Consider the following 144,179-nt stretch of genomic DNA (forward strand, 5'->3'; position numbering starts at 1 on the left):
GTCATGTTAACTAATGTAGTTAACTAAAGTTAACTAATGACCATTATTATAAAGTGTTACCGAAAACTGTTATATTCGGGCCAGGACAGGACTTGAAAACAGGACATGTCCTGGGAAAACAGGACGTTTGGTCACCCTAGAGCATGGGTGTCGAACTCCGGTCCTGGAGGGCCACTGTCCTGCAGAGTTCAGCTTCAACCCTGATAAAACTCACCTGCCTGTAGCTTTCTAGTAACCCTTCAGACCATGATTAGCTTGTTCAGGTGTGTTTGATTAGGGTTGAAGCAAAACTATGCAGGACAGTGGCCCTCCAGGACCGGAGTTCGCCACCCCTGCCCTAGAGCATCATTATGGAAAAGTAAATATGTTTTTGTTGTTTGTTTAGTCCTGGAGGTTTCAGAAAGCTCTCAGATTGAGAGAAACCACACAGAGGGGTGTGTGACAGGAACTGTGGCGTGATCTGAGCTGATATATGTTTAGGTCTTCAAACTTGTTTGTTTTCAAAAAGTCAGCCACCAAATCTGGTGGTTGCTAACACCACACTTACCCCACAATACACTGTAACCACCAAACACATGATGGATGTTATCATGCCAACAAGGACAAATGAAAGATGAAATCCAATACGGAACCATAAATAAGACTGCAAAAGTTGCCTATATAATTATGGTATCTGTTCTCCACATGAAGAAAGCTAACAACCCAGCTTGATTAAGTTCCTGTACTGGTTCTCAACCGGGCGGTTGCAGTCTCCACATAAAACTATTCTGATAGCATGGAAGCAATGCTAAATTCAAATGGAACTAACTATATCATTATGAATAGTTGGGATAGGCTGTGGCAAAACCAATTGAACACCCAAGTCCAATGCTATTTGAACCACTCATTCTGATTTCGAAACCAGGTGCGATTCCATTCCTACTGAAAATTTCAGAGTTAAGATATTGATTGTGTTGTGGTTTCTCTCTGGACTGGGGGTCATACCTCACTGAGGCTGATCTTCACCCACCGCTGTGTAATGATCACATCGCCTGGTGTCCGGTTCCTGATCCTTTAATCTTTTGGCCCAGGGTTGTTTCCATTACCAGCACTTACATAACATAAGTCCTGTCCCAAAAGTCCTGTAGAGGTCTTAAAAAATAAATTAAAAAGGGAAAACGTAAGAGTATTTTAAGATGACGTCTTCAGTTTACGCATTTCAAGCATTAGTTTATAAGATTTGACATGATAATTGAGAATGGGGTGGCTTTTCTGTTGATTTTAAGCATTTTTATTGTTCAATTTACATCAATTACACGTAAATTAGGTGATTCAGAAACTCTGTAGGAATGTTCAAAGCTGAAAACTTCATTTCCCAGAAACCCTCAATGTCGTCAAATTCCAACATTATGCTCCTGAAATTCCCTTAAATACCCTTATATTACTATATATATATATATATATATATATATATATATATATATATATATATATATATATATATATATATATATATATATATATATATATATATATATATATATATATATATATATATATATATATATATATATATATATATATATATATATATATATATATATCATCGATATTTAAAAGCAGAATAATATTAGTGGATTCACTGTCACTTCCCTGTTCTGCGTCGGTCTCCCATGATTCTCCACGCTGCACGTTCATGAATATTAATGAGGCTGCGTGTCGGTTGACAATCGCACTCGGCGTTCGATTGGCAGACATTTCGTAGGCTCATTAATATTAAGAAGCAGCTCCTCAACGTCAACGCGCAGTCAGTGCTCGGTGTCAAAGCACGGCGCGCGTACAGAAGAACGCTTCGGAGAAAATTATTACATATATGGTGCATTTCTCCGTGTTTCTCCGTGGACTTTGTGCACAACAGTCACTCTTTGAGTTATCAGAGTAAAGCAGCCTACGAGGAAAAAAAATATGTGCAACACAGAGGAGAGGTGAGATGATATACGATTATGTTTTTTTTTACAGTCATGCAACATTTTAATCTCGTGCACATATTGCCAAAGTTTTTTGATCGTTTTGCATATGTGTTTGGTCTTTTAACATGTCATTACGATATTTATATATGCTTAAAATCCATTTAAATAATAATTCGTATGTAAACGGTTTATAATAATACATTTTGTTAATATATATGTATGTTTGTATGTATATATGTTACATACATACATATGTATACATTTTAAATATATAAAATATTTTAATAAAATGAAACATTCTATCATTTTTCCAATACATATTTATATATTCAATAATAAAATAAAATACAAATGATTTTGATATAGAGATGTGATGTATGTAAATTATGAATGGTCAGGATCTAATATGATGTACTGAAGGATCAGACTCACAGACAGTTATCAAAGCGGATTTAATGTCGAGCAGACAGATGAGTGTGAGAGTCACACTGCTATAAATATTTCATCCATAACCCCATCAACTCAATTAGGATTCATGAGCTTGTAACAGGACTGTCAATGCCGTCCCAAAGATAATACATTTTTCCTACACAATCTAATTTCCTACTCTTGCGATTTCCTAATCGGGATTGAGGAAGGAAACCCCAGCACAGATCACCTGCTGCAAGGATCCTGTTATGAAACTGTTTTCATTGAAATGTTTGTTTTCAAGATTACAGCAGCTTATGAACCATATTTAACCTGAGATTTAAGGTACTCTTGAGTGAGGAAAATAGGGACAAAACATTACATAAGCGATAGTTCCTAGAAAGCTCTGTTGTTGAGCTGCAACATCTTTGCATTGGCCCTGTTTATAGACCTCTACGTACAATTCAAACATGTTAAAATCAGTGCATTTTCCATGAATGTTCCCTCACAGGTCACAGAATGACATCCCAAATCCATCCGCAGACTCACATTTCATGTGACGTCCTGTTTCTCAACCTCACGTTCTGTTTGTGTTGGTTGTTTTACATGGACTCCACCCAGACCATCAACGTTAAAAAGAGAAACACTTTACAGAAGAATGCGGCGGCGCTAAGCCTCTGACAAAATAGAAACATGTCAGACTTGTTGTCAAAGAAGGTCACATGCTTGCTGAGGCTTTGTAATCTGATATGTGGAAAACACAAACCTGCCATATCTCTCCTGGCCAGGGATTGGTCCAAAACACGTTCACTGTGTGTTGAAGGTCGGACGTCACCTTTCGCGCCCCTCTGTATAGCCAAATGATAACCGTTTTCCTGGAAGACTCGCAGTATCCTGTTTTGGTTTTTACTGTTTCCTGGTCATTCTCCAAACACTCAGTGGAGCCAGTAATTACTGCACTAAAGATTAACCTGAATCCCGGTCTTTAAACAGATCCGGACTATCACCCTGTGCTGGTCCTGGAGGTCAGCAATGATCTTCAGTGATAATGCCCATCAGCCACTTGTTTTCTTAGGAAAGCTTTTTTGGGATTATGTGAACTATTTTCACAGTAACAAAAAGAGGATCTTTGGGTTGTTTTAGGAATAGGTTCTGCTTTTTAGACTTTATGAATCCAACATTATCCTTAAAGCCACAATATGTAATTTTTCACCGCTAGAGGTCGCTTATTCAAAACAAAGGCGTTGCTTGATGACGCCTTGATTACGCTGAGCTTTTATTAATGTGCAGACGAGCGCTTCCGCTTCTTCCGCTCATGTGTATGTGAGGTAACACAGCACTGTTTTTTATCAAATTAGATACATTTAAGTGTGTTAAAAGTTATGTTATAATGCTACTCTGTGTGTTCGCTCGTCGGCTACTATGAGACACTTGTTGCACACTATAGTAGATCGATATTAGGCGTGGTAAAACATGGTATTCGCGGTAAATCAAGAACACAAGATTTAAACAATAAGATTAAACGTGTTGAGCTATAACAATGATTAGTTTGCTGTCGATGAATGTATCCACACAGTTGCTCGGGCAACCTCCCGCAGTTTCTCTTGAAGCCAATACGGAAGTGACGTATATTGCAATTCATCGACTGGCCACTAGGGCTCCAGAAGGGAGTAGAATCTCATTGAGCCCCATGTTAAAATGCCCAACTTTTTACAGCAGATTAAAACATTTTTACTGCCTGGTACAAATTGTGTTTTTTGTCTATTTGTCTCATTTTGCCCTTCATGACAACTGTGAGGAGGGTGATTTTTTTTTAATAACTCATTCGTTTACATTATATAAAGCCTTAAAGTTCTGCTTAATTAAGGGTGTGGCCACTTCGAGTGACAGGTGAATAGCCATTTATCTGCTGTCTGTTAGTCATCACGTCACTTCAGCTCCGCCCACGTCCCGCCTTTTTGCCCATTTTCTGTTATCCGGGAGTGACGCGCTGCCAAGATGGCGACGGCCGGCTCGACCCTACATTGCGCTTCAGAACTGCTCTTCAGAATCCTATGGGTGACGTTACGGACACTACGTCCATATTTTTTTACAGTCTATGAATAAAACGCATCATATATTAAAGTGTCTTCGGTGTTTCCATGGTTTCTACAAAATAAAACAGGGGAAATCGAGGGTAACGCGGGCATGATGTCATTGATAGGCAACGCACGGACACGGTCCGTGTCCTGGTTAAAATTGCTTATTTCTCTGGATTTAAACATTCTTGGAAACATCTGGGATAATGTAAGCACACAACAAAATATATAACACTGTTCTAGTGGTTTTCGGATATTTTAATCCAAAAATCGTACATATTGTGCCTTTAACATACTATTGTTCATAACTGGGATTTAAAAACCTACAGACATGAATGATACCTTAAGTTGGCATGAAACGGAAGTTGCGATAGTGTTTTCTTCCCTTTTGTGATGTATATCCGAAAAAATGTAGGGCGGGACTTCATTTTGATTATTGGGAATTGATTGGATGGTTGTGGTTTGCTATTGGTTGATCTCATGTGAGTGACAGGTTGCCCCGCCCTCGCCCCAGTAAACACGTCATCAGAGAAGAGATGTTGCTGCAAGAGGGAAAGAAAGATATTTTAAATAAAGATTATGAGTGCACATGAATAAAAAAAAGATTGCATAAAATAATATTCCATAAAAAAATAAGTATAGTCATGATTTTTTGTCTTTATGAGGAAAGTGTGCTATTACTTTTCCAAGCGAACAAACCTACAATGTTCCCCTGCCAAATGACAAAAAAGGGCCAAAATTCCCATCACCAGAATAGGAAGCATGACCTAGCAGCCACTCAAAATATTCCTAGCAACTAAAAACCAAGAAGTCTAATGCAAAAACCCACGACTCCATTGTGACGTTGATCGAGTTCTCTGTATGTTAAGTGAATCCAAGAAAGGAAAGTCCCACAGTTTCAGTTTTTTTTGTGTGTTTTCCTGAATCTGTTTTGATCCAGAGCGTATAATCAGAGACTGTGGAGGGGAGTAAGGTGCTTGAATGTCAGAGGGTGAAAGTGTCGGCTTTCAAAACAAGCTGACATTTCACTCGCAGATACCCAGCGCTCTACAGAGACCAGGAGAGGAACAAAACAAGAGCGTCTTGAAAACTAATAATATACTAATTCTTTGTAGTCTGCAGCGCCACCAAAACAGAAAGTATCAGCTTCATCTGTTTTTCTGTGGTCACCATGCAGATTATTGTCACCTGGGTTACATGTTCGGTTGCCTGGGCAAGGAAACCACTACGCCCTCCTTTCATTTGCCTGCTGGGTAAATCTGGCTCATGAGACTTGAAAACAAAGCACCGAACAGCCATTTCATTTGTGCCAGCGTGCTTTTAACCGTGTCATGGATTGCTGTCAGCTGATAACGGCATACAATATCAATGTTCTGTTCCCAGATCAGCGTATTGCCAATATGCGAGCTCCTATTCCTCGGTCTAGCTTGTTGTAAACAGGGCTGTTTTGAAAATTGGGAATTTTCTAGAAGCCTTTCAATCATAATGAGAGATTTTCGCTGACAGTGTGCGGCCTGGCTTCAGATCAGATCCAAAGATCTCCCAGCATATCATGGGTACATAAATGTCTGTTATTACCATCTCTAAAAGCCAGTGCTGTAACTCAAGCCCTCTGGGATGTCAAATGTTCTCAGCCAAGCTGCTATTTACAGACTTGTTTTCACGTCATGTGCTTGTTTGTGATCTGTGTGAACTGCCTCCCTTCTGTCTAATGGAAAGTGAAACATCTGTCACCAAGAACCAAAATTCATTTTACAATATTGTAATTTCAAGAATCATATTCATCGGCCTGGCCTATATATCGGTCTAACACTAATTCATAGATTTGATGAAATTGAATTGATAGATCAGACTAAACAAAATTATATAGAACAAAATTAGTTTTACTCCATCTGACTGTCCTGAGTGCTGCCATAGGGGCAGATTTACTAAAGAGATCTCGATTCCAAAAAAGCGCCGATGGGAGTGGAACATTTTCCATGTGACCTAGTGACAACGTGCAAATTAAAGACCACAGATGCAGCCGGATCATTTCCATAATCCATAATCATTTCCAACACAATCTAGAGCCAAATCCAAGAGCAGCGCAAATTAGCGTCTGGTTTAAGACGTGCTTTTTTGGGGGGTGGTAAATAATGGCACAAACACCAGTAAATTGACAAACACAAACCTCAGTAAATCACGTTGCGCGATTAATTGAAATACTCCCATCCCATAAATTTTGCGTCTGAAAGGGAAACTCCTACAAATGCATATGCAATAAATTCAGCTGCAAAAATAACATTTAGTATGAGAGTCGTGTGTTTAGTAAATCCTGACTGTATTTTTTTAACGCCAAAAGGGGGTTTGCGTTGGCGCAACCTGTTAGTATATTTGTCCCATAGTCTGTAATCAGAGAACCGATCGCTAATGTGAAAACAGAGCTGCAGAAAACATTACAAGGTGACAGTGTCTGATAAGGCATAAGAACACGTATATATAGAGAGAGAGCCAACATTTCAGTTAAGCAGACAGCCAGACTGCTTTTATGCTGTTGGCAGGATGGGTATGTCTGATATCAGCTGGCACCCTTAGGCCTGTGCCAAGCAGCGTCATGATGCCAGAGACAAACAGAGCAAAGATAGTTTTTAGACAGACATGCCAATTTGAGTTAAAAGCGCCAGAGGAAAACTGTGTTAATCTGACACAGCTATGACATGTTTTCTCTTTTGTATTCTGTCTTGTAGTTGTGCCGTGCTTGGCTCAAGGCAGCGGGCTCCAGGGCCTCTGTGGTGCTCCTGATGCCCCTCTCCCACTAACGAAGATCCCGGGTGGGCGAGGGACGGGCAGGGATCTCCCTCACAGCGTACTTCACAAGGTAAGAACGCCCACAGTCTGATTTGTTTAATTACACACTGATTGTGTGTACAAAGTCACTACAAAGGGAGTTATTCTCTATATCAGTAAGCTGAAACTCCCTCGAGTTTTGTTCTCGGAATGTACGTCACAATAAATGATCAAATAATGTAAATAATTCCCAAGGCATACGCTAAAAAAGGGCCGAGGCCTAGTTGAGTTGCGTTAGTTGTGCGTTAAAACCAACCTCCTCCAGTTTCTCTCGAAGCCAATACGGAAGTGACTTAAACTGCAATTCATTGACTGGCCACTAGGGACAGGATCCAGAAGGAGCAGAATCTCATTGAGCTCCATGTTAAAATGCCCAACTTTACAGCAGAATAAAACATGTTAACAGTCTGGTAATAATTGTGGTTTTGGTCTATATGGCAAATTTTTCCCTTCATGACGACTGTGAGGGGGATTAATTTTTTTATAACTCATTTGTTTACATTATATAAAGCATTAAAGTTCTGCATAATTAAGGGCGTGGCCACTTTGAGTGACAGGTGGATTGCCATTTATCTGCTGTCTGTTAGTCATCGTGTCACTTCAGCTCCGCCCACGTCCCGCCTTTTTGCCCATTTTCTGTTATCCGGGAGTGATGCGCGATGACGCGCTGCCAAGATGGCGACGGCCGGCTCGACCCTACTTAACCCTCAGAGCCCGACGGCATCGCCCACGACGTCACACGGCACCTCCGATAAATATCTATATTATTTCATGAAACTTTTATCGATTTTCTTACCGTTTTTTCCAGCAGAAAGCTAACGAGCTAGCCATCACGGGGGTGTCTTTGGTGTCTTTGTAGCCTTTACAGAAGGTTTTCTATCCAGCCTGGAACATGTGCATCTTTTTGGAGTTGTTCAGCAATAAATCAAAACGCTTACATCCAAGATATATCCACTTGATGTCCATAATTTATAAATTTTCCGTCATTTTTGCCGCTAGCGCGATGCTAGCTGCCATTTTGGATGAGGGTTTGACCAATGACAGGCTGATCCGTCATCCACGTTGGTGTGCGTCATTACGCATGAACCACAGCTCTTTTATTGTGAAGAGAGAGAGACGCACGGCTAGTGTTGAGGAGAGAGAGAGAGAGAGACGCGCTGCAGTTTTTAGTAGTTTTGTGGAGAAAGTTTGAGGAAAAAGTTTGAGGAGAAAGTTTGAGGAGAAGTTCCTGATAGGAACTGTTTTGAGGCTTGGCACCAGTAAATATCCAAAATCCAAAGAGGCCAAAAGCGCCTGGACTTTTTTTGGAAAAATGTAAATAGTTTTGGTTCTGTATAAGTTATCATGTTTATTCCTGAGTTCCAGGACTCTAAAGACTTGAACAAACTGTTTTCCAGAGGAAATATGCTTAGCTTTTATTTATTTGTGTGTGTTTTCAATAAATATTTGAGTGATTCAATTTCCGTTTTATGTTTTCATTTGTCTTTATGGTCCCATAACTTATTTTACATTCAGGTGACATCAATGCAACACAAATATACTGACAGTGCAGCTTGTCTTGAAAAAAAAGAGGTGTGTCAATTGTCTGTGCACAACAGGGTTGATGTTTTACAAGCTTTTTTAGTAAATAACACCAGGCGGAAAATTAATTGTAAAAATACCCTTAGGTCTTAAAGGGTTAACGCTTCAAAACTGCTCATCAGAATCCTATGGGTGACGTCACGGACACTACGTCCATATTTTTTTACAGTCTATGGTTAAAACTGGCGGTTATGGTAAAGGGTCGTGACATTTTTTAAAGCACGCCCGAAACAGATGACCAATCACGGCACACTGGTCCAGCCGACCAATCAGAGCACATTGTGCATTTCAGAAGGCGTGGCTACATAGAGACTGGAATAACAGAGCATTACTGACAGACTGGGAAGAGAGGTGCTGCAACAATGTCAAATATGGGAAAAATAATGTGTTTTTGAAAAATCAAGCACCTATTCTCGTAGACTCCAAAAGCAAGACATAAATAGACCCCTTTTGAAATTTTTAGACATACATTTAAAACTTGATTTTCGCATTCCTCGCCATAAATTAGTTAACGATGCCGCTATAATGGTAATGTATTTAATACATGCTAATACAATTATACTGATGAAATTAAATTAAACTGAACATTTAAATAAGGATATCTCAAAAAACGGAATATCAGCAGATATATTAGTTTATCAATACTATACGGCACAGATAGCACACAAAATGGATTCATCTCGTTTTGATACTTTACTACCACGGCATGACCCGTAAGGCTAAAAACCCGGAACGGTAAATTAATACTTTAGTCAATAAGAGTCTAAACAATCCGTTTCCAAAAAACACACACACACAACCAGCCCAAGGGAGGAGTCTGTTGTGAAGAGATCGCTAGAGCTTGTTTTTTTGTACCATATTTACAGCTAGTTTCCATCTGGCGCTCGGTAATCGAGCTCGGCATACACCTGACCATGTGTGTGAGACTATAGATGTCAGCACTGTCTGTACAGACATGTGATCGCCTCAAAAGGTTAAGAGGTTTAGGATCACTCACACCTGTGAAGAGGTCTATTGTTCTTGTGACTGTTGGCTGCTCTTGAGCTCATTTATGTCAATTGATTTGGTTTAAATGTTGTACTCTGGTAATCTTTAGACAAAAATCAATTGCAAATCGACAGGATTACAGCGGGTTCATTACTGAAATTAATCCCACATTGCTGGGTATTTCCAACTTAATGTGATACACATTGCACTACAGATGTCAGAAGGCAGTGCGATCGATCAATCATAATAGGAACGATTCGCCATTAAGAGAGTGAATATCTCTCTTGTCTAGTTCATTTTGTTAGAACGCCTCATAGAATCTGGTTCTTTCAAGCTGTTTTCAAGAGTTTACAATAATGTTAAGAACAATAATAATATTTTGCAATATTGTAAGAAAAGGAATTTGACAATTATTGTCTTGGTTCTATTTTATTTATTTTTTGGAAATTAAGAAGAAAAAAAGTTAATATTTAACCAAAACGTAATTAAGATCTCCATTAAGTCTCTTAAAGGGATAGTTCACCCAAAAATGTAATTTCTGTCATGAATTACTCACCAAAACCCGTGGGACTCTGGAATGCAAATTAAGATATTTTTGATGAAATCTGAGAGCTTCTGTTCCTCCATTGACAGCTTTGCAACTACCACTTTGATGCTTCAAAAAGTTCATAAAGAGATCGTAAAACTAATCCATATGAATTTAATGGTTTAGTCCAAATTTTCTGAAGAGACTTGGATCACTTTAAATGTAAATTTTTGGGTGAACCATCCCTTTTAAATGTTAATTTTAGGGTGAACTATCCCTTTTAAATGTTAATTTTAGGGTGAACTATCCCTTTTAAATGTTCCTTTTTGGGTGAACTATCTCTTTAAATGTTCATTTTTGGGTGAACTATCCCTTTAAAATGTTCATTTTTGGGTGAACTATCCCTTTAAAATGTTCATTTTGGGGTGAAATATCTCTTTAAATGTTCATTTTTGGGTCAACTATCCCTTTTTGGGTGAACTATCCCTTTAAAATGTTCATTTTTGGGTGAACTATCCCTTTAAAATGTTCATTTTGGGGCGAAATATCTCTTTAAATGTTCATTTTTGGGTGAACTATCCCTTTAAAATGTTCATTTTGGGGTGAAATATCTCTTTAAATGTTCATTTTTGGGTGAACTATCCCTTTTTTGGTGAACCATCCCTTTAAAATGTTCATTTTTGGGTGAACTAACCCTTTAAAATGTTTATTTTTGGGTGAACTATCCCTTTAAGTAAGAAAGAACTTTAGTGCTATAACATTTTCTTTTGTTCTCCTATAAATAACATTGAGACATCAAGCTTGTGTGTGAACAGTAAGTGCATGTGTGTCCTTCAGGACGAGAAGCTGACAGTGACTCAGGCGGGATCAGTAAGCGGAGCGCCCCCAGTCCTGCACTTCCAGTACCAGCTGAGCGAGCGACGACTCTCCAGCTGGGACACGGTTCTTTCAGACGATGCCCTCTTCCTGGAAATCCCCGCTGGAGCTCTCCACAATGGCAGCAAAGAAGGGTACGTTGGGTTAATAATCTGTCATCGTGCGGCTCTGTATTGAAGCTGACAGCGTATCCCTCCGTCTCTGCATGATTCGGCTTTTGCAGACATTTTTAGGTCACCGTAGAACAAACGGCTGGTTTAATTTTAGTCAAAAGGAGCTTGAGTGTGATGTTTCATCGCTGGTATGAGGTTGTGAAAGATGAAGCCGCTCTTGATGGAAGTTCTTCCAGTCATTTCTCATTTGGATGGGTCATGTGCTGTCCGTGAGGTCACTGCAGGCATTAGAACAGAGTGTTTTACCTTCAACGAGCAGGTGGTGGACTGTCAGAAAGCATTAAATATGTGTGTGTGTGTTCTGACTGAAGTTGCTATGTGGCTAGTACATCTGCATTATTACATAAGACACACATTATGTAAAAGGAGCAGTGCGTCACCATCTCTCTCTCTCTCTCTCTCTCATTACTCTGCAGTTTCACCAGGCTTCTGGAGTTTGCAGAGGAGCAGTTGAAAGTCAGCTATGTGTTCCTGTGGCTTCACAAAAACAGAGACGATCGATGTAAGATACATTTAAACACATATAGGCCCGGTTTCACAGACAGCGCTTAGACTAAGCCAGGATTAGGCCTCAGTTCAATTAGGACATTTAAGTAACTTTTATAAACGTGCCCAAGAAAAAAACATTACTGGTGTGCATCTTGAGACAAAACAATGCCACTGACATATTTTAAGATTTGTCAGTGCAAGATTCTTTCAGTTAAAATAGCTCAAACATGCATTTTAGTCTAGGATTAGCTTAAGCATTGTCTGTGAAACCGGGGGATAATGATATAAATCTTTGACTCGACCAAACTAGTATGACTTACTTCCCTCTGTGGAACTTCTTTCTTCTTTTCCCCCATAATGGAAACTGAGGCTACATCCACATTAACATTTGAAAACGGTATCTTTTAAAAAAAAAACTAAAAAAAATCTCTTTGTTTTGGCCTTTTGCATTCCAGCAAAAACTGAGCTTTTTGAAGACACTCACCCAAGATAATTGTTACTTTATGCAATCTTCATATCACAAACCTGCCAAAATGAGCAGGTTTACACACGATTGCGGTCCTGCGGCAAAACATGCGAGCAATTGCGTTTTATACCACAGATGGAATGGCAATTTTGAGTGACCTTGACACACCAGTAAGTGGTAGGACAGTTTGCTAACTTAATCGTGTTAGCATCATGCTAGCTACATGCTAATCGTGTTAACATCATGCTAATCATGTTAGCATCATGCTAACAACATGTTAATCGTGTTAGCATTATGCTAACAAAACATGCTAATTGTGAACTTTGCGTGATCATATCTCCGTATCAGAACATCACAGAGACTTGGGGCTGGTCTCATTTGAATCGGCCTATCAAGCAGCTAATAAGTAGTGACATGCAAACTTCATAGCCCCGCCCTAGCAACCAGTTACAGTACCCTAGCAACCATACAAATACATTAATAAGCCATATCTCAGCACCAGAGCATTGTAGAAATACAGAGTTAAGCTCTATTCACTCAGACTGGCCAATAGTCTTTAAATATCACCCCATAAACTCTATAGCCACACCCTAGCAACCATTTAGAGCACCCTAGCAACCGTACAAACACATAAATAATCCATATCTCAGCCCCAGAACATCGTACAGTCATGAGGGATTCAAGATTCAAGATTCAAGATTCAAGAGTTTTATTTGTCACATACACAGCTATATACACAATATACAACTGGCAGTGAAATGTAAACAGGTCCGCTCCATGGACAGTGCAAATAACAGTTACAAGAAATTAAATAGAAATAGAATAAAATTAGAATAAAAAGTATTAACATAAGTAGAATTATAAATAAATCAAGTTAAGATAAAAATAGGAAATAAGATAAAAATAAAAATATAAAAAATATGTGGATATGATAAGTGAGATAAACTGTAGACTTAAAAATAAGTGGTTAACATAAAATATATAATATGTATATATAAAGAAGTATAATGTGCAAGGTTTATTACAGGTTGTTACGCAGTAACAATAGGGACGTAAAGTGCAGTGCAATTGCAGTATGTGGATGTTAATGTTAAAAGACTGTATGTTTATGTGTGTGCGGGGGTGAAGTGAGTCACGTGACTGAGTTCAGGAGTCTGATGGCCTGGGGGAAGAAACTCCTCCTGAGTCTTTCAGTCTTTGCCATCAGGCTACGGAAGCGCTTACCAGATGGCAGCAGGGTGAAGTGAGAGTTTGCAGGGTGATTAATGTCTCTGATGATTTTAGTAGCTCTACCTCTGCAGCGTTTGGTGAAGATGTCCTGCAGAGACGGGAGAGCTGAGCCTGAGATGCGCTCGGATAAGCGCACCACTCTTTGCAGGGCTTTGCAGTCGTGACTGGTGCTGTTCCCGTACCACGCTGTGATGCACTGAGTCAGGACACTTTCTATCGCCCCTCGATAGAAAGTTTTCAGGATGGCTGGTGAAACCCTGAATTTCCTCAGCTGGCGCAGGTGGTACAGTCTTTGCCTGGCTTTTTTCACCTGTGTCTGGATGTGTGTAGTCCAGGTCAGATCCTCGGAGATGTTCACACCCAGGTATTTGAAGCTGCTCACTCTCTCTACCGGTGTCCCGCTGATCATGAGAGGGGAGTATGACCGATGCTGTCTCTTCCTGAAGTCCACAATCAGTTCTTTGGTCTTGTTAACATTCAGAGAGAGACAGTTGTCCTGGCACCATGATGTCCGTTGCTCCACTTCGTCCAAGTATGCCGTCTCATTGTTGTTGGAGATGAGACCCAGGACAACAGTATCATCAGCAAACTTGATGATAGAGGTGGAGCTGTGTGTGGACAAACAGTCATGGGTGTAGAGAGAGTAGAGCAGGGGACTCAGCACACAGCCCTGTGGAGCTCCAACACTCAGGGTGATGGAGGTGGAGGTGAACTGGCCTACTCTCACCGCCTGGGGTCTGCCAGTGAGGAAATCTTCAATCCAGAGGCAGAGAGAAGAATTCAGGCCTAGATCCAGGAGTTTGTGTGTTAGCTTAATGGGAACTATGGTGTTAAAGGCTGAGCTATAGTCAATAAATAGCAGCCTGACATAGTTCCCACTTTTGCTGTCGATGTGAGTGAGGCAGGAGTGAAGGACGTGAGAAATGGCATCTTCAGTCGATCTATTGGGACGATAGGCAAACTGAAGAGGGTCCAAAGTGTCAGGAATGGAGGAGCAAATGTTGTTTTTAATGAGTCTCTCAAAGACCTTCATGACTAAAGATGTGAGAGCCACTGGACGATAGTCATTTAGGCAAGAGGGTTTACTGATCTTAGGTACAGGGATGATGGAGGATCGTTTGAAGGAGGTGGGGACAACAGATGTAGCAAGGGACTCGTTGAATATGGATGTAAAGAGCCCTGCGAGCTGATCAGCACAGGACCGCAGAACACGACCTGAAATACCATCCGGCCCAGCAGCTTTCCTGACATCCACACGTTTGAGTGCCCTCCGAACCTCGTCCTCCGAGACAGAGATCACGTGACCGTTGCTGCTCTGAGGGACTCTCTCTGACGCGTCACTCGCCGGAGTCGCGCTGCCGCGATTACCATCAAAGCGAGCGTAGAAAGAGTTTAACTCGTTCACCAGTAACGGATCAGCTCTCACCTCTGCAGAGGATTTAGTTCCAAAAGCACAGATGGTTCTCAGTCCCTGCCACATCCGCCGGGAGTCGTTGAGTTGGAAATGAGATTCCACTCGGTCTTTATAGCGGAGTTTTGCGGCTTTAACGGCGCGCCGGAGGGCGTAACATGAAGCTTTGTACTCCCTCATATCCCCCGTTAGGAGACCGGCATTGTAAGCGGTGGTGCGCGAGTTTACTGCAGTGCGAATTGAACTGTCCACCCACGGTTTCTGATTAGGGAAGGACGTTATAGTTATTGTTTGTGTGGCTTGCTCTGTCAGTGTGTTAATAAAGCAGAGCGCCACTTCTGTGAACTCGCTGACGTCTTCAGAACTTGCGCGGAACATGTCCCAGTCGACGTCATCAAGAGCTGCCTGTAGCGTGATCTCTGAATGGGATGACCAGCGTTTGACTTCCCTCCTCACCGGGGGCTCTTGAACGAGCCTTTGTTTATATTCCGGTGTGAGGAAAATGGCGGCATGGTCCGATTTGCCAAAAGCTGGCTGTGAACGAGCTTTGTAGGCGTTCTTAAACGGAGAGTAGCAATGATCCAGTGTGTTTGCTCCTCGTGTGGGACAGGAGACATGCTGGTGAAAGTTTGGCAATACTTTCTTTAGGTTTGCTTTGTTAAAATCACCCGCGACGATGAAAGCAGCGTCGGGGTGTTTGTTTATGAAGCCGCTGGTCACATCATGGAGGGCAGATAAAGCCAGCCCCGTGTCTGCTTGTGGTGGAATATAAACGGCAGTGGAGATGACCGAGGAAAACTCCCTCGGTAGGTAGAAAGGCCGGCACATGATAGTTAAATGTTCCAAGTGAGGCGAGCAGGATCGCGAAAGAATGGAGATGTTCCTAGGATCGCACCATTTCTTGTTTATCATGAAACACACTCCACCGCCTTTAGATTTCCCGGCCTCGGCTGTTCTGTCCATCCGAAAAACAGAGAAGTTCTCGGACGGCGTCACGGCTGTATCCGGGACCGCTGGCGTGAGCCATGTTTCGGACAGACAATAGATGTTGCAGTCTCTCATGTCCCGTTGAAAACTTATCCTGGCTCTAAGATCGTCCATCTTATTCTCCAAGGATTGGACATTTGCGAGCAAAATGCTCGGGAGAGGAGGACTGAATGCTCTTTTTCTCAGTCTGTTGCGGATCCCAGCGCGTTTCCCGCGGTGTTTTTTGAATCTTCGCCGTCGACTCGAGTGGCCATTGTTCAACTCGGCGTCCCGGCGAATCTCAGATGGAAGATTGGAGAAAGTGTCCTGAAACAGGTCAGTGTAGCGGTAACCAATTTCCAGAAGTGTTTTGCTGTCGTAACAGATCAAAGCAGATGATCCGTTGGAAAAAATAGAGAGTAAAAGAGAGTAGAATAATAAATAAAAGCAAAGTCTTAGCGGAGCGACCTGAACGGCGACCGAGCACGGCGGCGCCATCTTGACCATCTTGACCTTGACCATTGAGGGTGGGCTCTTTTGACTCAGACTGGCCAATAGTCTATCAATATCACCCCATAAACTGTATAGACACATCCTAGCAACCATGTACAATACCCTAGCAACCGTATAAACACATTAATAAGCCATATCTCAGCCCCAGAACATCCTACAGATGTAGCCTGGCTTTTTTGCATTATCCGGGTGGCGAATTTTGCCACGGCAAGCACCACTCACATTTTCTTCAGGAAATGTACATTCTAGTTATTATTGCTCTTCATTGTCTATTTAGGGTATTTTAGTCATTTAAATAACATGGGTTATCTTAATATGGAATTAATGACATTTTATTATAATATTACACCACCCAAATATGAATTTATTTCCATCTAATTCTCGTCATCATTGCAGGCTGGTTTAGCCTATAGTAACCAAAAAGTGATTAGTGTAGCTGCTTAAAATAGCATAAAACAACAGGACGAAAACATAGTTGATGACTAAAAATAATCATTTCATGACTCTATACATTACTTTGTGAAGACAGTGGCATAATACAGTGACATATTACGTTTTTTAGCCGTATCAATACAGTAATAATCTGCATGGGTAAATTTTACCCGCTGACGGTTTTAGGTATACAGCGACCCCTGGCGGTTCTAGTGTTAAGCATTTTCAGATTTTTCAGTGTGGACAAGCAACTTTTGGAAAACACTAAAAAAGCTAGCATGGAGGGAGTGTGTTTTGAAATTAAAATACCATTTTCAATATCCGGATTAATGTGGACGTAGCCTGAGGTTGATGGACTCCAAAAATATGACTTATGCACTGTCATTATGCTTTTTTGTCATTTTTTGGGAGCTTGACAGCCCCATTATGATTGGTGTACAATCTGCAAAAGAAAGAAAGAAATACGGGTTTGCAACAACATTCTGACTAAACAATGACTTTGACTCTGGGTTATCAATTTTTAAAAAAAAACTGGATAATGAATCTGATACTTGCCGTAATTCACTAAATGAGGAATGTCTTTGTCTCCACTTGTGCAGTGTCCATCATGAAGACCTTCCACTACATGGGGTTTGAAGTGGTGAAACCGGGTCACCCGCTGGTGCCAGCCCGGCCCGATCTTCTCTTTATGGTCTATTCCATAGACAGCAGTAGTTCTGATGAAGAGTGACCATCACACACTCACTCACTCTTAAAATGCCTCCACCCCTCTTGCTCCCCCTCTCTGTGCCCGCTTTATACCTCTGCATCAAAGTGACTTTTAGGACAGGGGTAGGGGCGAAGCTGGGCCATCTAACACCCTGATTGGTTACTGTTATTAACCCACCAATCGATTCTGATTGGTCGTTCCATCAGCAGGAGGTGGGTTGGTGCTAAAGCAGAAATCCAGCATATCCTCTCTGTTGACATCATATATCAAACTGTCTATACTGTTGTGTACTCTTATGTAACATTCAGAACAGGATACAGATCGCAAACACGGTAGTGATACCTTTTTTTTTTTTACAGAAGGGAATGCATTTGTAATTGATTGTAAACAGTTTCCAGTGGATGATGGTGGTGAAATCAGGAATTTATTTGTTTATTCCAGTTTTACTCTTCTTTCAGCTGTAACTTTTCACTAGTTCACCATACTCAGAGGACGCAAGCCGAATAGCTCGCAGTAGCTAGGACTTCAACAGCACAATTGGATCTTAAAACACTCGTTAGGATTTATGCCGCGTTGCATTCAACTCAGAATTTCCTACTTAGAAAAGTGCAGTATAACGCACTTGAAGTTGGACTTTCAGCTTGGAAAATTCTATGTAAATCTATGATTTCTGTCTATAACATCACAGGCGGCACCGGAGATGTGCACAGTTAATGCTAAACGTTCACTTTCATGCAAATAAAACGCATCGATAAGTCAAAGTTCCCACATTTTACTACCCATAACACCGAAACGTTGCTGTGACACGTGTAAAAACACTCTGTTGATGATCACGCATCTGCAAAATGAAAGCTAGCATTGCATCTCACCACGTTTGTCAATGTCGTGCAATAAACGGCTTTATTTTTTGGAAGTCAAGGATATTGCGTACGAAAAATATCTTGCATTAAACATCGGATGGTGGAACGCAGCATTCTACAGTGTGTCATTCCAGACCCCAACAATGCACTTGAGTGTAAGTTTAGGTTGAGTTTAGTTTGGTTTTGCTTTTCTTTTGAGTAGAAGTTGTTCAATCAGGTCTGTTTTTATTTCTTTGAAAACGAAGGCAGACCTGAAAACTTCTAGATGCATGAGCATGTTTGTGATGATAGTTTTAAGATCCTCATTTTGATTTAGGGAGATGGTCTTCTACACGAGTCTTACCGTAGTCCATCACACCTTTTGTCTTCACCATCCCAAACCAACAGGAAACATGAGCGCAAACCAACCCCACCCTCTGCCCCTCAGGGGCTTTAACACAAGCACTTTAGGAAAACACAAGCAATTCAGCCCATGGCGCATTGCACATCCATTACAGAGAGATGTACTTTGAGCCGTCAAGATGTCTTGCAGTGTTTAGTGAACTTGACATACTTGCCAAAGATAATGGTCTCCATTTAAAGCGAAAGCCTCAAGTTTCGTTCAGATAAGACCGTAGCAGCACCTTCAGATAGCAGGCTCGGTCCCGGCGCAGTCAGGTAAAACATGCAGAAACATTCCCTGGAGCGGAAGCCTCTGTTTCTTTGATTCGTGGTCATCTCTGTGGAAATTCAGTGCAATGAATTCAGTTCTTTATACTTCTCAGCAGGGTGGCCTTTAGGTTTTGCATGTGTAAATAGACCTTACCTTCCCTCATGGGCTGTGACAATAAGCTTTTAGAGAATGTTTTTTTTGGGTTTTTTGTTCATCCACTTAAAATTTATTTTTATCTATATGATTTTATTTTGTCTATATTGATTGATTTTTTTGTAGTGTAGAAATTAGAGTAAATCAGATATCATTTAATGACAATCTACACTTGTATACCTTGAACTTTTTCCTTATGTCCAAATAAAATGTGACAAAACAAAAATTCATGACTTACCTGTCATTTTTTTCAATTTGACTTTTCTAGATGGATTCCTTGTGTGAACTGAAAGGAGAAATAAAATGGTTACACTTTAGTATGGGGAACACATTCACTATTAACTATGACTTTTGCCTCAATAAACTCATATTACACCTTATTAATAGTTAGGTAGTTGTTAAATTTAGGTATTGGGTAGGATTAAGGGATGTAGAATATGGTCATGCAAAATAAGACATTAATATGTGCTTAATAAAACAGCCAATATCCTAGTAATGCATGCTAAAAAGCAGCTAGTTGATAGCGAGAATTGAACCCTAAAATAAAGTGTTACCAATAAAATTAAGTTATGGAAGTTGAATAATGCAAAAACATGTGTACTTAACTAATATTAAACCATTGACACTAAAGTAAAATGTGATATATGTGCTTACCCTCTTTCAGGGCTTCTATGAAAACTGGCTCTTGCCAGTTATTCACTGAAAAACCAACACATTATAAGAAATCTATTTAGTATATTTATCCTAATTAAGATTAAATCGCTAATGATGATAGTACAATTTAGCAGTAGCCTACACATTTTGTACTGTTGATGAAAAATGGAGATAAAATTCAATCAGTTATTTAGAATGTTTATAAGCTGACAGGCTTCTACAACAAAACTACATTTCCCATCATTCTTTGCGGCAACACAATAATGAAATGCATAAAGAATAAATAACACATCAAATATGCATTGCTAAATGTATCAGTCATTGATAAATGTCCATGTTCATGAAGCAACTACATTCTATGAGCGGTAAAGACTGCGTTTACACTTGGCGTTAACATGCAACCTGTATCCGGATATACTTCTAAAATTCATTACCAATATTACAGAGATCACACTACAACTATAACAAGAACGGCACAGAGAGATTATATTGTTGGAATCACTATCAGTTATTGTTATCGTTATTGGTGTGAACAGGCCTTAATAACAACTGTACTAGCTTCCTGTTTTAGCCTACTTAATTTTACCAGACAATGAAGACATCAAATAGATTTTGTAACCATTTAGGTCGGAATACATTAACCTCAAAGCTAACACAAATGGTAATAAACTAGCAAAACTCGAAATATTTGCTCGGTTATTTCTCAACCTCACTTGAATTTGTTCCTGATCATTAGACTTGACATCATGGCGCTTAGGAAAACTATCTGAAACCAATTTCCTTTGGTACCTTCATTCAGAAACGCTGACTGACTCCAGTACAGGCTGAACTGAAGAGCGTCTGTCGCTATGAACAGAGCCACAGGCCATTTGCACTTAACGATCCGTGCTGGGTTACATCACAATAATCTCGTCCATTAAAATGACCTAAATACTCAGTGTGTGACAAGTTAACATTTCTGTGTTGCCGGGCGAGCTTGTCGTTGTGCTCAGGTCTGACCTCTGAAACCGTAATCCATTCGCGCGCTTATGCAACACGTGCCTATATTTTCCCGCACTTCTTAGAAAGCCCGCGGAATACGTCGAGGCGTCGAGCCAGCCTAGATATCCAATTAAGCCCTCATGAAATACTCTTATATCATCCACATCTTGCGACTATTTGGTAATCAGCTTCACCAAAAGTAGGCTACTACAGTAAACTTGAGGCAAGCCAAGGAGATATTAGATATAAAATATATATAAAATGCATATCTAGCACCCATATTTTTATGTTTACTGTGGTACAAATGATCTATGGCATTTTATGGTTACAACAGCACTTAAAAAAACAACAACACAAAAGCATTTTTACAAGGTTATACGAGCAAAACACAGTCTCAGCCCACACCAACCTGACTCTTGGTTACACAACACTTACATTAGAGGCACAAATGTCCAGATTAAAGGGATAGTTCACATCTGTCATAATTTACTCTCCCTCAAGTTGATCCAAACCTGTTTGAATTTCTTTCTTCTGCTGAACACAAAAGGATATTTTGAAAAATGTCTAACCAGAAAGTTGATGAGCCCCAATGACATCCATAGTATGAAAAAAAGTCTATGGAAGTCAATGGGGCCAATCAATTGTTTGGTTACCATATTCTTCAAAATGTCTTCATTTGTGTTCAGCAGAAGAAAGAAACTCATACAGGTTTGGAACAACTTGAGGGAGAGTAAATTATGACAGAAGTGAACTATCCCTTTAACGCTTCTACATTGAATATATTATTCAACATACACCACCGTTAAGTGAGGAAGCCTCTAGAATTAGATCATCAGAAACATTAGATTATTAAAAACCAAACCACTCAGACAATGTTTATCTTTTTTTCTTTTGTGTTTAATAAAGAAAATGACAGATGGACAGACAGAGCAATATGAATTTCTTTAGGAATCCCAGCGGGCTGTTGCATTTTAATAGAAAACAAGTGCAGGTGTTTTATTTGTCTTTCTCCTTCTGTTCTTTGTCCTTCTTGTCCTTCTCCGCTTTGGCCTCTTCGGCTTCGTGTTTCTTGATGAGTTCTTCCACTTCCTTCTGCTTGAGGACTTTGATTCTGGTCTTGCCGTTCTCTCGTGTCAGTGTGGCGATCTCCACTGCAAAGAGGGAACATAATCAGATGTTTGAAGAATCTACAGAAGCAACATCTTTAAAGGGATAGTTCACTCTGAAATTACAATTCTGTCATCATTTACTCACCCTGAATGAGTTTCTTTCTTCTGCTGAACACAAAAGAAGATATTTTGAAGAATGTTGGTAACCAAACAGTTGATGGTCCCCATTGATTTTCATAGTATGGAGAAAAATACCATGGAAGTTAATGTTGCCATCAACTTTTTGGTTACCAACATTCTTCAAAATATCTTCTTTTATGAGAAATTCATACAGGTTTAGAAGAACTTGAGTGTGGTAAATGATGACAGTATTTTGGGTTAACTGTCCCTTTAAGAGTTTCATGCATTTAAAAAAATGTTTTATCCGATTACGAATGTCATTAGTAACAGATTTTAGGAGTCATACACATTTTGATTGGAAGCCCATTTATGTTTCAATGTAAAAAAAAAAAAAAGATATTTGTAAGATATATATATATATAAAAAAAAATGCTTTTAAAAAGTAAAATAAAACGTTAAAAAAAAGCATAAACAAGTAATAAAAAAATGAATAAGATTTCGCAAAGTTAATTGTGACTTCATATGCCACGTTATGTTTTTTGTTAGGAGTTTGTTGAGTTTTGACTGCGTGTGTGTGTTACTGCAGTTCAGCACGTGAGCGGCTGCATTAAGCTGAGAGCTCAGATGGATTGTGGGTCTGTATATGGTTTCATGATCATTCATAATGCAGAAGGCTGCTCTCCGCCAGACTGCCTCAATCTACCAGCCTAAAACATTTATTCCATCTCCGTCTTGCCAAACACACACCTTTCTCTGCTGAGAGCTTGCTGACGTCCATGGTCTTGTTCAGCACTTTGACGGCGAGAGCGAGGGCAGCCGACAGAGTCATCTCTCCCTCTTTATAGTCCTGCTTCAGCATTGACACAGCAGCCTACAACACACACACACACACACACACATCAAGTCTCTGAACTGACGTCATTAGTGTTTTGACATCTTTGTTTTGTGATAACAGAACAGAAATCTTGAACTGAGGATAGCGTGTCATTGCCATCTACTGGCTGAATCACAATATTATTACAGTGCACTATTAGTTAACTGGATCCTTTTAAAGAATCAAGCATTCATAAATCACCCTACCCCAAACAAACAAAATAATATTTTACATAAAATACATGATTAAACTGATAAAAAGCAGTATTATGTAAATTCTTTGGAGATAACTAGGCCTAGAGACTTTAACATGGACAAAGTGTTAAACTGAGATAGTTGTACTGATTGCTGAAATCATTATCAAATGAGCTAAAATGTTAATAAATAAAGTGCTGCCAAAATGAGTGTTAATGCACTTTTTTTCAGTTTAATGCGTTAAAAATATATTTAACAGCATCCATTTTATCATCATCCTTTGACTAGTGTTATAATATATGATCACACTCTTATTCAAGCAAATGCTTTAAAACATTCACGCGTGATAAGACACAAAAGAGAAGGCAGTGCGTCTGAATCTCCTTTCTGTGTGATACACACACACTCCTGCGCACAGAAAGCTGCTTCAGACAGCGCTTGAACGGACACAATATTATGCCAAAAGGCCCATTTTGTCAAGTGTATAAATAAAATTAGGTCTTAAATGTACGTAAAGTGTGTGTGACATAGGATGTGTGTCAGGTCCACGTCATGCGGCAGGTCTTAAAGTGACAGCCGCCTAATAAACCTGCTCCTGTCTGTCATGACAATCAAAGAAAAAGAGAAAGTGGCATTTATTTTACTGGGTTTATATGAAGATTGTTTAAGTTCACTTAAATTAAAAGCTGTTATATTATTTAAAGCCTGCTAAATGTTTAAAAAAAATAGCTTTCAAGTATACTGTAATGCTGAATGACGTAGATCGAATGCTATAAACTTTATTTAAAGGGGCTAAAGCAAACAATCATGTTGATCGGCATTTGTGCTGACTGACCACAAGTAGGGAATAACCGTATAGGTTAACCTCATGAAATAATTTAAATGTGACAGTAAAAAAACAAAAACAAAAAAAAAACAACGGAAAGACCTTAACATCTATAGTTACATGTTTGCTAACGAAATAAACCAATTAAAGCCATTTGTGTGGTGTGGCTTTTGTGTTCATGGTTAAGTGCTAGTCTAATTTCAACATGCAGTTTATAGGAGACGTTTGCTAGCCGTGGTCTTTAACATTAACATTCATTTGTGTGCAGCCTACATTACAATAACTGTCCTGGTTGAAGTGCAGCATTAATGCAATTCGTCAAATCGGTGTTGTTTTGAGCAAATTGATTGCATTCCAGCTGAAAAATAAGCGTCAGAGTGAAAATGTTGCCTATAAATATTGTTGCATGCTCTTATCAGACCCGCCACAGCAGTGATCAACCTCTCCTCCATTTTTTTTGGGAACTAATGTGGTCGGAACCAAAGTTTACACGACTGTGTTTTCTGGGATCATGTCAAACGGAGCACTTCTACATTCACATTGGTAGCCGCCTGGTTGCCGCCAAACTGCGTCATAGCTCATTACCATAAAGATTTCTACTCTCCTCGACGCCCAAATCGTCCAAAACGCGCCGCACCGCTCTCTCCGCCGGCTCCCATTGAAAATTAATGCCTTTCGGCCACTTTAACGCTCTCGCTGCAGTTAGTCTCATGTAGCGTTCACACCGGACGCAAATGACGCGAATAATTTGCGCTATTCGCGCAAACTTGGACACTTGAACATTTTGAGTTTACTCGCTTCATTCGCGCGTGAAATTCACTACACAACAGACGCGAATTCGCACCATGGGAGGGGCTTTTGCTTTCTTTACATTGCTTCTGCTCCAGACTCATTGTGAACTGGCTGACTTGGATTTTTTTGAGAGGGTAGCTGCGCTTTAGGTTTTATGGAAGGCTGAAAAACGGCGTAGACTCGTTCGGCGCCGTGTCTGGGTCCATCAAATCATTCAAAGGCGCACCCAGCTCGGTGAGTTTCATCAACTCCATACAGCTCCAGGTATCCACAAACAGCCACGATTATCTTGTCCTCTATTGTTGTTTGGATTTCTGCCTTCGCTTGTAATCACGTCACTACTAGAGCAAGCTCCTGATTGGTTAATGCGGCGCGAATAGCCGCCAAAAGTTCAGATTTTTCAACTCTGCCGATCTGCGCGTCAACGCTCAATTCTTGCAGCTCCATTTGCGCCGCCTCATTCTCGCGCATCATTGATACTGGCCTTCATTGATAAAAAAAGATGCCATTACAAATATTTAAAATTTAGGCTACATGTTGTTTCTACGTTAATTTGGTAATTAAATGTGAAATTATTGCAATAGAATAATATATAAAAAACTTTTAATGTTAGGTTTTATTAAGTGTGATTAGAAAAAAAAAAAATCGGAAAAGATCAAATTACTAATTTATAATTTAACTGTGTCTTTTAAATCGATTGACAGCACCAAAATAAACACTGACAAAGTCTCGTCTGCTCACCAAGGCTGCATTTATTCCATCAAAAATACAGCACAAACAGTAATATTATGAAATATTATAATATAACTAATTTAAAATAACTTTTCTATTTGAATATATTTTAATATGTAATTTATTTCTGTGATCAAAGCTGTATTTTCAGCATCATTACTCCAGTCTTCAGTGTCACATGATCCTTCAGAAATCATTCTAATATGCTGATTTATTATTATTATCAGTGTTGAAAAGAATTCATATAATTGTGGAAACCGTGATACATTTATCTTTAGGATTCTTTGATGAATAGAAAGTTCAAAAGAACAGCATTTTATCTGAAATACAAATCTTTAGTAATATTATAAATGTCTTTACTGTCACTTTTGATCAATTTAATGTGCTTTTTCGGAATAAAATGTATTATTAATTCAAAGAAAACAAAAATCTAAAGACATTTGCAGAACTTTGTGGACTCATATTCCGTGTCAGGCTAGTAATGACCATTTTGTATTTTTGAAATGATTCATTATTCCAAATGATTCAAATGAACTGATTCTTTCTAGCACTAGTTGGACAGTTTAAGTGCGTCACAAGTTCGAACAGGACGATGCAGCATCCCTCATAAGAATCAGAACGTGTGTGTTTCACTCACCGCGCTGTTGTTTCCGATGCACGTGGCTTTCCAGCCTCCGTAGTTTCCGCTGGGGTCACTTTGATAGAGCTGGAACCCGTAGTGCTTGTCCCATCCCATATACAGCAGAGACACACCGAAGGGTCTTTTACCTGATAAAACACACATCCTTTTTATTCAGCAGCCCAAAACTTCACCAGGATCATGTTAGAAACTGTTTTGATTTTGCTGTCGTACCTCCAAACTGCGTGTAGGCCTGTTTGATGTCACACAGGGCAGTGACCAGCTGCTCACAGGGGATTGGCTCCTGATACTGCAGGAGGTACCTGCACACACACACACAATATGAACACTGAGACTCTCGTGTGTATTATAAACCAATTCTTTTCTCTTACAACTACACAACGCAGTCTTTAACAGGAGTCTCACTCACCTCTGTGCGATGAGTCTCAGCTCGTTCGTGAGGACGTTGGCATCTGACGTAATTCCCGCAACACTGCACGCCATGTCTCTGCATTACAGAATCACAACAGTGTTGTTATTGTAACCTAACACTATCAAAAACCATTTTCACCACATGAAATAAAGCTGAAATATAAATATTAGCTTAAAAATTAAATAGAGGGTGTGCATGCTTACAAAAAGAGATTTCTCAAGCAAAGAAATTTAATCTACACCTTAAATATTAACACGATTCCTTTAGGCCTGTCGAGATTGGTCGATACTATCGACTGCGTCGACGCTGTTAATTAGTCGACGTCAATATTTTTAGTCGACTGGGTAAGTTGGGTACGATATGAAATTGTATTAGTACCGGTACTTTAAAAATGAGGACCCGGTGTGACTGTTCACTAAATAATGAAAGCAGAACAGTCGAATATATACGCGCAGATTGGAAGAAGAACGCAATAGAAAAGTGAGGCGATGAATAGAAAGTTCAAAAGAACAGCATTTTATCTGAAATAGAAATCTTTTGTAATATTATAAAATGTCTTAACTGTCACTTTTGATCAATTTAATGTGCCTTTGCTAAATAAAATTAATTATTAATTCAAAGAAAACTGGGACCTGCTCGCGCTGCCGGACTCTGACCCTGAAGTGAGCGCAGCCGCCAGTTTCGCGGATTATTGGCTTTGAATGGTAAAAAAATCAGTAAAAATGCATGTCCTGGCGAGTATTCGGGTACACGCAGTCAGATATGTCTTTAGTGAATGCGTATACAGAGTTGAAAGAGAAATCGGGTGTTACGATGAATTTGGTCCGTACAGCTCTTAAAGGGCCGGACCTAATATTCTGTGTGAAGCAGGGCAGGAACATGCCGGCCAAGTGAGTTTTTAGGTTTTTTTTAACCCTAAAACAATGATAAAACAATGAATAATAAGTTGTCATATTATTCAATTACTTTTCCAGTTTTTTGCCATGGTAACGATTCAGTATCAGTATCGAGGTATTTTAGTCTGGTATCGTATCAAAGTCATAATTTTAGTATCGTGACAACACTATATTCTTTATAAAAAGTATTTGCTGATATTCTCTTTTTTTGTTATGTTGGTTTACAAGTTTGTACCTTTTTACATTTTTACTCTTTTAGTTTTACATTTTGTCAAGGGCTTGTTTACATTAATACTTTTTTATAGTACACTACTGAAGGCCAACGTTGCAAGTTAAATTAAATGTTTTTAAGTAAAATTGTTGAAAATTTGTGTGATAAATTAGTCGATAGATTAATCGATTAATTAGTCGATATAAAAATAGTCGTTAGCGACAGCCCTAGATTCCTATGATATCAGAAATAATAGAAATGCACGTTTCAACTCTTGGGAAACACTTACTTAGGCCAAGTAATTGTGAGAATGATTTTAAGGCCACATAAATAAATGATTTAACCTGAAATAATCCAATCTCACACGAGAACACGACTCACTCATTGAGTTTGTAGATCTTCTCGGAGAAGAAAACCTCGTCCAGAAGTTTGTGGATGTTCCTCCTCTCAGCCGCCAGCAGCACGCCGTCATTAGCCAGGATGCCCAGGCAGGTGCCAGCGTGACCAATGGCCTCCATGGCATATTCTACCTGATACAGACGGCCTGCCAACAACACAACACAACACAATGAGACCCCATTTACAAGTGACATGAAATCAGCAACACACATTAGAAATATAATACAACACTGGATATGGGGACGCTCACCCTCTGGAGAGAAGATGGTCGTTCTTGAGTCATATCTTCGAGACTGTTAAATAAAACAAAAAGGAGTGTATTATGAATTTAACATACTGTGAATCAATAAACTGCATTAATATAGATCCACTAAAAATGCCACACTTACCATAGTGCCCTTAAATAAAATAAACTCTGCAAACAGAATGAAAAAAAAAAACGATTAATTGGTCAGTAATAAATTGCACAGAGGTCAAATGCATTACTATTATTAATTATAATATTTATTAAATTGAATAATTCGTTGATGTGTGCTGCTGTCAGAATCTAAAGCACTTAAACACTCATAGAGCAACAAAACGAAACAGAAAGTAGTGGAAAACACTACAAACATTAATCCAGCTCACATTATACACTGAATTTATAATCATAAATGAATATAAATAAGATATTATGAAGCATATATGTGACACTTTAAGCGGTTTTTAGTTTCTCCTGTATGACTGTTTTAGCTTTAGCATTAGCACCTGCATAACAGCATGAAGCAGCAACTTTTCATTTCATTTAAATGTATCCTTCGCTCAATTTATCTCACATCCCCTCAGCGCCTTGCACACGCACACAAGGCTTTGGTTTGTAATGGGCATAATACATAGGATGTAAAAAATAGAGAAATATTATTAATTTCATACCTAATGCCTGTGCTCGCTGTGCCTGTTCACTGTTGCGGCTCCGACTCCGCTGAAGAATCTCACTGCAGCGAGAACCGCGTCCACTCTGGATTCACTTCCATGATGGGTCACGTGTGTTACGCGAAGCTCTCTGATTGGTTAGCTTCCGTTAACGGTTTAGTTTGATTTTTAACGACAATTAAAATGGACTTGTAACAAGCGCTAATTTTAAATACCTTTCATGTATATAATTGATTGCTTAGCATAAGAAAATTCTTCATAATATAGTATTTGAATAAAACTATGATATTCTACGCAGAGTAAACTAAACAGACAATTTAAATGTGAGGGTAAAATATCTACATTATGTATTTATGTACATACTTTTAGTTTTAACTCATCATTTACGATGTCATAACTTTTTCCTAATGGATGTACATTCACTGTTGGAAAGATTTAACTAGTCAAAGTGTGAAAGTTTTTATTATTAATTTATGTTTACCGAAAACCACCACTGAAACACCATCACATTATTGCCTGCTTCCAGGAGCTTTGTGCTTATGAGAGTGGCCAAGCTAGATTGAATGTGCTCTACATCCTACAGAAATGACTGGCTCAGGTCCACAGCACCCCCCAGTGTAAGGGAGGCAACATTACCATGCATTTTATCATGAATATTTCCAAGTATATTAAAAAAATTGTAAAATGTAAATCAGGTGAAATGTATGTCATAGAGGGTGACAACCTATGGTATTATAAATGCAGAAAAGACAAATCTCAGCATGCCGATGTCATTATTTATTAAAAATTATGTACAATAACAGCATAATCGAAGAAAAGATTTGTTTTACTGCTTCATTCACCCCTGTGCTGAGGAGCTGCATACGGTCTATACATACAGAACACAAGGACTGAAGCCAAACATCGCAACAAGGCAAACGGCACAGTGACAGAACCAAATCATCATTCACTCTCTAATGTGAGCTCAGATTAATATATATATATCATATGATGGTTGAACATACGTCTCCATCAGATGTGGTTAAAAAGCATTTTCTTTAAATGTTTTAGTCATCATTGTCACTCACAATCCCAGTAACAGAAGACACTAAATGGACGATCATAATAAATAAACGGATATTTTACTGGAACGGATCAAAACGAGTGCTTTTTTTTTTTTTTTTTGTGACGGGAATATGTGGACGTTCATACAGAAACAAAAGTGGGCTGGAAAGCTTTGAATGTGTGGACGCTTTCACTCCATCAAAGTGCCCGTGTCAAAATCAGCACCATGAAACGAGAGCAAAGCCTCCATTGGCTGGGAGGTCATCGTGCAGTCTTTGCGTCCAGCAAAAGCTCAGTTTAGAAGTTCCTTGACACACATTGCAGGCACTGCAATATGAAATGCCCAAATCAAACCTACCAAAGTTTATGCTCCACCACCAGACCGCAAAAATACACGCTGAATCACGTCTGGGTGTGGAGAGAAGGACTTGGAGGGAAATGTTGGACATTTGTTGTTTTAAGTGCAAAATAATGGCATCCTCCGTCCGGGACGGGAGGATTCTGCAAACAAGAGGCACAGAGTTCATAGGACTTCCTGAAGGCCTCTGGGTGGCGCTGTTCCGATCAAAGGGTCCACTCCGCCGATACGAGCCTGATTGTGCTACAGCAGCAGAGAACGAGCTACGTACTTCAGGATGCCTCCGTGTCGGAAAAACGCCACATCCATGTCGTTCTCGAAAAGAGCCATGACGCTGAAACTCTTCCCCGTGCTCGTCTGGAAACAAAGGCAGACGAAAACATGAGATGTCACATGGACAAAAATATGTATTCGAAGGGAAATTGCTGTTTAGATTCACAAGCTCTCGATTCAGTCTGGTTATATTTGACAAAATAATGTCCATTTTGCTTGCATGTAAAATCAATTCTCTCAGCTATTGCTATTGATTATATGGGAAACTTTTAACAGGGTACACTACTAAAAATATTAATTTCAATAATGACAGGAGTAATAACAGCAGGTCCCAGATGATGTAATTCTATTGCTATTTATCTAACAGACGAGTTAGTGAGTCTTCATGAAAGATTAATTTAAAAGGAGCTCAAAAAGATTCTTTTGTTTGTAATACTCTGGTTGTGCTGCTTGTTTTTGATTCACAAAAGGAACTGGTTCATAAGAGTCACTTGCTTGTCAAATAGACTACAGTGGTTACACTGTCTGCTTTTGATTCACTAAAAGAACTGGTTTATAAGAGTCATTTGTTCATGAATTGGACTACACAGGTTACACTGTCTGCTTTTGATTCACTCTAAAGAACTGGTTCATTATAGTCATTTGTTTATGAACCGGACTACGTTGATTTTGCTGCTTGTTTTTGATTCACTCTAGAGAACTGGTTCATTAGATTCATTTGTTTATGAACCGGACTACGTTGATTTTGCTGCTTGTTTTTGATTCACTCTAGAGAACTGGTTCATTAGATTCATTTGTTTATGAACCAGACTACACTGGTTACACTGGCTGCTTTTGATTAACTCTAAAGAACTGGTTCATTAGAGTCATTTGTTTATGAATCAAACTACCTTGATTGTGCTGCATGTTTTTGATTCACTCTAAAGAACTGGTTTATAAGAGCAATTTGTTTATGAACCGGACTACACTGGCTGCTTTTGATTCACTCTAAAGAATGGGTTCATTATAGTCATTTGTTTATGAATCGAACTACACTGATTGTGCTGCTTGTTTTTGATTCACTCTAAAGAACTGGTTTATAAGAGTCATTTGTTCATGAATCGAACTACACTGGTTTTTGATTCACTACAAAGAATTGGTGCAAAGAATTTTATTAAGAGTCATTTGTTGTTTTTTTTTGGATTGTTTGACTACTCAAAAGAAAATTTAGGAAAATATAAAAAAATGCATTTATGTTTCCTTCTAGATAAATTCCACCTACATACATAAAAATGTATTGGCTCTATTATCCTTATTTCTGTATTCAAAGTTGATCTAGACATGTATATGGAAACTATCCAAAGCTCTGTTAATCGTAAAGCAGTGAAAACTATATCTATATGGCTTCAGGTTTGTTTCTGTGTATACACTTGTATTGTTTTGTTGTGTGTTTCTATGTCTATATTGCCTTACTAAAAAAACTGAGTGTGCTGTATGTATTTGATTCACTAAAAAGAACCAGTTTGTAAGAGTCATTTGTTTGTGAATCAGACTACACTGGTTGCACTCTTATTGCGTGCAGCTTGAGAGGACATCTCAATGGAATTGCAGAAGTCGACTAATGTTTTGTCCGCTAAGAGTCTCTCTACCTGTACTGTGAGCTGCTGTCGGGGTGTGAGCTCCTTTGGGATGTTGATGGTGAATCGCTCTTTCCCACACAGTTCCAGTGAGTCTGCATTCTCTCCTGGCAGGAACTGCAGCGGAGCGATTCCCATCCCCACCAAATGATTCTTATGAATCTTCTCAAAGCTCTCCGCTATCACCGCACGCACACCCTGAGACACACACAAACAGTCAAGACAGTCAGCAAGATCCGTGTTTATGGTGAACGAATTACAGGAAATTGAGTAGGCAACGACTTATCAGGAAGCGGATTATGGCTCCAGTACCAGTAAATAAGGTCCTTTGGCGGCCCAGTCACGCGAGCTGCCGGAGCCGTACTCTTTTCCTGCCAGGATGATGAGGGGAACTCCATCTCTCTGATAGCGTTCAGCAGCTTCAAACACATCCAGCTGTGATGGGACAACACAAATCAGACCATGAGCTCAGAGTCAGAAGGAATCATGTTCAAACCGGTTCAGTCAGGACACTGACCGTTTGTCCTGATGGAATGTGCAGTGTTTTGGGTCCGGTCTTCCCGATGAGGCGGTTTTGAAGCTTTATGCTAGCAAATGTTCCTCGAGTCATCACGGCATCATTTCCTCTCCGTGCACCATAAGAATTGAACTCCCGAGGGGTCAAACTGAGTCAAACATATAAAGGAGCTGAACTTAGTATCTGATCATCTTTATATCATAATATTTATCAACAAAAGGCAGTTTTACTACAAAAATGTAATGTAAGCAGGAGAATCTGGGAACACTGAACCAAATCACTATAATGAATCTGACTTCTCACTGATGTAACACTCACTCATAGGGTCTAAAAGAATTTTAAGGACAAATATATGAGAAAAGAAAAAGTAAAAAACCTCGTCTTACCGTTTGCTCTGCAGGAATTTGGCAGCAGCGCTGACTCTTGCGATGCTTCCCGCTGGAGAAATGTGATCAGTTGTTACTTTATCACCCAGAAAGAGGAGCGGGTACGCACTGTCAATGGACTGAGGAGTGCACACCTCTTTAGTCTGAGACGAAGAGAAAAACAGGGGAATACAGTGAAAATGTGATGCTGGAGGAGATGCACATCTGAATGACACCAGTGCGGTTATTGTTCACTAAATTTAAACCTATTTAAAACTAACTATAAAACATAAAATATATATATTAGATGAAAAACCTAAACTAAAATAAAATAAGTAAAAAAAAAAAGCCAATTCAAAATATTAAATACTATAATAGTACACAAATAATGCTTAAATAACACTGGATGACACTCACCAGTTTGCTGAAGAAGGACGGACAGCGGATGTAGGTGGATTTGGGATCCCACGGGAAGAGGGCAGATTCGGCAGAGTCTAAACTGTTCCAGAACGTTCTTCCTTTCTGCAGACAATCACACAAATCAGCTGGTATTAATACACAATTCTAATGATTCAGTGAATCAATCAATTGAAATGAATCCTATTGTTCTATCATCTGAAGAAAATGTGCTATGAAACTCCTCGCACCTCCATCCGGCTCTTCAGCTCTTTGAACATGGAGGCGATGACGATGTTCTCCTCTGTGTGGTTCACTTCCTCTTTGGTTGGCCAGATATCCCGCAGATACACGTCCTTCCCCTCGGAGTTCACTCCTAGCGGTTCTGTCTCCAGGTTGATGCTGACTGTGCCTGCGATCGCATACGCCACCACCAGCGGGGGTGAGGCCAAATAATTCGCCCGGACGCAGTCACACAGACGTCCTTCTAAATGCCTGTTCCCAGACAGAACGCCACACGCCACCAAATCACCCTGAACACAAGCAGACAGCTTAGATTAATATGCAGATGTTCAGAAAGAAAGAGGCAAAATGAGAGTTCGGGCTCACCTGTTTAATGGCGTCTACCACACTCTCAGGTAAAGGTGCTGTGTTGCCCACACACGTTGCACATCCATAACCCACCACCTCGAACCTGAAACCCATGATCGAAAAACATGCAGAGCTCAATAATATAAAATATAAAATATATTTTTAAATGTGGTATTTTTGGTGATAACAGGTTAAATGTGTGCACATATATGGCATGTATTTTGATCATTTCCATAGTATTTATTTTGTATGCAATTTATTTATAAATATTTAATTAATTTAATTTTTCCGTACCATTTTGAGAAATATCAAATAACACACACACACACACACACACACACACACACACACACACACACACACACACACACACACACACACACACACACACACACACACACACACACACACACACACACACACACACACACACACACACACACACACACACACACACACACACACACACACACATATATATATATGTGTTAGTAATATAAAATATATTTAATATTTTCTTATTATAATTTATAACAACAAATGAAAACCTATAATAATAAAATATATTTAATAAATATTTATAAATAAAAAAAATTTAATTTATATATGAATAAATTGTATATAATTGTACATTTAATGTATAATATAATTATATTTTATATATAATTATAATGTATAATAAAAATATAAAGTATATTTAATACTTTCTCTAGTATTTGTTTTTCCTACAGCTTTCGTTTTAGTGAATGATTTTGTCACCAATAATAACCTTGGTTTGCTTAAAGGTACAGTGTGTAGTATTTATGAGGATCTATTATGAGGATCTAAATGCAATTTAATATACATAACTATGTTTTCAGTGGTGTATAAAGACCTTACATAATGAGGCGTTATGTTTATATGACCTTAGAATGAGGCATTTCTATCTCAACACACCGCGGGTCCCCTCACTGTGAAGTCGCCATTTTGTGCCGTCATGTTTTTACGGTAGCCCTAAACAGACAAACTTCTCTACAAAGTGCTCCGACGATGACATTATGTCCTGTGTCGGCCACCATAGCTTCTCTATGTGCTTCGAAAGGGAGGGGTGAGCGGTGGTAATTCACAACCTCACTGGCTAGATGCCACTCAAATTTACACACTGCACCTTTAAGTACTGTACGTGCATATAATATTGTGTGTATGGTGTGTGTACCCGAGTTTCCTGAGGAAGGGCAGGACTCCGCTGGTGTTCAGGTAATGTGTGACGGTTCCACTGCCGGGCACCAGACTGGTCCTTATATACGGTTTTACTGTCAGACCAGCCTCGACGGCTTTCTTCGCTAATAGACCTGAACAAAACACAGACATACATGTGAGATGCACTAAACACTGTGCAAACAGCACATATCAGATCTACAGATGTCTTGACGTCTGACCTGCGGCCAGCATGACGGATGGGTTGCAGTTATTGGTGCAGCTGATGATAGCTGCGATGACGACAGATCCGTGTGCCAGGTTGTATTCTGCCCCCTCGTGGAGGAACGGGACCAGAGTTGCCTGCTTGTCTTTGGATATGTGGAAGCCCTTAAAACCCACCTACACATACATGGATGGCACAAAAAATAAACCCAGCAGGCAACTTGGTACAATTACTTAATTGAGAAATACTTTTCTGTGTGTGTTAATACTGTAAATGCATTCACCTTCTCATTCAGGCAGTTAATAAAGTCTTCCTTCATGCAAGTCACAGCGACTCTATCCTGTGGCCTTTTGGGTCCACTGACATGAGGCACAAAGGAGCTCAGGTTCATCTCGATGACCTATGACACCGACCACATCACACGTGTTAACGCCTGAACTTGGACACCAAACGCTTGAGTGTTAGCGTATAAAGAAGTCTAAAAGATACAGTTGCAAAAATAGCCTGTTTAAAGGCGGTATGAAATCAAATATTGTAGTGTTTACTATAACTGATTTATCTGTGCACTTCATTATTTTAAAAAAATTAATTTAGCCTTATAATCTTTAATCAAATACGTTAACTTTCCCTCCCCCATGAAACGACTTCTCTTCTCTCCCGGTCATGTGCTATGGCGCAAGGGCGGGGTTATCGCCCCCTGTCTCGTTTCTGCACCGCCTCTCAGAAACCTGTCACTGATCGTAGCAATATGGTGGTTAGATGCATTTTTCTCGGTGTACACAATACCTTCTTCAAGAAGGACTTGAGGCAAAAAGAGAGAAATATATGAGAAATAAAAGCTTTTTTTATGTAAAAATTACTCAATATAATCAGACGAACAGCTTGTCGTGACGGATCGCACTTAGGAATGCAGCGTGTGTGAACGCGCTTACGGCGTGACCCCCTTATAAGGGAGAGCTGAGAAAAAAAGTATAGAAATAAAGCCATAAAAGGCTTAAAATATGTTAAATCTGTAGCATAAACCAGCGAAAAGTGAGGAAATATGCTCAGTAACATATGTAGAAAAGATTTAGAGAGAAAATACATTTATTTAAGAGATAAACTCGATCTTTCTCCACAACTGAGTGTAAACTTTTTATTCTGCCTCCATTTTGTTAGCAACGCCCAACTTCCAACGATCCAATCAATTCCCGAAGAACGAAATCAAGCCTTGCCCTACATTTTTTTCTAATTTCAGAAGCCATTTCACTCGGATATACGTCACAATAAGGAGAAAAAGACGATCTCAACTTCCGTTTCACGCCGACTTTAATCCTCAAATGTTCACGAGCAAATAAATTAACCAACCTGTGAATACTCCGGCTCTTCTGATTGGTCACCGTAGCTTCTGAAGAGTTTGATAGCCTTCAGGTAATCTTCTAAAACCACAAGCTTCTCCTTACTGCAGACTGATCAGAAAAACATTTTTGAGTCAAATTACACCCGTAATATCACTTTAGGCTTTTTAAAGTGCAAAGAATGGTTCCTACTGGTGTGTTTAAAGTGCTGCAGGGTGATGTCATCCACAGGAAAGAAGCTCACGGTGGCGCTGTACTCCGGGCACATGTTAGCGATAGTGGTCCGATCGGGAGCCGAGAGCTGCTGTACACCAGGCCCAAAGAACTCCACAAACTTCCCGCCGATTCCTGCCTGACGCAGATGCTGAGACACAAAGATGTTATTTCTTCAGATGTCGATTTGCAAACTCACTCATGAGGTCATATATTTAGAAGACAAGGACTTTGCTGTACCTTTGTAATGCCCAGTACGATATCAATGGACGTTGCAAGAGGATTGATGGTCCCCACGAGTTTAACGCCGACAACCTGTGGCAACGTCAAAGACACTGGCTGACCTAACATGACCGCCTCTGATTCAATACCTCCAACTCCTGAAAGAGAGCATGAGAGGGAGACGTTGTGAGGTAAACAAAACAGAAGATTTCACAAATGATAACAGGAACTAGCGACGTCGTGCTCACCCCAGCCCAGGATCCCGAGGCCGTTGATCATGGTGGTGTGGGAGTCCGTTCCCACCACGCTGTCTGGATAAATAAACCCCTCCCCTTCCTGTACCACCTGACACAGGTACTCTAGATTCACCTGATGCACTGTGTTGATGTCTGGTGGAACCACGTTGACGTTTTTAAAGGCTTTCGAACACCACTGGAGAAAGAGAAGTCACAAACACAATACTTACAACACCATTCAAAGGTTTGTGGTCTGTTGGACTTTTTAAAAAGAAGTCTCTTCTGCTCACCAAGGCTGCATTTATTTGATCAAAAACACAGTAAAAACAGTAAAGTTTTAAATTATTATTACAATTTAAAACAACTATTCTCTATTTGAATACATTTTAAAATGTAATTTATTACTGTGATGTTAAAGCTGTATTTTCAGCATCATTCCTCTAGTCTTCAGTGTCACATGATTCTTCAGAAATCATTCTGACATGCTGATTTGCTGCTTATGAAACATTTATGATTGTTATTGCAACCACTGAAAACAGTTGTGCTGCTGGAAGAAGGACCACCACCTACACCTTGTGAAGGCAGAACTACTTGTGGACTCAACCAACCCAACACTTCATCATAACCTCTACATTTAGCTAGGTTGATCAACCATAACTCCTTGGACCTTGGAGTTGTGATTGATGATCAGATAAACTTCACAGACCACATTGCTAGAACTGCCCTGTCCTGTGGATTGGCCTTATAAAACATTAGGAAGATCAGACCCTTCCTATCGGAGCATGCCCCACCCCTCCTTGTGTCCAAGCTCTTGTTCTATCCAGACTGGACTATTGTAATGCTCTCTTACAGGGTATATACAGAAATCCTGGAGGTAAATTCAATACCTTTAATACCATTTTTAATACCATCTCAATATTTTTTAAAACCAACACGCCATTGAGTTGCAGGTTTATACGGCAACACGCCGTTTCTAACCATTAAACAGAGTTGGAGAACTACACCCTCTTGGCCAATAGAAAATGTTTCATCCACAGTTTTGCAGACCGAAAAAAACGTCTTCGTTGCTCTGTAGCGCTATCCTATTGCATGCAGAGGGAATTTGAAAGACAACCATTCATCCCGTAGTTTGCAACAAAAAAAAATCTGCTCTCCTCATTTGTAAGTCGCTTTGGAAGTGCCTGCTAAACTAAAATTTGTCTGCTAAATGTAATATTTTGTGGAAAAAAAATGTCAGGGTTCTTTGAAGAGCATTTATTTGAATCTGAAATCTTTTAAAGTACTGTAAATGTAACTTTTGATCAAGTTAAAGCATCCTTGCTGAATAAGAGCATTCATTTCTTTAAAAAAATCTTATTGACCCCAGTTTTTTGGTGGAGAATATTAACCAATAAGCACAAAATCAAGTCCCACCTTACATTATTATGAATATTCCAATATCTTATTTTACAGAAGTTAAATGCGATGTGAATGGCATGTCGTGTTGTCTTTGTGTAGACATAAGCCTTTATCACAGTACCGTGTCGTCACATCCGGCTTCGATTAGAGCGTAAAGGAATTTCTGCCTGGATTATTGTCAATGGACAGGTGCCAGTTTTGAGAAGAAAATTATACTTGTTTAGTTGAACTTAAGCGTCAATATTTAAAAAAAATATTAAATATTTGTTTTAAGCATCAATATTTAAATGTTTATTTAGATATGATACCCTACCGTGTATGTCATCTTTCATTTTAATGTGTAACATTGTCTGAGTGAGGCATCATCAGCGCTGCCGGTAGATTAACATAAACAATCCCGTGCTATGGGCACAGCCAATAATAAAGGCTGCAGCGGAAGTGTATGCTACTACTTGAAGCTTCCGCTTTTCGAACGTGCAAGTGTGATAAAGGCCTATAAAAATCCCAGAGAGCTCTGAAAACTCACCTTAAAGAACTGCAGTCTCTCTTTGTTTCTGGTTAGCTCCATCTCTTGATTTTTGATCATAGTTTCAGGCCTGTGTGCGTCAGACAGACATCAGCACATTAGAGAAAGCAAACAGATTAAAGTGAGGGCGTGTATTAGTGTGTGTGCGTGAGGTGTAGACGTACTCTGACACGGGCTGCAGGTGGAAGGGGCACAGGAGGGGTGTGTTTTCTATCTGTACTGCTGCGGTTCTGCCACTGGGGGCGTCAGAGCAGGAGGCTTTACTACAGCCGCCCCGATGACCCGGGCGTTGACCTGAACAGTGACTCCCTCGTGGCGATGGTCTCCCGGCAGGAGATCTGACAGCGGCGCCGGGACTCTCATCCACAGGGATTGAAGGGCTCTGGATGCCACTGAGAAATGAGGTAAACACTTGTTAGTGATTTTGTCGCTTGACAGTTAAAACTTGTTGCATCTTGCCAAGTTAAGGTCATAAAAAGAGACAGTTTACATAGAAAAAAACTGAAGCGCAATACATCACCAGCCTAATTACTGTGTACATTAGGACTTATGGGCATAATTATTGTTTATGTTAATGCTGTAATTATTGGGTTTTTAAACATAAATACTCTTTTTAATCCTTTCTCTAACCTATGCGTTCACTCTCACCATTTGCTGTAGTCAATCTGCAGCGAATGATCTACGATGAGGTCTGTGGGGCATCTGGGGTTCACCAGGGTTGGATCAACCCCCTGTTTAGCTAAAGCATCTCTCATGGCTGCCAGATCCACCATAGCAGGAATTCCCCTGTGAACACACACAAAATGGAGGCATCAGGACATATCCAACCTTATGAACAGGCCCAGTTCATGTGCAGATGTTGTTAACAGGGCTGCACGATTAAACAAATAAAACCGTAATCGCAATATGGCTTAGTGTTATTATCAAATTGCAATGTGAGGCGCGTTTTAGAGCAAAGCACTGTGTTCTTAAGCCCGGGACACACCAAGCCAACGATCGGCCGCTGGGTCATTTTTGAGCGTCGGACAACTTAGTTTTTCTGGTGTTTCCCACCAATTGGCTCTAGTCGGACGCTGTTGAGTTTTTTGGTCCGATTCAGCATATAAATACTTGATTTTAATATTAATACTAATACATCTACTATAATAATATTTGTTTTTTATTTAGTTATAATCATATTAATTATTATTATTGCTGTTATTATTATTTTATAGCCATATTGATATAGAAATCACAAAAATTGTGCAGCCCTACCTGAATTATTATTAGTGGTGGGCCGTTATCGGCGTTAACGTGAGACTCTTATCGGGCGATAAAAAAAATTGCAGTTAATCTATTCTGAAAGTTGGGTTGGGAGCTGGGTCTATTACTACGCAAGCTATGATGACTTTCACCTTGATATTTTAGCTCGGGTGTACACCTAGCCGAATTGCACTGTAGGGGCGAGAGAGTCTTCGAACCTGTGTGTATGCCTACTGGTGTTATCAAAAATATCCATATTTCGCTATGTATCGATACTGAAATATCTGAAACGATACGATACTCATTTTCTACAGTATTGATATCAGCTGCGCTCTCCTCTCTGACCGACCGACAGCGAGTTGACACGCACCCGCCTCCTCTCATTCAGTCCGGTTAACCCTCTGAACACGGCGAACGGCTGTTCTGCTGGATTTTTCTTTAGCGTGTTAGTGTTGGTGTGAGCGGTCTGAATTCCGCGCGGGGTTGCACATAGCGTTAATTCTACTAATTCTCGCAGATTTCAGGCTTGCATCTGAAGCGCAAACACACCTACCGTAATAAAGCCGCCTCTGACATACAGGTGCAAAAATTAGCTCCTTTTTCCAGTTTATTAATGGTCAAATACACTCAAAAATGTCTCAATGCCCATCTTGGTGAGTTTTAACGTAAACACTGTCGTAACCAGCTCACAGGAACAGTGTTTGGGATCCATGCGTGCGTCAGGTCTTAAAGGGACAGAAGTTATTTATTATTCAAACTACAAAAAGACAAACGATCACTAAAGGCCCGGGTATACTTCGGCCGTCCGCGTTCGTGCACCGCCCGCATGACGTAATTTTCGTCACTCGGAGGGCTCGCGGCCGGCCGCACACCCCGTCCGCGCGCAGCCCAAATTTTGTGACCGCGCGGACGGTCCGCGTGCAACAGCGCATGCGCCAGCAGTACAGAAGAGTCCACTAGGTGGCAATAAACACAGTATTGAGCACAGTGTTCAGCCGTCGAAGAAGAGTGTGCAAAGACCGGTTTAAAAACAACACGCTTGGAAAAAAAAGAGAGAATTTTTGATTCTTCAGTGTTTCTTCCAAACTATGTAGCAATGGTGGATGCACTACAGTTCTTCTCCGATCATGCCCAGCGAATGTCCCGTTGATGACAGGACTCAGTGCTGCCCTCCGATGTCTGGTGGAGGATAGACACTTTTTTACTGCGCATGTGTCGAACGCGATCCTCCGCGCGCATCCGTTGTGTAGTATACTTTGAAAGACGCGCGGACAGGGCTGCGCGCGTGACGCGTCCGGGCGCGGTAAGTGAAGTATACCCGGGCCTTTACGAGCACACATATTCTGCAGAATTCAAATGAGTCATTTTAATCGAGATTAATTCCAAGATTACAGCGAGATTAATCTAGATTAAAAAAATTTATCTATGCCCACCACTAATTATTATAAAATTTGATTTGCCCAACTCATGCATCCCTAGTCAATAACTCACGTAAAATCCTGCAGCAGAACCCTGGCGGGCGAGAACACCACCTCGGCCTGGTTCTGCTGCATCTGCCAGTCCAAAATATTAGAGACATCCTCTGTCTTCACGTAGAACCCGTCACACTTCCGAATGGCGGACTCCAGGAGAACCCGTATACAGAACGGCAGTTTCTCTACAAGAAAAAGAGCCAGTTAGTGCTTTTGCAAGACTACAATGATTTATTCTAATTAGTCACTTGTATCTGTGCATGAATTCATTTAGTTAAAGACCCAAACTCACCATATCTGGCATCATCGCTGAGCTTCTGGGGGTTGAAATATCTCAGCTCTTCATACTGTTCGCTCCGGAGAGTGTCGATCACATGGCCGAACGGATGTTCTGTAGAGAATAAAAGCCATTCTTGAGCATTTTGGTGAAAAACACTGAGAGCGAGCTGATGAATGAATGTAATTTGTGCAACAGAGAAGGAAAGGAATGGCTTGTGTATCTAAAACTGATTAATCTGATCTGGATTCGAGTTTGGCTTCAACTGTGTAACATGCATCTGCGACAACCAAACCTGCACCTGCAGGGCTCATGTTACTCAGAGAGAGTGTATCTTTCTCTTAAACCACCTCTGCTCAATGACCTTCACCTCTTCCCTTCCTAAAGTTCCCATTAGAAGGCACAAGTCTGCAGCTGTGTTACTTGTGTTGGCACTGGTGAGTAGTATTTGAGACAGAGCTTACAAGACTAAATCATGTTCAATTAAGGGATGCACCAAACATTCAGCGACAGAAAGCTTTCATTTAAGAAGAGAAAAGTAAAAGGTGACAGCAACCTGGTTCAAAGCTGAACACTGACATCTATAAAAGCACATTTTGATCAAAATTCAAACACAATTGCAAATTGATTATTTGCATTTCCTCATTGTGCTTTAAGGCTCTCTTGGTTATTCAGGACATTATTAAAAAGTCTTTGCATTTTCTCTCATAGCAGAAGGCAGAGAAACATCTGTTAAGAACCCTGTTCTCCTAAAGAACATGTCACATTAAAACAAAAATCTAATAAATGTAGTTATTTGTTGTGTGTTACCAAGCAGTTTATTTTTGAAGGACACAGAAGTGCTTTTATCATCCAAATCTAAAGAACTTACCAGTTCACTGTTAGTATTTTTATCATAATAGTGTATCAAAAAGTGGCATTTATTGTGTTTTTGGGGTATGCTTTGTTTAGATTCATGATTACATTGAAAAACACATCCATTGAGGCACTGTTTACGTAGTCACACACACACACACACACTTCAGGAGCAAAAATCTGCCTTTAAACTTGAATGAAATAGAGTGGTGCAGGTATGACATCCCTTTATAGGCCAAAACACAGAAGCGAGTTAGCGTTTAGCACTTCCGACTCCCAAATCCTGAGGTCAATGGGTTTTTTGAATGGGTTTAATTTGGTTAATGGCTGAAATAAGGTCTGTGGTGAACACAAGACACTTTCACGGTTTATTCTGAGATATAAAATACATCAGTATTACCCCACTAGTCATTTTTGAAGCTGCTGCTAACAAGTGGCTAAATGGACTACAGAGGCAGTCGGGAAGATTAAACGTCATCACGCCGAACAGATAAACTCAGTCCGCTTTTACAGCCTAATTATGCTCATAATCGTCTATGCATATGTTCATTATGCTAGTCTTATAAACTAATCTAACTCAAACGTTCTGGGAAAATGTGAAAACCGAAAGAGTTGTGGGAATCTTATAGTGACAGCGGCTGTGGTGTTGTTCATTTATAGTCTACCTTTTTACTTCTGGTGACTACATTTAGGCTTCAAATTTATAAAAGTTGTGTTCATTTGTGATAATTATCTTGATGGACAAAACGTGTAAGCATCATGAACTTTTGTTGATCACAGAGCTTGTTTTTTGCGATAATCCAAAAGCCTATGGGAAAATCCTATTGGGTTTTTCTCGAGGGAACCAGTGCCATGCGAACTGGCGTTTGGCCTACAAAGTGGCGTCATACCTGCACCACTCTATAAAGGTTTGATATTTATTATGATAATTTATCAATATCGAATAAGACAAGTGACTCTCACAGACTAATCCTAACACACACACACACAGAAGAGAGGTAACATCAGCACTACTGCAGTCAGAAGAAATTCAAAAAAGGACGAGAATTTAAACTATCCATGCAGAAAGAAAATGTTTGTGACAGTTCACTAAACCAAGAGAGGACAACAAAACCAAACCATGATCGAAAACACACACACACACACACACACACACACACTAGTTAGTGCTCATGCACAGCCGTGTATTTCATCATACTCAGTCCCAGTGTGATGTGTGTGGAGGAGGGTGAACACACACTTATCACTCACACCCTGCGTCTCCTGCACGTGTTAGATTAGGTCAGATGTGTTTAGATTAAACTGACGTAAGGGAACACAAACCTGCATCTGCCACATATGAATGAACACAAAAAGCCCCTGATCCTTATTTACGACACGGAAGATATAGACACTGGGTGGGAAAAGTAAATAACACTCTCGCTGACAGACAAGCAGATTACTGCAGGATCAGTGAACTAACATGAAGAACAAACATGCGCAGTAGGGCTGCTCGATTATGGAAAAAAATCATAATCACGATTATTTTGGTCAATATTGAAATCACGATTATGTAACACGATTATTTCACATGACTTTGGGAATGTGTTGTATTTATTAAAAATACACCTTTCAACAATTCAATTGAAATTGTAACATTTGTTGTACTTTTTGAACTATTAAAATAAATAATATAACATATATTCAAATCAAAGTATAAAAGTATTCACGTAAAAATGATAACCACAAATAAATAAGATAAACAATTTGGTTCAGCTAGATATGCTTTTCAGGTACGTCTAACATTAGTTTTCAGGTACAGAAATGTATCAAATGTAAAATAACATTGCATATTTGAGTGCATAAATTAAAGATTAATCCTATTAAACTTACAAAAGCTATTCAATCAAGAGCAGTGAGTGATGTCCTTGTCTTTTGTTGTTTGACATTAAACAGACAGCAGTAAAGGCTACTGCCCCTTTAAGACCTAATGATCGGATATGCGTCGTCTTTATCGACTGTATAAAGCTCACTTAAGGCATATTCAGACTATGTCTGCTAGAATACTCATCAAGATGGACATGTTGACATGTGTGAGTTTGTCCGTTCAAGAGCAAGACTTGAAAGAGAACTCAATATTTGCGCGCTGTGAGACGCGTGCGCGCTCTCGGATGAGTGCACAGAGACACATTTTCTCACAGCGCGCGCTACTTCTCATTCGTGTCTTCTGTCACTAAACCCGGGTGATGAGGGGGAAAACGACTGGTCATATTCGAAAATATGGCAGCACTCGCATGCATTGAACAAAGTTTACAAAGAGAGAATTATTTGAAAAATATGAGGGGGAAAAAGGACGTTTACACGGCACTAGGGATGCGCGGTATACCGGTACTGCAAAAATACCGGTATATATTTTATTTCAAACGGTACGATATCATGATTTTGCTCATTTCGGTATATGCTGCTGTTCCGAAGTTCACCGCTAGGTGGCAGCGCGCTACCCAAACTGACGCGAAACCGGCAAATGTGGCAACAGAACAAGATGAATACAGCAGTTGAATCTCACTCAACACGCACAAAACTCATTAATAAAGACGAGTAGACGTGAAATTTGGAATTACTTTGCTTATAAAACTGCTGAAGAACCATCAAACCTTGCCAAGCATCTGCCACTTAATTCCTGACTTGTAAGACATTAAGAGATCGACAGGTGAGTGCATATTCTAACGATCTAATTTAGACATTTTTCTTTTAACACTGATTAACGCACATACATAAGATCGTATCGTTTAAATATAAAGAAATCTCCAGCATTCGTTTCAACCAGTGACGTTTAGACCTCATAGTATTTGCACGCATACTATTGCACTATTTACATCCGCGAAAGACATACCCAACTGTGTTTATGTAACTACTCACTAAAGATTGACATTTTGACATAATTTTGTGTGTATTTGACTGAGGAAAAACAACTTAATTTGGAATGCGCGAGCTCTTTAGGCTTGTGTGTGTGTGTGTTTGTTGTTGGCATGAGCGCAAAGAAAACTCTCTCTCTCAAAGAGCTCTCATCCCATATGTATTACGAAATGCTATAAAATCGCTTGCATGTTCAAATTGGCGAGGTTTAAAAAGACGTGGGCAGTGATTTCCGTCAGTTGTCCCGCAACGGAAGCGAAAGTGTTGAATCTGAGCGTGCAGATTGCTTTTATAGTGCAGGTGCGATGTCTTTTCAAGCCAGAAGCAATGGAGACGCGCAGTAATGCTGAAATTACTTACAAAAAAGTTTCCAAATGACTGATTGATGTGACAATCTTTGTTGATTAATTTAATAATAAACATTTGCAGTAATTTCCTGCTTCATAAACCCAAAACTTGCGAGAGTGAGCAAAATTATGCACAATACCCGCATCAAAATTCAGACCCTGTATGGTATCGATTTAATATCGGTACTTCGGTATTAGATTGTGGTACCGTACCGAAGACAAAATTGTGGTATCGAGCCATCCCTACACGGCACCCCTGCTCTCGTCAGTTTTTGTTTCTTTATTAGATTGTCATAGGTCACTCTGTTTAATTTTCAAGTGGTTAAACAAATTCGTGGTGTTCCCTTGCGTTGCAGCCACTACCATGTAGCAAATCTTAGCATGTTTCTGCTCGTCGTCTGATTCCTCGAAGCCAAACTGTTCCCAGACAACGGAGTTGGTTTTGCCTTTTTTGCTCACCAAACGCTGCTGTAACTGCCCTCCTTCTGCCATCTTTACTCGCGCCGAGTTTTTAAATTCCAGCGGATGATATGTTCACGAGACTCACGACCTGAGAGAGATTTGTGGCTTCGGGAGGGGCGGATGTGCGCGTGCGCGCTTCATTCAGAACGCAAGACAAAATAAGAGTGTTCTTGCAAAACATGGCAAAATAATCGTTTTTTCTCGATTGTACTATTTTGGTGATCGTTGGGAGGCAAAATCGAAATCGAAATTCGATTAATTGCACAGCCCTAATGCGCAGTTCATTATAATTATACAACCTATACCTCTGAATGAAACCACTGTAGTGTAGACCTTAAATAAGACACTACTTAGCACATTTATGAAGACGGCTCCCTCCCAAAATTTAAGTTTCCCATTAAAAAAAAAAATAATTTTCTTTTTAATTGTTGGAGCTAGGTGTTATTTTAAAGGTCCTGTTCTTCGTGATCCCATTTTTCAAACTTTAGTTAGTGTGTAATGTTGCTGTTAGAGCATAAATAATACCTGTAAAATTATAAAGCTCAAAGTTCAATGCCAAGCGAGGTATTTTATTTAACAGAAGTTCCCTTTCAAAGCCTACAGCGATCGGCCGGTTTGGACTACATACCTGTACTTCCTGCTTCAATGATGTCAATTGAACAGTTTGTTGACTAACCTCCGCCCACAAGAATATGTAAAAAAGGGGGCGTGGTCTTGTTGCTCCCTCGTGGAGAAGAGGAAGTGTTGCGTTTTTAGAGTGTGTTTGTCGCCATGTTGTCGAGACGCTGTAATTTTCATCCCGGGTCTGATTCCGGCTCAAATTGATACGGTAATATAGACATGTTTACAATAACATTGAGCGCATGCATCTCCCCGTTATGGTAAGAGGCGTGACCTTTCCGGGGAACGTGCGCTAAGCTGCTGTCGAATCACAACACGGGAACCGCTGGCACAATCAGAACTCGTTACGCATTTCTGAAGGAGGGACTTCATAGAATAAGGAAATCATCAGGCCGTTTTTAGGACAGTGAAAACAGCGGTATACAGATAAGTACATTGTGTGAAAAATACTATGTTTTTTTCAAAACTGTAGAAACTGAAGCCTCTGCGCCTTGATCGCCCCCCCGGTGGTTGGTCCCAGTATAGCTCATAAACTCCACCTCTCCATGTATTTGAATGGACGTGAGACGCACTAAACAATTCAATTACACTTCAAATAATTGTTTCCTAAAGATGGTTTCTGACATTTTAGGCAGTTTTTATCAAGATGATTTCATTTCAAGTGTTCGTTTTTTAAATAAGTTTAGTTTTAGTGAGTTATTTGATACTATAAAAACGGGGGTGTGACGTCATGATTGACAGCTGAGATTGACGGCTTCTCTGAGTGAAGTTGTCACTGAGGCACTAACAGACTTTTTTCAGGATTTTTGGGAGGAGGTTGGAGCTTTAGCTTTCATTTCTACATTTCCATAACTGTTTATTTCACATCATCATAATGAGTTGTTCTGCATCTGCGAGAGTGTGGGCGGGCTTTTGATAATCGCGCCTCTACTTCCTGCTCTCTACTGCGCAACTCCGGTCCCGAGATCGCTACTGCGCAGACTCGGTCCCAAGATGTCAGCCCCGTGTGCGGCCTCCGAAAGCTTCAACTATGGTAAGCGGAAGTCAATGAATTTGCGTCGTCCATTTTTTTTACGGCCTATGTTTTTTTTTTACACGCGAAACATGAACACATGTTATATTGCACACTGTAAAATCAAAGCTTCAAAAACACAGGAAAAACAGGACCTTTAATAATGTCAGCATAAGGAAGACATGTTTTAGTTACTCAAAAAAAAAAAAGGTAATTTGCTGATTTTGGCCCAATGTGTCATAAGTTTCCAAAAACTTCCACACAATGTATGTTTTACAGTTTGGGAGACATTTGGTTCCCATAAATTATATACCTGTGACTTGATTTTCAGGACTAAGTTAATTTTAAGACACTATGGGTTCATACATTTAGCTATTTAACAGGCTAATTTAAAGTACCCCCATTATGATTTTTCATGCAGTGTGTAATATAGCTGTTTGTGAATGTAAATGTTCAGCAAAGTTATGCACAATAAATAAAGTTATTGTCACTCAAAATAAATAATTGACTCTGAACCATAGACTGTAAAAAATATGGACGTAGTGTCCGTGACGTCAACCATAGGATTCTGATGAGCAGTTCTGAAGCGCAAAGTAGGGTCGAGCTGGCCGTTGCCATCTTGGCAGCGCGTCATGACTTTGGGGAGTGTCGCTTTAAATAATGTTTGCACTCTCACGTTGAAGAGTGCCGTTCCGGCAGCGGGTGCACTTCAGATGATCAATGTTAATGTTTAGCTCATCCAAGAATTTAAATTCTGCGTTTACACACTCTCATATTGTTTCTGCGCGCCACGCAATCATTTGAGCGTCCGTGTTTACTACAGTATGCTCGTCATTGTGAATCTGTTCCTCATAAACCATCGTTTGTGTCTCTTCAGAAGACTTGGATTTGGATTAGACCACCCGATTAGTTATGTTTACGATGCCTTTATGACATTTATTGGATCTTTTAAGTTTGAGAGGAATGACTTTAAATGGAGGAACAGAAATCCCTCCGGTTTCATAAAGAATATCTTCATTTGTGTTTGGAAGTTAAAGGGTAACTAAACCCCTGCTCAGAGCTTAACTCCACCCACTGGCAAATTTTGAAAAATGCTGGAAAAGTGCGCAGAGCCCGGCGGACACAGAGGGGACGAACCGAGGGCGGGGCTGAGCAGAGGGCGTGCACCTGAGACCCGCAGTGACGGATTGATTGACAGCTGTCAGACTCGCGAGTCGCAAAGATGGAGAATGACTGGAGTGACGCCAGCTTTGCAACAGAGCGGTCATTCTCCTACCTTCACCTGAAGTGGAGGAGGGTGGATTGTCTGTAGAGACAAACCCGGAGCCTTATAAATGCGAGCCGCTGGCTCAAACTGCGTTAACTCCCGATGCAGACGATGCTAGCGAAGCAGCCGCGCAAGAGAACTGACCTAATCTATCTGCGTCCGTGGCAACCACTTGCGTGTCAGGGTTTGAAAGCGCGTCTCATGTATGAAAATTATCTGTATTAGCCTGACGTGTACTGACAACTGCATTATTTAACCGCACTTTCTTTAATACAATGTTAAAGCAAGTGTGAAGTCAGTTTCATTCATAATGTTTCTACTTCATGTAATATGACAGTTCATACTGGATTGAAGCCGTTCTCATGTGATTGGGGGAAACATTTCTGAGGGCGTGGTGAGCTCGTGCTAGGGGCGCGGATAGTGAGCCGTTGGAAGTACCATCCTACGTCACGATGTACCACAACGTCCAATAGGAAAATTCAACTGCAGTAGCCACCGTTCAACCGTAAGAGGGCAGCACTTTGGCAGTTTTACACCATATTTTATAGAATTAAAACACTTTATACACAAATGTCAAAACATTTACCCGAATCAATGAACAGCATTAATAAAGCCCCAGTATTACAGATCATTAACTAAAAAAAGTTGGTTTAGGGTTTAGTTACCATTTAAACGAAAAACGACATGATGGTGAGTACATGATGACAGAGTTTACATTTGTGGTAGCCTACATTTGTGTTCGGGTGAATTATACCTTATAGATAGGCCTACTACAGCAAGTTGAGCCTTGAATAAAAACAACTATATATCACGAATCGTATCGTTTCCATCAACGATACATATCGTCACATTTTTATATCGTTTAACGGTATATCGTTACACCCCTAGTTCCTACATGTGCACTGCAATAAATTAGAAATACACACATGGTTTGTTGATGGACACACACTTGTTAATGCTGATGAATTACAGCTGCAACATCTCATAATGTTCCTCCAACTGAGTAGCATCACTGAGAAACGTCCTGCTCGAGCCGTCCTTGTGATGGAGGTTCGGGTTGAATAACTTCTTCAATGTTTCATCATCGGACTCACGCTCGGATTGATATGGTAAAATCCACACCATTGTTACTGTCTTTACAGTGTGTGCAATCACTGAGCTTTAGGAAGCCTTCGGAGCTGAAGTTCAGTTTTGGTAATGAGCGTTAAGCTTCCGACACATGCGCTGTACGCAGTAGACCAATCGTAAAAGAGTGGGCCGTCTGACCAATCAGAGCAGAGTAAGCTGAAATGTATATTATTACAAAATGAAATTGTTGACCTTTGATGCATGAAAACCTGTTGTAGGAGACTCCAAAACTAAATGAGGAGCCTTTAAAATACCATAATAGGGGCACTTTAAAATATTAACATCCAACGCATGCTCTTGTGTCAACACAAAACACTGCTCTCGTGAACGCGTTGGATATTAATACTTTGTAAATAAAGTGATAAATCATGTTTTTTGTGCACACAAAGTACTTGCGTCGCTTCATAAAAATTGAGGCTAAACCACTGGAGTCACATGGATTAGTTTAATGATGTCTTTACTACCTTTCTGGACCTTAAAAGTGGTATTTGCGTAGGTAGGATGTCAATGGAGGGACAGAAAGCGCTCAGATTTCATCGAAAATATCTGCATTTGTGTTCTGAAGATGAACGAAAGTCTAACGGGTTGTAATAAGTAACGAATGACTGAATTTTCACTTTTGGCTGAAATAAACCTTTAAAAATCATAATTTGTCCAGAATCAACAATTTTCAAGTTTATTAACCTTTTAGACCTGAAAGAACAATCTCATTATAAGATCAAGTAATTGTATAACTGTGAACATGAATACAGAGAAAGGTTGTGCTTTGCAAAAGTTGTTCACTGTGACATTAGTATGGTAGAGGGATTGTATTAGATGATAATATTACTTCAAATCAGATATGTAATACACATAATGGTACTGAATAATTACCATATTCAAATACTATGATATTTAATAGCACAGCAAAGTCAGAACACTATGGAAGTACATGTGCAAAAAAAGAAACACCAACAAGCGTGGGAGTACCGTGATACGCGAGTTATTGTAAACAACACCTATAACAATCGAGCATTGTGAATAATAGGATAGTGCATTGTTCCTATTGAGCTGCCTGGCAACACAACATTACAACATTTTTGGGCATCTAAGATGTTAAACTGATGCTGTCAGGCTGGGCATCTCACTGAGTTTCTGACACACATCAGTTTTAGATCGCGTGAGGAGCAGCATCATCGCACGCGAGCTGTCTCTCTCGCCGCTAGCCGCGCTGCTAACGACAAAACCGACTCTTTCCTCCTTTTAAAAGTGAATATTTACGAACTGTTTTGCCACACAATTGTGACTTCGCATATGACCGTTTACATAATTCTCTGTCAGAGCGTAAATTAGATGAATACTGTTATTTTTTGTCATTTAAAACAGCACTTACCGTGCTGGGGTGAACCGAGCGCCATGATGAGTCCTAATATTAACACGACTCCACTCGCTCGAGCCACGACGGCTAGCCAACCAGCGAGCAGTTCCTCCCTGGAGCATTGTCCAATCAGCTGAAAGCTTCTCGCACATCGTCATCCAATCATCAAACACTTTCCTTCCTCACTTTGACGGAGCATCTGTTCGTTTAATGACTAATTTATGATTTATTGATTTAATAAGGGTAAATGTCTGAAGACACGTTATTTATTTTTTAACAAATAATATATATATATATATATATATATATATATATATATATATATATATATATATATATATATATATATATATATATATATATATATATATATATTTTTTTTTTTTTTTTTTTTTTTTTTTTAATTTTATTATTATTATTATTGTTATTTTTTTTTTTATATAACAAGTGTGTACATATTTAAGAAATATTTGCATGTATATATTTATAACATATATTTATATAACTCCTCTTGTGTCGATGACCAATGAGCAGGCAGTAACGGTCGCTCGTGCTGTCAGTGACGTTTGAGCATGCGCCGGAAGTGTGGCTGAGCGTTCGGCTGGATCGGCATGACTTTCCTCCTGCAGGCCGCGGATCGATCAGAGAAAATGCCGTTTTTAGAGGCTTAATAGCTGGTTTATCTCATGACAGGACCGCGCAGCTCCGCTTGAGGCCGCTGGATGGAGAAACGGAAAATATGGCGAGCTAACCGGGTGAGTTTCTGTGTGTCTGGGAGTGGGAGGTCAAATGAAGTGTCATGTAAGTTATTTCTGACGGGCGAGATGTTTTTCCCCCGGGGGTGTCAGGTGGTGTATTGTCCTGTGTTCTGCGCATGTGCAGTAGAAAGTAGGGGGTCGGCGAAACTGCAATATTACATGTCAATACCAAGTAAATACAGGGCCAATATCGTCTTGCTCCGATACTTTTTACTTTTAAAAACATGCACTATAACTTTATATGTATTGTCCTGTTGGGGAGAGCAGTGTGCCATGATTTATGAGGTAAATACATCATGAATATGCTTAAAAATCTGAATACATTTTCATGACCTGTGATTGTAATTGATTCAAATATAGATTCTTATAAATACACTTTTGAGAGCAAGTTTTGTACCTCAGCTTGACCATTTCAGTTTATTTTTGGCAGGTATGTTATGTTCTATGCAATTGTTTTGATAGTGATACATTTCTAGTTTCAACATAATTTATTCTTCAGACATTCACCTTTAAATGCAATAAGTATCAGTTGTATGCATGTATAAATATGCAATTTCTTAAATATATACGTGTGTGTGTGTGTATATGTGTATATATATATAGCTTCCTGGGACCAAGACATTTTTTTTTTTTGTGTATTTTTTCATGCTATTACATTGTTTAGAGCATAAGAAACAAAAGGAAAAACACTTTTTTTTTATTATATTTTATTCATATGTTATATGATATGTCCTCTGTAGCTTACACCAACAAACTTTGTTTAAAGATGATTTTGATCTATGTTATGAAAGATATAAGGGAATGCACTGATATACCATTTTACTTTATACTTGGATTTTCCCATCCAATACAATGCATCTAAACACTGCATCTAATTTGCATATTAAGGTGTTCTTGTTGCAACATGTAAGGAAAATAGAAGTGTAATAATGGGAGGAATAATTGGCAACATTTTCATAATAATAATCTAATATCTAATATTTCATAGGAATATTGATGTGTAATTTCTTTCCCTATTCACTTGTTATGTGATTTAAGTCCTGGTGTCCTCTACAGGGGACATTTATGAAATCAATGCCCTGTTTTGTAACAGAAAGTCATATTTTGTTTAGAAACCCCATAACATTGATGTTGATTTATAACAAACAATGAAAATTCATCAGATTTAACTTATAATTACAAAATATTATAATTTTCCATAAGAGTGATAAACATTAATTTCAACCGTTTTTAAATACCAAGAAGAAGAAGTTGTCCTGGTGAAACCTCCAAACATTTGGTATCTCGGCAAAGCCCCGAATGTGCTCTTTACAGGACATCCAGACTGAGACATGTGACATGTATGATGTTAGAGAAATCCACTAAAATATAATGTCCACTACAGTGGACAAAAGTCTATTCCTGGGTCCCAGGAGGATGTGTGTGTGTGTATATATATATATATATATACACACACACACACACACACACACATACACACACACACGCATGCATATATACATGCATAATAATTATACACAGTACTATGTAAACACAAATATTGTGTAAAAATATTATATTATGTAAACACAAACTTTTATTTAGGATGTGATTACTCGCGATTAAACGTTTTGACAGCAGTATATTGCTTTAAACAATTTTCAATAGACAAGTTGCAAATGTTCATCTTTTGTTTTTATTAAACTTCAACCCCTTTTTTTCACATTTTTTCAATTACTTTTTTTAATCTCTGGGAACTATTATATTTACAATAAATACTGCAATATTCCATTAAAAAAGACGATGCTGGGATGTGAAAATGCATAGATCTCAGATGTTCTATATCATACACTTTGTTTACACACGTCAAGAAATTATCTCTACAGAGCACGATTATGGCATAACCCAGCAGTCACGTGACCCTTGAACTCTGTACCTTTGGATATGCATCAAAACATGCAGCTTGTATGAAATGTTGTGATTTTTTTCATTGCAGGTTATGCAGGAGAGAAGCGAGTGTGTGTGATTTTTGTGCGTGAGGTCATCGGCCGCAATGATGCAGCAGAAGCGCAACCTTCAGATCATCGAATGGGAGGATCTGGACAAGAGGAAGTTCTACTCGCTGGGCGTCTTCATGACCATGACCACGCGGGCCACCGTCTACCCGTTCACCCTGATCCGCACCAGACTGCAGGTGCAGAAGGGGAAGTCGCTCTACAACGGCACCTTCGACGCCTTCTGTAAGATTGTGAAGGCTGAGGGAGGGCGCGGCCTCTATCGAGGGTTCATGGTGAACTCGTTCACACTGATCTCAGGTCAGGCCTACATCACTACCTACGAGTTGGTTAGGAAATACGTGTCCTGTTACACATCCAATAACACGATCAAGTCTCTGGTGGCGGGCGGAGCGGCGTCACTGGTGGCCCAAAGCATCACGGTGCCCATCGACGTGGTGTCCCAGCAGCTCATGGTGCAGGGTCAGGGGTGTCAGCTCACACGCTTCAAACTCAAGCCCAAGATGGCCATGTCCACGTCCAAACACAAAGTCACATTCGGTCAGACCAGAGACATTGTGGTTCTGATTTTTCACACGGATGGATTTCGGGGTTTTTATCGAGGATATGTGGCGTCACTGCTCACCTACATACCCAACAGCGCCGTCTGGTGGCCCTTTTATCACTTTTATGGAGGTAAAGAAAATAAATATTTAGTGACCCAAAAGCATAAGGTTCAGTTAATAGAGTGTAACAGGTTCCGGTAGGGGTTGAATTACTTTTTTTTTTTTAAGTGAAAATCAAGTTTTGTATGTCTATGTGGTGTTTTTAAAATGCTTTCAGACATGTGCAAATTCATGTCAACACCATTGCTGAGTATTTTCTCCTTAAAACTGCAGTGAACCAAAGAAATCGCTGCTGTTTCTGACGTCACAAACTTGTAACCAATCATGACAATGTGTGGGCGGGGCTTTAGCACATCAATATATATTATCTGAAGTCTCAAGAGAAGCCAGGTTATCCCGGTATATTTTTCCTTATATAAAATCGGGTACATTTAGCAATATAGCGGGTGAATGGTGTATATTATGATGAACTATATGCCACTGACGTTCTATCAGGTTCAAAGCATTTCTAAGGAGGCTGCTAGAAAGCAGCTGTCTGACTCTGAGGTGGCGAACGGGAACATGGTTTGTGACATTAGCAACACATTATTAGCTGTTTGATAATGTAGTCAAGCGAAAGGCTAATCATATTACAGGGGTCATCAACTGCATTGTTTTTTGGTGTTTCCTGGGGTGCACTTATAATGTTAGAATGCTTTTTACATCAAAAATTGTCATAATTTATAAATAAAAAGCATCTTTCCTACCCTGATTTTAGACTCTGCTCTGAACGCTATGTTTGAAGGGGCTTGTCCGCTGGGAGACTTGTGATTGGCTAACGTCTTTCCATTTGAAATAGTATTACTCTCTCTTTTAGTGCGTTTTTACTATTACAGCTCTCATGGTTAACTATTCGTGAAAAGTGTTGCATTACATTTAGATCTATGGCATTATATTAAGATCAATGGCATTATATTTATATCTATGGCATTATATTAAGATCTATGTCATTATAATATTTAGCTCTATGGCATTTTATTTAGTTCTATGGCATTAAAATATTTAGATCTATGACATTATAATATTTAGCTCTATGGCATTTTATTTAGATCTATGCATTATAATATTTAGATCTATGACATTATAATATTTAGATCTATGGCATTATAATATTTAGATCTATGGCATTATAATATTTAGATCTATGGCATTATAATATTTAGATCTATGGCGTTATAATATTTAGATCTATGGCATTATAATATTTAGCTCTATGGCATTTTATTTAGATCTATGGCATTATAATATTTAGATCTATGACATTTATAATATTTAGATCTATGACATTATAATATTTAGATCTATGGCATTATAATATTTAGATCTATGACATTATAATATTTAGATCTATGACATTATAATATTTAGAATAATATCTGCTCAAACAAATGCAAAGGGAGCTTTCTTTGATCACTTTCTTTATAGAATTTAATCACCGTTAAATAACATATTTTCATCCTACTAAGAGAAACAGCGCAAGTTGACGATCTGGTTTAACACTAGGCCTATGTTATGTGTGAATCGGTGGGCGGGGCTAAACAGGCAGTGATGAAGCAGACGTTGATATTGGTGTTTCACCACACTCAGACGTCACAGCCTGGCATATTCTGAGATCGACGGTGCCTGGTGTCAATAAAAGCTTTTCTTTGACTAACAAGGAAGTTTTCCGCTCCGAAACTTACAGGATATTCTTATATCACAATTAACTTTTATATATCAAAGGCTCAAGGGAAAGTTGATTTCTCATTTCATGACCCCTGTGTACGGCGTTGTGCAGCGTTAACTACAGTAACTTGAGTAAAGTTGAGCGAGTGGATTTCAGCTGGTGTGAGTGAGTGGAGGCGGGCATAATTTGCATATTCATGAATCTGCATATACAGTTACATTAAAGCTATTTGAGGGAATGAAGAATTTTTTATTCTCTGCTATTCTTTGATATTGAGAACGTTGTCATCTTTATAGTTATCGTCCTTGGTGTGAACGGGCCTTTAATCAAATTTAAAAAGTTGTATATAAACATTTAAATTCTTTTTTTTATCAACTTTGTAATGACATAATAATGTTTCTACTCCAGCTTGTGGTTTAAAATGTAACATTTAAACACGCTGTGTGTGTTTCCAGAGCAGCTCTCCAGACTGGCCCCTGCTGACTGTCCGCACCTCATCCTGCAGGCCGTGGCGGGACCGATGGCTGCAGCTACAGCCTCCACCCTGACCAACCCCATGGACGTGGTCCGAGCCAGAGTACAGGTACACACACTTCCGAATCAGTCACACTTTAAAGTGTGCTTTTTTGCATATTAACTTGAATGCAGTTTGTAATATAGCTGTTTGTGAATATAAAAGGTCTGCAAAGTTTCAAATACTAAAGTGCACCGCAAATAAAGGGATTGTCTCCTAAAAAATGGAATCGACTGCCGAAACGAGTCATCAGCAATTCCAGTCTCACTTCCTGTTACAATCCTACGTAACAATGTCCTACGTAATGCCAGCCTACGGTCTTCATTGGCTAACCGCGAACAACATCTACTTTGACCCTCAAACACTGTAGTTGCAGCTGTAGTTTGGAAGAGTTTGATTTAAGGGTGTGTGATGTATATCGTTAGCCTGGCTCCGCCATCCTATATACTTCCGCTCAATTTTCATTTTCCTTCAGTACTCCGTCTGGGAATGCGGGATATTCTTAGGTTTTCTCCAATCAAATTTTACCCGGTCCAATCAGCGAACAGAGGGACTGGCTGAGAACGATGACGTTGATGTCGTGGTTCAGTAATGGCGGCGGAGAAAGATGCGAGCGAAGCCATTCATTCCGTTGTGGCACCGCTGCCGAATATCCAGAAGTTAAAGCCGGAGCAAGAACAATCTTTGCTGTGTTCTGTTGGTGGCCATGATGTCGTGGCCCTCCTGACCACGGGGGTTCGGGAAAAGTTAGATTTTCCAGCTCGCTCCGTTAGTGGTGAAGGAGACTATTCGGACGGTAATTGTTTCTCGTGCGGTCGGAAGGTATTGTCATCATTTACAGGGGATAGTCAGTGATTTTATTGCCGTCCGTCTCCCACCACCCGTGTAAAAATCCCCGGACGGATTACCGACTGTTTTAGACAAACGCCAAGGTCGTGTGGTCATTTAATTGCTGTCCGAAAAGTTTTCAAGAATATATCACTTCAAAATTCACTGTTTATTTCCTTTTTGACCACTGCAGAGCACCTTACGGTTGCACTTCGCTGTCATTTGGATGCATTTATAGACTTGTATTTCTTTAAAGGTGCACTATGTAACTTTTCCGCTCGCTAGAGGTCGCCTATTCAAGACAAAGGCGTAGTTTGTTGACGCCAAGTTTGAGCGCAGAATCGTGGGACATGTGGTCTTCACCTCACAGCCGGTGGAAAAGAGTCAGGACAGGACTCGGGCAGAAATCATGTTCATGGATGAGATTATTAACGTTACTGTAATATGAAGCAGAGCAGGACCGAGTGTTGTGGAGCTGAGCAAGGCCGCTGGAGCGATTGTTAATAAGATGAACGCAACACACGCCTCGCGAGCAGCGGGACTTTTATTATGCCACAGTCGCCGACGCCACTTCCGGTTTCCCGGTCGTGAGTATGAGGTAATGCAGCTCTGTTGATCATATTAGATTAGGGGTGTAACGGTACACAAAACTGACGGTTCGGTACGTACCTCGGTTTTGAAGTCACGGTTCGGTACGGGTTCGGTACAGCAGTTTTAAAAAAGTGCTTTTTATTTTTTTTTAATTAAACAGTGTTTAACTCTTAAAATTGTGTCTGTCCTTTAATGAATTAAATTATAACTAAAAGTTTTTTAAAGATAATGCTGTAAACTATATAGGGAGCCCTTACTTGCACATTATTACTATAATATTAAAGGTTAACAACAGAGCTCAAACTATGAGCCATTCAGCTGATATTCATGTTTAGATATAGGATAATCAACACTCAAATAACACATTGTGTGCAAACATGTAAACTTCACATAAGGCAGTTTTTGCATTAACTCTTATAACTCATATAAAATAGTTTTTTCTCCAATTCGTTGTTGAAATATAATCTTAGTGACTGTCATTTTCATAAACATAGCATTAAATAATCAAGACATCACTAACAGGTTAAGTAGAATTAATATATATATATATATATATATATATATATATATATATATATATATATATATATATATATAGTGCATATATTTAGTGAAAGAGTTGATTTCTCTAGTGAATTAACAGCTGTGGACACTGAAGGACTTCTGACTCTGAGGTAAATGATGCTGTGAAATTGTTTACAATCTGTTTGACGTCTTTCCGCGATTTAAACACTGATTGAGCGATTACACGACATATGATACGTTTCAGTAAGTGTTATCCTCAACATACCTTAAGATATTAATTCATGTTTATTCTTCTGGCAGAGATGATCGCGTTCACTCGCGCCGCGGCCGCTTGAACTGATGCGCCTATACAGTGATCAGTCGTCACATTAAAGAGCGTCAAAACGGCATTTATCATTTGAATTTCGTGATAAAATGGACTGAATACTGATTATGTTCGAGTGGGAACTCTGATTGAAGTGTGTTCCGCGCTTAAAACAAGCCGAATGTTAACTGTTAAAGATTGCATTCGTAACCATTTGATACACGCGTGCACCGCACCGAAAGCCCTGGACCGAAACGGTTCGGTATGAATACGTGTACTGTTACACCCCTATATTAAATACATCTGAGTGTGTTGAGAATGATGTTATGACGTTACTCTGTGTGTTTGCTCAGCGGCTGCTATAACACCATAGTAAGAGTAAAGCGTTTCTGCAAAATAAAACCAGAAACTGAGGGGAACACATATATGACGCCATTGACAGGCGACTCCCTTACACGTCCCGGGTTCCTTGGGTAAAATAGCAAATTTCTCATGGTTTACAATTAGTTGGAAACATTTGGGATATTGTAAGTACTCAACTGAACAAAATATATAACACTGGCCTAGTGGTTTTTGGATATTTTTCTGCAAAAACGTTACATAGTGCACCTTTAATAGAAAGTTCAAAAGAAATGTATATCATATCCATATATATATATATATCATAAGTCCATTTATAGTGTTAGCCCAGGTTTCTTCAGAAGTTTTCGCCATTTTGTTTTCTGATCCTCACAATGACTATTTTGCTACTGTATCTTTAAGACTTCTATATGTAAATGAGCTCTATTGTAAACCGAGCGAGTTAATCATTATGATGTTTTTTTGCTACAATATAGTACATCACACTTCTATTAAAAAAAAAAGCAAGTACTGTTCCTGTCTACCAAAATATTATTCCATAAAATTATTTATCATGTAATTATTGTAAATTATTCATATAAATTTGAACTTTGTGAGATAATACATTGTGTGTGTGTGTTTGCAGGTTGAAGGTCGTTCGTCTGTGATCGAGACGTTTAAGCAGCTCATGGCTGAAGAGGGCATGTGGGGTCTCACGAAGGGTCTGTCTGCACGCATCATTTCCTCCTTGCCCACGTCTGTCATGATCGTCATCGGTTACGAGACACTAAAGAGACTCAGTCTGCGTCCTGAACTGGTGGAAAGCAGACACTGGTGAAAACACTCACCTGACGCTATACCTCAGCCTTTCAAAAAGATGCCTTTTATTTTCACGTTTTATGAGGACCAGGCAATAATCGAGGCTCAAATGTGAAGATGTATTTCTCCCTTTTTTTGTGGATTTTGTATATTTTGTGACCCTTTTAATCTGTTTTCGTGAACTCCGGCCCATACTAGTATTTTGTAACGAGACGCCATGGAGCTCCTTATTTGTCCTTTTCGCCTGGTATGTGTTTGTTTTCAGAGGTTTTGAAGTGAAAAAATACTTTGAAATGGTGAGTTTGACACTTTCTTGTGACTCTCATGCAGTACCATTCACTTCATATGACAGGAAGTAAGATCATCACATCCTTTGACATGATAGGAAGAATGAGAACATGGCTGCGTCCGAAAGCTTAAAATGGTGCCTTTGGAGGATGCGTTCCAAGGCATCAAGGTACGTCCGAATCCAATGTTAGCTTCACTTCCTGTCTCCTGAGAGACCTTCATCTGATGGATTTTTGAAGGCCGCATAGATGTATCCTTCGCTGCCTTTGATATCCCACAATCCTGTGCTTTCCATTCTGTGACAGTTGAGCTAAAAAATAAAGATGGCATCTGAAAGTTGCGGTTGGTGGTCAGTTTGTGTGTAAATGTAAATCTTTGACCAATGTTTTCCTCTTCTGGTGTCTTTTTGACTAAGAAATTACTGTTATAGTAATTCAATATTTGTTAAGTTCTCACCAAAGATTGCTCTATTTTGCTGTAGATCATTAAACCATTACACTGCCTCCGAAGTCTGTCCGAAACTAGTTTTGTGAAGTACCTTAGTGTGCGAACGCTGCCTACAAAGATCACTGCCTGATAAGTTTTGGGACGCAGCCCATGTATGGGCTTTTCACAGTTGAAACCCTGGGGCATTTTGAATTTTCTGACTATTCAGGTTTTGAGATTTCACACTGGACATTTTTAAACCATGAGTTTGGGCCGGTTCACACGGAACACGTTTTTGCTGTTAAAAAACGAGACACAGGTCAGTGGAGCGCAAAATCTAGAGACGCGTTTTAATAAAAGTTTATTTTTAGAAAGGCGTCAAACGCGAGACGAGAGCGCGACGGTTAAAGACGTTAATAATCTAGATCTTTACATTGAAAAACAAAGGTAGCGCATTCTGTGTAAACGTCCCCTAAATGTTCTTATTTACAGGCTTATTAACATTGTTTGGATAAGTAAATGTAAATGAAACATAGATTATTATTTTATCGCTCGTTTGGCATGCCGTCAAGGTTTGATATTTTGAACCGTTTCCATCAGTGTTTCCATGACTGTACAAAGCTCATGAATATTTAATGAGGCAAGAATCGACTAGAAGTGTTGCTGTAATATATTCACGGTTATGAAAATATCAGTGCATATTAAAATAAATAGGGCAATTGTGAAATTCATGCCTGGAAAGGCTGTTTATAACAAATACAAATTTACTTATTATATATTAAATATCCTATTGGCTTGAAACTGCTTGTGTGCAGTCACTATAGAATAATTGTTAAACATCCATTGATAATACACATCATGTAAATTAATTTGTGAACCCAGGGTTAAACAGTGTGTGAAAAGCCTTGTGAGAAAAGTTAGAAAGCATAATGTTTTACTGAATGAAAATTCAGCCTTCTTTGCATATTTTATGTTTTTATCATGTCTTTAACCTTTAAAAAAAAAAAAAACGCAAAAAAAACAATAACAGTGTTTTGGGGCCAAAGCTTTTACAGTTTAAATGTTTTATAAATGTGCTTCATGTGTATAAAATAACTGCTATAGTCGGTTTTGTCTGTAAGATTGTTTCTAACTGAATCTGTGTCACAATCAGGTGTGAATTAAATGAACCGCACAAGAACTGAACCGTTTGGGTTGTTTTTTTCTTTTTTGCTTGTGTAGCTCACAAACACACTTACGCGTTCAATAGTCAAGTTCTGCTCTGGATTATGCATTAGAACTTATTTTTACATGTCTGCTTCAATACAGTACAAAAATAGTCCAACCTAAGGTCTCTGAATAATTACAATGGTGGTGCAGAAACATTTGTTGGCCTGTAGAGGGCGTTAAGTGATCAGAACAACCATGTTTGTGCTCTCAAGTCAGGTAAAAAAAAAAAAAAAGCTGGAAATATCAAGAATTTTAAAATCAAAATGTTAAAGTCATAAATTAAGCAGCTCTATAATGAATTTAAATCTGCTTCCAACTAAAAATGTAATGGAATCTCATCTGTCAAAATCATTGTGAATCCTGAACAGGTCAGACAAGTTTAAAAAAGAAAGAAAAAACATTTATTTGTATCATCAGATCTAGATGTTGACATTGCAATGAAACCATGAAATAAAAAATCATTTGCATGCATGCTGTGGTCTTGAGCGGGCGTGGCTATCAGTGCTTCACTTCGGACAGTCGTAAATGTGAATGGCTCTGTCATCACCCGCAGAGACGATTTTTGAGCCCGTGGGGTTGTATTTCACACTCCAAACCTACACACACACACACACACACACACACACACACACACACACACACACACACACACACACACACACACACACACACACACATTTGAACATAAATGCACATGAACAAAAACAAAAACACACTGATCTGCTGCTCATAAATGTCCAGTTTGAGATGGTTTCTTCATCTTTATATCCCAATCTGAAGTCACAGTTTTATTATAGACAGCTACACTACCGTTCAAACGTTTGGGATTGGTACGATTTTTCAGCATCATCTTCAGTGTCACATGATCCTTCTGAATCAATCTAATATGATGATTTGCTGCTCGAGAAACATTTCGGATTAATATCAGTGCTGAAAACAGTTAATATTTTGGGGAAAACCATATTTTTTAAGGATTCTTCGATGAATAAAAAGTTCAAAAGAATGGCATTTCATTGAAAAAGTCTTTTGTAACATCTTAACGTGATCCATTTAACCCTCTGGGGTTCTTCATTTATGGGTCACACTCAGGACCTTCGGGTCAAAAATGACCCGGAGGGCGGGATTAAGATAAAAAAAGATTTGAGTAAAATAAATTAAATATATTTTTGTTCAATAATATTTTTTCTTTTTTGGTGTTTTGAGATAATTTTATGATTTATAATCAATATTTATGCAATAATTATGACCCGTTTTTTCCCATTGAATATAATAAAAAAATATATATATGTATGTATATATATATATATATATATATATATATATATATATATATATATAAAAAATTATTAAAGCTGTATTTCATTTTAGAGTCAAGCCTAGGCCTCATGAAAGCAATTTTTTTAATGAGATCGGTGCCATCCGGTGGACACATTGAGCATTTATATCACGCAATAGCAAATTTTTACCACTATAGTGGATCTTGCGTTATATTAAAAAAAAAAAAAAATTCGTAGCTTCATTGGAATGATCCGAAACTTGGTGATTTTATTGGTACTTGGTATATGAACACCCAAAAAAATTGGGAACAGGATTTTAAAAGTCTAAGTGGTCGTAAAAAAAAAGTCACACTCAGGACCTTCGGGTCAAAAATGACCCCCATAGGAAATAAATGGGAAATTGGCAAAAATATGAAAATACAGAGTTTTTTTGTGCATACAATCTACAAATCAGCCACGATGCAGAAAAAAGGACGCAACAGTGAAGGGGTGAATCTCTAAAACATCAAGAAAAACACACACACACACACACACACACAAAAACACGCACACACAAATGAACGCGTGCCATTCCAATAGCTAATTGTGTTTTTGTGCGTGTGTGTGTGTGAGTTTTTTTGTCTGTTGTCTGTTTTTTTTGCCCATTAATTTCCTATGGGGGTCATTTTTGATCTGAAGGTCATGAGTGTGACTTTTTTTTACGACCACTTAGACTTTTCAAATCCTGTACCCAATTTGTAGGGGTGTTCATATACCAAGTACCAATAAAGTCACCAAGTTTCGGACCATTCTGATGAAGCTACGATTTAAAAAATATATATATATATAAAATGCTTCAGGTCATTTTTGACCCAAAGAACCCCAGAGGGTTAATGCATCCTTGCTGAATAAAAGTACTAATTTCTTACTGAAAATAATCGTACTGAACCCAAACGTTTGAACGGTAGTGTAAATGAACGTAACGTCACTCACCTGGTCCTGATGATCAAAGAACGTGTTCACACACGATCTGCTCCCTGTGTCCCACACCTTCACACTCTTATCGGACGAACTAAAAAAAAAAGCAACAAATAAGAGTTAAGAAACACACAAACTTCATTTTGATTCCTGGTTTCCATTCATTTGAGGTGCATCAGCTCTTGCCTGGACACAAAGTGTGTGTCGTCGTTTGAAAAGGCCACGTTCAACACCCAGGACCCGTGACCGCTGAGTGTCCCGGCCAGGTTAGCGTGCTGCCTGTAAGACACACATAAACAACGACGTGAGATTCAAATGTGCTTGGAGGCGGAAGACACGTATAACTCTGCACGAATCCAAACGTACACATCATAAATCTTGATGTAGCCATCGTCTGATGCGGTTACCAGCAGCTGAGAGTCTGGAGAGAAGGTCAGAGACCTGATGGGCATGGCATGACCTGGAAAAAGAGAGCACATCTTATTCTGGCTACTGTACCTTTAAGACTTCTGTATGTAAACTGTGTAGTATAATAACAGTACAATACACACTATCGGTCACAAGTTTAATATGTAAAGTAATGATGCTGAATTTAGCTTTGACGTCGCAGGAATAAATTACGCTTTAGAATTTTGAATAATAATCATATTTTCTACTGTATTTTTGACCAAATAAATGCAGCCTTGGTGAGCAGAAAAGACTTCTCGATTATTCCAAACTGACCGTTACTGTAACACTATAAAAACTGAAGCACATCCACCTTTCAACATTATTTCCAGCTGCCCTTGTTGGAGCAAATGAAAGGGATGAGTGAGCGATGCAGGAAGACAAAGAGGAAAAATGGAGTCGCGCAGTGACAGGAGCCGAAGTTTACGGCCCTTGAGGGACGGCCAGAGACGCAAACAGGTTTTTCCACCGCATTCACGTAACCCATAATCCCCCTAAATGCATCTAGCAGACTAACAGACGTCTACGGAACGGACACTCCGCTTTAATAGAGGAAACTAAAGACGGCTTGAATCATGTGGGAGACGATTTTCACCTTCCAGCGTGTGCAGGAGTTTCCCAGTCGCAATATCAAAGATATTAATGATTCCGTCTATTGCACCGCTGGCTAAGTGCTTTCCATCTGGACTCTAGAGAGAGAGAAAGAGAGAGAGAGAGATTATGGCCTGGAAAAACAGTAAATTGTTTGGAAAATCAGCATTTTCTTTAATGCGTAATGTGAATGAAATTGGAACAGCTCCTTTTTGAACAGGACACCAAAGTAAACTGTTACACTGATACTTGTTTATATGTTTCCCACAATTTTTGAAGAATTAATTTTTCATTCCTTCTCTCATGGTTTGTGATAACTGGATAAAGCCAATTGTTTAACAAAAGCATGCATGTTGTTCCATACGTTCAACATGGACTTTAGACTATTTTTAATGTACTTAAATTGTTTTTCCAGTCCAGAAATTATTACTTTAATACATTCCCAGATTTGCAATAACCGTGGAAGCTTTGTTATGTAACATTTTAACAAGACAGGAAATTAAACTTTCTAAAAATAAATGGTCTTTTTATACATTGGATGGCTCAGTGCATATTATTCTGAAGAAGAAAAATTATCATTACACTTCAAAATGAAAATGTGATGCATACACTACCGTTCAAAAGTTTGAAGACTGTACGATTTTTAATACTTTTATTTGGCAAGGAAGCATTAAATTAATTAAAAATGTCAGTAACATTTATAATGTTACAAAAGATTTCTATTTCACTTAAATGCTGTTCTTTTGAACTTACTATTCATCAAAGAATCTTAAAAAAATAGTTTTCAACGTTGTTAATAATAATACATTTTCCTAATTATCATATCAGAATGATTTCTGAAGGATCATGTGACAATGAAGACTGGAGTAATGATGCTGAAAATTCAGCTTTGATCACATGATTAAATTACATTTTAAAATATATTAAATAGAAAACAGTTATTTTAATTTGTAATAATATTTCACAATATTACTGTATTTTTGATCAAATAATTCTGGCTCAACACCACTCTGCACTGAATATTTAGTTTTTTTGTTTCACACTTCAAAGAAATAAAACATCAGTGCCACTGACTTTAAATGATTATTATCAGATTATTGTTACCCATGCAGAATTATTCCAGACACTCAAAAATTCTTACATAGGCGATGCTCAGAATGAATTTCCCTCTGGTGTCCAGTGAGTGCTCCTTTTTCCCGCTTTCCACGCCGAAGATGTTGACCTTCCCAAGATGGCTGCCAGTGGCGATGTATTTGGAGTCAGGAGAAAAGGCGACCGCCCAGGCGTCAACTGCAGACGGTAAAGAAAGAGTTTGTCACATCAGTGTTAGTTCACTATCATTGAGATGCTATTATAGCTTTTGTTAAAGAAAAATATGTTTTTCTTTATATGTCTATGTGGTGTTTTTAATATGCTTTAACACAAACCATGTGCAAATTCATAAATCAGCCATTGTTGAGTGTTTTCTCCTTAAAACTGCTGTCAACTAAAGACAGTCTCAAAAACACGGTTTGAAATCGCTGCTGTTTGACGTCACAAACTACCTTGTAACCAATCACGTCAATGTGTGGGTGGGGTTTAGCATATCATTATCTATTCTCTGATGCAGGGGCGTCTCAAGAGATGCCAGGTTACCAGGTATATTTTTCTGTAGATATGAAAAATCGGGTACATTTAGCAATATAGCAGGTGAATTATGTATATCACAATGTTATGATGAACTATTTGCCTTCCTCCACTGACGTTCTTTCATGTTCAAAGTGTTTTAAGGAGGCTGATTTTTAGAAGGCAGACTGAGAACGGGAACATGGTTTGTGTGACATTAGCAACACATTATTAGCTGTTTGATAATGTAGTCAAGCAAAAGGCTAATCATATTAATTACCGTTTTGTGTCCGACGTTGTAAAGAGCGATACCATTGTGCAGCGTTTACTACAGTAACGAGTAAAAGTTGAGCGAGTGGATCTCTGAGATCGTGTGAGTGAGTGGAGATGGGGCTAATTTGCATATTCATGAATCCAAGTATATTAAATGAAGCAAGGGTGTAGAGTTACATTCAAGCTATTTTAAGACATGAAGACATTTTTTCACAGGTGATCATAGATTAGTTTTAAGGGATACAATTATTGACTACAGGGGGAGTTTAATATTTTAAATTAGATTTTATTTTTATATTTTCATTTTAGTTCAAGTTTTAATAAATGTGGTTGTGTTTGTCTATTTTTTTTAAGCACTCCTATTATGCTTTTTTTTTTTTTTATATTACCTTCCAGGTAGTGTGTAATATAGATGTTTGTGAATGTAAAATGTCAGCAAAGTTTCAAAGATCAATGTGCATGACAAATAAAATAATGTCTCCTAAAAGAAAGAATCAGTTCTGAACTGCTGAAATGAGTCGTCAGTATCCACAGTATCTCACTTCAGGCTTATAATGCCAGTCTACGGTCTTCACTGGCTGCCTGTGAACAACTTCTACTTTGACCCTCAAACACTGTAGTTGTGGCTGAGACCGGGAGAGTTTGGTTTGTGTTGTCGACATGTCGAGAAGCTCACCTGGGCCTGCGTCCATGGACTTGATCTGTTTACCCGTCTCCAGGTCCCAGAGCCGAATGTGAGCATCAAGAGAGCTGGAGGCGGCGATCGCTCCGTTCTGACTGATGTCCACCGACACCACGCCCAGCTGGTGACCCTCCAGCGTCCACTGCAGCTCCAGCTTTTCGTCCGTCCTGCGAACCATCAGAAAAATTGCTGTATGTTCAAAAAACAAACACAAAAGTCGACACTTCAGTTGCACTTTGTTCATTGATTTACCATTTCCAGACTTTTACCAGGTCGTCCAAAGAGCCGGTCACAATGGTTTCTGACCCGTCCTTCTCGCTGCGACCCCATGCCGCCGTCCAGATGGCATCTTCATGAGCTGCAGGGCAAGAACACAGAGACTCATTGGCTGTGTGTATGATGCCCAAATATGCTGCCTAGGTAGACAGCTCACTAGATTTTTAGGTTGTAACTCTGAACAAATAAAAGTGTGTGTGTGTGTGTGGACTCACCATGCTCCTGCTTGAATAATATACTGTACTATAAAACAGAAAAATTCGCATATTTATATCACACATAATCATTATCCTGATTATCATACGATAAATACAACGGATAAAACATGCAGATGTGTGTAAATATCCGAGTTTAACTCACCTGTGTGCTCATAGTCTTCGTTTCAAATCCTGTTTGTGATGGAAAAGAGCTCCTGTGAGTTTATAAGCCCGTGTTTGGTCTGTTTTATGAGTTATTCTGAGTTTACAAACTCACTTCATACACAGATGCTAGCGTCTCTTAGCTTATGGATGAGTAAACTGCTTCTGTAAGCCCTCGACGCGTCCCGAAGAGGTTTTAATGCGTCCGCAAGAAAGTCAGATAACCCTTGAGATTTGTTTCATACATCAGAAGAAGAATTAAAGCGCTTTTTTGACAATAATAAACACCCGCACTAACACTGACTAGAGAGACGCCATGACACCTGCGCGCAAAGCACCATGGGAACAGACGCCTGACTCCGCCCTCTCTGTACTGTATATACAATATATAATATTGTCGAAGCTAATGTTATCAAAAACTAATCAGTACAGCATCAGCACAAATAATAGATGCCAGTAATAAAATAATATTATTAATATTTAAAATAAAAACAACAATAAATCGAATTAATCTGTAATTTATAAGCAAATCAATCAATAAATGCTAACTATAATAAATATATACAATATTATCAAAGTATTAGTACAAATAACAGATGCCAGTAATAAAAGTGCCAATATTTAAAATACTAAATATATTATAATATAATAATAAATTATTTATTTATTTATAATAAATAAACAAAATAATAAATATAATAAATATATAAATACTAAATATATACAATAATATCAAAGCATCCGTACAAATAACAAATGCCAGTAATGAAACAATAGTACCAATATTTAAAATATAAAACAAAATAAATTATGGCATAATAATAAACAAACAAACAAACAAACAAACACATACATAAATAAATGCTAATAAATATACTACATCTATACTAAATATATAAATAATAAATATATAAATAATATCAAAGCATCCGTACAAATAACACATGTCAGTAATAAAACAATAGTACCAATATTTAAAATAAAAACAAAATAAATTATAATATAATAAATAATTTATTTATTTAAACAAACAAATACATAAATAAATAAATGCTAAAATAATAAATATACTAAACATACACTAAATATATAAATAATACATATATACAATAATATCAAAGCATCCGTACAAATAACAGGTACCAATATTTAAAATTAAAAACAAAATAAATTATAATATAATAATAAATAATTCATTTATTTAAACAAACAAATACTTAAATAAATGTTAAACTAATAAATATACTAAAAATATACTAAATATATAAATAATAAATATATATAATAATATCAAAGCATCAATACAAATAACAGGTAACAGTGATTTAATAAAATGTCAAACAATATAATAATAGACAATAAATGTCTTTATTATTTACATTTAAATATGTTTAAAAATAAGTAATATGTAATACATATACAAATTATTTTATTTGCATGGCTCATAACTGTATATATAAATAAAACTGGCAAACTCTCCATTGGATTGACCTCTTTTATTGCTTTGTATTCGGTTTCTGACAACAGGATATTTTAAAATGCATATTTGTTGACTCAAAAGCAATTCCTTCTGTTGGTACTGTCTTGAGGCACTAAAAATGAGTCACAGAAGAAAAGCAGAAGACATTTAAACACAGACTAAATCAGACGAGACTTCTCCCTCCGCACTGCAATATTTGAACACAGAAACGTCAAATCAAAGACCTCTCCTCTGTGTCTGAGAGTTAGACAGAAGGAAGTCCATATGCTGTGTGGGATTTTAGCCCTTTTATGTCTGGAGCAGTGAGAGTTTCTCAGCTGATGCCCTTTGAGGTGCAATGTGCCTCACAGAGGGAATTCAGCATCGACTGACCTAGATCTGACTGCGCAAGAGAGAGGGGGGGGGGGGGGGGGGGATGTGCTTTATGCTTTAGATGAATGAAATATGGTCTATTTTATGGCTCTTAACTGCTTATACAAGACAGCAGCTCTTGAATAAAAAAACGACTTTCCAAACGACCCATGATGTGTAGATTTATTACTGATTTGAATGGCTATAGCAAAGAGAGGATGATTGCATATCGTCACATTCCAGCATGACAAGAGCTACAGACCCCGGCCCCCCTTACAAAAGAGTACTGTACCACGGTAGTGATAGTATCAGATGCTACTATATCATGTTACTGTTTGATTATCCATATACCATGGTGTATAGTAGGCCAAGGTACTTAAGTATACCTCTGTAATCACTATAGTAATGTCCAAAAATACTTGATTCTTATTGGTCAATTGAGGTCGACCATGGGAATGTTGTACATGCAGTAAACTCTCATGGTCATACGATCTGCTTACACCCCACTGACTATTAGCTTTAGCTGTGTATCTTAAAGCTGATAATAATAACCGTACATTTGCGTACATCACATTGTACAAATTTATAGCTACTAAATTGTTATTTTTTTTATAAGATCAGGTTGGTATGTCAGTCCACTCGTCCTGACTGAAGTTGTGACTATATTTTCATATCTCTCAGGGTTGGGGAGTAACGGAATACATGTAACAGCGTTACATAGGCTAATCAGGATACAAAAAAAATGCTAACTGTAATTCGTTACAGCTACGTAAAAAGCAAAATAATCAAAATACAGTTACACTTGGTTAAAAAAAGGAAATACTTTCAGGATTACAATGGTTTAATTTAAATCCAAATAAATTGGTATTTTGGCATAATAACGCTATATTAAGCGCTCCTGGTTGTGTGATGCTAGTCATGATGAGTCACGTGAGCCACCTGCTGGCGCATGCGCAAATAACATCTGTCAATCATTCTCCTCAGACACAGGTTGAGAAGCAGCTAAGTTATTAATTACGATGTTTTTAATTGCGAAAAACGTTTTCATGACTGGAAATTCCACAGTTATTTTGTTTTCAAAAAGGAAAAATTAAATAATATAGTTGTATAGCGCAAATGCATCCTATGGATCCTATGAAGACTCAAAAGACTCAGGTATGACTGCCACGGAAACAATGTTAGCTACATTTAGTGTTTGTTTGTGATTTAAAATTCCATAGTTTGTATGATTGCAGTTGTATGTAAGTTTCTAGCGGAAAATGTAGAAATTATCTACAGTAGATCAACTGCAGGGTCGGTCAGTGAAATTTAAGATCACGGTCTTGATCAGCGTTTATTTTAAAATAGACTAATACGTAGATGGTGTAGACTTTTTAAATATTGTGCATAAATTATAAGTATTTTTTTTCCGTTTACATGGTAAAGAAATAAAATAATATAACCATTTGTAATAGGCCATATACGGGGCTATGCAATCTCTTGGTGAAACAAGACACGAATGCTTAGTTTTAATCGTTTTTATTTTAAATTCATAGTTAAATAAAAGTACTTTGATATTGCTTTTTACCTGACTTTATTTAGCTACATTTGTGACTTTAAAGGAATCCAAAAGTAATCAGATTACATTACTTTCATATTGTGGTGCTTGGATTACGGTACTGAATACTTTTTTTTTGGTTTATACTCAAATACTAGTTTATATCTCCCAATTCTGACTTACAATACAAATAACACACAATTGCGACTTTATATCACGAAATTCTGAGAAAAAAGTCCGTCTTTTCCCCTCGCAGAATTTGACTTTATAACTCGCAATAAAGTCTGAATTGCGAGATGTAAACTTTACTTAAAAGTAAAAATTGTGAGATAAAAAGTCGCAATTACCTTTTTTATTCGGTGGAAACAAGCTTCGATAGTAATCTCTAGTTGGTGAAACAAGACACAAATGCTTAGTTTTAATAGTTTTTATTTTAAATTCATAGTTAAATAAAAGTACTTTGATATTGCTTCTTACCTGACTTTATTTAGCTACATTTGTGACTTTAAAGGAATCCAAAAGTAATCAGATTACATTACTTTCATATTGCAGTGCTTGGATTACGGTACTGAATACTTTGAAGTAATTTGTAACTGTAACGGAGTACATTTTAAAAGTAACCCTCGTATCACATGCGATCTCTCATTTCATAGAAGCGAGGTATTTTACCTCGTAAAGTTTTGTTTTCTCATGCGATGGGGTTGGCAGATCAGTTCGCTCGTCCTGAATGAAGCTGGCACTACTTTCCTGTCTCGCATATCACGCTCTCTTATTTCATAGAAACGCGACTGGCGCCATGTAGTGTCTCAGTTGTTTGTAGGCCTAGTAAAAATGACCGCAGAGGACTATTAATATTACTCAGTAGTAATATTACTGTAGATTGTACATTGTAATGGACTATTTGTCTTAGTGGAGGCTTTAATATGCAAGTCATTTAAATAAATGTTTTTTGTTGCTGTAGTAATACATGAGATTAATGGAGGTCATCAAAACCCAGCATCATTTAAAAAACGAATATTAGGCATACTTGACCTCAACCAGAAACATTTGAGTTAGAATCAAATTCATTGTTTTATTTTAGAGCTCCATTAAATCCTCAAACTCAATCATCTGTTTTCCATTTGTATGGTGGTTAATGTGTGCATCTTCCTTCATTTCGCTCCACTTTTAATTGCTTTTACCCCATTTTTTTTTGCTCTAACTCAGTAAATCCAGTCAACTAAAATGACCATCAATGTTTAGCTGTAATTAGTGCTTGATTTGATCATGTTCTTGTCTAACCAGTGCATTTTCTCAGCAGAACAACTCGTTCCGTTTCTCAGAATTAAACAAGACGAAGAAGCTGTTTGTCTCGAGATGCATTGTACTAAGAAAGCATTTAATGTGCCTTCTGGAAACCAGTTAGCGTTTAAAGAGGTTGCGGAGTTCATTTGCGTCCATCTTCAAGAAGAAAAGCCCAGCGTGCGGCGTCAGTGCAAGCTCTCGAAGCTTCTCAGACTGCATCTGAAAAATGACTCCTGGTTTCTCATGGCTTAATACACTGAAATAAACTTCACCAGAGGGAGAAATGAGTAAGGCAGCCTTTTCACGGCCACTGGAGTGTTTATATGTGGGAACTGTGATTTCATTCAAGTACTATTGAGGGCAGGAAACGGTAGAATTGAAAATATAAAGACCTTCGTGCTGGACAAAGCACAAAGCTTGTGACCAAACCTAATTAAGGCCTTGTACAGAAAGTATTTTGTCATCATGAAGGACTGTAGCTCATAATGAGATGCATGGCGTCCGGGAACTGCTCTAATTTTGCTGTTCTGTAATACTCGATTCTGATTGGTCAATCGCAGCATCGTTTCATGTTTTTCCTATAGCAAGAGTTATTGTTTTGTATATTGGAATAGATTTTTTGTAATATATATATATATTTGTCTTGGCTGATGCCCATTGAATTGGGAATTCAGCATCGCCTGACCTAGATCTGAGGTAATATGCAATTAAAATATAGAATTATTTCAACTCAGACTTTCTTTTGTAAACGTGTTGAGTAGCTGTGTAATACACGAGATGATGTAAAGTTAGCCGGTCATTAATCGCAAAATAAATCCTTTACATTTGAGTCACATGTTGAGGTTCTGCTTTAGCATCATTAGGGCATCAAAACCCGGGATAATTTCTAAAATATTAGGGATGACCTCAAACACAAAACATTTAGTTAATGTCTTCCCTATCACGCCATGCTCTTATTCTTCTCATATGATAAAACAATTTAAGCTCAAATAATATTTTGTGTCCAAAAAAACAATTACAAGTTTACAATTATAGCTAATTCTTTTCTGAGAGTGTGTGGGAAGGTTTATCCAGTGTAGATGATACCACAATACTAGAATCAAATAAAAAACAAAACATTTAAAATAGGGAAAAATTGATATATTTGTATATGTTTGTCTATATGTATGTATTTGTCTCGAACAAAACAACGATTTTAACACCGCCTAAATTACTTTTTGATTAGTTTCTAATAGTGAAATTAGAGAAAGATGTGTGAAGGCTGTGTGAACAATATATATATAATATTTTTTTGTTTTGTCGTTTACGAGCGTAAAAAAAGAAAGAAGAAAAAAAAGGAAAAAATGCATGAAAATGCATGGATGAATCGTTCACAATATGATAAATAAGATGCATATAAATAATATAAATAAATAATATAAATAAAAAAACGATCAACAAGATGCATGTAAAATAATATAAATAAAATTATATATCTAACGGTATATATATATATATAATATTTTTTGCTTTGTTTTTTACGAGCTCAAAAAAAAAGAAAAGAAAAATGCATGGATGAATCGTTCACAACACGATCAATAAGATGCATTTACAAAATAGACATAATCTCCACATCATGCCAACTTTAAATTCATTGCACTGGCAGAATGTTCCACTTTTTTGTATAAATCAAGTGGATAAATGCACCAGTGCAGTTAGACAAAATACAATATAATTTTGTAAATAACCTTTATATATATATATATATATATATATATATATATATATATATATATATATATATATATATATATATATATATATATATATATATATATATATATATATATATATATATATATATATACATATATATATATATATATATATATACATATATATATATATATATATTTATGTATATATATATATATATATATATATATATATATATATATATATATATATATATATATATATTTATGTATATGTGTGTGTGTGTGTGTGTGTGTCTGTCTGTGTGTATTTATTTATTTGCTACTAAATATCTCAAACAAAACATACAAATTTGAACACTACTAACAAACTTTTTTGTAAAGAAAACAAATTAGCAAATTTTTAAAAAAGTTTTTATGATCAGAATTTCCATCCAAGTAAAATTGATACATAAGATACTATAATTTCTAATGTAACTATATATATATATATATATATATATATATATATATATATATATATATTTAAAAAAAATTTTTTTCTTTTTTCTACTAAATATCTAAATGTCTCAAACAAAACAAAGATTGTACCACTGCAAAAATGACTCTTTTTTTTCCAGACTCTAAAAATTTGGTTCTTCTGTGCATTGGTTGTTGATTGAATTGTTGACAGATCTGAATGCGGACGATAGTCGATTGTAGGAAAGGTCGGAGTTTAAGCGGAGCATTCATAAAGTCCAGCATTCATCATCCAAGAAAATATATATATTTTTTACGATAGATAGATAGATAGATAGATAGATAGATAGATAGATAGATAGATAGATAGATAGATAGATAGATAGATAGATAGATAGATAGATAGATAGATAGATAGATGTTCCACTTTTTATACAAATCAAGTAAATGCACCAGTGCAGTTAGACAAAATACCCCTTATTTTGTAAATAACATTAATACCTCTTAAAGGGATAGTTCACCCAAAAATGAAAATTGTGTCATCATTTACTCGTTACAAACATTCTTTAAAATATCTTATTTTGTGTTCAGCAGAAGAAAGAAACTCATACGGGTTTGGAACAACTTGAGGGCGAGTAAATGATGACACAATTTTAATTTTTGGTGAACTATCCCTTTAATATTAAAGATACATGTAAAAAAATTCAGTATTGCTTCTCAAGGAAATTTTAAATCTTTCACTAATAAGAAAAAAATACTCACAAAGCATATGATTTTTTTTGCAGTGAAGTCAAACTTTGGCATAATATCAACTGGCTCAATAAAACTCCAGACGGACTGATACAAATCTGAAGTTGCATTGCAGTCGGACAACCTTGTGATGTTCCCAAGTGCTTCCAGCCTGGAAACCTGGAAAACCTGTCACCTGCACGCGCATCAACACAAACACAAGTGTTAGAAATCTCAGCTCGAGTGAGTGTCACGGATCACCGGACACATTCGGACGGGAATACAGTGAGACCCACCCACGATACGGAGTGATTTACTGCTGAGGGATGAGAGGGAAACATTATGGATGGTTTAGTGGCTGATGCTGGAACAGGTTGCTTGATGCTGCAGTCTGAGCGGTGAGACAGCAGCTCTGCCAGTGGGCGGGAGATAGAGAGAGAGAGACAGAGAGAGAGACAGAGAGAGAGAGAGAGACAGTTGAGGCGAGAGGGGAGGGACAGGGTGAGTGAGAACATAAGACAGAAAGGCAACGGACGATCACAAAGAGAGTAGAAAAGGAGAACAAGTGTAGCGAGGGACCAGAGGAGAAGACAGAGCAGGACAATCTGAAGCTCAAAAATGCCTCCCAACTTTGCCGGCACCTGGAAAATGAAGAGCAGTGAGAATTTCGATGAACTTCTGAAAGCTCTTGGTAATATTACATTTCATCTCTTTAGCTGAGCATCATATCGGCTTGTCATCTCCCCTCCAGGCGTTCCCGTTAGGACATCTCGGAGAGGATGGAGACATGTTTCAGACTAGATTCGGCTCTCGAGGAGATGTTATCAAACACTAGAATGCGAGAGGGCTGATTATTCACATTTATCTCGATGGGCGACGTGGTTAAAGTGGGTCACATGGTTGTTAAAGTTAACTGAGGGCTTTGTGTTTGGGATATTCACTTCAGGGATTTGTTTCACTGTGAGAGAGGAAGCTTTGGAAAGAAACATCAGAGAGGAATCAGGCAGTCTGGAGAAAAACTCTGGGCGTGACAGTCACAAACTTGACATTTATGCATTTGGCAGAGGCTTTAAGGGATGTTTGATATGTGTGTTCCCTTGGAATCAAACCCGTTGTGGTGGCGTTGCGAACATTTTGCACCGGTTGAGCTACAGGAACAATTGTATGGCTTTTTCAAAGCTCAGGACATTTAATGGTGGTCATTGAAGTTTCAACTTGGTCTCAAAACAGAAACCATTTTAAAATATATTATTATAATATTTATTAATACTTTGAATGCGCTTTTATTGTTTATTTGATGCTTTTATTGTTTTTTTATATTTCTATTCAGCTTTATTTTATTTCCGTTTGAGTAAATTGTTTTAGTATTTCAACTAAAGGCAATTTTTTTGCGTTTTTTCTAAATGTTTTTAAAAGTTGAATATTTATAATATATGACAAAATATTTATATTGTATTTAATTTCAGCTCTATTTCATTTAACAAAATGGATTTTTAATAGATTTAGTTTTAGTTAGAAATAGAACGCTTTATCAAAAAAGAGTCACAAATTAAAAAAAAATTCATATACAGTAAAAATATAGAGAAAAATGAAAAACGTAGCTCAGATCATTTGGTTTTATTGAGATTTCCTGACTTTTGATTGCATAATTTGATTACATGAGAATGTAGAGCGACAAATGCGCAAAAAGTAAAAAAAATATATATATATTAGTATAATATTTATAATATTTTGAATGAGCTTTTATTGTATATTTTATGCTTTTATTGTTTTTTTTATATTTCTATTTAGCTTTATTTTATTTCAGTTTGAGTAAAAAAAAATTAGCATTTCAACTAAAGGCATTTTTTCCTCATTTGCGTTAATATTTTTTAAAAGTTTATAATAAATATTTATATAATAAAATTAATATATGACAAAATAGTTATTTTGAATTTAATTTCAGCTCTATTTCATCTAACAAAATAGATTTTTTTAATAGATTTAGTTTTAGTTCACAATACAGCACTGTATCAAAAAAGAGTAAAATAAAAAATCATTCATATACAGTAAAAATATAGAGAAAAATGAAAAACGTAGCTTAGATAATTTGGTTTTATTGAGATTTTCTGACTTTTGATTTCATAATTTGGTAACATGAGACATTGTAGAGAGACACATGCGCAAAAAGTAAAAAAAAAAATTATTGTTATATTTATTAATATTTTGAATGTGCTTTTATTGTATATTTTATGCTATTATTGTTTTTTATATTTATATTTAGCTTTATTTTATTTCAATTTGAGTTCATTTTTTTAGTACATCAACTTATTTAATTTCAGTTAGTTTCCAAGGCAATATTTCAAAATTACATTAGCATTTGTTAAAAGGTTATAATTAATATTTATATTATAATAATATATAACAAAAATATTTATATTGTACTTTATTTCAGCTTTATTTAATTGAACAAAAAAATATTTTTAATTGTTTTTGTTTTAGTTAACAAAAACACTGTGTCAAAAAATTGTCACAAATAATAATAAAAAATCACACGGTAAAAGTATAGAGAAAAATGAAAACCGCAGCTCAGATTTTGGTCTTATTGAGATCTCTGACTTTTGATTGCAGACTTGGATCTCTATGAGACAAATGCATGATTTTCTTAAGCAAAAAGTCTTTTTTTTTCTCCCTAGGAGAGCAAATGCAGTCTATGAGATATTAAAAATAATCTTCTTACCAATTTGCAGGTTTAAAATTGGCTTTATTGAGCCGTCACACTATTTTATGAGTATGTGCATGGATTTGATTTAGCATAAAGCTGCATAAGAGTGTTTTTTTTGTTGCAAACTGCTGTTAATGTGGTAAATTCTCACAGATGTTGCTGGTTTTAAGCCACCAAGGCTGAATCTCTCTGAGGTGGGTACCAGGACGAGCTGAGGAACACCCAGAATGAGAAGAAGTTGAACTCGCTCACCCGCTCACGTCTTTCTGGAACTACCGTGCTTCGGTCCAAACCAGAGCGAAAAACTATTCAAACACTCCCAGAATTCCTCAGATTCATCCTGAGGGATCCTCCAGCATTTTGTGGAGTTTTGCATGGCAGAGAACTGAAACAAACTCTTCTGAGGACGTTATAATTTAAGAGAACAGCAAGCCTGGAATTATGTTCAATTAGAATCGAGGCTAAAACAACAGAAGCTTTCTCATTCCTTCCAACTTTACAATCTGCATATTTTAAGTATGCACTTAACCAGTGATGGGAAAATACTTTTTTATGTAATATGCATATGTAACTGTGTTGTGTATTGTTTATAATTGCATGTTGGCCATTTAATTTAGGTCATTTAACCACCTTAAAATGCATTATTATTTTACTCTATGCAACCCAGGTGTGAACGCCATGCTCCGGAAAGTGGCCGGCGCAGCCGCAGCCAAACCGCACGTGGAGATCCGACAGGACGGAGAGCAGTTCTACATCAAGACCTCCACCTCTGTGCGCACCACTGAAATCAACTTCCGCATCGGAGAGGAGTTTGACGAGGAGACGGTGGACGGCAGGAAATGCAAGGTGAGTCACACACCAATGGCTGACATCAGCGGCGTGTGCGGATAGAGAAACGAGACACTGACCCGCTGAGCTTCACGACTGCCAGTTAAGCCCCTAAAGCCACCCAGAGCCCCGGGAACACATAAACAACCGGCATCCCATAACTATAGGACAGAATTACAGCTGGATGAAGCTCAACACTAGAGAGAAGTAAAAATGAAATGCCACATCTGTCCGTCCGTCCGTCTATATATTAGGGATGCACCGTCATGAACATTTTGGCCGATACCATAACCGCAAATTCTTTATATTTGAAAGCCGATATATTGGGCGATAAATCTAAATCCACATTTTTTTATAATTTTTGAGAGCCTGATTATAAAAACCAAGTCTCACCAATAAAAGCCAAGTCCCAAGCACACAATTATAATGATGTCAATCATATTTCAAACAAATCAGAACCATTATGGCGAACAGTATCTGAAGTGTCTCAGCTGAAGAAAATAATACATTATTTATCGGCTTAATATATCGGTCCAAATTTTCTTATTGGAACGATAACATCAAAAATTAACATATATCGGCCGATATATCATGTATCCCTACTATCCTGTGTCTGTTTGTCTGTCCGTCCATCCATCCATCCATCCGTCCATCCATCCATCCATCCATCCATCCATCCATCCATCAATCCATCCATTCGTCCATCCATCCATTCGTCCATCCATCCATCCATCCATCCATCCATCCATCCATCCATCCATCCATCCATCCATCCATCCATCCATCAATCCATCCATTCGTCAATCCATCCATTCGTCCATCCATCCATTCGTCCATCCATCCATTCGTCCATCCATCCATCCATCCATCCATCCATCCATCCATCCATTCGTCCATCCATCCATCCGTCCATCCATCCATCCATCCATCCATCCGTCCATCCATCCATCCATCCATTCGTCCATCCATCCATCCGTCCATCCATCCATCCATCCATCCATCCATCCATCCATCCATCCATCCATCCATCCATCCATCCATCCATTCGTCCATCCATCCATTCGTCCATCCATCCATCCATCCGTCCATCCATTCGTCCATCCATCCATTCGTCCATCCATCCATCCATCCATCCATCCATCCATCCATCAATCCATCCATTCGTCAATCCATCCATTCGTCAATCCATCCATTCGTCCATCCATCCATTCGTCCATCCATCCATTCGTCCATCCATCCATCCATCCATCCATCCATCCATTCGTCCATCCATCCGTCCGTCCATCCATCCATCCATCCATCCATCCATCCATCCATCCATCCATCCATCCGTCCATCCATCCATCCATCCATTCGTCCATCCATCCATCCGTCCATCCATCCATCCATCCATCCATCCATCCATTCGTCCATCCATCCATCCATCCGTCCATCCATTCGTCCATCCATCCATTCGTCCATCCATCTATCCATCCATCCATCCATCCATCAATCCATCCATTCGTCCATCCGTCCATTCGTCTATCCATCCATCAATCCATCCATCCATCCATCCATCCATCCATCCATCCATCCATCCATCCATCCATCTATACAATATATTTATATGTACATTTATTTTATTAATAAATAAATGTATATATAACTGTTATGCATATATTATGTTTTCTAGTCTGTATTTCGTTTTTAACCAGTTTTTTAAAAACTTGTTTACATGTATTTGTAAACTATTATAAATATTTTAACATTTTATACATATATATATATATATATAAGCCATATTTTTTTCTAACTTAGCTTCTTAGGTTTTACATGGTTACTGACACTGGATTGGCTAATTGCTATAGCATTAGTTAGTGATGGTTAAAATTAGACCGGGTAAACCCAGCCTTATCTGCCGACAATTTGATTTCGCCCTGCAGCTCAGGCTGGAAACCTGTACATGTTTCTATCCTGCTTCTGTTACAAATTTGTGGGGACCAATCACAAACCGGCTTATCCACCTGGCTAGCTACTGCTGTGTTTTATGCAAGCGGCAACCTCCTCCAGTTTCTCTTGAAGCCATACGGAAGTGACTTAAACTGCAATAATCGACTGGCCACTAGAGACAGGCTCCAGAAGGAGCAGAATCTCATTGAGCCCCATGTTAAAATGGCAAACTTTACAGCAGAAGAACACGTTTACAGTCTGGTAAAAATTGTGGTTTTGGTTGATACGGCTAATTTTGCCCTTCATGACAACTGTGAGGGGGGTGACATTTTTTATAACACATCCGTTTAAATTATATTAAGCCTTAAAGTTCTGCAAAATAAAGGGCGTGGCCACTTTGAGTGACAGGTGGATTGCCGTTTGTCTGCTTTCTGTTAGTCATTGCGTCACCTCAGCTCCACCCACGTCCCGCCTCTTTGCCCATTTTCTGTTAGTGACGCGCTGACAAGATGGCAACGGCCGACTTTAGGCTTCAAAAATGCTCTTCAGAAACCTACAGGTGACGTCACGGACAATATATCCATATTTTTATTACAGTCTATGGTTTTGTGGTGCGAATAAAACATAATACGTAAAAAAATATACGCTTAAAATCCAATGTTGCAACACTGTGATTCACCTCAGAGTTTTCAAATTCTTCAATTAAGAATTTTCTGAAACGGCTATAGAGAAAATGAACGGGTAAAGAACACTTCTGAGAAAAAAATCTACCACTGTTGAGCTCAGCAAGCTCCTAAACGCTGGTAACGGACACCGCTGTTTTTCGGATAACTCCTCTGGGCATCTCGGACTCTGATTTCAGATGACAGACGCACAGCCACGTTTATGCAGATTTACATTAGTTCACCTCGCATCCATCAGGACAAATTAGCCACTAATGTGAGCATCAATTTCCTCAGCATGAGTTTGTCCATCTACTCTAATTTCCCTTCAGATGAATCTTAATGCCTCTATATCGTCTTAATCGCGTCTTCAGATGTTTTGCAGAGGTGCTGTTTTAACTCCACCCTGTAACCCGAACAGATCAACAAAAGCCATTCTACACAATAAAATCTAGAAGCTCGCCCATAAAAACCTTATGAAGACCTTATATTTTATTTCACTGACCTTTACAATGTCGCATCGCCGAGCAAAATGATGGCGTCATCAAAGTGTGAGAAATCTAAACCTGATGGTTTCAGACTGCAAAGCTCAGCAGAGAGCGAGTTTCAACAACTATGGGCTGTTTTTGTACATGAGAGTATACCCAAAAATCATTCTAGACAAGGGCAAATTGGATGTAAAAATGTCAAATGTAATTCCCAGAAATTCTGTCGATGTAGGCATATCACAAGGTCCAATTTTAAGTTGGTCAGTCTTATAAAGAACAATATTGAATCAAAGGATGTGGAATAATCAGAGTGATTAATCCCCAAGCAAGTCTTAACTTTGAGAATCCTCTGTCATGGAAATGGCTTTGTTGTTAGAGAGATGTAGCGAAAAGACGGCCGAATAGACAAGGATTTGACCTCATTTTGTTCTGGAACAGACAGCAGTGGGAGGGGGATTATTTGGGAGTCACGTAACTGTCTGTCTCAAGCATTATGTGAGCAGAGACATCTTACAAGTGTGTGTTCTGTATTTATACACGCGTGTCTTTCTGACCTACCTATACTTTCGGCTGCAAAATAGCTGAAAATGTTCCCTAAAAACTGGGAAGGGCTGGACCATCGTGGATGAAGCCCAATATGAAAATAGCTTACACTCTTAAAAATAAAGGTTATTTATTTGCATCGCTTTCAAATGGTTCTTTTAAGTGACTGTTCACTGAAAGGGAAACTCAAAATGGTCCTTATGGGATTGCTGGGAAAACACCCTTTCTGGAATATTTATTATCTTAAGAGTGTAATAACAGGACAAAATAAGGGGCTAGGCTATAGAAAATATAATTAGCTCAGTGTCGAACAATAGAAGTCAATGTAAAGTCTCCATCATGATAAAAAAAAACAGGAGTACTATGGAAGCCCATTTCAGCCAGTGTCTATTTACACCAAGTGCAAATAGCGTGCCTTGTTGGCAAGTGCTATTCGCACTAGCTCAACCTAATAATGCCGGGTTGGGCGAAACAAGATTAAAAAAAGACGCATGTGTTGTAACGTCTTCGATGGTGTAGTCAGTAGAGTGTAAGGCTCAAGAATCTAGGTTGATGCGATCGACCTGGGTTTAAATCCGCCTTTTGCCAAGCTCGCTCTTCTCCCTTCTCACACCGGAAAGGCATTTACTTTCAGTAAAAATTAAGAAAATGTTCTAAAAGTAGAAATAAAGCGCCTAACAAATTGTTTAATAATAATTGAATTTATTATTGGGTAGGGTTAGGGGTGTACGGAGGGCTTTTATTGTCCCATTAAGGCATTATCCATTTAATATTTTTAATAAATATAATAATTTACACTGTTATTATTGTATCCTGTTAATGTACAACAATACTGAGGTGCAACTAGTATGTATCTGTCAAAATAAAATATAAATAGCATCTACAGCTGTTTGCACTTAATAGCAATTATCGCTAAGAAAATATGCTATTTCCACGGTGTAAGTAGCTGCTACATATGACATACTAAGTCAAAATTATGATATATTAAGTCAAAATTATGACATAATAATCAAAATTATGACATACTAATCAAAATTATGACAATCAAAATTATGACATACTAAGTTAAAATGATGACATACTAATCAAAATTATGACATACTAATCAAAATTATGACATACTAAGTCAAAATTATGATATACTAAGTCAAAATTATGACATAATCAAAATTATGATATACTAATCAAAATTATGATATACTAAATCAAAATTATGATATACTAAGTCAAAATTATGACATACTAAGTCAAAATTATGACATACTAATCAAAATTATGATATACTAATCAAAATTATGATATACTAAGTCAAAATTATGACATACTAAGTCAAAATTATGATATACTAAATCAAAATTATGATATACTAAGTCAAAATTATGACATACTAAATCAAAATTATGACATACTAAATCAAAATTATGACATACTAATCAAAATCAAAATTATGACATACTAAATCAAAATTATGACATACTAATCAAAATTATGACATACTAATCAAAATTATGATATACTAATCAAAATTATGATATACTAATCTAAATTATGACATACTAAGTCAAAATTATGACATACTAAGTCAAAATTATGATATACTAATCTAAATTATGACATACAAATCAGAATTGACATACTAAGTCAAAATTATGACATACTAATCAAAATTATGACATACTAATCAAAATTATGATATACTAAGTCACAATTATGATATACTAAGTCAAAATTATGACATACTAATCAAAATTATGATATACTAAATTGAAATTATGATTTAAAAGTAAAAACTGACAACATAATTATGACTTTGTGTCACAATGTTGACTTGATCCCATAATTTGGACTTTGTCATAATTTCAATTTAGTATGACAGGTCCTGTTTACTCCTGGTATTAAGATGTATTTTGGTCGATCGGTTCACAAGTAGACGAGCGAGACACATTCCCGTTTACACCTGGTGTTTTAATCCGTCTCTTTTGTCCACTTTCAGCCACTTCTGTCCTGATTTATTTGAGGGAGGGTCTGTGGGCGAGTAAATGTCTGTGTTTTTTCAGATCTAATGGACTAAATAAGCTCGCGCAATTTACAAATGAACATGAAGCTTTTGTTTCTGCTCTGACAGCCGCAAGACCAGCCGAACACTATGAGTGTGTGTTAGAAATTAGGAATGGAGAGAGAACATTGTGCTTGGTGCGTTTTACATCTTCAAACCCAACTTGGTCTTCAGCCGACAAAGTTTAAATCCCGTCTGGCGTCACTTCCATTCATAAATCCTCTCCCGTGGCCTCATGGGACAGTAAAGTGTCCATCATATGCAGACTTCAGAATCTCGCCGAAAGTAGTAGGTCATCCAGGAATTTTTCACCTATTGTTTTTCTATGTATTCGGACATACTAATCTTTTGCCGTACTGTTTTACGCCTATTATATAGTAGGGAAGTATTCGATTTGGGATGTAGCGTGGGTCTCATTCCCTAGCCATTCACACACAAACAAACATTTCTATACATTTTTCATACATTTAAATTCAAGCTCAAAATTAAAAATTTAGGTAACACTTTATTTTGTGACGTGCTTACACATTACTAGACTACATGTACTTACTATAGTAATAACTGTAAATTATGCATAATTACAAGTAACTTAACCAAACCGTAACTCTATAGTAAGTACATGTAGTTTATTAATATTACTCAGTTCTTACTTGTGTTAGTACAATGCAACTACATCACCTTAAAAAAAGTATAACCAAAATGTATTTTACATTTTCGATAAAGTTAAGAACCAAATAAAAAATAAAAGACCTTTTTCTGCCCACATAAATACACACATTACGCAAAACAATGAGTAAATAGTGGCCAATAATCATTTGTTGTCATAATGAATTGAAATGATTGAACTTTATTATATTGCTATTGACGCCATTTTATAAAATAAGACATTTAGGCATTACGTCAGTAGTCTTGTTGTCGCTGAGGTGAGGGGCCGAGCCGTTACTCGAATAACTCAGCCCTTGGCCAGGAGGGTTGCTATAGAGACAGACCGCTCACCTGCCACAGGGCAGAAGGCTGAGACTGAATGATCGTCACTGAGGGAGACGGAGAGAAAAGATGGGTGGCCAAGCTAATCACCTCCTGGAGCTTTTGGCTCTTGGATCGAGAGAAAGACTGTTATTTTCCTTCATTTTAACTTGCATATTTTCTTAATTTTTTACTTTGTTACTTTATTGTTTAGATCCTGTCTATGATGCTGATGCGTTGGCTATGCAAAGGTACAGTTATTTGTCATGCCATAAAGCACGTTAAACTGAGAGAGAGAAAGAAAGAGAGAGAGAGAGAGAGAGAGAGAGAGAGAGAGAGAGAGAGAGAGAGAGGGGGACGAAGGGATGTTTAGTTTGTGTTGTGCTTGTGCTCTGATTCATTTCAGGGGAGGGATTTTATGATTTAGTTGCCCACATGCATTTGGCAGATGCTTATCTAAAGCCACTTACAGTGCATTCAAAGGCTACATTTGATCAGCATGTGCATTTCCAACAAATTAAAGCCATGATTTTATCTCACAATTTTCAGAGAAATGAAGTCAGAATTGCGAGATATAAACTCGAAATTGCAAGAAAAAAGTCTGAATTGTGAGTTTATATCACAATTGACTTTCTCATAATTATGACTTTTTTTCTCACAATTGTGAGTTTATTTCGCAATTCTGACTTTCTCGTAATTCTGACTTTTTTTTCCGCAATTCTGACTTTTCTCGCTATTGTGATTGAGATCGCAATTACAAGAAAAAGTCAGAATTGTAAGTTATAAAGTCAGAATTTAGAGTTATAAACTCGCAATTGCAAGAAAAAAATAAAAAATTTTAGTTTATATTCGCAATTCTGACTTTTTTTCTCGCAATTCTGACTTTTTTTCTCGCAATTGTGAGTTTATATCACAATTGACTTTCTCATAATTCTGACTTGTTTCTCGCAATTGTGAGTTTATATCAGAATTTTGACTTTTTTCTCGCAATTCTGACTTTTTTCTTGCAATTGTGAGTTTATATCACAATTTACTTTCTCATAATTATGACTTTTTTCTCGCACTTGTGAGTTTATATCGCAATTCTGACTATTTCTCGTAATTCTGACTTTTTTTCTCACAATTCTGACTTTTCTCACAATTGTGATTGAGATGTAAACTTGCAATTACAAGAAAAATAGAATTGTGAGAAATAAAGTCAGAATTGAGAGTTATAAACTCGCAATTGCAAGAAAAAAAAATCTGAATTGTGAGTTTATATCGCAATTGACTTTCTCATAATTATGATTTTTTTCTCGCAATTGTGAGTTTATTTCGCAATTCTGACTTTCTCGTAATTCTGACTTTTTTTTCCGCAATTCTGACTTTTCTCGCAATTGTGATTGAGATGTAAACTCGCAATTACAAGAAAAAGTCAGAATTGTGAGTTATAAAGTCAGAATTTAGAGTTATAAACTCGCAATTGCAAGAAAAAAATAAAAATTTTTAGTTTATATTCGCAATTCTGACTTTTTTTCTCGCAATTCTGACTTTTTTTCTCGCAATTGTGAGTTTATATCACAATTGACTTTCTCATAATTCTGACTTGTTTCTCGCAATTGTGAGTTTATATCAGAATTTTGACTTTTTTCTCGCAATTCTGACTTTTTTCTTGCAATTGTGAGTTTATATCACAATTGACTTTCTCATAATTATGACTTTTTTCTCGCACTTGTGAGTTTATATCGCAATTCTGACTATTTCTCGTAATTCTGACTTTTTTTCTCACAATTCTGACTTTTCTCACAATTGTGATTGAGATGTAAACTCGCAATTACAAGAAAAATAGAATTGTGAGAAATAAAGTCAGAATTGAGAGTTATAAACTCGCAATTGCAAGAAAAAAAATCTGAATTGTGAGTTTATATCGCAATTGACTTTCTCATAATTATGATTTTTTTCTCGCAATTGTGAGTTTATATCGCAATTATGACTTTTTTCTCGCAATTCTGACTATTTCTCGTAATTCTGCTTTTCTCGCAATAAAGTCAGAATTGAGAATTATTAACTCGTAATTGCGAGAAAAAAATCTGAATTGCAAGATATAAACTGGCAATTGCGAGAAAAAATGCACAACGTGCAAAAAACGTGCAATTGTGATTGAGATATAAACTCGCAATTGTGAGAAACAAGTCAGAATTGTGAGATAAAAAGTTGCAATTATCTTTTAAATTGTTTTATTCCGTCGCAGAAAACAAGCTTCCATACAATGCTGTTCAAGTTGAGCTAAATACAAATAAAATTGCAAGAGGGTGTCTCTTTTTCCACACTGAAATTTCATCCTCACCACATCCCAAAGTCACCACAGCCGCCATAAAGACGAGGAAATGTTGACGATGATGTGCTGCCCCAAATATTCAGATTAGCGGTCAATCACTATGGGTTTTTCAGTGCCACATTATTAAACTTTTACTTTGGTAAAGGAGTGGATTTCTTCATTTACTCTGCGTCCTGGTTAATACATGGTGTGTATTATAGATTGTAACCGAAGATGTGTGTGTGTGTGTGTCCCTGCTGTCAGAGTTTTTGTTAGTCTCTGCGAGATGAATGAGTGTGTCAGGACGCTGTACACTGTCTCATTTTAAAGGGATTTTAGATCAAGCGGCATAAATTAGTTTAAAGACTGTGCCTGAGGCAAGAGAGACAGAGAGAGAGAGAGAGAGAGAGAGAGAGACAGAGAGAGAGACAGAGAGAGAGAGAGAGAGAGACAGACAGAGAGAGAGGAGATATGAACAGAGTCTGATTGCTGATGCCGTTTTGCTGCAGTTCTCTGACATTTTTCATTTATCTGCGGCCTTCCATACTAGTCCATACAACACCATACCAGTTAATTCTATTCATGATTCATCAGACCAGGCCACCTTCTTCCATTGCTCCGTGGTCCAGTTCTGATGCTCACGTGCCACTGTTGGCTCTTTCGGCGGTGGACAGGGGTCAGCATGGGCACCCTGACTGGTCTGCGGCTGTGCCGCCCCATACACAACAAACGGTGATGCTCTGTGTATTCTGACACCTTTCTATCAGAACCAGCATTAACTTATTGAGCAATTTGAGCTCCAGTAGCTCGTCTGTTTGATCAGACCACACGGGCCAGCCTTCACTCCCCACGTGCATCATTGAGCCTTGGCCGCCCATGACCCTGTCTCCGGTTCACCACTGTTCCTTCCTTGGAGCACTTTTGATAGACACTGACCACTGCAGACCGGGAACACCCCACAAGAGCTGCAGTTTTGGAGATGCTCTGACCCAGTCTTCTAGGCATCACAATTTGGCCCTTGATAAACTCGCTCACATCCTTACGCTTGCCCATTTTTCCTGCTTCTAACACATCAACTTTGAGGACAAAATGTTCACTTGCTGCCTAATATATCCCACCCACTAACAGGAGCAGTGATGAAGAGATAATCAGTGTTATTCACTTCACCTGTCATAATGTTATGCCTGATCGGTGTATATTATATATTTAAAAACTTTAAAAAGTCTGTTTATTTAGGAATTGTTTTTCTAATCGAGGACGTCACCAAATGTCCCTACTAACTGTAATTACATTTTAATTTACCTATAAAAAGAATAATTTACTCAACAAAAAAAAAATTATAAAAAAAAAAAGAATTTCTGGGGGACTGTCAAGCTCCAAAATGACAAAAAAGTATGTCTGAGTTCACAAATCATTCTTTTGAGTCAAATAAATGAATCGGTTGATCCGGTTCACAACATCAGTGTGAATGAGTCGATCAGGTTTCAAACTCTTGACTTAATGATTTAATTGCAGTGGTAAACAGATCACTGGATGCATTATGAGTTAATATCAAATGTACAGATAATAACAACAAAATTTTGGTCTGCAGAGTTTGGCCGCATGGGAGACAGAGAATAAAATGTACTGCAAACAGACGCTGGTGGATCGAGACGGACCGGTTACGTTCTGGAGTAGAGAGCTGCGCGGAGACGAACTGATCCTGGTGAGAGACACACACACACACCACATCAACACCAAACACTGGGTTGCTCAGATGCTGCTCTCCTACAGACTTCTCCATAAGTATCAGCTTTGTTACAGAGAAAAGGGACTAAATCCTGACTGAAACTCTTTGTTAAACACATTTCTCACAGATTTGTCTACTATCTTGGACATAACGAAAGAGTGTAAAGGAAGAGATAGTTTCTGATTGTGTTGAGACAGAAGGGGCTTGGATGATGTTTCAGCCTCCACATGGCTGAATATGATTGAACAGTGTTCTTACGAGAGCTCACTGAGTTCATATTTTATTACTTCAGACAGGAAACGGCCTATGTAGCTTCCATATAGCTTAACATTAAGACAGCGAGAGAGAGAGAGAGAGAGAGAGAGAGAGAGACGGTGGTGTGAGATGTTTAATGGAGCAAATCAATCAGGCTGCTTTTCTCACTTCTATCTCATGAGACACCCTCTTTACAGACAGTTTTGGCCACCAAAGGGTTCAAAATAGGGCCTAAAGCAATATTTTTTTCAATAAATGGTCAGAAAAAGGTGCGTCAGAAAATGTGGATTTTCATCCTCTGGGTCAAACTAAATTTTATATGAGCAGTTTTATTTTCCATTAATTCTCTATGGAGTTTGCTATTCTGTTACCAAAATTTGGTAAAAATTTATTTATTTTCTAGAAAAAACCTATTAGATAGATAGACGGACGGACGGATGGACGGATAGATAAACACATGCATAGATGGACAGATGGAGACAGATGGACAATAACTTATAGCAGGGTTGAATGGTTAAGCTCAACAAATGCATTCCACAAAACCATTTGTGTAAACAAATTTTTATAAAAGTATTTTATTGTTTCCCAGACTTTTCATCTTAAATGAAAATCCATTCTAAAAGTATTTTTAATTGTTAATAAAGTTTAAAGCTAGATAGATAGATAGATAGATAGATAGATAGATAGATAGATAGATAGATAGATAGATAGATAGATAGATAGATAGATAGATAGATAGATAGATAGATAGATAGATAGATAGATAGATAGATAGATAGATAGACGGACGGAGACAGATGGATTGATGCACAGATAGATAGATAGATGGATGGACGGACAGACAGAGACAGAAAGATGGATGGACGGACGGACGGACGGATAGATAGACAGATAGATAGATAGATGGACGGACACAGATGGATTGATGGACAGACAGACAGACAGACAGACAGACAGACAGACAGACAGACAGATAGATAGATAGATAGATAGATAGATAGATAGATAGATAGATAGATAAAAGTATTTTATTGTTTCCCAGACTTTTAATCTTAAATGAAAATCCATTCTAAAAGTATTTTAAATTAGTAAAATGTTTTATACATACATAATATTAATTCATATAAACAACAATTCAAAGGTTTGAATTTTTTTTAAAGGAATTAATTTTATTGAGGAAGGATGCATTGAATTGATCAAAAGTGACAGTAAAGATGTGTTAATAATGTTACAAAAAAAAAAAAAAATCCTGAAAAAAATGTATCATGGTTTCCACAAAAATATTAATCAGCACAACTGTTTTCAACATTGATAATAATCATAAATGTTATTATGATGTTTCAATGATTTCTGAAGGATCATGTGACGCTGAAGACTGGAGGAATGATCACAGAATAAATTACATCTTAAAATATATTCAAATAGAACACAATTATTTTAAATTGTAATAATATTACTGTTTCCACTGTATGTTTGATCAAATAAATGCAGCCTTGCATAAGAGACTTACAACACAAAAATAAAACAATATTTAATATTAAATAGTAGTGTGTGTTTAAACCTACGACCAATCAGAAAGTGTAAAATATTTTTTTTTGTTGTTGAAAAATTATGTATTTATCATAGTATTTTAGCACATAAAATGCTTTCTATGAAACAAGCCTTAGCAAGACAAAAGGGTCTGTTTTATACCAAAAATGTTTCAAATGTATTTTCCACCACATAATGCTTTCAAACATGATACATTATGTGTGACGGCCGGGGTGAAAATGTTCATGACATCCAGAAAAGATACGTCTCTCCTGTGATGCCTGTCCACTCTTGGACATTATTGGAAGACGAGCTCAATAAACTTGCGAGTGTGTGAGAAAAGTGTATTTTCTAAAAGTCCACAGGGCCGAGAGTGCTGACAGTTGAAGAAACACCCAAAACGTGGGCACTGATCCAAATTCAACAATAAAACAAGAGCGTGGTGAATCCGCTCCAGGACGGGCGCTCCTGACGGCTGACCCCTGAGAGCGAGTGTCAGGCGCTTATTCAGGCCGAACACAGGAATGTGAAGGACTGTCCAAAACAAATGCAGGTCTGACCCAAATCAGAACCGCTCGTTTTAAATCTGACAGTCGGGCCGCTTGACATTTCTCACGCCTTGCTAAGTGAATTCAGAGCTCGGCGTCTGCAGAACAACAATCCCAGAATGCAGCGCTTATTGTCTTTGGCATTCCGCTGCGAATCTAGGACACATTTCCATAAGATAAACGGGCTTCATTTAGGGATTACGGACGGCTCTGATTGTCTTTAGTTCATATGGAGGTTAACTGCAGGACTGAGCATCTCCGCAAAACAAACACATTTCTTTCATCCTGTCTCTCGTTCTCAGATCTTTGGGGCCGACGACGTGGTTTGCACGCGGGTTTACGTACGAGAATGAGGCGGAGACTGTGAAAAACGCCGCCCCTGCATCCCAAGAAACCTTCAGTCTAGAACAGCAGAACCTTTCATCGCATGTCAGGCAGTGAACATGCATCCGTGCAGTGCATTGTGGGATTTCATTTCTCAATCCATTACTTTAATCGTCAATCTGTTTCTCTCTCTCTGTCCATTTCTCGCACAGATGTGTGTATTGCAAACAAAAACAGTAATAAAAATGGAACCCAAACATCTTTCTGTGTTAACCTTTTTGTTTTTTAGTTCTTTTGAAAACCATATACTGGTGCTTTAAAGTGTCTAGAAACCAAAACCCTGATCTGAAGAACCTATCAAGACCCTTGAGATCAACTCCAGAACCCTATACAGTGAAAACGGTTGTTAATGAGAAGGTAATTCTCCGCTGAGAGCGGTTGAGCAGAGAGACAGTTCCTCCGCTCATTAGACACAGATTCTGGCCCGCGGTCAGACTCCGGCGGGTGGCAGATGCAGATAAGCAGCAGACGGTTCCACCCTTGAAGGGACGTGATGCTGAACTGTGCGATCAGATTTAGCGGGTGTCATGCTCAGGGAAAGCTTTTATATGAATTTCCCAAAACAGAACGGAAATGCACAGACAAAGAGGCGGTTTTAAACCCTGAATCCAGACAGCGAGATGCCAAACACTGAGAGCGGGCCATGCGGCACGACAGAATTAGAATGCGCACGTTATGATCAGCGAAGCTGTCTAGCCCTCGAAGACAATTCAAACAAATGTGAAGGATCCCATTACAGTTAATAGAGTTTAAAGCTCTAGAGGACGGGATGACCTATGAAGCTTTCTACACTGCAAACAGGAAATGAGATAGATAGATAGACGGATGGACGGAGATAGATGGACAGACGGATGGATGGACGGACAGATAGATAGCTTGATAGATAGATGAATGGATAAAAAGACAGAGATAGATAGATAGATAGATAGATAGATAGATAGATAGATAGATAGATAGATAGATAGATAGATAGATAGATAGATAGATAGATAGATAGATAGATAGATAGATAGATAGATAGATAGATAGATAGATAGATAGATAGATAGATAGACTGAGACAGATAGATAGATGGATGGACAGACGGAGACAGACAGATGGATGGAAGGACGGATGGAGACAGACAGATAGATGGATGGATGGATGGATAGACAGATAGATGGATGGTTGGACATACAGATGGAGACAGATGGACGGACGGACGGACAGACAGACAGACAGACAGACAGACAGACAGATAGATAGATAGATAGATAGATGGACAGAGATAGATGGATAGAAGGACGGGCAGATAGATAGATGGATAGACAGATAGACGGGCAGATAGATGGATGGATAGACAGATGGACAGAGATAGATGGATGGAAGGACGGACAGATAGACAGATGGATAAACAGACGGAGATAAATAGATAGATAGATAGATAGATAGAGACAGATGGATAAACAGACGGAGATAGATAGATAGATAGATAGATAGATAGATAGATAGATAGATAGATAGATAGATAGATAGATAGATAGGTGGATAGGTGGATAGATAGGTGGATGGATAGTCTGAGACAGATAGATGGATGGACAGATGGAGACCGACAGATAGATGGATGGGTGAAGACAGACAGATAGATGGGTGGATGGAGACAGACAGATAGATGGGTGGGTGGGTGGATGGATGGACAGAGACAGACAGATGGATGGATGGACAGACGGACGGAGACAGACAGATAGATGGATGGCTGGATGGATTGAGACAGACATGGATGGATGGATGGACGGAGAGAAATATGGATGGGTGGATGGATGGACGGAGACAGAAATATGGATGAATGGATGGATAAGACAGACAGATGGATGGACAGACGGACGGAGACCGATAGATGGATGGATGGATGGATGGATGAATGGATTGAGACAGACATGGATGGATGGACGGAGACAGAAAGATGGATGGGTGGATGGATGGACGGAAACAGAAATATGGATAGGTGGATGGATGGATGACAGAGACAGAAAGATGGATGGATGGACGGAGACAGACAGATAGATGATGGATGGACAGACGGATGGAGACAGACAGACAGATAAATGGATGGATTGAGACAGACATGGATGGATGGATGGACGGAGACAGAAATATGGACGGGTGGATGGACAGACAGACAGATGGATGGATGGATGGACAGAGACAGAAAGATGGGTGGATGGACGGAGACAGACAGACAGATAGATGGATGGATGATTGAGACAGACATGGATGGATGGACGGAGACAGAAAGATGGATGGGTGGATGGATGGATGGACGGAGACAGACAGATAGATGGATGGGTGGATGGACAGAGACAGAAAGATGGGTGGGTGGATGGATGGATGGAGACAGACAGACAGACAGAAAGATGGACGGATGGATTGAGACAGACATGGATGGATGGACGGAGACAGAAAGATGGATGGGTGGATGGATGGACAGAGACAGAAATATGGATGGGTGGATGGACGGACGGACGGACAGAAAGAAAGATAGATAGATGGAGGCTGGATGTTGAGGGCGAGTGTGTGGGAGAGATGGAGCTGCTTTGGCCCGTGGCTGCAGTCAGAGCACAGCTGATGGATGAGGCAATGCATCACTGCGATGAGAAACACAGGACACACACTCTTCCCGTCTTCCTCTCTGCATCACAGGAATAATGTCTCGCTCGTCACAAACTGGGACAACAATGCGAAACCAGACTCAGGCTTTCAGACGGCGCTGCTGATAGAGTGTGTGTGTCCCGTCTGTGACGCTGCTCATGTGGAAGTCAAAGCCAAACCATTGAAAAGAGTTTCAAACGAACATCGGTTTCATTTACTGTGTTTTTTTACTGTTATTCTGTCAACACACCTGCTCAGCCTCAACGTTCAGCTCAACTCCCGCATTTAATATAAACATCTCAGGAAGTCGTGACTCTATTGTCAGGCTTAGCTCGAAGTTCTGAATCACTGTCACCGACATACAAACCCCAAGACGCCAACAACAAAACATCAAACGCCGCGCAGCGATTAGTCTTTCTGCCACTGGGCTGCCAGGAGCTCAAAGCTGCTCTTTTCAACACGCTTTCACAGAACCGAGCAAACCGGCAGTTGCCAGGTCCTCCCCACAGCGCCCTGATTTCTGACCCGCTACACCACAGAAGAAAAGGTTCGCCCCACAATAAACACACTCGGAAAGCCGGGGCCACCGCGCGAGTGTGCGCTGTTATGTTAATTTGACGAGGGGTCTGGTTCCGACGCTTCTCTCTGCGCTGAAAGAGCTCATTGTTGGGAACGGTCAGCAGACGGGGGCTTTGAGAAACACTGAGTGCTCTATGAGCTCGGATAGGGGTTCCCTGCAGCCCTCCAGATCTTCCGAGGGGCCCGCAGGGGCCAAAACCAGGCCAGAGCCGCTGTGAACAGAAACAATTAGAGCTCAGCTGTTGTTTGAAGTGAATCTAAGGGAGTTAATGAGAAGATTTTACGCGTTCATTCAGCGTTTGATGCTCCGGCTACGCAGGATGGATTTTTCCGCTTCCAGATTTGCATATTATCCATCCTAAATTGCACGCATGATTGGGATTACGGGCTTCGGCTGGCTAGCTCTGTTAGTCTCCGCTGGAAGATGTTGTAACTACACCATGTGGAAGTGAAAATATGAATAAAAAAGGTGTATGAACATCCCAAATCCTAACATGCCATCTAGAAAACTTGTATTTTTTGGCCTAAAATAACCCATAATTCCTTGTCGTATGGAAGATGAGGAGTTCATGAAGGCTTTTTTTCTTTAAAAAAAATAAATGAATAAATAAATTGCAATGCTGAAGTTGCAATAGATGGTGTGATAATGCATGAACGCAAACATTAAAGGAATTTTATTTTAGATGCATCCAGTGTTATTTTTGTATTATTTATATACTATTGTTATATTTTATTATTTTTTAGTTTTTGTATTTGTGTATAATTTTTAAGTTGCTATGTGAGTTTATCGTTTAAATTACTTTTGTTATTTTTAAAATTAGCCTATTTGTTTAATTTTAATCATTTTAATTCTTCAACTGAACCATTTAATTTAAATTCCAAAGCAATACACTTTTTAATCTAATATTTATATTTTATTTAGCTTTATTTCAATTAACAAAAATGCTTTTAATCGCTTTATTCTTTGTTAAGGATTATAGAGTGGTGCAGGTGACGTCACTTTGTAGGCCAACCGGCGTTCCAGACGAGGTGGGAATATCCCAAATGAAATGTCCCACTTCAGACCTCAGTGTGCTCCAGTCAATCACACGTCACGTTCACATGTCGACGGTGTGATGTCGCCATGACACAAGGAGGCTTATCTTATTTAAGTTTTACAGAGTAAAACTAACATAATATGGCTTTGAAAACAGCTGAAGAAAAGCAGAAACGAAGGTATCATTCCATAAACTTAAAGAGTTAGTTCACCCAAAAGTGAAAATGATGTCATTTATTCCTCACCCTCATGCAGTTCCACACCCGTAAGACCTCCGTTCATCTTCAGAACACAAATGAAGATATTTTTGTTGAAACCTGAAGGCTCAGTGAGGCCTCCATAGGGAACACTCTCAAGATCCATTAATGTACAAAAAACATATTTAAATCAGTCCATGTGAGTACAGTGGATCAATATTAATATTATAAAGTGGCGATAATATTATTGGTGCGCCAAAAAAACTAAGTAACGACTTATATAGTGATAACTGATTTCAAAACACTGCTTCATGAAGCTTCGGAGTGTGTCGAATCAGCGGTTCGGAGTGGAAACTAATCAGCTAGTCGATTCAGTGGTTCGGAGCGGAAACGAATCAGCAAGTCGATTCAGTGGTTCGGAGCGGAAACGAATCAGCGAGTCGATTCCGTGGTTCGGAGCGTAATGAATCAGCGAGTCGATTCCGTGGTTCGGAGCGTTATGAATCAGTGAGTCGATTCAGTGGTTCGTAGCGGAAATGAATCAGCGAGTCGATTCAGTGGTTCAGAGCGTATCGAATCAGCGAGTCGATTCCGTGGTTCAGAGCGGAAATGAATCAGCGAGTTGATTCAGTGGTTCGGAGCGTATCGAATCGGCAAGTCGATTCCGTGGTTCGGAGCGTTATGAATCACCGAGTCGATTCAGTGGTTCGGAGCGGAAATTAATCAGCGAGTCGATTCAGTGGTTCGGAGCGTATCAAATCAGGGAGTCGATTCCGTGGTTCGGAGCGTAATGAATCAGCGAGTCGATTCAGTGGTCCGGAGCGTATCAAATCAGCGAGTAGATTCCGTGGTTCGGAGCGCCAAAGTCACGTGATTTCAGCAGTTTGGCGGTTTGACACTCGATCCAAATCAGGATTCGACTCGCTGATTCATTTCCGCTCCAAAGCTTCATGAAGCAGTGTTTTGAAATCAGTTATCACTATATAAGTCGTTTTTTTTTTTTTTTGCCGCACCAATAATATTCTCGTCGCTTTATAATATTAATATTGATCCACTGTACTCACATGGACTGATTTAAATATGTTTTTAGTCCATTAATGGATCTTTAGAGAGGAAATTACATTGCCCCCTATGCAGGCCTCACTGAGGCTTCAGATTTCAACACAAATATCTTAATTTGTGTTCTGACGATGAACGGAGGTCTTACGGGTGTGGAGCGGCATGAGGGTGAGGAAAAAAATGACATTATTTTCACTTTTGGGTGAACTAACCCTTTAATGTCCAAGCTTAAAGTTTGTTTTGATGTTTATGCTCATTAGAAGCAGGACATGCCGACATCTTAGAAGTGACGTCAAATGGCGCGTCGGGGTTGATCGATGTACCCCAAGTTCACAAGTCGAATGTCCCACTGAGTGGCATTCCAGATGATATTTCCAAGAATGAGATCCGAATTCCCATCTGTCCGGGATGCAGCGTCAGCATCACACCGGTTCCCTCGAGAAAAACCCAATAGGATTTTGGATTATCGCTAAAAACAAGCTCTGTGATCAGCAAAAGTTTATAATACTTGTGCGTTTTGTCCATCAAGATAATTATCACAGATGAACACAACTTTTATTAATTTTGAAGTCTAAATGTAGTCGCCAGAAGTAAAAAGCTAAAGGTAGGCTATAAATGAACTAGCCGGCACACCATGGTCGCTCGACTTCAACGTCACCATCACTATAAGCTTCCCTCAACCTTTCAGTTTCCACATTTTCCCAGAAAGTTTGAGTTAGATTAGTTTATAAGAGCATATTATGAGCATAATGAGGCTGTAAAAGCGGACTGAGAGAGTTTATGTTTGGCGTGATGACGTTTATTCTCGACAGCCTCTGTAACGTTAGTCCATTTAGCCACTTGTTAGCAACCACCGTTTTCAAGACGCGTAACAGCTTCACGAGTGGGGCAATACTGATGTATTTTATGTCATAGAATAAACCGTGAACTTGTGTTCACAACAGACCTTATTTCAGTCATTTAACCAAAATAAACCCCATTGACTTTGGTACGATGGAACCGGAAGTGCTAAAATGCTAACTCGCCTTCGCCTTTTGGCCTACAAAGTGATGTCATAGACCCGCACCAATCTATAACCCTGGATGCAAACAAACTCAAACAATATAAGTCTTTGACAACAAAACACAAAATACATTTTATTTCTCCATACAATGAAAGCGAATGAGGTTCAATGTTGTTTTGGACCCCACTGACTTTCAAAAACACTTCATATTCTTCACAAACATCTTATTTTATGCCACACCGAAGAAAGTTATAGAGGTTTGGAACAACATGGGGGTGAGTAAATGATGACAGAACTTACATTTTTGGGTGAACTGTGCCTTTAACAGTCCAGTCACACAGCGAACTTGCCGACTTCCTTTCCCGCCATAATCATCTGAAGCAAAGCACAGCAGACTTTATGACTATACGTTTGGCTCTGCATGACTGGAGTTTGACAGTTTTATGAGCTTATAAGACGGCATATCACACTAATGAAGGTTCCCTCCGTATCAGTCTGTCTTTCTCCCCCTGACAGAACAGACTGTCTTTCTCTCGTTACCTCTCTGCAGGAGACTCGCCGCACCTGTCAGCTCGAGCGCCCGTCAGGGACACACACAACAATCTGGGTCACCCTGACTGGGCCGAAGAAAAAGAGACAATCCTTCACCCGTCCAAAACAATTCTGTCGAGTCACTAACACACACGGATCATTCCAGTCAGACGGGGGTCCGCTGAGAAAGCAGTCGGATCTGATGAATTATTTGACGTTTCTTTTCAAAAGACGATTATTTTGCTGTCCAGTAGCCTAATTTACCAATTTTACTTAGCAGAAATTCGTTATGTAAATATACCAACTGTAATTTAAAAACTATAATCTTATTGATATGCTGATAGTAGATGAATGTATGCTAACGGACAACTAGTTATTAGCCACATTTAACAAAACAAAAAGTACATCGCAATAGAACTGGAGAGGAGAATCCGGCCGATAGTGGAACCTCGGATTCAGGAGGAACAGTGTGGTTTTCGTCCTGGTCGCGGAACACTGGACCAGCTCTATACCCTCTACAGGGTGCTGGAGGGTTCATGGGAGTTTGCCCAACCAGTCCACATTTGTTTTGTGGATTTGGAGAAGGCATTCGACTGTGTCCCTCGCGGCGTCCTGTGGAGGGTGCTGGGGGAATATGGGGTCCGGGGTCCTTTACTGAGGGCTGTCCGGTCCCTGTATGACCGAAGCAGGAGTTTGGTCCGCATTGCCGGCAGTAAGTCAGACTTGTTCCCGGTGCATGTTGGACTCCGGCAGGGCTGCCCTTTGTCGCCGGTTCTGTTCATAATTTTTATGGACAGAATTTCTAGGCGCAGCCAAGGGCCGGAGGGTGTCAGGTTTGGGGACCACACGGTTTCGTCTCTGCTCTTTGCGGATGACGTTGTCGTGTTGGCCCCTTCTAACCAGGACCTTCAGCATGCATTGGGGCGGTTTGCAGCCGAGTGTGAAGCGGCTGGGATGGGGATCAGCACCTCCAAATCCGAGGCCATGGTCCTCAGTCGGAAAAGGGTGGCTTGCCCACTCCAGGTTGGTGGAGAGTTCCTGCCCCAAGTGGAGGAGTTTAAGTATCTAGGGGTCTTGTTCACGAGTGAGGGGAGGATGGAACGGGAGATTGACAGACGGATCGGTGCAGCTTCTGCAGTAATGCGGTCGATGTACCGGTCTGTCGTGGTGAAGAAAGAGCTAAGCCGTAAGGCGAAGCTCTCGATTTACCGGTCAATCTACGTTCCTACTCTCACCTATGGTCATGAGCTTTGGGTCATGACCGAAAGGACAAGATCCCGGATACAGGCGGCCGAAATGAGCTTTCTCCGCAGGGTGGCTGGGCGCTCCCTTAGAGATAGGGTGAGAAGCTCAGTCACTCGGGAGGAACTCGGAGTAGAGCCGCTGCTCCTCCACATCGAGAGGGGACAGCTGAGGTGGCTCGGGCATCTGTTCCGGATGCCTCCTGAACGCCTTCCCGGGAAGGTGTTTCGGGCATGTCCAACCGGGAGGAGGCCCCGGGGAAGACCAAGGACACGCTGGAGGGACTATGTCTCCCGGCTGGCCTTGGAACGCCTCTGTGTCCCCCCGGAAGAGCTAGAGGAAGTGTCTAGGGAGAGGGAAGTCTGGGCATCTCTGCTTAGACTGCTGCCCCCGCGACCCGGCCCCGGATAAGCGGAAGAAGATGGATGGATGGATGGACATCGCAATTATGACATTAGATCAAAAAAGGTGAAATTATCTATTTTTAAAGGCACAATATGTAAGATTTTGGGATTCAAATATCCAAAAACCACAAGAATAGTTGTATATTTGGTTGACGTGTGTACTTAAATTATCCCAAATGTCTCCAATAAAAGAGAAATAAGCAATTTGAACCAGGACACGGACCGTGTCCATGTCGCCTTTCAATGACATCACCCTCGATTTCTGGTTTTATTTTGTAGAAACCATGGAAACACCAAAGACGCTTTAAAAATATGTGTTTTATTAGACAGGTGAGCATCTGTGATACAATCATTGGCAGAAAACGTATCTTTGTTATTTAGCACAGGCAGGTTATATTAAACAGGCATTAAAGCTCCGCGAAATCAAGGATATGCCTTTGTTTTGAATAAGCGACCTCTAGCGGAGAAAAATTACATATTGTGGATTTAATCTCAATTTTGATTTAATCTATAAATATGATATAGTATGTCATAATGACGTATGTCCATTTCACCTTTTATCGAATAATTAGGGCATAATTTCAGTTTAATATGTCAATTATGATGATTTAAAACCAATTTCTTGCCTTTTCATCTAATAACTGCCATAATTTCGACTTTTCATTGAGTGGATGAATCTCAATATCAGTCACATGTACAGTACAATGACACTTTTTTTTAAAACGCAAAACTAGATTGAAAATAGCAATTGCGTTTCATTTTTATTTCATCATCTCACTAAAATATTGTGCATTAAAGTACTTTACTTACAAATTGTAGTCAGTTACTGATACCAAATTACATGACAAAAACTGTAGTTAGTAACGTAAACCATTACATTGCGCATTTAAAGTAATATAATCGGATTACTTTTGACCATACTCGTTAATCACATTGAACTGAATAGGATAATCTTCTACCATATTGAAACAAAAATAAATACATATGGAGAAAGAAAAGATTTCCATTATTTTTTATCAACAACATGATGTGCATTACTGGAGTTTGTGAGTTTAATGAAAAGCTGATAATTAAATAATACAAATATAAAATTAACATAAATTATAATATATATATATACACATATGTATAATTTATTTAAATTTTATATTTTGATGATTTAATTATCAGCTTTTCATCAGTGTGTGTTTATCAGTGTGTAAAATTTATAAACCTTATATATAAAAATTCTGAAACCCCAGCCCATTAAATCTAATGGGCCTATCGCCCCCTGGAGGCCACAGAAGACAACTACAGCCTGAATACCAACAAAACATGAAGCATATCAGCAAATACATGACGCATGTTAGAAGAAAAGGAACAAGCCAGACGTTTATGCTACAAATGTAATTTTTATTAATTTAAATATTATGCAAATAAAGGGTCTATAATGATCCACAGAAAAGACATGCTTTGTGACTCATTTTTAAAATGTGTATATATATTTATATTTAGATTTGTCCAGCAGAAATCTATCCAGAGTGAAGACTGAAATCTCTGACAACGATAAAGAAGACCTTTACATTCATAAGAGTTGTGTCTGCGGCGCGTGTGTGCCAGAGGACACAGCTGAAGGTTTATCCAAAACGGTCAGTGATAAAAGTGTACAGAAACAAGATCCATATTCAAACTTCAAAAATTAAAATGCTTTTTTTTTCTTATATAAAAACATCCATTTCAAAAACAAGAACCTGGATTCATTTCTACTTTGCAAATGAACATTTTTACTAATAAAAAAAGAAGAAAAAGAAAGACAAAATAGAATAGAAAAGGAAACGCACAAAAGGAGAAAGAAAACAAACCCGACCTTAATAATCAACTCCCTTTGGTAAAAACTGCAATGAACTGTCTTGCATTTGTCATCGTTTTCCATGTGGTTCCCGCTTCTTTCTCCCCAAACGCCACACTAAAGCACTAAACACAACACACTTCTGGCATAAAAAGGTCTGGCGATATTTACACTGTATTTACAAAACTGTTGAACTGTGTGTGTTTGTGTGTGTGTGTGTGGTTCACAGGTCATGTTTGCTGTCAGCTGGTGTACGGTGCAGAAATAAGTGTGTTTTCTGATTCGTAACATACCTTCACGCAGGCCTTCGTTTTTTTATTGCTGTCGCATTTATAGATTTTTTTGCCTTTTTTTAAGTAAAAACTACATTGGTTTATTCTAATATTACAATGCAAGATTCGCACCGCAGATCTTTGTTCTCTTAAATGATGTGGCAGAATAAATCTCTGGAAGTTACGCTAAAGTTAAGTGCACTTATGCCGAAACGCTTTCTTTGTGTTTTCGTAAAAAGTCTGATGTCTTTTCCGCCACAGATTTACTCGGATCTGCTGCCTGTGAAGTTTTAACTATCAAAAACCAGGGAACACACTCGACTGGCGTTCAAGAGATGCATGAAATCCGATATTTACTGTATGTTAAATCGGAGGGCGGGTCTACTGTAAGAGCTGTGCTGATTGGTCCGGGCTGGGTTTGACTGACAGGTCTTTTTTTTTGGCACTGGGAGACCTGCGTTTCTGCAGGAACAGCTTATAAAAAAAAAAAAACACTGTTAAAAATCTCACTGCGGTCGCAGTTGAGCGGTCAGGTCATAGCTGAGCTCCGCCCCCTGTCCGCTGATGTCACTGGCTCTTGTGAGCAGTGCCGTACTTGACTCTGTACTTATTGATGCGCTGGAAGTGAAGGATCTCGGGGTCACAGGAGGTGGAGCAGGGCACCAGTCCCTCCCGCCCTTCTCCCATGAGCCACTTGCTGGTTTCAGCAGCCATGTCTCTGGTCACATGCTCCTTCACCCAGCGCTGAGTCCAGGCGTGAAACCGCTGGTGCAGACGTGTGCTCACACGCTCGTGAGACTGAGAGAGAGAGAGAGAGAGAGAGAGAGAGAGAGAGAGAGAGAGAGAGAGAGAGAGAGAGAGAGAGAGAGAGAGAGAGAGAGAGAGAGAGAGAGAGAGAGAGAGAGAGAGAGAGAGAGAGAGAGAGAGAGAGAGAGAGAGAGAGAGAGAGAGAGAGAGAAAGGCCACAATATTTTTTAAATGCCACAATTCTTTTTAAATTTTGGGACATTGGGTTCCAAATAAAGACTTCAAACTAAGAATTGTGCTGCTTACCAAAAACAACGATACATTTATATAGCATATAATTGCAATTTGAGAATGGATTTAATTATATTATTATATATATAATAAAATATAAGTATTATATAATAATATATATAAATTAGAGCTTAGATTGGGCCCAAAAAAATAATGCCCGACCCCATGCACGCTGTGTCCGAGCCTGGACCAGCCCGACACATTAAAGGGTTAGTTCACCCAAAAATGAAAATTCTGTCATTAATTACTCACCCTCATGTCGTTGGACATTGGCGTGCTCAGTTGGGGACACTAAATTTTTCAACTAAACATCGAAATAAATCTAATTAATAAACTAAATTAACCATTTAAACTAAATTACTGATCAAATTATTGATCTAAAGCCCACACTGTCACTGTATGATAATTAAAATGAACTGATGACATCAGCGTTTTTTCCAGAATGGCTATACAGCTGAATAAAATTATGCTGCATTATTTTCCTGTTTAACACTGTAAAGCTGCTTTGAAACAATCTACATTGTTAAAAGCGCTATATAAATAAAGTTGACTTGACTTTAATAAAAAAAAAAAAAAATTATATATATATTTATTATATTCAATGGGAAAAAATGGGTCATAATTATTGCATAAACATTAATTATAAAAGAAAAAATATTATTTAACAACAATATTTTTCATTGATTTTACTCAAATCTTTTTATATTAATCCCGCCCTCCGGGTCATTTTTGACCCGAAGGTCCTGAGTGTGAACCATAAATGAAGAACCCCAGAGGGTTAAAGGGGTGATGAATTGAGAAATCAACTTTCCTGTGAGCCTTTGGTATATAAAAGTTAATCGTGATACAAGAATATCCTGTAAGTTTCAGAGCTGAAAACGTCCTTTTTAGTCAAAAAAAAGCTTTTATAGACACCAGGCCCAGAAAACGAGAGATCTCAGAATATGTCGACCATTGACGTAATAGGACGCAGAAGCACCGCCTCAAGCCCGCCTACCAAAATGTTGTTGTTGGGAGATATGTTGTTGGCTATATGTAAATGAAAACTGTACATGACAGGTCATTAAATAGGCCTATTTAGCTCTATAATTTTGTCGTGTTGCTCTTGGTGTGTGTGTGCGACTTTACCTGGTGAGCTCTCTGCAGCGCCGTGCGTCTGTACATGTAATCTTCTGATTTGAAGACATACACCATTTTATAGGAGTTGAGTTTGAACATGCACTCCATCTTCATGCTGTCCGCGCTCTCTTTTCTGCCTCCGTCCTTCACCTCCTTCTCCTGAGACTCGTGGGTATGCTGACACTTACGGATCCGCCGCAGGTTTCTACAGAAACAGAGGAGGATGGTGACGACAGACCAATAATAATAATGAATGAGTATTTACCTCTGTGAACTTCTCTGCTGCATGAAAAGTCTGAATGCTGAGATTTAACCATTGGTTGAGAGGTTCAGGCATCACAAACACACCTTGGCAGAAACACAGGCTTCTGAGACAGATGATCCCTCAGGTCTGGAGACGTGAAATCAGCCGACAGATACCGCATAACGTAATCCGACCAGCGCTGCACACGTGAGAATGACAACAGGGAACATGTTACATTTTGAAGAGTTTTTTTTTTAGAATAACAAGCACTGAACAGTGTGATTTTTATTTATATACTGTACATACACACGCATATACAGGGCTTGACATTAACTTTTTTGCTCACCAGCCACTGTGGCTAGTGGTTTTCCAAAGTTACTACCCTCTCATAATTTTCACTGGACACAATTTTGTTGTTGTCTATATGTAAATGACCACTGTACACACCCAAATCAAGTCTACGTGAAATGTATACCATGACAGGTCATCAAATAGGCCTATGTAGCTCTGATAAGGTTGTATGTAAAGCTGCTTAATCTAGACAGAGAAACACTAACAGTTGCTTGTCTGAAAAAAATAAGATTTTTTGGGGTGTAAATATGATCTCAAATATTATCTCTGTAAACATATTCTCAAGAAATATTCTCATCAGTGTTCTATCAGCTATGACGCATTTAAATCTAGCATATTTGGTATATGAGCCCAAACAGTATCCTAGTGAAATGCATATCCATATTTTCATACGATTAGACAGTTTATTTTATTAAATATCAAAAATACCTGACACCTAGATGAACACTTTACAGTCATTTGTATGACTGCAAGTCATTCTCTTCAAATGCTATTGAAGTTAGAAACGTGTATACCAATGTTGTATGTAACTTTAGAGACGGTCCCTAAATTTGCGGATCTCGAACGTCAAGCCAACTTTATACCAGTCACATCAGATGCGCTATGGTTTTGTGTTTGTTTGAAACTATTTTCGCTGATGAAATAGAACAAAAACAGACAACCACTGTATGACGAATGAATCTCTTGCGTACATCACACACATCTCTGCTTAGAGTGCAGATTTCAGTGAGTGAGAGCGCTATGAACAAAACACCGGCTAATCTGAACGCCTCTGATTATTAGACATCCCATTCATAAACACAATAGAAACACGCGTGATTGCTTATAATAATGCACAACGTGATTAAAACAGATGGCTTTTGAGCCATATATATATATATATATATATTTATTTTAGGGCTGTCAAAAGATTAAGCGCATCCAAAATAAAAGTTTGTGTTTACATAATATATGTGTGTGTACTCTGTTAATTATTATTTATATATAAATACACACACAAGCATGTATATATTTAAGAAAAACATTTTTATTAGTGCTGGGTATCGATTAAAAAAAATTAACTAATTAATCGCATTTTTTCTGTAATTAATCGCGATTAATCGCAAGTTTTTAATATTTTAAGTTTTTTATATTTTGATATTGTAATAATTTCAGTTACTCTCCAAATTAATGTATAAACAATTTAAAGACAGCATATTTTAAATATGTGTTGTATTGTCATGTTTTTATGAATGAAGGCCAGTATCACTGATACTAAAGTGTCTATGAAACATTAATGACGTTACATTACAGTATAACTGAAAGCTCCCAATTTCAACATTTATTAGGCTTAAAAAAAACAACTTTTAATTTAAGTGAACTTAAAACAATCTTTACATAAACCCAAAATAATAAATGTTATATTTACCCGTGGCCTTTCCTGTTATACATATACAGAAATGTAATAGTTATCAAACACCTTTCTTAACTGCATAAATAATAAATTAAATATAGATGAATCATCATTAAAGCTACAATTTTCTCTGTCCCCGTTGTTCTTTGATGAACATTAATGACAGACATCATCAGTGCTTCTGTCACTTTAAGAACAGCCGCGGATCTCACGCGCATCTCATTTCCTCACAACTCTTTAAGTTAATTTAAGACGATATTTAACTAATTTAAGACTCTAATATGAGAATACTCAAAATCCTCTGTGTTATTGTTTGTGCAAGAGCAAAAGAGAACTCGATGTGAGCAGGAAACTGACGCGAGTCTATCTATGCGTCGAGTGTGTGTGTGTCCCTTGATTAGCTGACATGAGACGCATCCACACAGACAGGACACTGACACACACACACACACACACACACACACACACACACACACACACACACACACACACACACACACACACACACACACACACACACACACACACACACACACACACACACACACACACACACACACACACACACACACACACACACACACACACACACACACACACACACACACACACACACACACACACACACACACACACACACACACACACACACACACACACACACACACACACACACACACACACACACACACACACACACACAGCGCGTTCTCTTGTGTCTTGTCACTTGGAAGCATTTACATGAATAAGAGCGTGATGATTATGTAACGCTAAGCAAAAATGGATATAAAAACGGACGCTGCGTTATTTGCGTTAAATATTTTTAATGCGTTAAGCTGAAAAAATTAATCGCCCGCGTTAACGCGTTCATTTGCCCAGCCCTAATTTTTATATATATAAAACATTTATATATATTATAGATTATATCAATGTATATACAGTATATACATGCAAATATTTCTTAAATATATACATGAATGTGTGTGTATTTATATATAAATAATAATTAACAGAGTACACACACATATTATGTAAACACAAACTTTTATTTTGGATGCGATTAATCGCGATTAATCTTTTGACAGCCCTAATATATATATATATATATATATATATACTTTAAATTAGTTCTTATTTTTGAATTTTTTTTTTCATTATAATTTATATATTTATATTTAAACTTGTATGAATTTTCTTGTTCAGTTTTGTCATTTTAGTTTTAGTTTAAGTTTCTATATAGTTGATTTAAATTTTTGTTATTTTAGTACTTCAAGTTACACAAAATAAAAATGAGACATTGCTTGAGCAACTAGCTGAAATAAAATAATTGATTATTTCAGTTAATGTTTATTTTTATTTTAAGTAATGAAAATGTTTGAGTTATTTTGTCATTTTTTTCCTGTTTTTAGTGATTTATTATTTGTTCCTGTATTTATTATTATCATTACTTAATTTAAATGTTTATATAATGTTACAATAAATCAAATTCATTACAGACAGACCTGCAGAAATGAATGCAAACATCCACAAGTCTGCCATTCTATGTGTGATCCGCAAATCAATAGGTGAAGCTCACCTCGATTTCCATTGGCCCGTCCGAGTTCTCCTCCTCCGTGTCCAGCAGCTCCACAGTGAACTGAACATTCCCCTGGTTCTTCATAAACATTAACTAGAGTGAGAGAAAGAGAGAATAAAGACTCTTAATACTGTAATATTATCCGTAAGGCTTTGCCTTTGCTGCAACTACAACTACCTTAAAGCAGTTCTCGTCGGACATGAGCTGCTCGGCTTTACGCTGGTAAGACGCTTCCGCCGGTGCCCTGCTGCTCTGCGTGAGCAGAGATCCACCTGTGGCTGAGTGACTGCTTTCACTCAGGTACAGTTCTGTGACCTGAATACAGATCTCCTCGCTCACTATGTGCTGTAGCTACAGTAAGAGACAGAGAGAAAAAGAACATTATATATTCTGAAAGGCAAGATTAATATCATTGAGGAATCCGTTTTTCTAATCCATTAATCGTGTGATCTATTCAGACATTGACTTAGAAATCAAAAGTTCAAAAAGTTAATTTATGAAACAAAAAAAAACATAGCATAACTAATATAAATTAAAAACATTAAGACAAATTAAAAGACAGTAATAGCAGAACGAAGTTAAAACAGGTATGCTCTTCAAGTAGGTCTAACGGCAGTTTCCAGGTACAGAAATTTAAAGTAAACAAATGTAAAATAATCACTGCATAGTCTTCACTGTATACGTTAAACACAGATTTATGCGTATTAAAGTTAAAACAACATTAATGACAGACAGCAGCAGGAATATTAGGCTGCTGTCACTTTAAGAGCTGCACGGATCCAATATGCTGATACTGTACACGTGTTTTATTTTCTCAGCTATTTATGTTCACTCAAGACATAGCCGACTATGTTTACTAGGATACTTTGTGTGAATTTGTTCTTTCAAGACATGAAGGAGAGCTCAATTCAGTATTCACGCGCTGTCTGAGACGCGACTTTCTGATATATATACACATACACACACACACACAACTGTCAATGTCATAGTTAAAAATAAAACAATAATAAATCTCTACAAGGGGTGTTCTTTAGGCATGACTAGGTGTTGTCAAAAACATCAATATTTAGATATGAATCGATACTGAAATATCTGTAACGGTTCCCATACTCCTTTTCTACAGAATGGATAAACACAATCAGTTTTGGAGCGTAAATGGATGAGAAAGAAAATGCATGGCTGCATCCGAAATCATGTACTATATGAGTAGGTACTACATTTGAATTTGAACGAACTTTGCGGCCGTTAAAAAAGTATGTCCTATATAGTATGAATGAATGTAATCCGGACGTACTACACCCGCCATGTTGTCATGATCATGTGACCTACCATGTAAGATTACAAATGTATTAATGTTTGAAATATATTGTGGAATAGTTTAAGGTAAATATTGACTACATTCTAACATGATCAAGTTAATCAGCCCATGGGTTGGAGACATTAAGTCTTTTGTCTTTATGCACTTCCTGACTATTTACCATGACAAGTTTAGAGCAATACTGCCTGAGTGATTTGATTAGCATCTATGCATTTGAATGACACTGTTATGCTGATTGAATTACGGCTGATGAGACAGGAATGTTTGGGGTGTGTCTCTATTTTCCTATGTCTCCTCCCCTGCTGTATAATCCCTCCCCTTGAAATGTATATAAAATACAATGTTCAACTGGCTTTAGTCAGACTTGGAACCTCAGCGGAAAGACAGCATGTTTTTCTCAATAAAGAATCCTGCTCAAAAACCTATCCAAGTTCTCCTGGTCTCAACTTCAAGAAACAACAGAAGTTCACAACACAGCCTCAGTTGCTGTCTGGTCCCATCACCTCCATTCATAAATCCTCTCCTGTGGCCTCATAGGATAGTAAAGTGTCCATTTTATGCGCACTTCAGAATCTCGCCAGAAGTAATAGGTCATCCGTCTACTTTTCCGAATACTATGAATTCGGACATACTACTCTGTTGGCGTACTGTTTTTCGCATACTATACAGTAGAGAAGTATTCGATTTCAGACGCAGTTCATGTGTATCCGTATTTTGGATCCGTGCATTCACTCTTAAAGTGACAGCAGCCTAATAAACCTGCTGCTGTCAGTCATATTAATCAAAGAACAAAAGACAAAGAGAAAATCACTCGCTGCTCTTTACAATAACTTTTGCAACTTTAATTGTAAGCATCAATCTGTATTTTACATTTGATTACTTTAATTTCTGTAGTGTTTCTTACCTGTAAGACCCACCTGAAAAACTTAAAGCCATGTTTATTTAATGTGTCTCTTTATTGTATTGTATTTATTCTTGCTATATTTTGCAATCAGTTTATTTGCTCTTATTTTATGTCTTTTTTGTTGTTGTAAATGTTCAACAATTCAAATAAAGCCTTCCTGTGCAATGTGTAAACTATTACAATAAAATTACCAAAATTATAAAAAAAATGATAGGGCAGTTTTCCCCTGGTATCGAATATCGATATTTTTCAAGGTATCGTATCGAAGTCAGAAATTCCAGTATCGTGACAACAAACATATTGTCATGCAAACATGCTAAATCATTATATTATGTGGATTTAAGTGGATTTGGGCAGACTGACCTGTCTGACAATGTTCTGAATGAGTTTGTCCAAGGTGAAAGCGATGTAGGCATGAATGGTGAACATCTCTCGGAGGGAATCCTCATATTGAGATGCCTCCATGTTCCCATCCAGCAGATTACGCACCATCTCCAGAAACGCAGAGTAATAATCCTCCACTTCTATGTCCACTGAAAGACAGAGAAAGAGTGTTACATTCACCAGTTACAAAGTCAACATGAAAAAAAAAAACCCAGCTTAATTTCTAAATAAATGTTCCTGGTCTTATTGTGCACGATTCATCAGTTATCCTGAAGAAAACAAATGTTTAAGTTAGCAATAAAAAAGTTTTGTTACTCACTAGGATCCTTCAGACGCAGCTGAATGGCAGTGTTTTCGTTTTTGTCCCGTTTGAGTCCGAGCACTTCCCTCTCCCACTCGCGCTCCCTCAGGTCCTCTTCAATCTGTCGTTCGGCCTGCGCGTAGAGCCGCAGCAGACGCGAGCACAGGGTGTGGTGCAGCCGGAGCAAGATGTACCAGTTGTTATTCACATAGAACAGATTATACGCATCCTCGCAGGAGCGAAGCCGCTGAGCCGTGGATGTGCTAAACAGCAGTTTGGTCTTTGTCGGGCTGCCACTAACTCCTCCTGCCAGCCCGTTGTGCTTCTTCGACGCCCCCTCGTCGAGGTCCATGTCTTCCTCGTCGTCCTCTTCCTCAGCGTCCGACAACACCCCTCGCTGGGAGAACAGCATGTCAGGGATGAAGTGGTAGATGATCTGCTTAATCTTGTATTTGTCCTCTTTGTTGATACTGCTCTGGCGTTTCACGTGGTGGATGATGAGCGCAGCCGCGTCCTCTAGAATCTGCCGGTCCTCGTAGGTCAGTGTCAGTTGAGGCCCGCTAGCAGACGTGCTGTTGTCTTCCGAAGCCTGTTCCTGCCGCTAAACAAACACACAACCATCAATCATGTGCTGGAAACTCGTCTCTCTGAGAGAAACAAACCCTTTTCATTTCCTCTAGAGGATAAAGAGTATCTCACCTCATCAAAGATACTCTCGATCTCGTTGAGAAGCGTTTTAGAGCGCAGCACCTTAGTGTCGTTCTGCTTAAAGTTAATGCCTTGATGGTCCAGAGATTTCAGGTAATATTTCTCATTCTGCTCTCTCCAGATCTTGTTAAAACCCCTTTGAGCTTCACGCCACTCTTCCTCCTTCAGCTTTAGCCTGAGATGCAGAATGAAAAGAGGACATGTAATATTTGTTAAAATAACTGGATAACACATTAACAAATGTAACAAAAAAAAGATATTGGAAACGGCAAATAAATTTATATTTGTAATATGGATCTTAAAAATGTATAAATAATGTACACACACACACACTCTATACTGCCAACATTTTTGGGACGCCTGCCTTTACATGCACATGAACTTTAATAACATCCCATTCTTAATCCGTAGGGTGTAATATGAAGTTGGCCCACCCTTTGCAGCTGTAACAGCTTCTACACCTTGTGGAAAGCCTTCCCAGATGAGTTGAAGTGTGTTTATGGGAATTTTTGACCATTTTTCTAGAAGTGCATTTGTGAGGTCAGACACTGATGTTGGACGAGAAGGCCTGGCTCGCAGTCTCCGCTCTAAGGCCCTGTCCCAAATGGCACACTTCATGTGCACTTTTGGTCTTGTGGACTTACACTGGCCGCTGTGTGTGCGCGTCCGTTAAGTCCACGAGACCGCAGGGTGTCCCATTTGTCATTTTAGGTCTCAGAAAGGTGCTCGCGAGCGCTCCCTTTGAGGTCGATATGCGCCCTCGATGCACACTTCTGGCGAGCCCGCACTGGTGTGGGTTACACAGCGGACTTCTTCCCGGCAATCAAAGCGGCATTACGTCGTGAAAGTGCGGACTGCAAGGGTTTAGGGTGCCATTTGGGACAGGGCCCATTTCATCCCAAAGGTGTTCTATCGGGTTGAGGTCAGGACTCTGTGCAGGCCAGTCAAGTTCCTCCACACCAAACTCGCTCATCCATGTCTTTATGGACCTTGCTTTGTGCCCTGGTGCGCAGTAATGTTGGAACAGGAAGGGGCCGTCCCTAAACTGTTCCCACAAAGTTGGGAGCGTGAAATTGTCCGAAATGTCTTGGTATGCTGAAGCATTAAGAGTTCCTTTCACTGGATCTAAGGGGCCAAGCCCAACCCCTGAAAAACAACCCTGCACCATAACCCCCGCTCCACCAAACTTTACACTTGGCAAAATGCAGTCAGGCTAGTCCCGTTCTCCTGGCAACCGCCAAACCCAGACTCGTTCATCGGATTGCCAGACAGAGAAGCGTGATTGGTCCCTCCAGAGAACACGTCTCCACTACTCTAGAGTCCAGTAGCGGCGTGCTTTACCCCACTGCATCTGACGCTTTGCATTGCACTTGGTGATGTAAGGCTTGGATGAGCTGCTCGGCCATGGAAACCCATTCCATGAAGCTCTACACACTGTTCTTGAGCTAATCTGATCTGTAGCTATTGACTCTGCAGAAAGTAGGCAACTTCTGCACACTGTGACCCTCAGCATGTGCTGACCCCGCTCTGTGATTTTAAGTGGCCTACCACTTCGTGGCTGAGTTGCTGTTGTTCCCAATTGCTTACACTTTAAAATATCACTAAGAGTTGACCGTGCAATATTTAGTAGTGAGGAAATTACATGAATGGAGTATCACAGTACCACGCTTGAGTTCACTGAGCTCCTGAGAGCGGCCCATTCTTTCACTAATGTTTGTATAAGTGTCTGCATGCCAGTATAACATAATATAAAAAAAACATTTTCTGCACAAACAACACTCTGAAACATGGGTAATGTAGCCTTTTAGCCATTTATAGCATTCATTCTCTCTAACCTCTTGAGCACAATGGGAACAGACACTGCCGGATTCTTCTTCAGTCCATCGATGATGTCCAGAGCTTTGTCTCCATATATCCTCTGGATGGCTTTCCTGTGGATGATCTCAGAGCAGCCACCCAGAGTGTTGTCTAGTCGGAATTTCGCCTGCTCTTCTGCAGACATCCGAGAAAGCTTCTTCTGAACCGACTCCAAAACACGAATGGTGGCCAGGTTGGTTTCCAAGACCACATCCAACTAGAGGGCGGAGTCAACAACATCATTAGCAAGAATTACGGCAAAAAAAAAGCAAGCAGAACCGGTTAAAATGTTCTTGTGTGTGGAAGTCTCACCTCGAATCGCTCGTCCTCACACCTGTACATGTGTTCTTCATACTGAGTCTTCTTGGAGCTCACAAAGGTAGAGTCCTCGGACCAGGAAGGGAAGGAAACCCAGGTATCATTCAGCACCTAATGCATCCACAAAGAACCAGTGTCATCATAAAAACTCGCGTAATATTATGCAGTTCTGAGTCAAACAATACTCTAATGTGGGGGATAAAAATGGCATCTGATGACTTGCAAGGTGATTGGCTCTCTTACCTCTTTACAGAGTGATGTTCTCCCGGTACATTTGGGCAGCTGGTAGCTCTTGGGTAAAGCTCTGTAACTAGAGCCCAGGCGCTTGCATGAAGCGTAGTCAATTTCCATGGCAATTCCTTCAGTGGCTCTTTCTTTTGGGTACGTCTCCATGTGTGACATCTCCTTATATCCAAGGAAGTTCTTAAACCAAGTGAACAGCTCAGGAAATTTGCTGGGGGAAAAAATGGGCAAATCATTGCCAAGAATCACACAGACGCCATACTGAAAAATAATTGCTGGGTGCAGCTTTGTAATAAATAAAAATACGTTCATCCACAGTCATGCAGAGCGGAAGCACAACCAAAACAATGTTCTCCCTCAAAATGCATGCAGTTTTGTTTTTTAACCACTAGAGAGTAGTGTTGCCAAAAATTTCGATATGTATCGATACTGAAATATCTGAAACGATATGATACTCATTTTCGACAGTATCGATACCAGCTGCGCTCTCCTCTCCAACCGACAGCGAGTTGACACGTTCATTCAGTCCGGTTAAAGCCCGTTCTGCTGGATTTTTCCTCATGACAGCGTGTTAGTATTGGTCTAAATTTCGCTCGGGGTTGCACATAACGTTAATTCTACTAATTCCCACAGATTTCGCGCTCACACATAGCCTACCGTAATAAAGTCACCTCTGACATACAAGTGCAAAAATTAGCTCCTTTTTCCAGCTTATTAATGGACAAATACACTCAACAAATGTCTCAATGGCCATCTTGGTGAGTATTAATGTAAACAGTCGTAATCAGTTCACAGGAACAGTGTTTGGGATCCATGCGTGTGTCGGGTCTTAAAGGGACAGCAGTTATTTATTATTCAAGCTACAAAAAGACAAACGATCACCTACTGCTCTTGACTGATTAACTTGTGTAACTTTAATGGATTAATCTGTATTTAATTTTTTACAATGAAGATTAGCATATGTTATTTTCAATTTGATTACTTTGTTGTTGTTGTTGGTTTTTTTAAATTCAGTTTCTTACCTGAATACTGGTAGACATACCTGAAAAAATAAAGCGGCCTATTTCATTTGTATCTTTATTCTATTATATTTATTTGTGCTAATGTTTGTAATTTGTTTATTTGTTCTTATTTCATTACCATTTACTCATCTTTTTAAATTCAATTTGAAATCAAGCTTCCTTGTGCTGTATGTATGCTATTGCAACACAATTAGTTAGCAAATATTTGTGAGATAATTGTAATGGTAATTGATCAACATTTATATATGAGAAAAAGCTTAAAAGCTTTATCATATCAAGTGATCTCTTCAGAAGAAATTTTTAATTGCCTAGACTTTCACTAGATGGACAAAAAAACTAATTATATTAAAAATATCTATTTGACAGTATATGCAGCGTTTCCCCGTGGTATTGAATATCGATACTTTTTTAGGTATCGTATCGAAGTTAGAAATTCCAGTATCGTGACAACACTACTAGAGAGCCAAAAGTAACATAGTGTACCTTTAAATTAAAATAAATAAAATATATAAAATTAAACTCCACTGAACTTACCCCAGGAATGGAACTACAAGTTGAACCAGCTCAGCACGAGAAATTATTTCCTCATTAAAAATGATTAGGCACCGGAGGAAGTTGTCATAGGCTTCAGAACTTCGCAAAGCTTTCCGCACCTATAAACAGAAAAATAATGTCAGTCAGTGTTGGAAATGTAAACTTTTGAGAGAACATCAACATCACTACATTAAACCAGAGCAACTCACTTTGTCAAAGAAAAGAGACTCTGTTCCTCCGCTGTGTTTGCCAGCCTCAGTCACCAATGAATCTTTCATATTCATTAACTTGAGCTTTTTCTTTAAAAAAGAGGGAAAATAGAGAAATCAAGAAAGCTATCCCAAGGAAATCAAATAAAACTAAACGATGAAGATGATGTTTCAGATCAGTAAGCAAAAGGGCAACATGCCAAAAACCATTAAATTAATTTCATGGAGTGGTACCTTCACAGGTGGGGTGACGGCTGTAGTCGGATGTTTGCATTTCTGGCAGCCGTTCTGATTGGGCCTCTGCTTGTTATTGAGCTGCGGTTTCTTGACCGCTCCACCGGGATCGTTGCGCATAGATTCGGCCTTCTCCGCTGCCGTCTTCCCCAACATCTAGAGGAAGTTCACAGCAGAGCTATTATAGTTAACTAAAACCATAAATATTAATAATAAAATATTAAAATGTAACATTTCATTTTTGCCAAGTAAACATATCCCATTTGAATTTAGTTTAACTTGCGCTAAAATAACTAAAACTCAAATTAATATTGTTAAATCTATAAAGATATATTTAAAAATTAAATAATAAAAATGACTTTAACTAAAATTACAATATAAAGATAACTAATTTTAATTTTAAAACTAGCATCTCAATGATTCTAAAATAACAGCAAAAGTGTGAAAGACCATTAAAGGGGCTTATAATATGTACGAATTTTCATCAATTAATTGCTTTTTTATTGCCAATTTGTGAACAGCTTATAACGAAACAAGACGTTCCCCAACTTCCTAGGTTGTCTATGAAAGTTAATGTGAAGGACTCAGGATGCTTTTGCCAGGAAAATCAAAAGGATGTGACGGTTATGCACACTCCTGAGAATCTCTCTTCTGTTCTATGACACATGAAATGAATGATCATACGATGTTCAGGATAAATCTCGAAAGAGCTATTCTGTACTATAATGTCAATGTGTCATGCAGAGAAAAGGGATTCATTCAAACTATAGTCTCACATAGCCAGTTCAGAGTATAGCTCTGAGTCTATAGTCTCAAATATACTGTATCAAACTATCTTAAGTGTAATTTTACTGACCACATCTGTCGACATGATGGCGTTAAATAGCAGAGCATGTGCAAACATGTCCACATCGCTATGATCAGATGCTTTCTTAAAGGCTCCGACTTTAAATTAAATCGAGGAAAGAACAGATGTGACGTCATTTCGAACAAAATCAGGCCAAAACTAACTTCGTTGGAGTTCGTTTTGGAAGATCGCAACAAACTCACGACAGAGCTGTTGGCATCTGGCAGGAACTGGCCGAACTCTGAGAGCAAATCTTCCTGATTTTTGAACAGTTGGGCCACCTCAGCGTAAACTTCCTGCTCGGTCAGGACCGGGGTGTAGCTCCCACCCGCTTCTTTAGCATTACGCTGCTCCTTCTGATTAACAAAACAAGTATAAGAGATATTTGTAAACTGATTGAGAGTTATAATTTATCTGGGAAGTGTGTTTAGTGTTTGTCTGGCCTGACCTGGTATTTGTGCAGGATCTCGAGGAAGGATTTGTAGATGTTGGGCTGGCCCTGGAAGCGATTCTTAATCTTGTTGACGTAGTTAATGGCGTGGTTGAACTCCACAGGCTGGTTCTGTAGTGGTGGGGCGGTGGGCACGGCGCTGATGGGAGTGGGGGGCTGCAGCGGGGGCGAACGCGGGGATGCGTACGGATGGATGGACGGATTGGGATGACTGCTCGGAGTCGGAGCTGGAGCTGGAGATTGCAGCGGCTGTACAGAGAGAGAGATTTAAAAAATATAATTGATCCTGATCAGGACTAAACACTACCCTTGGGAAAAGACATTTGCAGTGTGGCTACTGGTGTTGATTATTGACACAAATTTCATGATTCGATTTCGATTCGCAAGCTTGCCATTTCATTTTATTCTGATCTCGATTTAAAAAAGAAAATAAGAGGAAATCGAATGCGTGTCATTATATTAGATCCGTGCATTTGATCTTATTTACTTTGTTTGCCCACATTACAGGTCTTAGGGTGAGCAACTAATCTGTGCAAGTTAATACACATACATTTTTTTTAAATAAAAATCTGAAAAGTAACTTCCGGTCTTGAATGGCGTTCCCTTTCCAATGACGACTGTGTGACGGCTTGGGTTTGAATATCCTTAACCACTCCCCTCCAACTGTTAGTCTGCTATGAGCGAGAGATGGAGAGGAGGAGCGCTGAAGTAAAACCCTGCCCTCTATTCAATAATCTGTTTCGCTTGGAAATAGGTCACAGCACTGAAATAAAATCAGTTGCAACTTCCGGTTCACTGGGACTTTAATGCTAAACAAAAGACAAAGGCCCCATTTACACTGCATGGTTCAAGTGACCCGATTCCGATTTTTCCCTCTAATGTGGCACAGATCGGATATGATGTGCGAACGTGTAAGCAGGAAAAAAACACATGAATTCCGATATCCTCAGATCAGATTCAGGCCTCATACATATGTGGTAATAAATCCGATATGATTCGGATACGTGCATTTGTGTCTGTCATGTAAGCGGTCAAATCGGACATTCCCCAGTAGATGAGAGTCGTACATCATTGAAAAAGGGACTGAGTGACGTCAACTCAGGTGGACACGAACTGCGATCAAGGGCCCTGCTCTTTTTTCTCCGCCTTACGAGAGCAATGTTTTGCTGACCTTTAAAGAACCGTTTTACTTCCTTTTACGAGTCAGAACGTCTTGGGCTGTTTCGCCAGTGTATAGTGTAATTGCAAATATCGGATACGGGTCGCTTTTAAAAGATGATGTAAGCGGGTCATCAAAATAAATCGGATATATTCACCAAATCGGAATTGTGCATCAAGACCTGCAGTGTAAACGCGGCCTAAATGACTCACTACTCTTGACTGAATAACTTCAGTGGTTTTAATAAGAATCAGTGTACATTTCATTCATACAGTGAAGACAATGCAGTGTTTTAAAGTTTGACTCAGGGTTTAATGACTATTTTGACAACTGATTGTTTAATGCAATACTGTGTTTTAAATAGTGCAAATAGATAAGTCCACATGCTTGTTCCAGTCTGGATATTTTCAATAGTACATCTCAAAATTGGGAGGATCACGATTGTCTGTTATAAGATGGTGATATGAAATTTTAGGAAGATCACCAACCCCTAGCTGAGACGTTGTTTCATTTAAAAAGTAACAAAGCTTATTTGCAATTATTGGATGGCAGACACATTAACCCTCGTCCTTCCCTCGCGTCATTTTGACCCGGAACTCACTTAATAAAATAATACAAAATAAAATAAAAATTTACATTGAGAGTTCATCGGAGTGATCCAAGACCCTAGGACTTTTGTCGCACTTGAACCATGAAAGCAAAAAAAAAAAAACAATTGACAGGATTCGAGGAGTTTTGTGGTTGAAATTTTAAAAAGTAACAAACCCGGGTCAATTTGACCCCCATAGGAATGAATGCAATGAATGGAAAAATGCTCAATTTTCAAACTAAAAATGCTAAAACTTTGTGTATCTGAGTGCATACTGAAGAGAAAAGACTTTAGGACCCAGCGGAACAGCTCATTTGCTTCATATAGAGCTATAAGGCCATCTAGTAGCAAGAGTCATGAAATGTTATGTATATATTTTTCAACAAAAAGTCGGCAAAAACACCCAATGTAAGATATTTTGAGCTGAATTAAAGGGGTCATGCATGAAATTGTGAGTTACTTTGAATTGAAGTTGAAAGAATGTGCTTAAATTACTATCTATTTATTATTTATTGATCAAATCTAGTAATTTAATGGTAAATAAAAAATAAAAATAGAAAAAATATTACCAAAATGAAATGATTATAGGGCTTCGGATCATTTTGACCCGTGAGGGAAGGATTTGTTACAAAGTGTGAGGGAAGGAAAAGCATCATCTGAAAATAGCACAGACTATAAGATTATTGAGATTTAGGAATCAATATCGGTTCATCAAAATGAGAATCAATAAAAACGTTCAACTTGTGAATACCTTGCTTTTCGGCGTGGGTTGGGCGGGAGGTGTGGATGCCAGGCTGGGAGGGTTTGTGTGGATCTGGATCTGGATCTGGTTCTGGTGCGGCTGCACGGAGATGCCGTGAGGTATGATGTGTGGGCTCTCACCGGGCACAGTCACATTAACCAGGTCATTGTCCTTGTATCTCGTGACTTCAATCTTGTATCCCGGCGGAAGAAATGTGTTAAACCCCATAATGAGATCAGGGTGACCCTTAAAGAGCTGCGACACCCTGCTGATGACACCCGGGGTGTCAATACTGCAGAATAACAGAGAGAGAGAGAAAGAGAAAGCATTTGCAATTATTAATTATGATGAAATATTTCTCAGTAAAACAGAACATTGTGGGAAATAATGTAGGGCAGGACTTGAGAGAAGAGGGCAAGGACATTACATGCATAATGGTTTATATTTTTCTCCGCCCATATGGCCTCGCCAGTTTTGATTTTAATGATATATTAATTATGATATTTTTGATCAAATAAGTGCTGCCTAAGTGGGCATAAGAGACTTATTTTAAAAACATTTTAAAAAAATTAAACCATCTGTTGAACAAAAATTTGGTATCCGTTCACTAGTATCAACTAATACAATTTTATCATGATAATCCTACATGTGAATAAACTCACCTCTGAGATTTAAACTCTTTCATGATATCCAAGAAATCGTTGTAGACCTGTGGCTGACTGCCAAACTGGAGCTTCACCTGGTCCAGGTAAGACAGGGCATCCTCCACCTGCAATAGTGAAAACAACAATCCGGCTTATCTCCTCGCGCGCACAGCTGCTATTGCAGGATTGAATTTGTTAAGCTCCAAGACGAGCCAAACACAGAATCCCGTCCCACCTTGAGTCTCTGAAACTGCTGCTGCCCCTGGGCGGATGCAGAGGGTGTGGGCGGGTGGGCGTGACCCTGCACCGGCGCAGGACCGTGGGCCTGGACCACTGCTGGACCATGATGGTGAGCCACGCTGTGGACCGCCGGACTGGGAGTGTGACCATGACCAGTTGAGCTTTGGGCCACTGTGGACACCTGAAAACAGCAATGGTGCAACTATCTTTTTAATAATGAATGAAGATGTTTCATAACCACAACAAATCCTCCTAACAAGGCAAGAATAATTACTTTGTCCTCACTCAAGGTGAAATGTTTCAGATTATGTGTGACACTTATTATACAGCAATGTGGAGCGAGACACTGCAACTGCCTGCATTCATTTGATTTAAATTGTGAAATATTATTACAATTTAAAAATGTTTTTTTTTTTAATATACTTTAAAATATAATTTATTTCTGTGTCCAAAGCTGAATTTTCAGCATTATTCCTCCAGTCTTCAGTGTCACATGATCCTTCAGAAATCATTCTCATATGATGATTTATTATCAATGTTGGAAACAGTTGTGCTGCTTAATATGTTTTTATAACCTGTGATACTTTTTTCATGTCTGGCTATGACCAGACCAAGCTCAATTTAAGATTGAACATTGGTCTGCTCTGTATTTTCTACTGCACAAGAGGCGTGATCAACGGGCATAATTCAAATGACTCTGTGCGCAATTGGGTAGTTCTTCAACCAATCAGACCACAAGAGGCGTGATCAACGGGCAAACGACCCATCGCTTCTCTATCCGTCATCGTGTTAAACCCGCCAATAGCGCGCCAGGTGGATAAGCCGGTCTGTGATTGGTTCCCACAAAAGTGTAACAGAAGCAGTAGAAATGAGTTGCAGGGCGAATTCAAATCGCCGAAAGATTGGCCTGGGTTTACCCAGTCTACCTTTTTTTCAGGATTCTTTGATGAATAAAAAGAACAGAATTTATTTAAAATATAAATCTTTTGTAACAATATACAGTACAGTTCAAAAGTTTGGGGTCAGTCTTTTTTGTCTTCTTTTTTTTTCTTCAGCAGGGGTGTGTTAAATTGATCAAAAGTGATTGTAACTATTTATATTATATATATTTTTTGAATAAATGCTGTTCTTTTAAACTTTTATTCATCAATGAATCCTGAAAAAAGTATCAAAGGTTCCAAAACATATTAAGCAGCACAACTGTTTCCAACATTGATAATAAATCATCATATCCGAATGATTTCTGAAGGATCATATGACACTGAAGACTGGAGTAATGATGCTGAAAATTCAGCTTTGATCACAGAAATAAATTACATTTTAAAGTATATTAGAACAGAAAATCATTATTTTAAATTGTAATAATATTTCATAATATTACAGTTTTTCTGTATTTTTGGCTTGAGCAGCAGAAGAGACTTCTTTCAAAAAAAATGTGTGTAATTCCCAAAATATTTTTGTTACAAACTTGTAGCTTTTTTATTTCAGCTACATTTCTCATTTTCATTAGGTTGAACTATACAAAAATACAAATTAAATTAATCAAAACTACAGACATATTGAAAAAAAAATAAAAAATAGAACAAAATGACTAAAACTTTAACTAAAATGAAAACAGAAAAATAAGGAAAGTATAAAAAAACCTATATCTCAGAGATACTAAAAAAGTTACGGAGCAAGTTAAAACAAAATATAATTTTGGACTCTAGGTCTATTTACTCTGCCACACTCCAGATTCTGGAGTCACTCTGAATTAACTGGATGCAGTGGGAACACGATCCTAGGAGATATAGACCTCATGCGGCATTTTTGTGCATTTCTATGCCATCGCTGTCGAACAGTAATTAGCTGGTGAAGTGGATTTACTTATTGTAGAGTTAACTCGTTTTCATGAGCATTGTAACGTTTGAGGTGGACAAATGTTGGTTAGACTGGGAAGATTTTAAAACGAGCGGTTCATTCATAAATCCGTAAGATCTTACCTTCATGCTGTGGAAATAAAAACCAAAAGACCGAACACAACGAGCGCAGTGCTACATAAGGTCTATAATGCATCATGATGGCGAGTGTCCATACCTGGTATGTCTGGGGAACCGGGTACTGTATTCCTGGAGTAGGCTGCATGCCGTCCGCCACAGCCTCGAATACGGCAGGCGCTGGGGCAAGAACCCTGTGCTGGAAGCCCTCCGCGCTGCCAGGAAGCCGGCGTTGTTGTGAGATGAACACTGGCTCCTGATCCTCTAAACACCTCCTCATGCTGTACTCATACTCAGAGGGCACTAAGACCTGAATCAGACAAGACAAAGAAACCAACACACAATATGAAACACCATGATTTGGCTGTAGTCCAAACCATTAGCAACAGGAGATCAACTAGTCTGGATGAATATGATTAATGTCCACAAAATGTATACACAAAGGTGTCTTTAAAATGAGCATTAATGTGTATGTATATGTCTGTATATTTAAACGTGCATGGTGTGCGCATACATACGTGTATATATAAATGTATATGGTGTGTGTATAAGTACAGTAAGTGCATATATGGGGTGTGTATATACATGTGCTTGGTGTGTGTGTGTGTGTGTGTGTCTCCTGCACATGCATACCAATAATGCTAACTTGCTAACCCGCGACTAAAAGTGACAAAGTTTATCCAGGAATTTAACTTTTATCAAAGCAACTATGAAAACAAAAGGTCGGAAGTTTCAGTCTGACTGAAAACCAGCTTACTGATGGGGGGAAAGTTCAGAAATACTGAATAAAACTGGTATTTTATAGCTCTGAGACTCACCCGCTTCTGTTAGCTGCGCTTGCAGTACAAACAACGCTGTTCAAATATCACCGACATACTAAAAACTCTGTGTGAAAATAGCGATAAAAACACATTAAAACTCAGTTTAAAACCAACTAACGATTACAATTCTGTTGAAAACAAGCGGTAGGGAGGGGAGGGGCTAACTTGGGATTTGCGCACAGGCTCCGCCCACTCGGTCTCTGATTGGCTCGTTGTTCAGGAGACGACATTCGGTTGTATTTTTATTGAACGTTCTCAACTGCCACTCAAACAAGAAATTAACATTGTACGAGGGGGTTGAGCCCAAACCCGCCACTGTTTCTCTCGCTCTCTCTTTCTCTCTCACACACACACACACACACACACACACACACACACACACACACACACACACACACACACACACACACACACACACACACACACACACACACACACACACACACACACACACACACACACACACCTCCTAAAGCGGCGACTGGCTTTAAGCCGCACATAATTCTCTCTTTAAACTGCTGTAGACTAGGCTTAGCTTTATTCTAACGCGCGATTACTTTTCGTGATATTATCAATAAATTCATGGCATTATATGTGAACGCTTTCAGCAACTTCCTGCCTGGGGTTACGTCATTTTTACGCCCCCTCAGTACAGCCGGCCAATCAGAACGAGGAATTTCATTAAACAAACGCCTCTTACAGAATTCCTCTTCTCCGATTGGCCAGGCGCTCTGAGAACGCGTAAAGCATGACGCAACCCAACAGGGGCGTATACATAGAGAAACCCTCGATTCCGATTAGTCGGGAGCTCCGCGAGGGCGTTGAGTATGACGTGAGGCTCATATTGCCACGCTCCGCCCACGAGAGGCGGGGCTTAAGCTAGTGCCCGGGATTCCTCGCCCCGTCCGTCCGCAGTCAGTCAGAGCTGATGCGCGCGCGTGTATGCGAGCACAGCGTTTCGCCAAAATACGGACAAAACCCAACACAACCCGAAGCAAAACAGCTCAAACTGACAGAATAAACAAGTTGGGACTGATTTCGACGCAAAGCGCTCAAATATTCCGCATGTTCGCGAGCACTTTAACACGACACCGAACAAAAGATCCGCAAATAAACACCACCAAACGTTTACTAGCGACATGTTTTGTGATCTCAGGATTTCGGGATTGAAAGAGCACACACGAATATGACACCCCCAGCACACACGCCTATTTCATGACATGTTGTCCTTTAGTAATCAGACCCAAAGTCAAAATGGGAACTAAAAATCTGATCGGATAAACATGGACTCTCTTGTGTGGTCATGCGAACATCAGAAATGAGGGATCCGACCACACATTACAGCACAAACACGCCAGTTGATCTAATATTCTTTGTTTACTGGGAGACTGAAGGGGAAAATGTCTAACCGTGTTTGAGCACCTCTTCCCTCCCCCTCTGAACAGAGCCACAGATCTCCTTTCAGATCAAAAACAAGTGGCTAAAAGCCCTCGTTAAAGCATCGGACACACACAGATGGGTCTGCGTGTCATAACACACACATACACGTTTCTTTGGGGCTTCAGTTGGCCAAAGCTTTGCCCCTTTTTCTCCCCTTAATGTGCCATGATCGAACAAACAGCCCCGATTAACACACTCAAATCTCTTGAACGACCAGCCCCTTGCAGAAAGCACCCAAACACCGACAGAAACATATATTCGATCAAAAGAGGACAACATAAATTTGTTTTCTTTTGCCCAGCTGCTACATACCTGCGAAAAAGAGCCTCGCACTCCGGATTCGTGTTTGGAACAAATAGTTGGGAACGCCCCCCTCTCCGCCCATTGGTCTACGTGACAGTATGCGTCATCTGGATTTGAATACGACCCGCCAAATCCATAGGAGCAGAGATGTACTTTGCTTTAACACACCTGTAGTATTGGACTAGAGGTTTTCTTTTGTAATTTATATTTACTCTGAAAGAGGCTAGACGCGCACAACTATGTTATCCGGTATTAAATATCCCAAAGTTATAGTAAATATTAAAATAGTAATACTTAAAGACATTGTTTGTATTTGACTATATGCCTCTGAAGGTACTGTATGGGGTTTGTTAAAGGGATAGTTCACCCAAAAATGTACATTTCTGTCATTAGTTACTCGCCCTCATGTCGTTCCAAACCCGTGAGACATTCGTTCATCTTCAGAACACAAAAGAAGATATTTTTTGGTGAAATCCGAGAGGGCTATTTAATTAGAGCTCTTTAACCCTTTAACTGTCACCGTCCCACAGGTGGGACGCCTGGTGCTCTTTTTTTGATCGCCTTTTTTTCATATCATATATTTAAGTAATTATCACAAATTAGGTATCATTTGAAAGCTTACAAACTCAAAATTCATCCTGTGAAAACCGTTTTGAAATCGGACATTGTGTTGCCATGGAAACGTTACTCTAAATTATTCTAGTGGGCTCCTCCCCTAGTGGGCGCTGTCATGTTTCATATTACAACAATTATTTAAACTACTTTATATTCAAAATCTTTTCCAATCTTGACAAAACGCATATTGTCGGAAAGGTCTGAGTCTCAAGGGTCCATATTTGGTGACTGTTTTGTGATGGAAGTAATATTTGGACAGAAATTTACAGGAAAATGCATCAAAACAACAATAAATGGAATTTGAATGACACCCGGTGGCTATTTTTGGTACAGCACCCTAAACAAAATCTCATGGGGACTTCAATTTTTGTGATATCAACTTCAAATTTGGAACACAAATTGGTTAGACATATGGCTTTGATTTTATAGTAATTTTAGAGTAAATGCTTTTTTGTAAAATATATATTTTATATGAAATAAAAAATATTTAGTACAGTATTTTTCATTTACAGTAAATTTAAACTTCCATAACTATTTCATACTTTCATATTTTGAATTTCTTTCACTTCAGCAATAATCTGCAGAACGACGTCTTTAAAACGAGACCAAACTTTGGTCTATATTCCAAAGCATTCTTGAATTACAGCCCTTTAAGTTTGGATAGTGCATTTTCATGTGTATTCTCAAAAAGGGGGGTGACAGTTAAGAGGTTAAAGCTACACTGTGTAACTTTTTTAGTTTATTCTTAGCTAAAAACACTTAGTTCTTTCAAAAATATATGTGCTCATTAATGTATATTTACTTCTTTCAAGTAATAAAGTATTCTCGTAAGTTTATAATATGCCATTGAAAATACATACGGGTAAGGGGTTCGAATGCCGGTCGCCATGTTGCCCCTCCATCTTGAAAGTACATTAGCCAAAGAGGGACATACCCGTAAATTCAAGCTTCGCCTTTCGCGTTTTAACACTCGATGGCACCGTGTCGAATGTGGACGAGGTCGAACTGGAAGCCATGTTAATCTTGGACTAAATCGGCCACCGTAGGAGTTAAAACGAAATCAGAATTGAGAGGAACAGAAACTAAAATTCACTGGATGGTCATATACCTTTTCACCACTAGATGGGGGAAAATATCACACAGTGTAGCTTTAACTAAAACTTTCATGGTCCAGAAAAGGTCCATTTGACTCCAGAGGTTCAACCTTTTTTTTAATGAAGTGACGAGAAAACTTTTTGTGCGCAAAAAACAAATAAAAATAGTGACTATATTCAATAATTTATTCTCGTCTGTGTCAGTGTCCTATGCTTCTGACGTAGTAAATACAGTGCAGCGCTTCTGAGTTACGTCAGAGCTACGCCAGAACGCCGGCTTACCATTGGCCGATGCTGTTCACGACAACGCATGTGATGCTGACCAACGTAGACTGCGTAGGACACAGATGAGAAGAAATTGTTGAATAAAGTCATTATTTTTGTTTGTTTTTGCGCACTTAAGTATTCTCGTTGCTTCATTAAATTAAGGTTGAACCACTGGATTCACATGGACTATTTTAACGATGTCTTTACTGCCTTTATGGGCCTTGAAAGTGTTCATTACATTGCCGTCTATGGAGAGGTCAGAGAGCTCTCTGATTTAATCAAAAATATCTTCATTTGTGTTCTGAAGATGAACGAAGGTCTTACGGGTTTGGAACGACATGAGTAATTAATGACAGAATTAAAATTTTTGGGTGAACTAGCCCTTTAAATTCCGCCTGCATTAGAACACGCCCCTCGTCAAAACCCCGCCCTCGCAAAATGATTGACAGATAGGGAGCGTTTCTGATTGGCTAAATAAGCGCAGGTTTATTGCCTTATAATTTAAATTTTCCCCCTCAACGTTTGTAGGGACATTATATGTATAATTCTGTCATTAATTACTCACCTTCATGTCGTTCCAAACCTGTAAGACCTTCGTTCATCTTCAGAACACAAATGAAGATATTTTTTGGTGAACTCCGAGAGCGCTATTTGATTAATTAAATTAAATTAGAGCTCTTTAATGAACACTTTCAAGGTCCAGAAAGGCAGTAAAGACATCAAATCGTCCATGTGACTCCAGTAGTTCAACCTTAATTTTATGAAGTGGCGAGAATACTATTTGAGCGCAAAAACAAACAAAAATAATGACTTTATTCAATAATTTCTTCTTGTCTACGCCAGGGGTTTTCAAAATGGGGTCCTCCAGAAGGTTCTAAGGGGTCCCCAGAACATTTCAGAGAATAAAAAGTCAAAGTAAAAATGGATAAAGTCTACCGAATATTCTAACGGTTTCTCTCCTTTCTTGCCGTATTTTCCAGAATTGTTTGCTTTGTATCTTTCTAGTGAGTTTTTCTCACTATAGTCCCCTTTATCTCGCTCACTGGGGTTGTAAGGCAGTTTTCTTAACTTAAGCTGCTTACATAGGAAGGGGGTCCCTCATTTTTGGGGGTCCTTGGTATTATAAAGTGTGAAAACCCCTGTCCTACGCTCTTGACGTAGTAAATACAGTGCAGCGCTTCTGAGTTACGTAAGAGCTACGCCAGAACGCCGGCTTACCATTGGCCGATGCTGTTCACGTGAGCACCACAACGCATGTGATGCTGACGCAGTAGCTGACCAATGTAAACTGTGAAGGAATTGTTGAATAAAGTCGTTATTTTTGTTTGTTTTTTTGCGCACTGAATTATTCTCATCGCTTCATTAAATTAAGGTTGAACCACAGGATTCACATGGACTATTTTGTTTTTACTGCCTTTCTTAAATTGCCATCCATGGAGGGATCAGCTTTCGGATTTCATCAAAAATATCTTCTTTTGTGTTCCGAAGATGAACGAAGGTCTTACGGGTTTGGAACGACATGAGAAATTAATGACAGAATTACAATTTTTGGGTGAACTAGCCCTTTAAATTCCGCCCACATTAGAGCACGCCCCTTGTCAAAACCCCGCCCTCGCAAAATTATTGACAGATAGAGAGCGTTTCTGATTGGCTAAATAAGCGCAGGTTTATTGCCTTAAAATTGAAAGAGTCTACGGTTGTTAGTTTTCCCCCTCAACGTTTCTAGGGACATTATATGTGCTACATCTCTCACAGCGGTGTTTCCCAACTTTTTTAATTGTACTTCAACACCAAAATTATATTATACTTTATTCATATTTATGATAATGTCAAATTTGATCAAGTCTCTTAAAACGGACACTATGGGTAAAAAACAAAACAATAGGTAGCAAATATATTTTATGCACCCACATTTTTTTGTGTTTTTATTTTAACAATACTTTCTAGGTCTTGACAGTGTGGTCTATGGAGGGGTCAGCTCTCGGAGTTCATCAGAAATATCTTCATTTGTGTTCCGAAGATGAACGAAGGTCTCACAGGTTTGGAACGACATGAGGAATTAATGACAGAAATTTCATTTTTGGGTGAACTATTACTTTAAAATCCGCCCGCAAAAAATGATTGACAAATAGAGAGCGTTTCTGATTGGCTAAATACGCGCGTGCAGGCCGTTACTTACAGTTTAAAGAGCCTACGGTTGTTAGTTTTCCCCCTCAACGTTTGTAGGGACATTATATGTGTGCTATTAAATATTAAAATCTCTCACAGCGGTGTTTCCCAACTGTACTTCAACACCAAAATTATATTGTACTTTAGTAATATTTATGATAATGGCGGGACACCTGGCACTCTTTTTCTGATCGCCTTCTTTTCATATCATATATTTGAGTAACTATCATAAATTAGGTATCATTCGAAAGCTTACAAACTCAAAATTCATCCTGTGAAAACCGTTTTAAAATTGGACGTCGTGTTACCATGGAAACGGTACTTCTAGCGGGCTCCTCCCCTAGTGGGCGGTGTCATGTTTCATATTACAACATTTATTAACTACTTTATAATCAAAATCTTTCCTAATCTTGACAAAACACATATCGTTGGAAAGATCTGAGTCTCAAGGTTTCATATTTGGTGATCGTTTTGTGATGGAAGTGACATTTGGACAGAAATTTACAGGAAAATGCATCAAAAAACCAATCACTGAAATTTCAATGACACCCGGTGGCTATTTGTGGTACAGCGCCTAAACAAAATCTCATGGGAACTTCAATTTTTGATATCAACTTCAAATTTGGAACACAACTTGGTTAGCCATGTGGCTTTGGTTTTATAGCAATTTTAGATTAAAACAGTTTTGTAAAATGTATATTTTATATAAAATAAAAAATATTTAGTACAGTAATTTTTATTTACAGTAAATTTAAACTTCCATAAATTTTTCATACTTTCATATTTTGAATTTGCAATAATCTGGCAAGTGTCTTCTTTAAAATGAGACCAAATTTAGGTCAATATTCCAAAGTATTCTTGAATTACAGCCCTTTACACTTTCATGTGTATTCTCAAAAAGGGGGGTGACAGACAGTTAAACAGAGGTTAAAACGGATACTATGGGTGGAAAAAAAAAAAAAAACAATAGGTAGCAAATATATTTTATACACCCAAATTTCTTTGTGTTCTTTCCTCAAAGAATAACACATTCAATTAAAGGGATAGTTCACCAAAAATGTTACTCACTGAAAAAAAATATACTATGGAAGTCAATGTGGTCCACCAACTGGTTAGATATTCTTCAAAATATCAGGTTTAGAATCAAAATATCTTCTTTTGTGTTCAGCAGAAGAAATAAATTCATACAGGCTTGGGGTGAGTAAATAAATAATGACAATTTTCATTTTGGGTGAACTATCCCTTTAATAAGATTAATTTTTTAACATACACCTGGTTAGGAATTACAACAGGACCTTTAATCTAGTAATTAAAAGGTTAAATCAAAACACTCAGTCAGTATATAGTTTTTCCATTTAATAAACTTTAAAACACATGGTTTTGATTTGGTTTTGCTTAAATGACATTGCAGTTTGGACAGTGCTATTCTGAGAATGAGAGACAGCTGAAACCTGTACAGTCTTTGCACATTTCAAATCCAAACGTACATGTGGAATAAGGCTTTTTAATTGCATATCAAAGCACTTTATTACTAACAGAACCGCTGCAAACTTATCGATAATCATAAGCTTGACATTACAGGTTAGTTTTTCCATTGACAATAAGAAACAAGAAAAAAATAAAAGATAAAATCGGATATAAAAGAAAATATAATTTACATATATATTTGGGAGTAATAAGTAAGGACACAAAGCGTGGGTATAATAGAAAAATACAGTTGGTCACATTTTGTGCCCATCGAGGCAGGACTGCAGATCCTGAAATCATTGGGGTGTGTAGAGATGCTTCGCTAAGAAAATTCAATATGAATTCAGTAGCAAAGACACTTTCAACCCACAACAAAATAAAAAAAAGCGATTCTAAATGCACTTTACAGGAGCTTTTAGATATTTTAAACAGGTTATTAGTACAATATTAACAGACAGAATTATTACAAAGTGTAAATGACTCGATTTAGCCATCTCACATTTACGGCACACTAATGAAAGACTATATCAATTGATTAATTGTTGCATTATAGAGGTTTACCGATCCACCCAGTAGATGTGAGAAGACTTTTCCTCGTGCTTAACCATCATCTATGGTTTCCCGCTCTTCAGATGCTACTGCAAAAACTACACAGACATTTCCGAAAGTTGACGCACAAAATACAGACATTGCCTATACATTTAGACAATAAATCTGCATTCAAATCCAGCGAATACATACAAATCTATAGTGTGCAATGACTGTATCCCATGGGTCGGATAGGAGCATAAAATGAGAACTAAATGAATAGTTCATTTTTATCTCGTTTATTTACTCACCGTCATGTCATTTCAAACCTTTCTTGAGTAGCAGAATATTTACACTGCTATATAACGACACCATGAATGGAGAGAAAGGTTGTCAAGCTCCAAAAAAGGCAATAAAAGAGCCATAAAATTATTCCATATGACTTGCTTTAATGGTGTTATTTTGTCAATTTTAGAGCTTGACAGCATCCACCACCATTCTCTTTCATTAAAGGGATAGTTCACCCTAAAATTAAAGTCATTATTTACTCACTGGTGTTGTTGTAATGCCGTATGCTCTTCATTCATTAAAAAAAAAAAAATCTCCTTCTGTGGTCCAAAAATTTCCCAGTTGCACTCGTACATATAATGGCAGTGAATAGCAGCCAGCATCAAGCTTTTAAAAAAAAATGTTTTTTATAAATACTCAAAAGTAGGGATGCACCAGTATCGGTTTTGGGCCCATGTACTTGAACTCATAAAAAATACCCCCGATACCAAAGACAGTTACCTCATGTGACCGAATCTTCCATGAATGTCAGCCTCAGGGGTGTGGAAATACTTCAAAATGAATGACAACAACCCACACATTGTGAACTGCATGCTTTAAAAAAAAAAAAAAAAAAAAGTATGACAATGGTAATTATGCCCTTTGAAGGTTATTGGACACTGAAATTTGTGCTTTAAGTTTGTGTTTTATACTTTTTTCATTCGAGTAATAATAAAGAAGCGGTACTACATTCATTAGTCTCAAGGTGTTGTGCTTGGAAAACTGCCCCACCACCAAAAAAGAAAGGATAATTTTTTTATTATTATAAATGTATAGGTATCGGTGAGTACCAGGAAAAAATATATCGGTACTCGTACTTACAAAATGGTATCGGTGCATCCCTACACAAAAGAATCCCAGAATGATCCCATGCAACATGTCGTATTTCCAAGTGTTTTGGAGGTGTATGATATGAAATTGAATGTATTATATAATGTGCTGTCAAATCGATTAATCGTGATTAATCACACCCAAAATAAAAGTTTGTGTTTATATAATATATGTGTGTGTACATGTATTATGTATATGTTAATACACACAAATTCATGTATATATTTACTAAATATTTACCTGTATATAATGTAGATATATTTATATCTTATTTTAGTACACACACATATATTATATAAACACAAACTTTTATATTGGATGCGATTAATCGATTTGACAGCACATTATATAACAAAAATCCAGATTTTGGCCGTCAATCTTCTGTGCACCACTCTGTTAGGGTTCAATTCACTCCAACTCTTCCAGAAAAAGCTCAAGTTGTAAATAAAAAAAAAAAAAATCAAGATTAATTAATACACGACATGAAATACAATCCATGTAACAACTTCTCTGTTCTGTTCGTCTTAACAAGAAGGTATCGCGTTCTTCAACTGTCATCAGACAAACAGAGTTCTTGTCCGGAGATATTTAACTCAGTGGAGAAAGTACAAGCATACTTTTTTGGGGGGGATTTCTAGGCATGTCGCATATTCATTAATCGTGATTTCTCACAACTTGCCTTTTCTGGGCAAATTGGAGTGAACTGCAGCACTAAAAGAGTCTCATGAAAGTGCACAGAAGACTTTTTTTTATATATATAATACATTATATTTCATATTGTTTACCCACAGAACACTTGGGATATATGACATGTGTCACATGGGACATTTCTGTGATACTTTTGCATCTTTTTTTAAAAAGCTTGATGCTGGTTGCTATTCGCTGCCATTATATGAACGAGTGCGAGCGGGACATTTTCAAAAACTTCTCCTTTTGTGGTCCAAAATAGAAAAAAGGCCATATGGCATGGGCACCAGGGTGAGTAAATTAGGACTTAAATTTCATTTTAGGGCGAACTATCCCTTGAAGAGCACCTGGGACATTCTACTGAAGTTGTTCTTTTGTGAAAAAGCAAGAAAAAAAATGGGTTTGAAACGACATGAGGGTGTGTATATAGACAGAATTTACATTTTTGGGTGAATGAACCCTTCAAAACATGATGACAGACTGTTGGTCTGAGGCGTCATTGAATAGAAACACCTACAGCGTGACAAAATGACACCAAATACCAGACATTGTACGTTCGGTTCCAATGTTTGTCCTGAATCACATTTGAGCACGGTTGATTTGAAGCTTCATGTGATATTCACAGAGTAAACTGCACAAAATGCAGCACAACATTACATTAGACTACACTACAGCTGGATCACTGAACATTTAGACACCCCCTTCAAACAGAGTCATTTATGGTTACGGTTTATGCTGCCATTCTTTTAATAGTGACAGATTCATCAAAGACCCAGTGATTTTGATTGGGAATTATCCTGTCTTAGAGTCGCTGATCGACCAAAAACGAGCCCTGTCTTATGATTGGATGAGAGCAGGCCTTGCCTCTTACTGATTGGCTAAGATTAGGCCTTTCCGGTCTCTGATTGGCTACGAGTGGGCCCTGCTGCTCACTGATTGGCTGAAAGCTGGCCCTGTCGCTGGGCGTTCTCTAGGATCGCGGTGTGGCAGAAATAGTACTGCTCGGGTGTTTGGATGCTGAAGGCACGCTGCGATCTCATTCGTCGGACCGTCTGGCAAATGTGAAGGGTCCCGACATCCTGCAGCTGGGACAGACAGATATCCAGCGCACAAAATGTACCTGCGGGGAAGAAGAGGTCAGTCTGGTAAGCCATTAAAGAGATAGTTCACCCAAAAATGAAAATTCTGTCATTTACTAAACCTGCATGACTTTCTTCTGTGGAACATAAAATATTATTACAGAAATATTGGTAACCATTCCAATTTTTGGGTGGACTATGGCTGCATCCCAAATCGCATACTCTCTAGAGTAGGTACTTATTTTGAATAAGAAATTACTTCACGACCACTAAAAAAGTATGTTCTATATAGTATAAATGTAATCTGGATGTACTACATACGCCATGTTGTCATTATCATGTGACCTAACTGAACTGCCATTCTCAAACCCTCTCCTGTGGCCTCATGGGATTGTAAAGTGTACATCATATGCACACTTCAGAATCTCGCCGGTAGTAGTGTTGTTTTTGGCGGCCTGTTTTAATTTTAGTTTTAGTCTAGTCTTTGTGTCAAGCTGTCATTTTAGTTTTTATTAGTTTTAGTCATAGTCATACTATTTTTAGTCTAGTCAAGTTTTAGTCGACTAAAAGTCTGAGCATTTTAGTCTTATTTTAGTCAGAATTATCTATGACTATTTTCGTCTAGTTTTAGTCGACGATAACTGATGACATTTTAGTCAAGTTTTAGTCAATAAAAATTGTATTTTAGTCTCTTTTTAGTAATGCAATTCTATTTAACCCAGTCAATATAGTATAAGTACATATTATAGACAAAACCAAAATCTTCTTTTAGCCAAACCCATTTCAAACAATGTTATCTTATTATATTATTGTTACCTTATAGACTCAAGAATACATCCATTCCAGACACGGAAGACGCTCTGATTTGAAGTTACAACATATTTATTTTACCAACTAAACATGTTAGAAGTACACACACATACATTTAAATAAAATAAATAAAAACATTGAGATGTCTCTTAAGGTTCGTGGTGTTTTTTCCTGTGATTTTTGTGGCCATATTTCTCCCCATCTTTTTCCACAACACCCGTTTTATTTCCACTTCAACGTAATAAAAGTTTTTCCAAATGTCTTAATAAGAATAAATGCATATTTAATGTAATTTAATAATAGGAAAATAATATCCAAATTATTATTTAATTCTTTAAATCTGTTTAAAATTAGACCCACATTATAGTTAAAATGTTTTTCTGTCTTGTATTTTATCTCAAAATAAAGGATGTAATTTTATTCCACATGGAAATGAGCGGAAGTAAGTGAATACAGCCTCTTATTCGCTTATGAGGTAATCATAATGCTGCGGTTATTTTAACATATATAATTGCTGCCGTTATAACGGCCTTTTTCAAATGTTTACGTGCTTTTCTGTCTTTTTTTGAGCGGTGATGAAATATCTTGCTCTTGTAAATACTTGCCAGCATTTCAGTAATACAAGTCTAGATCTTTCAAATGCATCCAAATTACAGCGAAGCACAGCCGCACGGTGCTCTGCAGTGGCCAAAAAGGATATAAACCGTGAATTCTGAAGTTTTATATTATTGAAAACTCAGAGATGTGGATTCAGAAGGCACCACACGACCTTGGTGTTTGTCAAACAGTAATTTAGGTCATTCGGCCGGAGATTTTTACACGGGTGGTGGGAGAAAAACACTGATGTTCTGGATTAAGACGACAATAAAATCACTGACTAGCCCCTGTAAATGATAAAGACACCTTACGATCGCTGGACAAATAATTACCGTCCGAATAGTGCTTACGAACCCCGACTGCCCGCCCATCGGTCTCGTTCACTCACCGGAGCTAAATCTTCTAAAACGAAGCGCGAGTGGGGTTTGAAGAGAGTGATGTCGGCTGCGTCTGAGCAGTGCGCCCTGATGCAGCCCCTGAATGAGACGCACAAAAATACTGCAAAATAATAATAAAAACGCGACTTTTCGTCTCGTCTCATTTTCGTCAACGAAAATGAAGAGACATTTTAGCATAGTTTTTATTTTGTGAACCACATTTAGTCTCGTTTTTATTCGTCATCGTCACATGACCAGCATTTACGTTGCGTCTCGTCTCGTTTTCGTCACGCTATAAAGGTTCGTTGACGACGATATTTAGTCATACTTTTCGTTAACGAAAACAACACTAGCCGGTAGTAGTAGGTCATCCGGGTACTTTTTGTCTACTCTTCTGCGTACTTAAAGGGTTAGTTCACCCAAAAATGAAAATTTTAGTCATTAATTACTCACCCTCATGTCGTTCGACACCCGTAATACCTCCGTTCGTCTTCGGAACACAAATGAAGATATTTTAGTTGAAATCTGATGGCTGAGAAAGGCCTCCATTGGCACAATGCACGGTTCACTCTCAAGACCCTTAAAAGGTACTAAAGACGTCGTTACAAAGTCCATCTCACTACAGTGGTTCTAAAATAACTTTATGGAGTGACGAGAATAGTTTTTGTGCGCAAAAAACCCCTAAATAACGACTTATATAGTGATGACGATTTCAAAACACGGCATCATGAAGCTTCGAAGCGTTATGAATCAGTGAGTCGATTCAGCAGTTTGGCAGTTTGACACGTGATCCGAATCATGAATCGACTCACTGATTCATAACGCTTCGAAGCTTCATGAGGCCGTGTTTTGAAATCGTCATCACTATGCAAGTCATTATTTAGGGTTTTTTTGCGCACAAAAACTATTGTCGCCGATTCATAAAGTTATTTTAGAACCACTGTAGTGAGATGGACTTTGTAACGACGTCTTTAGTACCTTTTAAGGGTCTTGAGAGTGTAAAGTGCCATTGTGCCAATGGAGGCCTTTCAGAGCCATCAGATTTCAACTAAAATATCTTCATTTGTGTTCTGAAGATGAACGGAGGTCTTACGGGTTTCGAACTCCATGAGGGTGAGTAATTAATGACAGAATTTTCATTTTTGGGTGAACTAACCCTTTAATTTGTCGCCTACTATATAGTAGGGAAGTATGTGGTTTCAGATGCAGCCTGTCCCTTTAAGTGCCTCATTAATATGTAGATTGGTTTTTGTTATGCGTTTCATTACTGACCGGTCCTGCCGATGCCAGCGCTGCAGTGGACCACCATCGGCGGGCCGAGCGGATGACCTCTCCACTGTGAGCCGAAAGCCTGGACCGCCCACTGCTGCTGGTGCTTCACAGCACCTAGGAAGCCAATCAGAGACAGTGCGGAGGACGGGACCCCGTAATCAGGCCAGCTGAGGAACTGAAAGTGAGTCACCTGTCTCTGTTCAAACGTCTGGGGGAAAAAAACAACATAAGTTCAGATACGGTTCCCCTTTACTTTTCTTCCCAAGTCAGATAAACTGAATATTTATTATATATATTTGCAATGATTTTGCTGGTGAAATAAAATAGAGCCAGAGAATAGTGAATATTGCCTTTTTAACAATTGTTTTGGTCACTAAGATTCCTATTTATTAGTTTATATTTAGACTACAGTTCAAAAGTTTAGGGTCAATAAGAGAAATCAATACGTTTATTTAGCAAACATGAATTAAATTGATGTAAAGTGACAGTAAAGACATTTATAATGTTACTAAAGATTTCTATCTCAAATAAACGCTGTTCTTTTGAAATTTCTATTCAAAGAATCCTGGAAAAAATTATCAGTTTCCACAAAAATATGAAGCAGCACAACTGTTTACAACATTGATAATAATAATAAATGTTTCTTGAGCAGCAAATCATCATATTAGAATGGTTTCTGAAGGATCATGTGACAAATCAATTACATTTAAATATAAACCAGTTACTGTAAATTGTAATATTTCACTATTTTAATGTTTTCATGTATTTGAATATATAATTCATATAATACAATATAATGAAATGTATTATTTTTATTTTACATTCTTAATTATTTTATTTATTTCAATGATTATATTGCCATTTATTACTATGCACTGCTATAATGGTGCATACAGATACAAATATTTAAATATGTTTTTTTTCCTTGTTTTCATTGAATGAAAAACTATGTGGAAAACAACACTTGAAATTATATAACTAGATTTTTACTGTATTTTAATTCTTATATTTTGAATATACTTTGCAACAATAGGTATTTGGCCAAAATTATGCTTAAAAGTTATTTTACACCATTTCAAAGCAAATACATAAAGACTAGGGGTGTAACGGTACACAAAACTGACGGTTCGATACATCCCTCGGTTTTGAAGTTAAGGTTCAATATGGGTTCGGTACAGCAGTTTTACAAAATTGCTTTTTATTTATTTTTATTAAACAGTGGTTTACTGAAAAAAAAAGTGTCTGTCCTTAAATTAATTCAATTATAACTAAAGGTTTATTGAAGATGTAAATTATATTGCTGTAAACTATACACTTGCACATTAATATTAAAGGACAGAGCCCAAGCGTTTTTCTTAAATTCAGTTGCTATTTATTTTTAGGTATAATAATCAACACTCAAATAACACCTTGTGTGCAAACATGTAAACTTCACATAAGGCAGGTTTTGTATTATAACTTCTAAATCTAATAATAGAATTTTTTCTCCAATTCGTTGTTGAAATATAATCATTTATAAGTGACTGTCATTTTCATGACAGATTTATTTAAACACACATTAAATAATCCAGATATCACTAACAGGTTCAGTAGAATAATATAATATAATATAATATAATATAATATAATATAATATAATATAATATAATTAATATAATATAATATAATATAATATAATTAATATAATATAATATAATATAATATAATATAATATAATATAATATAATATAATATAATATAATATAATATAATATAATATAATATAATATAATATAATATAATATAATATAATATAATAAATATAATATAATATAATATAATATAATATATATAGTGCATATATTTAGTGAAAGTTGATTTCTCTAGTGAACTAACAGCTGTGGATACTGAATGACTTCTGAGGTAAATGTGATGCTATGACATTGTTTACAAGCTGTTTTAGTCTTTCCGCCGTTGAAACACTGATTGAGCGATTGCACAACATATGATACGTTTCAGTAAGTTGTAATGTATCCTCAACATACCTTTGATATTAATTCATGTATGTTTATTCTTTAGGAAGAGAAGATCGATCGCGTTCACACGTGCCGCACGGCTGCTTGAACTGACACGCCTATACAGTGATCAGTCACATTAAAGAGCGTAAAAACGGCATTTATCGTTTGAATTTTATGATAAAATGGACTGAATACTTAATATGTTTGTGTGGGAACTCGGATTGAAGTGTGTTCCACGCTTAAAACAAGCCGACTGTTAACTGTTAAAGATTGCATTTGGAAACCATTTGCGTGCACCGAACCGAAAGCACTGTTCGGTGATGAACCGAAACCGAAAAACAAACAAAAACAACGACTTTATTCAACAATTTCTTCACATCTGCAAATTGCCGTCTATGGAGAGGTCAGAGAGCTCATGGATATCATCCAAAAATATCTTCCTTTGTGTTCCGAAGATGAACGAAGGTCTTACGGGTTTAGAGCGACATAAGGGTGAGTAATTAATGACAGAAATTTAATTTTTGGGTGAACTAACCCTTTAAGTTTAGGTATTGGTAGGATTAAGGGATGTAGAATATGGTCATGCAGAATAAGGCATTAATATGTGCTTTATAAGTACTAATAAACAGCCAATACCCTAGTAATAATCATGCTAATAAGCAACTAGTTAATAGTGAGAAACAGACCCTAAACTAAAGTGTTACCCTTATTTGAAATCATAATTACTGAGTGGTGGATCATTGAAAAAACAAACTTAAAATATATGATTTAAAACATGGACAGTACGGTGTATGTGTTACCTCTGTGTTGTGCAGCTCAAGTGTGGTTTGGTTGTAATGTGCATGGTTGTCCACTCTGTGATTGACCACAGCGATGTGCCCGTACACCTCCTGACCGCCCTCCTCCTGGGGCCAGTACTGTCCACACTTCCTTCGGCCGCCCTCATCCGTCCTGCAAACACACATTCACACACAGATCTCCAGAAGTCCATATGGCACAGCTGTAATCTGATATCAGAACAGATCAGTTCTACAGAATCATTTTTGAAAGCATCACAGCGTCTCAGATGGAGAGCAAATCTGATTGGTTGACTTCTACATATTTCAAAAATCCAGGGATTATTTTATCAGCCCACCAGGCTACAAAGTTATATTTATGTTCCCAGATTGCTACAATGAGTACAAATTAGTCATTGGATTTTCCAAAGTTTGCACTGAATCTCTGAATAGCAAGCAGATGTGAACTCATGAGCTCACTTGACCTATCGGTAAGCCCCTCCCCTCATACGCAGATGAGCCAATAGCAGTTGAGTATCAGTTGCGCTGGGACCGGAACTCGGACATCTTAGGTGTCAGCGCCATAGAGATACATTGGAAAATCCGAAGCTCTCATCGGTTTGATGGTGTTTATGCTACAAAAATGCTAAAATGTCGTGAGGTACTGTAATACTGATTCCAGGTATCCTGAGAGGATTTTCTGTTTGTCATACTCTTGTTAAGTTACGATTAAAGTCCCTGCTAACATACAAACCGTAATAACTAACTGTTCTCACGTCATGTAACACTGTAGGTCAAAAACACGAAGGTCTACATTTCAGTGGCTCTCCATATTAAACTGGTTATATGTAAATTCATTTAATTTTAGATATGTTTAAGGTCTACATTATCTGTCCTACTAAGGAGGACTCCTATTATGATGGGTATTATAGTCTACAGGTAACGTAGTGAAAGGGAGAGCTCGCACGCAGTTTATTGGAGTTGTTTTGCAGATAAAGTTTACCAGTTTTTAACTGCACCCCCGAAAAGGCATACGGTCTGTGTATATGTTTGTTTACTGTTAGTTGTTTGAGTGTTTTTGTGTAATTTCCTGTGTATGTTAATGATAATGCAACGGAGAGAGATAGTTTGTGAATGAGACGTTAACGCGCACTTCTTATGCTTTGTTTGTTCAGCTCTTACGATTATTCTTTTTGAGTGACGATAACGATGCAATAACGATGCAATAAACTTGATAAACCATCAGTAAAGT

General features: G+C 38.4%; 8 protein-coding genes across 12 annotated transcripts in view; 3 read left to right on the forward strand and 5 right to left on the reverse strand.

Moving 5' to 3' along the window:
• Positions 1–6,976: 6,976 nt before the first annotated feature.
• Positions 6,977–19,501, forward strand: oaz2a (ornithine decarboxylase antizyme 2a; the record flags this gene model as incomplete). The annotated part of the gene is made up of 5 exons (XM_079808992.1): positions 6,977–6,980; positions 7,162–7,292; positions 11,193–11,365; positions 11,821–11,906; positions 17,511–19,501. 5 exons carry the CDS (start codon positions 6,977–6,979, stop codon positions 17,639–17,641), a joined length of 525 nt encoding a protein of 174 aa, XP_079665118.1. The 3' UTR covers positions 17,642–19,501.
• A 1,688-nt stretch (positions 19,502–21,189) lies between these two features.
• On the reverse strand, positions 21,190–29,146 carry psma4 (proteasome 20S subunit alpha 4). Its single transcript, XM_079808701.1, has 9 exons — positions 29,038–29,146; positions 28,515–28,540; positions 28,376–28,418; positions 28,108–28,270; positions 26,617–26,694; positions 26,421–26,509; positions 26,205–26,335; positions 22,897–23,020; positions 21,190–22,071 (listed from the first exon to the last, which is right to left on the reverse strand). Exons 2-9 carry the CDS (start codon positions 28,515–28,517, stop codon positions 21,917–21,919), a joined length of 786 nt encoding a protein of 261 aa, XP_079664827.1. The 5' UTR covers positions 28,518–28,540; positions 29,038–29,146; the 3' UTR covers positions 21,190–21,916.
• A 337-nt stretch (positions 29,147–29,483) lies between these two features.
• On the reverse strand, positions 29,484–52,540 carry ireb2 (iron-responsive element binding protein 2). Its single transcript, XM_079810371.1, has 21 exons — positions 52,482–52,540; positions 42,538–42,636; positions 42,265–42,430; positions 40,180–40,317; positions 39,696–39,923; positions 39,532–39,601; positions 37,620–37,803; positions 37,390–37,529; positions 37,129–37,300; positions 36,947–37,047; positions 35,883–35,999; positions 35,616–35,775; positions 35,393–35,528; positions 34,216–34,300; positions 33,858–34,139; positions 33,628–33,732; positions 33,232–33,374; positions 32,846–32,993; positions 32,641–32,763; positions 32,341–32,526; positions 29,484–30,796 (listed from the first exon to the last, which is right to left on the reverse strand). Exons 1-21 carry the CDS (start codon positions 52,504–52,506, stop codon positions 30,683–30,685), a joined length of 2,922 nt encoding a protein of 973 aa, XP_079666497.1. The 5' UTR covers positions 52,507–52,540; the 3' UTR covers positions 29,484–30,682.
• A 498-nt stretch (positions 52,541–53,038) lies between these two features.
• On the forward strand, positions 53,039–63,345 carry slc25a44a (solute carrier family 25 member 44a). Of its 3 annotated transcripts, XR_013816004.1 has the most exons (5): positions 53,039–53,221; positions 55,200–55,893; positions 57,984–58,111; positions 61,276–61,695; positions 61,801–63,158. XR_013816004.1 is itself a non-coding variant. In XM_079810031.1 (4 exons), the coding sequence occupies exons 2-4, from the start codon at positions 55,257–55,259 to the stop codon at positions 61,465–61,467; spliced, it is 957 nt and encodes a 318-aa protein (XP_079666157.1). In that variant the 5' UTR covers positions 53,039–53,221; positions 55,200–55,256; the 3' UTR covers positions 61,468–63,345. The 3 variants fall into 3 exon arrangements, 2 of the variants coding, with proteins under 2 accessions (XP_079666157.1, XP_079666158.1); XM_079810031.1 differs by having other exon boundaries at positions 61,276–63,345; XM_079810032.1 differs by lacking the exon at positions 53,039–53,221 and adding an exon at positions 53,325–53,509 and having other exon boundaries at positions 61,276–63,159.
• Positions 62,886–70,199, reverse strand: skic8 (SKI8 subunit of superkiller complex). Of its 2 annotated transcripts, XM_079810034.1 has the most exons (11): positions 69,954–70,199; positions 69,840–69,868; positions 69,695–69,722; positions 69,456–69,561; positions 69,198–69,370; positions 67,785–67,933; positions 66,648–66,741; positions 65,972–66,065; positions 65,792–65,884; positions 65,621–65,699; positions 63,374–63,967 (listed from the first exon to the last, which is right to left on the reverse strand). In XM_079810034.1, exons 2-11 carry the CDS (start codon positions 69,849–69,851, stop codon positions 63,878–63,880), a joined length of 918 nt encoding a protein of 305 aa, XP_079666160.1. In that variant the 5' UTR covers positions 69,852–69,868; positions 69,954–70,199; the 3' UTR covers positions 63,374–63,877. The 2 variants fall into 2 exon arrangements, with proteins under 2 accessions (XP_079666159.1, XP_079666160.1); XM_079810033.1 differs by having other exon boundaries at positions 62,886–63,967; positions 69,840–70,189.
• A 7,662-nt stretch (positions 70,200–77,861) lies between these two features.
• crabp1a (cellular retinoic acid binding protein 1a) lies at positions 77,862–94,491 on the forward strand. The gene is made up of 4 exons (XM_079809333.1): positions 77,862–78,063; positions 80,744–80,922; positions 91,436–91,549; positions 94,209–94,491. The coding sequence occupies exons 1-4, from the start codon at positions 77,991–77,993 to the stop codon at positions 94,257–94,259; spliced, it is 417 nt and encodes a 138-aa protein (XP_079665459.1). The 5' UTR covers positions 77,862–77,990; the 3' UTR covers positions 94,260–94,491.
• Positions 94,492–104,336: 9,845 nt separating this feature from the next.
• Positions 104,337–128,086, reverse strand: sin3aa (SIN3 transcription regulator family member Aa). Of its 2 annotated transcripts, none has more exons than XM_079809412.1 (21): positions 128,044–128,086; positions 125,571–125,780; positions 123,490–123,675; positions 123,273–123,379; positions 122,620–122,902; positions 120,118–120,369; positions 119,873–120,025; positions 118,823–118,978; positions 118,589–118,678; positions 118,380–118,498; positions 116,824–117,034; positions 116,575–116,691; positions 116,241–116,479; positions 114,397–114,580; positions 113,716–114,298; positions 113,376–113,545; positions 110,968–111,141; positions 110,791–110,883; positions 107,575–107,669; positions 107,236–107,431; positions 104,337–105,867 (listed from the first exon to the last, which is right to left on the reverse strand). In XM_079809412.1, exons 2-21 carry the CDS (start codon positions 125,748–125,750, stop codon positions 105,637–105,639), a joined length of 3,819 nt encoding a protein of 1,272 aa, XP_079665538.1. In that variant the 5' UTR covers positions 125,751–125,780; positions 128,044–128,086; the 3' UTR covers positions 104,337–105,636. The 2 variants fall into 2 exon arrangements, with proteins under 2 accessions (XP_079665538.1, XP_079665539.1); XM_079809413.1 differs by lacking the exon at positions 128,044–128,086 and adding an exon at positions 126,289–126,426.
• Positions 128,087–133,414: 5,328 nt separating this feature from the next.
• Positions 133,415–144,179, reverse strand: part of ptpn9a (protein tyrosine phosphatase non-receptor type 9a) — a 41,117-nt gene continuing 30,352 nt past the window's right edge. The window contains exons 11-13 of the mRNA XM_079809086.1: positions 142,952–143,102; positions 140,155–140,362; positions 133,415–137,139 (exon numbers count right to left, since the gene is read on the reverse strand). Of these exons, the coding sequence (XP_079665212.1) occupies positions 136,949–137,139; positions 140,155–140,362; positions 142,952–143,102 (550 nt within the window). The 3' untranslated portion in view covers positions 133,415–136,948. The remainder of the gene's footprint in view (positions 137,140–140,154; positions 140,363–142,951; positions 143,103–144,179) is intronic.

Source organism: Gobio gobio (assembly GCF_949357685.1).
Source record: "Gobio gobio genome assembly, chromosome: 25".
Lineage (NCBI taxonomy): Eukaryota > Metazoa > Chordata > Actinopteri > Cypriniformes > Gobionidae > Gobio > Gobio gobio.

Bases quoted from the DNA above. Each gene is read 5' to 3' on its own strand.
- psma4 (XM_079808701.1), bottom strand. The intron at 26,510-26,616 runs GTGAGTGAGACT...GTGTGTGTGCAG, and splicing joins CTGAGACTCATCGCACAGAG to GTACCTCCTGCAGTATCAGG. The intron at 22,072-22,896 runs GTGTGTGTTTGG...CCCTCTTTGCAG, and splicing joins CAAGCTCTCAGCAGAGAAAG to TGGAGATCGCCACACTGACA.
- ireb2 (XM_079810371.1), bottom strand. From the start codon at position 52,506: ATGGCGCTCGGTTCACCCCAGCACG. The intron at 42,431-42,537 runs GTGAGTTTGGGT...TTTTTCTTGTAG, and splicing joins CAGCGATGATGCCAGATATG to AGAAACTGCCGTTCTGTATA. The intron at 33,733-33,857 runs GTGCGAGGAGTT...GATTGTCTGCAG, and splicing joins AGCTGAAGAGCCGGATGGAG to AAAGGAAGAACGTTCTGGAA.
- slc25a44a (XM_079810031.1), top strand. From the start codon at position 55,257: ATGATGCAGCAGAAGCGCAACCTTCAGATCATCGAATGGGAGGATCTG. The intron at 55,894-57,983 runs GTAAAGAAAATA...GTGTGTTTCCAG, and splicing joins CTTTTATCACTTTTATGGAG to AGCAGCTCTCCAGACTGGCC. The intron at 58,112-61,275 runs GTACACACACTT...GTGTGTTTGCAG, and splicing joins TGGTCCGAGCCAGAGTACAG to GTTGAAGGTCGTTCGTCTGT.
- skic8 (XM_079810033.1), bottom strand. The intron at 69,562-69,694 runs GTGAGTCCACAC...CTTGCCCTGCAG, and splicing joins ATTATTCAAGCAGGAGCATG to CTCATGAAGATGCCATCTGG. The intron at 65,885-65,971 runs GTACGTTTGGAT...TGTGTCTTACAG, and splicing joins TACATCAAGATTTATGATGT to GCAGCACGCTAACCTGGCCG.
- crabp1a (XM_079809333.1), top strand. From the start codon at position 77,991: ATGCCTCCCAACTTTGCCGGCACCTGGAAAATGAAGAGCAGTGAGAAT. The intron at 80,923-91,435 runs GTGAGTCACACA...TTTGGTCTGCAG, and splicing joins TGGACGGCAGGAAATGCAAG to AGTTTGGCCGCATGGGAGAC. The intron at 91,550-94,208 runs GTGAGAGACACA...TCTCGTTCTCAG, and splicing joins GCGGAGACGAACTGATCCTG to ATCTTTGGGGCCGACGACGT.
- sin3aa (XM_079809412.1), bottom strand. From the start codon at position 125,750: ATGAGGAGGTGTTTAGAGGATCAGGAGCCAGTGTTCATCTCACAACAA. The intron at 122,903-123,272 runs GTGAGTTTATTC...GTTATTCTGCAG, and splicing joins AAAGAGTTTAAATCTCAGAG to TATTGACACCCCGGGTGTCA. The intron at 113,546-113,715 runs GTGAGTAACAAA...TCTGTCTTTCAG, and splicing joins GCTGCGTCTGAAGGATCCTA to TGGACATAGAAGTGGAGGAT.